The 144179-nt window shown below is 40.9% G+C and overlaps 2 protein-coding genes across 2 annotated transcripts; both read left to right on the forward strand.

The window, feature by feature from the left end:
• Nucleotides 1–5945: 5945 nt before the first annotated feature.
• Nucleotides 5946–77015, forward strand: RAPGEF3 (Rap guanine nucleotide exchange factor 3). Its single transcript, XM_063428302.1, has 27 exons — nt 5946–6634; nt 43801–43854; nt 48527–48633; nt 51813–51934; nt 52539–52716; nt 53419–53503; nt 53895–53955; nt 56438–56514; nt 57054–57200; nt 57369–57484; nt 58068–58156; nt 58888–58966; nt 60166–60316; nt 61176–61258; nt 65761–65800; nt 67085–67166; nt 67694–67840; nt 68462–68559; nt 68960–69085; nt 70326–70507; nt 70864–70954; nt 71227–71277; nt 72546–72633; nt 74224–74288; nt 75004–75058; nt 76284–76355; nt 76650–77015. The coding sequence occupies exons 1-27, from the start codon at nt 6548–6550 to the stop codon at nt 76769–76771; spliced, it is 2655 nt and encodes an 884-aa protein (XP_063284372.1). The 5' UTR covers nt 5946–6547; the 3' UTR covers nt 76772–77015.
• A 37081-nt stretch (nt 77016–114096) lies between these two features.
• On the forward strand, nt 114097–116252 carry LOC134596863 (baculoviral IAP repeat-containing protein 5.1-like). Its single transcript, XM_063444795.1, has 4 exons — nt 114097–114253; nt 114395–114504; nt 114948–115065; nt 116085–116252. The coding sequence occupies exons 1-4, from the start codon at nt 114116–114118 to the stop codon at nt 116205–116207; spliced, it is 489 nt and encodes a 162-aa protein (XP_063300865.1). The 5' UTR covers nt 114097–114115; the 3' UTR covers nt 116208–116252.
• The last annotated feature ends 27927 nt before the right edge of the window (nt 116253–144179 follow it).

Raw genomic sequence — 144179 nt, forward strand, 5'->3', positions numbered from 1 at the left:
CTAAATATTGCATTATATTTTTCGCGTCATTACAGTGCACTGTGAATTGTTGGAAATTCTAAGTGAATTTCTGATTTTTTTCAGTGTTCAAGGTAATATATATACATATATTTTTTACTGACCTTGAAATGATAAAAGCCTAAGGTGACATGCCATGGGCAGAGCTGTTGACCCTGAGGAGGGAACAGGTTCAAGATTTATTTATTTTTTTCACTGAAGAAAAAAAAATGAAAAGAAACACTCTCTTTGACCATATTTGCCTTCTTGGTAAACAATGTTTGAAAACCACATACTCAGAAGAAGAAGACAAAGAGGGACACTTTCATTTTAAGGGTTTTTACAAGTTGATTACTAAACACATTTATCATGTAGCAAAGCGGGAAAAGGTTGCGCCAATCGTGAACAAATGTGTTTACAATAAAAAAGCACTAAAACAAATAAACAAAGAAAAAGTAGCAAATATAAAAGTCCAAAGTCAGTGTGTAAACTTGCAAAGGTAGCAGCCAAATCCTAGAGGATTCTTTTCGTAATCTTCTATAAGGATACCGGATCCAAAGTTTCTTGGGAGCCTTATAGATATAAAAAAGAAAACATAAAAGAAAGCCAATAGTGCAATATGTTCCAATATTTGTATAAGTCTGATATGGTCCTACTCACGCTTTATAGAACTTAGACCAGCTCTAGTATGATGGGCATACAGTGGTATAATCCCTATTTGTACGATACGTGTAGTAGTGTAGTCAGCAGCTCAGTTTTCACAGCGATATAGGGACCATGTGCCCAAAAATGAGAAAAAAATACAACAATAGTGCTCACTGTGTACACTTAACCAAGAGTAATAAATAGACATACATGTACTCCCATTTATTTAAGCAGACACACTACTCAATGAATAATGCGTGAGTGTTACAGTCCCCACCTGGATTATTTTGTGAAATTCTCTCTGGAGTTGAATAAATAGGGACACTAGAGAGGTATGTATACTTTATATTGACATTGCATATATTAAACACTGCAGAGTGCAGTCTACCTTTTACAAAAAAAAATATACAAGATACAGTGGGACCTCGGTTTACAAACGACTCGGTTAACATAATTTTCGGTTTACAAATGAAAATCCATTGCAAATAATGCATCGGTTTACAATTTTTTTTCGCAATACAAAGCAAGTTTCCCCAGGGTGCATTGCACCTGAGAGGTTTATAGCACTGCCCCCTGCATGCCGGAGCCTCGCCTTGTCAAGTGCGGAGGTGTTGGACCGGAGTTTTGGAGCCATTCTGGAAATTGTTTGCAGTTGTTTTGGGACTTTTTGGTGCATTTCTCAAGCTGTGGAAAGGTAGGGAGCTGAGCTTCATCGTTTGCATGCCTTTTATTGTGTGTTCTTCATTGTGGGTTGGTTTCCATGCCAGCTCATTTTAACTTTTTTTCTTACCTCCGGAACGGATTAATTGGTTTTCAATGCATTCCTATGGCAAACCGCGTTTCGGTTTACAAATTTTTCAACAAAAAAATAAGAAACGTCCAGGAGAACGCATTATATTTGTAAACCGAGGTCCCACTGTAGTTCATTATATCACTTTTCTCTATATGTGTCCAGTTGTGTAAGACTTACAAGGCTTGTAATCCAATGGCGTATTGGTTCTAATTGGCTAAGAACAATGGGATTTGTAGTGAAATGGAAACTACAGAGACATTAGTCCTGTAAGTAAATTTACCTAGGGAAAACTAAATCAACAATGTTCCTAAATGTACAAAGTCAACTGATTAGATCAATACAACTGTAACCTCAATACCAGTGGACAGTAAGTGTACATTTCTGACCGTTAAAGAGAGCAATGCGGCCTTTTAACAGCGCAACCGGGCCCTGTCAGACTTATTGGCAGTGCTGAGAGTTCAGGTCACTTCTTCCCAGCTTACAGAGATCCACATGGGTAGGGATATGAGGAGAAGAGAGAGCCTGGACCAGACTTCCATCAGTATCAGCCAGATCTCACTGGACCCCATGAACTCACATTTTCATGCACCAAAAAGGGAGGTTGGGTTTGCAAGGATTGTAGATTCATATTAAAAAAGGATCACAATTACTGAATTAGAGTTTCTGTTAATGTTGGCCTATGAAAGAGTGGTTTGTTTTGATGTTGAGCTGGGTCATGTTTTAACAGATGTTTTGCGTGCCCTTTGTCTATGTCTGTACCTGTTAATGTTGATGTAACAACACCCCAGTTTACAGTGCTATGACACTGCAGGTGTCAACTGGTGCACAGTAAGGATTGTTTCTGCTTAACCCTTAAGGACCAAACTTCTGGAATAAAAGGGAATCATGACATGTCACACATGTCATGTGTCCTTAAGGGGTTAATGATTTGTGTGGAATGTGTAATGTATTCACTAAAGTGTGAATCGCAAGAAAGTCAAAGTGAATTAAACATTTTGTGGCAAAAAACAGTTGAAGTGAAAACAGCTGACATAAAAAAACAAATTTCTGTTCTGGCTTAAAATGCTAAATTAATTCTGAATTCATTTTAAATTCCCTTTTATTCCAACATTAGTGAAAAATCCTGATAAGGTTTAAAAAAACGGATTAAATGGATGTTTTACACGAAAAGGGCACACATACATTTTGTTGATTTTTTTTTTAACACAGTTCTAATAGACCTTGGTTAGAATGAAGTGTAATTAAACAGAACAAAGTAATCTAAATATTTTATTATCATTGTAGAACTTTTTTTTATTGATGGTCATTTTATACAGTTGCATGACGCAAAGGACCTAAGTGAGTCACAAACGCGCATTTAGTTTCTCCCATGTTTATGTGATGCATCTTCACCATAAACTTGAAAATGTTATCTGTCCATTGGGTTTTACCGTGTCACAGATTAGTAAAGGTACATATACTAATATTATATTAATAATGGATGGATGACAGAGTATCATGGGAAACCCAGTCCACAAATAACTTGACTTAGGTGGCTTACCTGTCACAGGCTGGTTTATGCCCCAATTCAGAAATATTAGACATTTGTTTTGCTGTCTCCAATAATCCCAAGTACAGTTCACTGTCATGGAGAGAAACCTGCTTGTCTCTCAGTTAGGTCATTATCTTTAGGGATAGTAAATTCTCCAAAAATAAGTTGTTAACTGGTCTGTCTGATAGTGTTCCTGAATTTTACAGTGGGCTGCTATCTGTAGCTAAACAGCCCCCAAAAAACATGAAAATGAGTTGCAATAAAGATTATAATTGTCCTAGGTTTATAAACCTATGAAAATGAAAAGAAAGCAGTGGCTTCAGTGTCACCAATCTCTATGTGTAATGTGTTAGAAGTGAAATGCTGGATACCAACAAGGCTTTTCTTTATTATTACCCCTGTAATACGTTCAACAACACCGAACCTTAAAAAAAGTATAGATATGACAGAGGTACACATTATGAACATCCTAATAATGAAATTGCCCCCAATTCCAAGGCATTTTGCTAGATTTACCCCAGTGTATTGTACGGGTGAGTAAGTTGTTGGGTTACCAGGGAATCCTGGGGACAAGCACCGGAGATTCGGTTCGTTCTGAATTTTAAGCAATTGTGTGATCGGTCGAATCCTGAAAATAAAGATGGTTGATGGGGAAAAAAAGATGCTCTCGGGGTCGAGAGTGTCCCTTTAACAGAGGTTTATTCCATTAGTTAGAATATATACCCCAGGGAACAGAGTAGAATAAAAACATTTTGGAGATTATACTGATTTCTAATGAGGTTTTGGTGGGGTTTTTTTTGATGAGGTTTTTTTGCTAAACATGTAAACCGTTGTGTGCAGAAAATAAAACTGAAAATATTTCAGGATCAAATAGCTGTCCTGGAAAATTCACCAACTCATCTGCTATTTTTCTCTGGCTGTTTTGTCCTACGTGTTTCAATTGGGTTTAAAATCACTACAATTCTGTCTAGCGAAGCAATAATACACGTTTTATATATTGCTCTCAAGTGAGAAGCAGACAATACTTCATCTTATCTCATGTTCTATTGCTGTCAGCTGCTACTTCATGAGGGCAGTAGCTGGGAGAATGACGATCACTCCCCCTCTCCCCCCTATTCCTGTTTGGCAAATTAGTCTTTTTTGCAATTATTGGAATGCTTTGTTTTCCAAAAGTACATGTACAGCTTTGCAGAATAGTCATATACTTTCCAAAACTTTCAAAATGTAGACTTCAAAATGTCGATCATCATAACATCTGTACGTGTAACAGCAAAGCATGTATAAGAACACAGCATCATTAAATTGTCATTTAACTCAACTCTGTCTGGCAGGCATTGATTGCACACACAGTGCTAACATTTTATTATTTTACAGGGACACTATAGGCACCAAAACCACTTCAGCTCATTGAAGTGGTCTGGGTGCAGTGTCCCAGGTCCCTTAACCCAGCAACAGTAATTATTGCATTGTCCAGCGTCGTTTAACAGAGTTATTCTCCGTCAAACAGTAGGACGTTTCTCTAGTGACTGTCTGGTAGCTAGGCAGCCACTAGAGGCAGTCTTAACCCTGGAGTATAAACATTGCAGTTTCTGTGAAACTACAGTGTTTGCAGCTACAGGGGTAAGGGGACAGGTCAGTGAGATTAAGTGGTCTGGGTACCTAGTGTACCTTTAAAGGATCTGCTGCTAATGTCTTGGTGCCATATACCAAGACACGGTTCAGAAATCTTATGGAGTCCATGCCTCAAGCATCAGAGCTGTTTTGGCAGCACCAGGGAACCTTACATGATATTAGGAAGGTGGTTTTAATGTTGTGGCTAATCAGTGTATGTTGGCACTATATAAATAAAATTAAGTATAACATTTCATGCACGTTGTAAGTATCTTAGTAAAATTATAACCATTTAATTTAAAGAAGCAATTACATTTGATGAAGGTAAACATAGCATACGATATAAAACACCACTTCCCCTCAGCTTTCAGTGAAAGTATCCTAAATAATTGGCATTTTTCGGGGACAATATGTTATTCAATGAAAATCATGTTACATACTGTGACACATTACTTTGAACTGTAGCATCAATCAACCTTAGAGCAGCTCCAATGCTCCATGGATAGTGCTCCATGTGCTGGCTGAGACTGATGGGAAGCACACATTTGGATGTAACCATTAATTTGTATGGGAGAGACATAAATGACAGCAGCTTTGGAGTGTGACTTCCATCAGTCCCAGGCAGTTTGCAACCATGATGACAGTGAGAATGTGTTTGTGCCTGTAGGTGTTCTTGTGAGCCTGACAAGGCAAAAACAGTCTCTGACATCTAACTGCTGTAAAACAACATTTAGTAATAAAATTGTAAAAATACATAATAAAATAAATCACATAACATATACAATACATGCACAAAGTGTTGCATGTCATGTTCAAACTTGTAGATGACTGTGGATCCAGCAGAATAATAACCAAATCAACGTATTGAGGTATTTTGACAGGTACACGTGCCAGAATCCCCATACACGACATCACCTCCCTGTCAATATTAGACATCTTACTCCAACCTTGACACCGTGCCAGCCTCTCATTATTTCTCCTTTTTACCTCTATTCTTTTATTTTATCCCTCCCTTGGTGTGTTTTCTTACCTCTGCTTTTTTGGGGAGTGTTCGTTTGTTCACAGCCCGTGTCACCTGTGCCAACTATTTGTGTAGCTAGATTGGTTGGAGGCAGAGTCAGTGCATGCCAGCTCTGCTTATAGGAAGTCCCCAGCCACCTCATTCTCAAAGCCACCTCAGCCCTGCCAGTAAACGGATCCGGTCTAACTCTGCTACAATAACCACCTGCACAGCTTAGCCACAAGTCTGCATGGCTCATACAGAAACCGATTAATACACCGGCCACTTAACTTCCTGCCTCCCACTGTGCGGGCGCCTGGGGCGCTGGGGCGGTATGTATTCTGTAAGAGTGGCTATTATTAGCAGGATATAAGGTTCAGGCTAGAGTCAGACAGAAATGAACAGGTTAATTAACACTGTGCCTCAATGGACACGGTAAGACGATGAGAACGTTGAACTGATTTCTGGATTTGCATGAAGGCACCTGTCAGTATTCCACGTTCTGTCCCAACGTTCTATACAGCCGTCTGGAGAACACAGAGTTAACAAGGGGAAACACTGAAAGAAGCAGTGACATTTAACTACTATTCTCTGCCTCCTCCCAAGAGACAGACAGCCCTGTGTACAATGCTAAGCAACACATTGTGAGAGAACAGTGAACTACTGGAGCACCTCTTCCTTCTCCAGACACTTCTTCTGGAAACATTCCTCTCCAGACCCCAGGCAGTGCTAGATAACCCTGCTGATGAGCAGGTATTCAATGCAATCCTATGAGCTACAATCTACTATAAAAACAATCATTTGAAACCGCATCTGGATGGCTGTGAGCTCAATACACGTATCAGTGCATGGGTTAGATCTTGTTTTTTTTTTTCTGACAGACTGTCCAGTTGAATCACCGCTGATAAAGTGTGTTTACCTAAAGACTATCTGAGAGTTACCTCCACATGATACGAGGCACAGGAGCAAGATGCACTTCTTCAGGAGTTACTCCTACGAGATCCAAGTGGAGCAAAGAAATGACGATCTTCCCAGCAGCATTCAAGGAATCAGATGGGTAATTATGTTTTATTTGTATTTTAAGCCTTAAACCATGGAATAAAAAAAACATCAAAATGCACAGAATGCATAGAACTATATTGGTTTGTTATACATGCCAAAGGCTTTGTGAAGGAAAGAGGGAGTCTGGGATAAAAAATAAATTGGTATTTTTGGGCAGTTGTTGCCAAATTAGTATTATCACCTCTTCACAAACAGACACAAATATATATGATAATTCATTAAGGATTTTTTTTCCCCCAAAACCTAGGCATAAACAAATACACATACAACTGACATTGTACGCTTGCTTATATTGAATAATTTGCTCATTAAACATTATATCAGCACATTTCCCTTATTTCTGCATTCAAAACAGTTGAAATGATTGCCATGCTACATTAGATCCCTGATTGACATCCAATGTTCTTGTTGAATGTTGGTTAATGTGTCCCTGTTTATGTCCATATCTGTAGCAGGTTAAATGGTCCATCTGTTCAGACAGTGTAACTGCAACATATAATGCCCTTGTCTCACATAGGTTAACAGTTATTTATGTAGGTTATGGTAAAAAGTATCTGTGCAATCTATTACATTATCTATTACACTGTTCTATTCTCGCTCTTACCTAGTTTTTGATAGACACTGTCCTATTCCCTCTCACCTTGTTTTTGATAGACACACTTTCTGGCTATCAGGACTCACCACTATTATTTCTAATTATTACCTTATCTGCCTGGAAAGTGAACGTTTTCTTCCTTTGTGCATTAACAGATTTCAAAGGGCTTTGGTGCAAAGTTGTCTGACGTAATTTACATGAATCTGTTTCCCATCCTATAAAATATTCAATATATCGATAAACATATCAGTATTTCGAAGCCTTCCCCTTTTCCGTTCTTTCACCATACAGAGTACAGAGTATAAGATTCCATTATCTCTTCTTGTAATGCCCAATATGTTTGTGGAACTATATACGTGCTAAAAACCTGCAGGTTGTGTTTTGTTTTATCATTGATTCAGTAGATTCTAATCCCAAGTAGCTATGTACAATGCAGCCCCTATATTATAAAAATATAAATAACACTGATCTAATATTTGGGTAACTGACCTGTAGCTGTAGTTCCAAACCTGGCTTTTCGATTGTAAGCCCCTTTGGGCAGGGTCCTATTCATCTACTGTTCCAGTATGTCAATCATGTTTTGTTAGAATTACGTGTTTGTCTTGTTTACTTGTGCTACTGAATATGTTGGTTCTATATAAATAATTGTAATTATCTAAATAGCCATTAACCAGGCCCGAATATGTGGACATTATTTATTTGCTGTTTTTGTCTTTGTTAATTTCTTTGCTCTTTTTATTAATGTAGATAATTGATTGTGTGCTCACCAGCAATATATCTGCACAGAGCCACGTCCCACTGGAGGTACTTGTTAAAATACTCTGCTCTTGCAATTGGCTTTTCATACCATACAAACATTAGCATTGAGGGTCTGTGCCTGACGAAGAACATATTAACTTGCTCTCTGGCCCCACTAGACCTCCAAGTTACATAGAATAGGTCAGTTGCGGCTATTGTCTGGATCCCGCGGGCGGCTGTGAGGGGAGGCTGCACTCCGCTGGCAGTACTCACCCTCCAGCCGTCCGCGTGCCCCTCTTCCTCCTGGGCTCGGCGAGCGGCATCCTTCCAGTCTCGGATGCCGCCCCCGTCTTCCTCCACGTCCCCCAGCGGCAGCATGCATGACGCTGCACGCTGGGAGACCGCCCAAGATATTAGACGCCGGGGTCAGTAACCTGACCCGGCGTTAAAGGCACAGTGCCTCAATCACAGTGGGAGGTTTAGATATCTCCCACGTGTGATTGTTAATTCTGATTGGAAATTATCCAATCAGAATTAACCTTATGGTTTGAATACTAACCTTTCCTGTTCCTCCCTGCCCTGTTGTGGTCTTTGCTTGCTAGTATTGCTACCGAACTTGTGTTTCTGGTTACGTACTCTCTGGCTTGTTAATCTGACTTTGTGACTTTCTCCTACCCTTTGACCTCGGCTTGTTTCTCGTTATTCTGTCTTCTGGTTCCCCTTACTCGGCTTGTCTCCTGACTATTCTGTGTGTGCTTAGCCCGCCACTCTAAGGTCCGGTACTGCACCTTTTCTGTGTGTGTGTGTGTTAGCGTGTTGGGTTCCCCGAATCGTGACAGCTAGCCATGGTTTGCAGTATTGGGAATTACATTACCTATGGGGAATACAGTACCCAAACAACCATTGATGGGGTAGGATGGGAAAAGGTGGTGACTGGGACAGCAACCATTTGTTTAGATATTTAATGTTACTGCCACTTTCTCCCACTTTCTGATACTATCTTGTTCCAAATGATCCATTAAGTTATGCATCGCTACCCTGCATGTCAGTGAGAACATTCCATTGCAAAATAAATAAATACATGCCACTGCCTTCCTTTCCAAGAAAAAAATGTACAGCATGTATTTCCTAACCAACAGGGACATGGCACAGAACTTGTTGAAAAGTTAGTCATCTGGAGGTTCATTGAGATGGACAATATGAGACCCTGTAAACACAGTATTACTTGACCCATTACACAATAAAGAATTACTCTCAAATACTTGTTTTTCTACGCTATCCGCATCATTTGACATCATTTATGTTGAATTTGTCTTTATGACTTGTTCTGCCCAGGGTATGTGATGATCAGTGTTTATATTTGCCCAGATTATGTGATGGTCAGTCTTTATATTTGCCCAGATTATGTGATGGTCAGTCTTTATATTTGCCCAGATTATGTGATGGTCAGTCTTTATATTTGATCAGATTATGTGATGGTCAGTCTTTATATTTGATCAGATTATGTGATGGTCAGTCTTTATATTTGATCAGATTATGTGATGGTCAGTCTTTATATTTGATCAGATTATGTGATGGTCAGTCTTTATATTTGATCAGATTATGTGATGGTCAGTCTTTATATTTGACCAGATTATGTGATGGTCAGTCTTTATTTTTGCCCAGATTATGTGATGGTCAGTCTTTATATTTGACCAGATTATGTGATGGTCAGTCTTTATATTTGCCCAGATTATGTGATGGTCAGTCTTTATATTTGCCCAGATTATGTGATGGTCAGTCTTTATATTTGATCAGATTATGTGATGGTCAGTCTTTATATTTGATCAGATTATGTGATGGTCAGTCTTTATATTTGATCAGATTATGTGATGGTCAGTCTTTATATTTTATCAGATTATGTGATGGTCAGTCTTTATATTTGATCAGATTATGTGATGGTCAGTCTTTATATTTGCCCAGATTATGTGATGGTCAGTCTTTATATTTGATCAGATTATGTGATGGTCAGTCTTTATATTTTATCAGATTATGTGATGGTCAGTCTTTATATTTGATCAGATTATGTGATGGTCAGTCTTTATATTTTATCAGATTATGTGATGGTCAGTCTTTATATTTTATCAGATTATGTGATGGTCAGTCTTTATATTTGATCAGATTATGTGATGGTCAGTCTTTATATTTGATCAGATTATGTGATGGTCAGTCTTTATATTTGATCAGATTATGTGATGGTCAGTCTTTATATTTGATCAGATTATGTGATGGTCAGTCTTTATATTTGATCAGATTATGTGATGGTCAGTCTTTATATTTGATCAGATTATGTGATGGTCAGTCTTTATATTTTATCAGATTATGTGATGGTCAGTCTTTATATTTGACCAGATTATGTGATGGTCAGTCTTTATATTTGATCAGATTATGTGATGGTCAGTCTTTATATTTGACCAGATTATGTGATGGTCAGTCTTTATATTTGACTAGAGTATGTGATGGTCAGAGAAAGGTAGGATATTGAATTTTCCAGGTGGTTATATTTATTTTTATACATATTGTGGTTTTCCCACTTTTTTGTATTTTATTTGCTATTTGGTGTGTGTGAGGGACACACAAACCATATACGTATTTATTTATTTATTCTTATTAGCATGTATATCATTTTGCTGTTACATTCTTTATGTGATGATCAGCCTTTATTTTTGCAGAAGGTACAGAAACAGGGTATGGTGTCGTAATTTTTTATTTCTGCAAATAGTGTATGATGCTGAGTATTTTTTTCTCCACAGATTATGTTATGTTGAGTGTTTGTTTCTGCTCTGTGCATGTGGCAAAACATAAACAAAGACAAAGACCCTTATTGGGTCGAAACGTTGTCAGGTCCATGTTCTAGTGGAATAAAAAACACATTTCTTGGATACGTAATCTTGCGTTGCGGCTATCTTCATTTCTGTATATTCCTTGAGGAACTGAGGACTTAATCCAGGACTCTGGGTTAATGCGCCCTGGATAATGGAAGATGAATGATATTGATGCTGTGACTACATCTGCCAAAATGCTCTCACGCCCATAATGATGGCAAAGTATTAGGAGAGATGTATTCCACAACATCTGGAGTGGCGAAGGTTGCGTACTTCAGCAGTAAGTGATGGCCAGTCAGTGTTCCTGGTATGGCAGTAATAATATGGTGTCAGCCTGTAAGTAAACCTGTGTCTGGAGAGTGTGTGCATACGCGCACATCATTGTGTGAGGAGTTTTCATCTATTGTATCTGGGTAGAATGACTTGTGTATGTGCGGGCGAGACAGATTTATTTGTGGTATGTGAGGACGGTGCCTTGTTTAGCCAGTCGTCTGTGTGAGAAGAATGAATAAAGGCTTGTTTGGAGTGTAAAACTATTAGTACATGTATGTAGGTAGTACCTGTAGTTTGTGTGTGATTGAGAAGGGTGCATCAGTGCTATGTATCTCCCATGGTTGTGTGCATTTGTAGTGGTTGTAAGGTTAGTAAGTATGTGTAGAGACTTAATCAAGTAAGGACATCATAGATGTGTTTGTAATTTTGCTCTGTACAGTGCGATCTGTACGCATTTGTATAACCATTGTCTGAGGGTGTCGAGTGGGTCTGTATGTCAGTGTGTGAACCTTGTGTCTGTAAGGAGAGTGCACTTGTGGAATTGATGATGAGTCCAGAAAGTATATCTGTGTGAAGGGAGGAGCTATGTGATGACTGTGAGGGAATGACACATCATGTCTCAATGAACATGGTATCAGAGGTGTCTGTTGTGTACCTTCTGGGTAGAAAAGCCGCTGTTCATTTAGTGCAAAACAAATACATTTTTATTCTCTCTAAAAAAAAAATACAAATATTTTACTGAGTGAAAAAAAAATGAGGTGTGATGTTTATGTGTGGAAAATGAGTGAAAGCACAGTGAATCTCAGGTGCCTATCAGAGAGAGATTCTTGCGTGGGCCTGTGAGCCTATTTGTGATTTCTGTGTTAAACTATGAACGTCACTGTGATCACCACAGCAATGTTGCATAATTGCAAAATATTTGGTGGGTTTTTCATGAAGTCTCAGCTCTGGGAATGGCTGATAACAGCAGAGATGTGGGATTTGTAAAAAACAAAATATATGCAGGTATGATACAGCCCAGCAGAGCTGTCTACCAGGTAGCCAGATTCTTTCTTCTGGCCTGCCAGTGTCACGTGGTACTTACAGTACATGCACAACTTGAAATGATCTCCGATTCTCATTCTCTCTGCTCTCATAGAGCAGTCATACCAATATTATTTGATGAGTGGAATTGCAGCTGGGGATAAACTACATAAAACATATAGTAGAATAAGACGGGACCCCTAGGCCATAAGGAGAGCTCATGATTGGTGGAGCCTGGAGAGGGAGAGGTTTACCCAGGGCCTTTACCCTGGGACAGTGCAAGGATTTTTGGCTACAAAGGCGAAGATGCAACATATCATAATAAAGGTATAGGAGTGGTATGGGTTATAGCACTATGTATACAATGTGCTATGTTGTTGTGGTAGCTTGTTTAGAGTATCATGTCAATACCAGGCTCTTTTTTTACATTTACATAAACTCTCTCTCTCTCTCTCTCTCTCTCTCTCTCTCTCTCTCTCTCTCTCTCACTTTTGTACATGAAACATAGGACTTGTGCAGATATTTGAATATTCTTCTGCAATAGGGACACGTGTAGCTTTATTGACACAGAGCGTGAGGTTAGCAGAGGCTGTTTAATGTATGAGCTCATCATTTTGTAAGCTATGTACACAAGGATGTGTTATTTTATATGTGGCAGCTGTGCACGCTGTAAGATACAGGGTATTCCACACAGTGCTGAGGAACACATCAAGAGGAAGATCTGCCAGTCGATAATAACACACGATAAGCTGTGCGTAGAGAAGGAACAGTATGTAAACGAGGACAGTGACTGCATTGGTTCCAAACGATATTCCTGCTTACAGACAGTGTCTTATGGTGTGTTTGAATGAATCAGCATTATGAGTGGCTGTGCATTTTGAAAGATTGCCTATGCACACTGTATTTGCATCAACTCTTCTAAAAATCAATCTAATAGCTTTTTCTAAAAACTCCTTTCTGTTGCAATAGTACACGCTCTGTTTATAAATATATATTTTTGGCATGCAATTAGCAAGATGGTTAAGATGTAAACTATTTTATCAAGCATATGTGAATTTAAATCTAATTTCGATTTCTGGACATGATTTTCAGTATGGGGTTACCTGTACTCCTTCCTAAAAGGCCACATCGTAGGTTTCCATGCTCGTCATTGTAGCATGCAAATGGACCACGTACACGTACACTGGCTGAGGACAATTCCTTGGTGTCAGCGGATGTGGACAACAGGACAGGAGCCCAAAATGGGGACAGTTGGGGGGCCTGCAGTCCTGACTCAGCTATGCAGAGCTGTGTGAACAACATACATTCCAACACAGGGAGGAATGTAAACTAGAACAGAGGTGGGCAGGCAAGTGATGCAACCTTAATTTCTTTCACTGCCCAAAGGGGCGGAAAGTACCTTAAATGGATACGCCAAGCTGACGGACAATCACTCTGATGGGACCCTTTAAGGACAGAGCATTCACAGCTTAATGTTACATTGCTTTGTGTATGGTCCTGGTGCTCTTAGCGTAACAGAGGGTCTAATCCTCTAGACTGTAAGCTCACTTAAACAGGGTCCTCTTCAACCTATTGTTCCTGTACGTTTTTGTAATTGTCTCTTTTATTGTTAAATCTCCCCCTCTTATAATATTGTAAAGCACTATGGAATATATTGGCACTATATAAATGCCGATAATAATAATATTAATGATGTGCTTAAGCTATGCTTTCCCGGGATAGTTCCCTGTTGTCCACTAAAGCGGAACACCAGGGAACCAAACCCAGGATTGCTGGACAGGAGCCTAAAATCGGAATGGTTCTGCCATATTCAGGACAGTTGGGAGGCCTGGAGAAATGCTGCCACTGAACGCACAATGTGACATATGACAGCACCTGTCCTTCCAATTCACTACTGCTGCATTTGGTGACTTGGTGACATCAGAGAAAGCCATAACTAACACAAGATTAGTCATTAACATCTAAATGCAGTTCAGATCAGCAAAACTCAGTAAAAATTATCTGCATTTCTCCTATTTACTAAAGGCAAATCCAAATTAAATTCAGTTATTTTAACTGTATGAGCTAGTGTCTGCTTTCCGATCAGTTGCCAGGAGTCAATTAAACGAATTAATCTTAATTAACTGTATGTTATGAATTTTGTAAATAATTAAATACATAAATATTATAATTAAAATGAATATTTAAATTACTTATGGTTATTGAGGCATATGAGAAACCTTGGTTATACATTCATTGAGTTTGGAATGAAGCAGTTCAATAAAATAAGCATGTTGGAAATGAATGAATCACTATATAAAATAAACGGCATATTTAGCTGATTTGGAAAATGATTGCTATTTAGCCATTTTGGCATAAAAAAATTGATTTTGCATCATTTACATAAAATGCCTTTTTGTGCCTAACGCAGTTAATGTAGCAGATTTTGCATAGCTCCACAGCAGTAAAATCTGCTCTAAGGTTTTAAATGTCAAATTACTGATGTTTACATTGCTATGTATTTGTTTTGTATCTACCTGCCAATATAATGGTTAGTTCCCTGATTTTGTGGCAACCACAATGGATTTAATTTTACATTAGTTTGTGTCAAACTATGAACTGATGTGCTACATCTCAAACATAGCAGAGCTTAAATGTACCAGGGATAGTCTGAGTTAATTGTATCGTATTGAAGATACCGGCTTAGTGGAAATATTTGTATAGGGTGCTGCTGACGTCAGCAGAGAAAGGAACCATGACTTGAAGAGCCAAGGCAAGTAAGAAGTGATTGGAAAATACAACACACTAAGTACAATACACACTCGTCTTCCTGGAAAGTGCACCTGTTCACCCATGAAATGCTAACAGGGGAGATAATTGTAATATTGGCTTTAATGAGGAATGCAGAGTACTTTCCTACAGCCCAAGTGTTTTTTGCTGCTTGGCTAGAATGCAACATGACTGTGATCCTTAATTTATAGGAATTGTTCTATTTTAATTAATATGTTGTGCCAATCTTGAAAGGACTATAAATAAAAGATTTTATTTTTAAAAGATAACCCTAAGCAGTATAACCACTGCATGCGTATATTGTAGTTAGGCTGCTGTTAGGCTACAGGTACAACCCCTTGGTTCTTAGTTGGAATTGCTAGTTGTAATTGTGATATATGGATGAGATTGTTGAAAATTTCACTTCTATTCTATGCGCATTAACAATCCTGGCAAGTGGGGGCCAGGCTGCAGGTGCCTCAAGGATTGCTTAATATAAACGGTTTGACCAAGAAGAATAGTGGCCGACTAGCATTGGCATGTAGTGGTTATGGTGATTAGACTGCTATTTTAACACAAATATTCAACAAATAAAATGTTTTATCTATTTATAATTTGGGAAGCTCCTTATGTTATGTTTATATTAATGAATGTGAAATAATCAGGAGAGGGCTGGCAAGGGAGCAGTGTTCTGTAGCCTCAAAACACTCTTCTGAAAATTCAAATAGCAGCATGTGCATTGGGCTGAATGTCTACACAATTCTGCAGGAGTGAGGTAACAGACCCAAATTGTGCAGGACCTTCGCTAGCCTAGCACTGTATGGGTTTTTACCTGGGCTGGTGGTCTGTTCTCTCACTGCTCTCTAGGCCTGGACTGAACCAGTAGGATATACTCCAGTGGACTGCGGTATCAGAGACTGTCCAGACTGCCAGACTACAATGAGTATGTTTGTTGTACCCTGAAGGAAGTGTTCACCGTTGACCTCAGGGACTGGTGAAATGAGACAGAGATCATGATATTAGTAGCACACAGTGGTTGTCAATACTGGAGTCCGTGCTTAACAGGTCTCTGTAAATGTTCTGATATAGTATGCAGGTCATACTGATGGATGTTACAGGGGTATATGATGGCACACTTCGCAACTCCAGCAGTCTTCATCTGTCAAATGGATATATATTGCATGCACAGTGTGAGTAGAACCATCCACATTGGTCTGTGAATTTTGTGCACAAAAAATGCCATTCATTTGTACTCTCCCACCCCAGGCCAAAGGTTGCTATCCCACCTCCTGGTAATAATTCAAATAATATTAGTGATAGAAAGCTTACACCTGCTAGATACATTGCACAGATTCCCCTTCACAAGTAACCACTTGTAGTTACTTAAAGAGACACTCCAGGCACCCAGACCACTTCTGCCCATTGGAGTGGTCTGGGTGCCAACTCCCACTACCCTTAACCCTGCAAGTGTAATTATTGCAGTTTTCATAAACTGCAATATTTACCTTGCAGGTTTAAGTCCTTCTCTAGTGGCTAGAGGGACTTCCGGGTTCTTAGAACACAAAAAGTGTGTTATAAGATGCTGGACGTCCTCACGCTATGTGAGGACCTCCAGCGTCGCCGAAATCCCCATAGGAAAGCATTGAATAATGCTTTCCTACGTGGAGGTCTAATGCGCGTGCCCGGCCATTGCCGCGCAAGCGCATTAGGTCTCCCCTGCCTGCTGACCTCAATGGGGGAGGAGAGTAGGCGGAGCCTGACCAGGGGGACATCAGCGCTGGACTCCGGTAAGTCACTGAAGGGGTTTTAACCCCTTCAGCAACTTGGAATGTGGGGTGGGAGGGAGAGGGGCACTCCAGGGTCCTGCAGTGCCAGGAAAACGAATATGTTTTCCTGGCACTGGAGAATCCCTTTAATGGAAACACTCTAAAATAACTGTAGTGGTTATGTTGTTTAGAGTGTCCTGGCATTATTTACAGGTTTAATACCAAACTTTATAGAAACAGTTTGATATAAACTAGGGCTTTTCTGATTGTCTGCAGCTGTGCCCTTCTAGGCTTTATTAATAATGTGGAATTAACATTTCCCCATTAGTGATGTCGCAAACATAAAATTTTCCGTTCGCGAAAGGCGGACGCGAAGTTCCGCAAATGTTCGCGAACGGGCGAACCGGGCTAACCGCCATAGCCTTCAATAGGCATGCGAATTTTAAAACCCACAGGGACTCTTTCTGGCCACAATAGTGATGGAAAAGTTGTTTCAAGGGGACTAACACCTGGACTGTGGCATGCCGGAGGGGGATCCATGGCAAAACTCCCATGGAAAATTACATAGTTGATGCAGAGTCTGGTTTTAATCCATAAAGGGCATAAATCGCCTAACATTCCTAAATTGTTTGGAATAATGTGCTTTAAAACATCAGGTATGATGTTGTATCGATCAGGTATTGTAAGGGTTACGCCCGCTTCACAGTGACAGACCAAACTCCCCGTTTAACGCACCGCAAACAACCGCAAACAGTCCATTTGCACAACCGCAAAAAAGGTTGGATACCAAGCTAGCCATGTCCCGTTCCTTGTCCTCACTGATGTCATTGAAGGTCTCTTCCTCCACCCAGCCACGTACAACACCAAGGGTCCCCGAAAGGTGACAACAAGCCCCCTGTAAATTGTATGCTGTCTAGGAGGTGGGAGGGTCTGGGAGGGAGGGTCTGCTGCTGATTGGCTGGAATGTGTCTGCTGACTGTGAGGTACAGGGTCAACGTTTACTCAGTGATGACGAATAGGGGGCGGACCGAACATCGCATATGTTCGCCGTCCGTGGCGAACGCGAACAAGCTATGTTCGCCAGGAACTATTCGCCAGTGAACCATTCGGGACATCACTATTCCCCATTATCAATCTTGTTTTCATCCAAACTGGAGTACATTGATTGTCTGAGAGTGTTGGGGTGACAAGCTCTATATATTGATAATTCTGCTAAATCAGTGTGTCCAGGAAGATCCTGGTTTATTAAACCGTTCATAATCTGTTTGATAGTTTAAACCAATGGATGGAGTCAGGACACTCATCATAAGTAATACAGTAAGATATAGTGATATCTGAGAATTTCAAATTTAAGACCAAACTAGCCAAAATGAAAACAGGAATAATTTAGAGGATTTTTTTTTTCTAATTTGGGGTATATCTGACTTTTAAGTCCTGCAATGCTCACTTTGTGCTTTTATGATGAAAACACACCCTGGGTAATAGTGCAGTATATCAAATATTAAATAAACTGTTTTAAAATGCAAGGAATTTATACATAATGGAAAGTAAAATAAATCTGAACAATCTTCCCACTGCGTTTTGGTTGATTTTGCTATTTAAAATCACAGCTTCCAAGAGAAAAATATATAAAGAATGACAAAACTAAAATTAGCATCCTAAAATATTAATGAACAAATTATGATCTAATATTCTAATAAAAAACACAGGTTCCTACTGAACCAGTCTAGATTGATAACTTATTCCTCGCAGAAATCTGGAAACTAGGCACCACTGACACTTAGAGTGTTACTTTAGGACACACTCCTGAATTCGCAGTTTTACCTCAGGCAGGTTAGCAGCAGCTAGCAGACTGCACAGCCTGTCCTGTTTTCCACTTGCCCTCAAAGTGAATTCCAAAATGTAAATTTAAATGCCCCAGATTAGAAAATACCCCTAAATCATTCCAGTTTTCATTTTGGCTAGTTTGGTCTTAAATTTGAAATTCACTTTTAATTCATCGTGAGTTCCTGACAACTCTGTTAGTATTCACTAACCTTTATTGGTCTATTGTAAATCCTCCCCCCCCACACAATTACCACAAATTTATTAAAAAAATAAATATATATTTTTGTTGAACTTATGCCATTAATTGAATACATTGATGCTATGTATAGGCTTTGTGATCTTCTTTTTGTTAAATTCTGGCTTCCTTACAACTTTAGTTTGTCTGATTCTAATGAAACATTCAGACACAATTCAGTGTTACCATGTATCTGTCAGTAATAAGCTCACCTCAGATGTAGACATGTTCCAAGATCACCTTATATAAGCAAGACTTCCATCTGTTCCAATGTTTACAACACTGTCTGTGACCTCAAAACCTCTCCCAACTGCATGTCCTAGTTATAAGCTCTTATTCTTCCTACTTGATATGGTGTGTGCAAGTAAGCATATAGTTACTAGAAAAAACATATTTACATAGTGGTAAAAATGATTTAATCCTTCTCCTACGCGCCAATCAGCATTAAAGAATTAATATAATTAATAAACTGACATTCAAGTTCATTAAAGCTCTTGGTGCCTTTTAAGTTCTTCTGCAGCTACTCTGTTGTCTACTGCACTATGATGCCAAGAGAACCCTGGTGTTGTTTTGCAGTAAGGGAGCAAACTATTTTGCAATGGTTTGGCTCTTACGTGGGTTCTGTTGGGTGCTGAGCCTCCTGCCTTGCTGCTGTTAAGTCATGGCCCAAAAGAGACTGTTAAATGATCACCTTTGCAAAAAATATGCACAGAATTAACATTAGCCAGCCTAGAATACTCAGAACTCTAAAGTAGGCTGCCAAGAGTGGAGGGCAGCTCATACACAGTTATTGCACAATGGCCACTTCAAACCTCTAAATGACCATGGTGCTTTAAGTAACCCATTAAGGGACATGTCATGCACCATAACTAATACACTTTTTTCCCAGTCTATTTTTAATGGTTTGACATAAACTGTAGGATTCTCTAGCAACCAAAGCCTCCCCTCAAGCTTTGCAATATTATAATAAGGGAATTTATCATCTGCTATGTCCTCCTTGACTGGGCTGTACCAGTATGGTCATTCTGGTGGGAATAAACCAATGCAGACTTTCCATACACACAACTCACACAAACAACATCACAGGTCCTACACCATGTTCCAGCCAACTATTTCTGGTAGAGACTATCAAACTGGAACATATCATCCATCTAACTCCACAGATAAGCTTTCCAAATGAATCAATATATTTATATACGCTTTTAAAATCATTAAATATTGTGAAAATATTTGGATTTTGTAGAATTTTTATACTATTGATATTTGTTTTTTTATTTTTTCTATATATGATGTTAAAAAAAAATTATTTAAATGTTTATGCAAAATATTAAACAATTTAGAAAGCTTACCCAACAATATTAAATTGGGTCCATGGAAAGTATATTTAGAGATTCTTGTAACTTTATGTCCTGGTTAAGTCGTGTTATATTTGTCAGGTTTTCTGTGTCCTTAACACTTTTTCAGGGGCAAAGCAGACCAATCTGATGGTGACTTGAAGGTGACTTTCTCTGTTGTGAGTGTTCACTTGCATCACTTTTGTTCTGGCCAATAAAACACACTATGATGACTGGTTCATCTCCAAAGAAGAGGAGATCGGTAGGAGACACAGGTAGACCAGTAACAGCGAGAGGTAGTGTTCTCTCCCCTGGCGTAGATCAGTATAGGTATAACCAGCACTCAGACTGCTCTAAAATTAGTCCGCTACGCAGTTGTCACGTAAAGTATGGATCCTCCCTTCATTCAAAGCAAGTTTCAATGTAAACACCCTTTGACATCTAATTTTCTTCAGTAATAGTTTTACAGTTATTGGCTTAAGTTTGAGTTTTATTAAAATGACAGTGCATAGGTCAGAGAACACCTGTGTAGGCATGATATTGATAGAAAGTGGTGTCTATGTCTAGAAACCTCCAAGATTCTCTTCTTCACAGAGTAGTGTTGTAGTCTGACATTGATCTCCCTTGGCTTGTTTTTGGATCTGAACGAGAGTTCAGAGTGCAGTAAATGAATCCATAAGTTATACACCCTCTAGTTTAATCAGGTAGGATTTAATATATATATTTTTTTCTGAAACCCGTCAAAGTCACAGGTTATTTATTCCGGATCCATTGCCAAGGATTTTACTAACAGATCTCCATTTCAATAAATTTAAACTCAAATTTTGATACACAGCCTCTAAGTGTATTATGTGAGTTTTGTAGAGTAGCCTGTACTTTTTTTCACAACTAAAATTCTTGTGTTTAATATGCCCATTTCATCTTGAAATTCTGCAAATCCAGATTGGAGGTGCAACCTAACTTAACTCCAGACCAGATCTAATATCGGACCTCGAAGAAGCCAAAGACTGTAATTCTTGTATGTCTTGTAAATCTTATTGACAGGTAGTGTCAATTTTTATCAGGCATGTTATTACAGCCATATTGATCAAATATACTCCCGTGCTTGGATTGAAGTTTTGCCTTGTGTGTATTTTTACCGGATGCTTTTCTCATAGTAGCGAAATCACAATATTGAGGGCACTTTTTTCTTACTATTGTAATAATTAAATTTGTTATTGTTAATGCATAAATGATCAAAATGCTTTATATAGCAGAGTTTAAAGGCATTCATCACCTACATGGGCCTTTTAAAAATTACTCTGAGCTCTTATGACCTGCAGTTTATGGTTCAGTGAATAATGTATAAACTCATTCTGGTTGAACTTTGATATATCAGCTCAAAACACATTAACTCAGATTAACAGAAGCATTTGGTATAAGCTTCTAAAAACATATTTCATCTTCCTGGTTTAAGGCACCACATTCACAAAGGATTGGAGGAAATTATACATTTGTTTTGCTTTCTGGGTTTCTGTTAATTTGTTATGGCATATAATAGCAGGTACATCATAAAACAGATGTACAGATTATGTCAACTATATACCTAATGTAAATATAATGAGAAAGTTAAAAAGTGATCACCTGTTGACATAAAAATCCTTGGCTATTTTTACTTGTGCGGTGAAGTGTGCAATTATGATTAGTGTGTATATTTTTAACTTAAGTGACATAAACACATAGGGACAGAGATCAAGTTGTCACCTGAGCCACCTATTATGATTAAGTCACAGTGACAACAAACTGGCTAAGAATCAGAATATGTAGACATTATTGGAGCATGAAAAATGGTCCATTCGTACTGCAACTGAATAATGAACATGCTACATTTAATCTGCTCAATGATATTCAGATATTCATGAATTTATGTTACTTAGTTTTTATACTTTTAATGTACACTTACTCTACTGTAGAGTATATGTTTGACATTGTGCTGTTTTAGACTTTATGTATGACAATAATATCATTATGTTGCATATTCCATCAATATTTCCAGAGATTTTGTACAAATCAGTACAATGTACCAACCTACATTTTATGATATTTATAGACAGATACATTTGTATGATACTTTTCTATGCTCTAATTTAGGATAGTAATTCAAACACTAATTGTTTGGCATAGTAACAATGCTATAGCACATTACCCCCACTGCCCTGCTATCAATGTCAGGGTTCAATCATTCAAACTGGTGTGTCCAATGCAAATGTTCCGAATTTGTATCATGTTCCCCATGTCATCGAAGTCACATTCAGAAAAAGAGAGGAGCCATGGAAATGCAACTGACGAACAAAAACAGCGAAGCCATGGAAATTAAAAAGATACCATTGAAATGCCATCACATTATCTGTCATAGCAGAACGCTATAGCAATGTTTTTTTTTTTACGTTTGGGGGACAAAGAGTTGAGCCAAAAAAATACAGTGGGCATTGGGGAGAAATATGGAGCTGTACTCAGTGGTGGAAACGTAAAGTTGCTCAACAATTAACACTGTTCTATTTGATACACACACACAATTCTGTTTAAGGGTTACTCCCATAATTTGTGATGTAAAAACGATGCTGTTGAACAGCCAGTTTCTATGATGCAGTGTTTTCTTTCTATCTGTGATTGTAACAATAAAGTGCCATGGTCTAAATTGTAAACATCCCAAGATCCTAGTTGATTAGGTAATAGGTATCAACCAAAACAGAAGAATTGTTTATAGCTGCGTGACCTCTATATTGATAATAAGAGGTATTCTACTGACCTCATTTGTAAATTACATACAAGCATAAAAAATGTTAAGTACCACTACTCCAGTATTTACACTCGTAAGTGAATGTACTGTAATTAAAGAAAATATTTAATGAGTCATTTTAAACTAATAACAAACCCACAATGGCTAACCAACAGTTAAATAAATTACAGCCACATGATTACAGAGTCTAGAACAGCACAAGGTTGGTGGAGGAGGCTAGACCAAGAAAGTTATTGATACATATGTAAACTATTGATGACTATCAAAGGCACCCATGATGTTATTTGTGGAGGAGATGTGGCCTGGTTACAAGTGTTAGTGACCCCTAGTAGTCAAAAAAGGAAATGATCAAGTTCATCTGAGCCATTAGGTTTTAAGCAAGCTGTTCATGAAGTATGAAGGACAGTGACAAAGACAGTGATTCCTAGAATTTTAGAATTCTCAGACACATTGTCTCATTCTATACATCCCTCTAAACAAAGGTCCGTGACACCACATATTCACTTCTCCTTGCTTGCATCAATGATACTTTGAACAGGTGTACATATTGTACCCAGTGACTCTATGTATAAACCTAACACTAATCCTAAACCTAAATTGAAGTAGGAGAAAACATAAAACTGTCTTAAAACTCTTAAAATTCTCTTTCTATTGAAATCTGCACTTTTGGTAAAATGAAAAAAGAGTACACACTCTTCACACATAAAGGAATTCAGCAAGCTTGAGTGCCTTAGGTGTGTGGAGTATCCCTTTAAAAGACAGATGGGTGAGTGACGTTGTACTGCACATCCCAGACAAACATTCACTGATGCCATGGCATTGTAATTGGGGCACAAGCACATAGAAACAAGAGCAAAGACTAAGAGTCTCCGCGCATGCATACATGCTATTTCAATATTATTGTTAGAATTCATATTTGTAGAGCACAAACATACCCTGTAGCACTGTGCAACTTCAAACAAAGCAAATATCTTAATATCTCTTTAGCTGGATAATTATTAGCACTCCTGCTATTGTGCAATGTCCCATGATTCTTAGCTTTTCAGTATGGCTGTACATGCAGAGGATTGTGGGTAACACAGTCCACAAGTGCTGGAATGCTAAAATGTTGCTATCACAGTATGAAGAATAAATCACATACTATCTAATATGGTGATTCAGTGTTTGACATGTTCTGTTACTCTCACATCCAAGCATCTTTTCTTTGTGAAACTTTTTTTTTCACTGTGTGATAAAATGCTCTCTTAAAATGTGGCAAAAGGGATGATAAAAAAAAATGTGTAAAAAAAAAAAAGGGTAAAGTTAAAGAAGTTAGCATATGCATACTAATACGTATTTAACTGTCCATAGTAAATGGTTAAATGAACACATCAGTTTCTAAAATGATATATATATTGGGAAAAGCTTTGCAAAAATTCCATAAGAGCTGAATGAATGGCAGAGTGCCCTGCAGCACATGGTAGCCATAGCGACACCAAATTACTGCCAAACACACTAGGGCCGAAAGCATGGAGGATGGACTCTTGCCAAGCTCCTGCCGGATGTCTCCTGTAATTCAGGATTTCTGGATCAGTACAGGGCAGGAAACCCTGTCCGAGAAGGGAGGAGGAAAAGGAGGGGTACTCTGCCATTGTATGAAGGGAGGAAATTCACATTGAAAGTCACTGGACAATGTGTCCAACTTTTGATTATATCAAAGCATTGATAGTCATGCTGTTGGGGTTGTATTATTGGCACAGGGGAGTAATATAATTATTCAAAGTGATAACAATTGACAATTGGTATTTAAAGCACTGATAAGAATATTAAAGGAACAGTAATTGCATATTATAATGCTAGTAATGTAAAAAACATGAGTTGTAGAACACAATAGCTTATAGTAACAAGTATGTATACAAGAAAAAAAAAGAAAATAGGCGCTAGTAATAATTGTCTAAAAATGAGAATAAATATCAAACCCAAGGGATATCTCAAAAAAGGAAAGCTGCACCAAAATAAGTGTAAAGCTCCAACAAACACTCGTAAAATGCAAAAAACTGAATTAAGGTGCGCTGTGTCTTTAAGACCGAACATATAAAGTGCCACAAGTGCTAAATATATTAAAGTGCAAAGTGATATAAAGTGCACTCTGTGTGTACAGTGATAGTATCTTATAAAATATGCTTATACATGCATATATGCGTCCTCTCCAGGTATCATATACATGTAAAAGGGAGAGACATAAAAAACAACAATAGTGTAAATCTGTGAGAAACCAACTATAAATGAAAAATAAAGAGAGGATACACTCTCATTTATAGTTGGTTTCATACAGATTTACACTATTGTTGTTTTTTTTGTGTGTCTCTCCCTTTTACATGTATATGATACCTGGAGAGGACGCATATATGCATGTATAAGCATATTTTATAAGATACTATCACTGTACACACAGAGTGCACTTTATATCACTTTGCACTTTAAAGGGACACTATAGTCACCTGAACAACTTTAGCTTAATGAAGCAGTTTTGGTGTATAGAACATGCCGCTGCAGCCCCACTGCTCAATACTCTGCCATTTAGGAGTTAAATCCCTTTGTTTATGAACCCTAGTCACACCTCCCTGCATGTGACTTGCACAGCCTTCCATAAACACTTCCTGTAAAGAGAGCCCTATTTAGGCTTTCTTTATTGCAAGTTCTGTTTAATTAAGATTTTCTTATCCCCTGCTATGTTAATAGCTTGCTAGACCCTGCAAAAGCCTCCTGTATGTGATTCAAGTTCAATTTAGAGATTGAGATACAATTATTTAAGGTAAATTACATCAGTTTGAAAGTGAAACCAGGTTTTTTTTTTTCATGCAGGCTCTGTCAATCATAGCCAGGGGAGGTGTGGCTAGGGCTGCATAAACAGAAACAATGTGATTTAACTCCTAAATGACAGTGAATTGAGCAGTGAAATTGCAGGGGAATGATCTATACACTAAAACTGCTTTATTTAGCTAAAGTAATTTAGGTGACTATAGTGTTCCTTTAATATATTTAGCACTTGTGGCACTTTATATATTTGGTCTTAAAGACACAGCGCACCTTAATTCTGTTTTTTATAGTAACAAGTGACATAAAATCATTGTATGATGAAGCAGTGTCACTTATATTTACATGTTTTACCTGGCTATACAGTCTGTTGAGAGAATGTATGTATATGTATATATATTTCCATTTCTTGTGTATAAGCCTGATCTACTCTTGGACTGTTATAGCTTTATAGTATGGACTACTATTGCACTTGAGCCACTAAAAATCAAATTTCAAGTGGAAAGGAACAATGTTTCCCAACCAGTGGTGAGTGTGTAGGATGTGATATGTCTGGTAGAACCTGGCTAGGGCTACTGGTTTCCCAGCCAGTGGTGTAAGTCTGGTGGAACCTGGCTAGGGCTACTAGAAAGAATGAGAAACTAATGCACACCACCATATGCTGCTGCTACCTTTCAGATACTTTGTTTGTGCCTAATGTTCTCTTGATGTTAGGTTTAGGTCCTAGAATTAGATTGACCAAAACTGAAATTACAGATTTGGCGTTGGTAAACTGTAAAATGTATCCAGTGGAATCCTTTCACTGACTATAGTGTAAAGACTTCATCCACGGAACTCTTGACAGTGTGTATATCTCAGTCATACATGTCCTGGCCTCCCTGAGATTAGTGGGTGTTACATTCCTTGGGTGTTGTGGTTTATTATGATGTCACCAGAACCCTTTGAGAGCATTATTTTTCTGTTACATATCCTTTCTCTCTCTCCTTCTTTACAGTAAACATTTTAACCATATTAGTCCAGTGATGCAGATGTAAAATAACAGAAAAAATGCATATTGTAATAAAACTCTGCTGTAATGCCATTTCATGCTTTAGACTTTAAAAAGGTAGGATATCCTGACAAAAAGTAAATCCAAAATTCTGTTAGTCCAATAAAAAAAGGAATTACAATATACTAATTTAATTTATTATTTTACATCTGTCTATCTTTAAATAAATGGGAAGCAAAAACCAAAGAGGTTATGGTGGGGAATAAATTGTGATTGAAAACCCCTTCCACCTGAATTCTGTGGATACAGTTAAAGAAAAATCTGTACACCTGTCAAGCCATAAGACTTGGTTTCCCCACAGAAATCACAAATCTGCAGTGATGTCACTACCGCAAAGGATTCTGGGTGGGCATATGCAAATTAGTTTAACAAAGAATTAACAGATTTTACTATTAACATGACGTAAAGTCATGATTTTATTAATGACACGGAGGCGAGTATTATGCATTCTCTTTCTTTATTATACTCCCAGCAGCAAGAAAAGGGAAGTATGAGAGAATCATAGAAAAAAAGAAACCATAACAATAGCCTGGTAACAGTAGCACCAATCAGCATACAGTATAATCCATATAGGTGTAGTGTTCCTTGACTCCTCCTCTTTCTGCGTAGATCCTGAAGACCATTAGTGCAAATTCAAGTATTCCAACCATAAATACGAATCCACGAACAAAAAACCATAACTGGAACTTCAATCTAGAACCGTTTCAACCGTGAACTCTCCAGTTGTATTCAAGCTAAAAGAGAGGAGAAATATGGTAATATCGAAATCTCGTGACTGTCATTCCGCAATCAACAACTCGTAAACCATGTTAATCAAACGATGTAACTATATAAAAAGAAAAATTTCAGCCATACTGCTAGATCAAAATTGTATCACATAAGTCATGTTAATAGACTCCTCACTCACCTGTGTCATGAATGATCTTGTACCTACCGTATTAAGGCATCCTAAATGCTTCATGTTCTGGGTTGTAATCCACTCACCACCCTGGGTAGGGCGGGTGGGAATAATACTCGCCTCCGTGTCATTAATAAAATCATGACTTTACGTCATGTTAATAGTAAAATCTGTTAATTTTATTAAAGACACGGAGGCTCCTATTATGCTATTTCAAAGCTGAGCAACCACTGTATTCGAAATGTGTTGCACTGGGCGTAAATAGAAATTACGAAATGTAGACTCATTCGACCAGTCGGCAGCCCGTAGTATATCTTCCAATTTACAACCCAACATGGACGCTTTAGAGGCCATAGCTCCGCGAACGGAATGTGCGGAAAAAAATCGAGGTGTCTATGCCTGCCATTGACAGCAGCCACTTGATCCAACGAGCTAAAGTAGCAGTAGATACTGGTAGGTGAGGTCTTTTGAATGAGATGAACAGTGGATGGATTTGTCCTGGACGGAGTGAAGCCGTGCGATGCTCATATTCCTTCAGACATAACACCGGGCACAAATTTGGGTTGTCCGGCAATGCTGGGTAGGAAACTTCCCTAGTCGAGGATTTCGTTCTACGTGAAATATTGAAGGATACTCCGTTTGGGGTAAAAACACGTGCATGCCAGTCTAGCGCCCTGACATCAGCGACTCGTTTACATGAAAGTAAACAAAACAGCATCAACAGTTTGGCCGACAATTGTTTCAGTGAAAGTTCCTGGTTCATTGGCCACGATTCGATCAATCGCAACATCACATTGACATCCCAAAAGGAAGAATATCGAGTTTGAGGAGGACGAGTAAGACGGATGCCTTTGAGTAAACGACAGATAAGGGCATGCTTACCTATTGGGGTGCCATCCAACCCCATATGTCCCGCCGATATAGCTGATCTGTACAGATTTATAGTACGAAAGGCTTTCCCTGCCTCAAAGAGTAGAGTCAGAAATTGTAGGACTGCTTCTGTAGAAGCTGATATGGGATCCATTGACTGTCCCATGCACCAATCAGACCATTTTCTCCAAGCCGATCCGTAGGCACGTCTGGTACCTGGTGCCCATGACTCTGCCAAGAGACTGAGTGTCGTCTGCGAAACCTCCTCGAGATTCAATGATCTCCTGAAATGAGCCATGCCATCAGTTGCAGTAGGCCTTGGTTGGCCAGTTCGTGACTCATTCCCTCTGGGTTGGTTAAGAGGTAGGGAATGTCCGGCAACAGTTGTGGGAAATCTATCGACATTTCCAATAATTGAGGAAACCAAGGTTGTGACCTCCATAACGGGGTTATCAGTGCTAGCGTCCCCTTGGAATATCGAAGGACCGCCAGGGTCCGAGAAATGAGGTTGAACGGGGGGAACGCGTAGTTCCTGTCTTTGGTCCAGTCCTGCAGGAATGCATCTGTTGCCAGAGCATCTGGATCTGGTCTCCAACTGAAGAACCGAGGAAGCTGGGTGTTCAGTCGAGACGCGAAGAGGTCTATACTGAAAGGTCCCCAGAGCCGCGAGAGGCGCTGGAAAATCATTGGATGGAGATGCCAGTCCCCTGCGTCTCGAAGGTATCGGGAGTTCCAGTCCGCCATTGTATTGTCTTGCCCCGGAATGTATTCTGCTATTACCGAAATGCTGTGTTTCAGGCAATAGTGCCAAAAATCTCGAGCCATCAAAGAGAGAACCTTCGATTTTGTACCCCCTAGATGGTTGATATAACGTACCGCTGAGACGTTGTCCATCTTGATTAAGATTGAGCATGAAATGCCTGTGGGGGTCATACTGCGAATGGCAAAGGACGCTGCTAGTAGTTCTAGGCAGTTGATGTGTAACCGAGACTCTTCGTTCGACCATCTGCCACCGGTGGAAACTGATCCGCAATGCGCGCCCCAGCCGTGTAAGCTGGCGTCCGACTCTATGACCAGGTCCGGCGTCGATCCAAATATCTCCCGTCCGTTTCATGCCTCCATGTGTGCTAGCCACCAGTCTAGTTCCTCCCTGGAGTCTTCGTCTAGTGTGACGCAGGTTTCGTATGAGTGACCAGAGCGTAGATATGAGGCTTTGAGTCGTTGTAGGGCACGATAGTGTAGCGGTCCTGGAAAGATCGCCTGTATGGACGATGCCAAGAGTCCTATGATCCTCGCAAGTTGTCGGAGGGAAATAGTTGTACGGTGCATAAGCCGTCTGATCTCCTTCTTGATCGAAATCATTTTGTCTTTGGGTAGACACAACCTCTGTTGAACAGAGTCGACTTGGAAACCCAGAAATTCCATCTGCCTGGAGGGTTGTAGAATTGATTTTTCCCAATTCACCAAGAATCCTAAGTTTTGGATAAGGTGGATCGTCCAGGATAGGTGAATGCGAAGTTGGGATTGAGATTGGGACAGAAGAAGGATGTCGTCCAGATAAATTATTAATCTGACCCCCCGTGTGCGCAGGAAAGCAATCACTGGTTTTAGCACTTTTGTGAAGCACCATGGAGCGGAGGATAGGCCGAACGGCAGACATACAAACCTCCACTTCGTTCCCTGCCATTGAAACTGTAGTAAGTTTCGGTGCGCTTCTGCGATCGGGATTGTCAGATAAGCGTCCCGTAAGTCTATTTTGACCATCCAATCCGATGGTATGAGGAGGTCCCGAAGGCAATGAATACCCTCCATTTTGAAATGGTGGTATTGGACATACGCATTTAGGGGCCGGAGATTTATTACTGGACGTACCCCGCCTCCTTTCTTGGGGACCAGAAACAAGTTGCTCACGAAACCTTCTGTGTCCCATGGGATTTGTTGAATAGCGTTCTTGGACGCTAATTCTGCGATCTCTGTAGAGATCATCATCTGGTGTTGGCTGGCCATATTTAGTTCTCGAGGGAACTGTGTCTGAACCGGGTGGGAGGTTAACTCCAGCATGTATCCTTGTATCGTATTTAAAACCCAAACATCTGCTGTTAAAATCTTCCAAGCATGCTGAAACAATGCCAGTCTGCCCCCCACTTTTACATGGGGAAAACGGAGATATTCGGTACTCACCATAAGGTCGTCTGCTTGAAACAGACCCCCGTGGTCCACGGGAACTCCAGGGCCGACCCCGAGAAGGGAAGAAAGGGGTATAGTGCCTCTCTGGTACTGGTCTCTGATTATTAAAGGAGCCTCTGCCGGCTCTGGTTGAGCCTCGAAATCCACGGCCGGGTAGACGGCTCCTTCCTCTGCCGGCCCCTCCAAAAACCCGTGGTGCAAAAACTCTCTTAAGAGATGTCTGAGCCTTATCAATTGCCGTGAACGTCTTAACGTACAGCCCCAGATCCTTAATAAAGGATTCGCCAAATAATAAGCCTTTAGCCGCTGGGCCCGGCTCGTTGGTTGCCATGCTGGTCAGTTTGGGCTCAATTTTTAGGAGAATCGCCTTTCGGCGTTCAGTAGCCATAGCCGCATTGGCGTTACCAACCATGCAGACTAATCTCTGCAACCAGCCTATCGCTACTTCAAAATCAAATTCGCTTTCGCCCGATTGGGCGGACTCCACTAGCTCGTATAGTTTAGTTATGGGTCCCAAAGTATCAAGGAATTTGTCTTGACAATTTCTGAGGGAAAAATCTAATCCCTTCCTTGGTTTCCAACCAGACTTGTTCAAGAATTGGACCAGCTGAGGGTCCACGTCTGGTGTCTTTTCCACCGAGTCTGGGAGGATGGGACGTGGGCATTCTGCCCGTAGCTTATTACGCCCCTCTTTGGATAAATGTTTTCGCACCCGAAGTGCGAGATACTTCGCAATGTGAGTAGGCGGCTCCCATGCTGCCGAGCGAGGGTGACGGAGATCATCTGGGTCAAATAACAGGTTACCCAGTGGGTCCCGCAAATGGTCGCCCTCGCCAGAGTCAGGAGGCGCAGTGCCCTGAGCCGTACTCTTTTGGGTAGCAACGCCTGTTTGGATGTCAGACCCGGAATCTGAAAGTTCCGCGCTGTAGTGATCCATATAGGAGTCTTCATACTCCTCCTCCACACTCCGGTCCGAATCGGACGAATCCCCATGGGCACGTGCCCGTTTCCAAGTTCTGGCCGATTTTGCCCGGCCAGGGGCTCTAGTGCGCGGTGGTATCGCGCCATCTTTGACAGCCTGAGGCGTGTCATTCAATGCAGGCTGAGCCTGCAGTTCTGGAGGGGAGGTCACATGTCTGCTCTTTGTCAACGCCTTACGTCCCGGTTGTGCCACGTTAGTGGGTATCGGGATGCGTGTGTTCTGCATTCCACTAGTCTGTGTCTGTATCAGTGCCTCTGTTATAGACTGAGTGATAGAGGACGACATTACCCCCATCGCAGAGGTTAAAGCTCTGTTAATGGATTGTGCCATGGTAGCGTCCAGGAGGGATTGAAACTCCTCGGATGCCATGAGGCTGGCGTCACTTAAACCTCCCTTGTTAGAGGGGGAAACGCCTGATGTGGGGCACATAGACCCTGAGGGTCTGTCACTCTGATCCTGCATAGCAGATAAATCCTTACAGGGAATATATATACCCTAGTTCAAATAGTGGAAAATATTGGGCCCAGTAAAATCCTTTATACACTTGGTACCTAGCCAATATATATAGCTTGTAAAGGAACTAGATTGAGGAAAAAACAGCACAAAAGAAGGGTGTCAGGATAGATTAATCCTCCACACCACACTTACAGTTTGGTAGAGATATGACAGCCAAAAACCTGTAATAATATCCCAGTCTGGGTCTTAGGAGAGTGCTTGGCGGGTAGGAGAAACCGGTAGGAGCTAAAACCCAGCAGATTCCCGCCGAAATCGCGGTAAAATGGCCGCCGCGAGTGTAAGTTACATTCCCGGCGACATAAAACCAAAAAGATGGCCGCCGCGCTACCAACTGCGCATGCGCGACCGGGCTGAAAGCGGAAAATTAATTTCAGGGACCGCGCATGCGCGGCCGCCCGCAAAACCGCGGAAAGACCGCGGACATAAACCGGAGGTGCAAGCCAAGCACCAGAAGGTAGAATAAAAAGCCCCAGACACCTAACAGGGAAACAATAGGTGAGGGTAGGGGGGAATCACTCTCTGAAGCAAGCAAGAAGCACTCTCCTGACACCAGAAGGGGATACACCACAGGAGCAAACAATAATGATATCACAATATAAGTATTACACACAATTTAGCGAATAAACAATTAATGTGTAAAAATTAAATACAAGTAAATGTATAAAATTTCAGGAGTAGCAAGATGAGGTACTTAACTTGTCTGAGGGAGCAGCAAGAAAGAGGAGGAGTCAAGGAACACTACACCTATATGGATTATACTGTATGCTGATTGGTGCTACTGTTACCAGGCTATTGTTATGGTTTCTTTTTTTCTATGATTCTCTCATACTTCCCTTTTCTTGCTGCTGGGAGTATAATAAAGAAAGAGAATGCATAATAGGAGCCTCCGTGTCTTTAATAAAATCAAATTTTTGCCTCATTCCATTTTAAACATGGATTCCTTTGAGTCTGTGTTCGCTGTATACAACAGCTTAGAACGCACAACGTAGGAAAAGATGCAAAGCCAGTGAACCACTCATGGACAGCTGTTTCATTGTAAATCATCAGCACAAGGTTGGTTACAGCAAACACATTTATAGTATTAACTATGAATAAATGCATATATACCAAGAGAGTGTTTATGTGTGCTAATGTGTATTTTTTAGAATTGTGTGTATGTATATATATATATATATAAAACCAGGTATTATTATCATCAGCATACATTTAACATTTTTACATACCGGGGTAAGTGGGATATTTGTAATTCCTGGAGATGGTTTCACTTGTATCCCTCTCTTGGGAGATATTATACAAACAGCTTACATTCCTGGCATCCTTTTATAATAAAATGACCTAGCAGTAATACCTAGTGGGGAGTCAAAAGTACTTATTCTCTCATCACAAGGGTCCTGACCATGGCCAAAAGTTAAAGCCAACATAGAACAAAGTAAACACAGCTGTTAAGCTCTTCTGCTGCATTGCAGACATCAGGTGAGCAAGGCGTATAGGGCCATAAAAAAAAAGATCACCGTGTTATGGCATTTAAATCGTCAATTCTGTGCATTATTGAATCAAGTACATAAGAGTACATTCTTGTTTATGGTTCTATTGCAGGGCTTATAGCCAGGCCATTAAAGTTACTTGCCACTGCAAGAAAGAGTAAGAGTTTATTGCACACTCATCAGTGGTGTATTTCTATTTACCAGGGCTAAATGTATACTTCCCAAAACATAATTCTTTTTTATATTTTAACTATGTTAAAACATGAGACTGTTAAGGAAATTCTGGTTTATTATCAATGTAGAAACCAAAGTAGTGATATGATTTATTTATATCATTTACACTTTATGTTTAGGTTTCATTACTTACAAAAAACATTACGAAATCACCTCCTCTACTTTGGCTCAAGAAAATTGTTTTAAAGTTACAGATCTTTTGCATATTCACTGCTCTGCTCTGGATTATCTAAAATCACACTTGGAGCAATCTCTGTCTGCTTTACGGGTTGTAGGGTACCTTTTAGTATGTGTATTGGACTTGACCTCATGTCAAATCCATTTGGGACATTCTTTTCTAGACTATCTTGATGTCAGGACCTGTGAGTGGAACTTGTTAACATAGATTACAGACAGGTCTCTTTAACATGTTCTGCACACAAACTTATCTTCATAGTGTGCTCAGCCTTGCAAAGGTATAATGCTCGCTGCTGGAAGTCGGCTTGTCCAACCCAAGCACAGATAGGTGCTCATTAAAATGGAAAAGCTGACACCTGCTACTCATGAAAGTACTGAGAATTTCTTGAAAATCTGGTCACCCTTGATGGAGATCTATTTTCTTCATGGATCAACCTTGGTAATTCTGGTCCTGTAGTCCATATGGTTTCTCAGTTGTGTCTGCAGATGGGTGCCATGTCTGGCGGGTGGCGGAGGGTGTCAACTCCTAGCGGAATAGAGTCTTCCCCTTCCCTTTCTTCTCTACCCCTTCTACTCCTTCTATATATTCTTTCCTTCTATATTAAGTCTTTCCTCTCCTTCATCCCCTGGTCCTGTAGTCCATATGGTTTCTCAGTTGTGTCTGCAGATGGGTGCCATGTCTGGCGGGTGGCGGAGGGTGTCAACTCCTAGCGGAATAGAGTCTTCCCCTTCCCTTTCTTCTCTACCCCTTCTACTCCTTCTATCTATTCTTTCCTTCTATATTAAGTCTTTCCTCTCCTTCATCCCCTAACAAAACAGTGCTACTTGTTGTGACTGTAAACATGGTGCTGTCATTACCCTCTCTTCTCTTGTTACTTGTTATCGCCTTCTGTTGAAAAACTCTCATTAAACAGTTTAATTACAAAACACATTATGAATGTGGAAAAAGTGAATACTAGAGCCTGGGAGAGTTTTAAAGAAGGGCTGCAAATGTTCTCGATGTTTACACTAGGAAAAAAACAAAACACAGTAACACTAACTAAGATAATGAATTTCCTGCCTAAAGAGGTTGTGCTATCGAAACTGGCATTTTGCCAATCAGAGCATACAGAGTTACATACGCAATATAAACAATATTAATGCATTAATAGCTTTATTAATAGCTAGTTGATTCCGGGAGAAAGCGAGTGCCGCTGTGGAGTTCAGAAAGAGCTTTTTTTTCTTCTTTGAAACATAATTGGAAATCAATTCACCATTGTGTTGTTGTATATCCACAGCACTAACACTGTGTGCGCAGTTTAGTTTACTGGACCTGAGACTTTTTCACCTTTCAATGTTTTCCATAGATAGACCCAGAACATCAGGAAATTCTTCTACTGTTACCAAAACCTTATATTAAGAATGACACCCTACCTTGTTACTAAGGGCAGATATAGGGAGGGGTCGACCTATAATTAGAGATGCATTTAACCATTCACTTGAAGCTAAATATAACTTTACTTTAAATATAACATTTCCTATAATTAGTACGTAATATTGTGTTGCACCTATTATGGACACAGTAGTGATTGTGAGTTCTACAACAATAGATATTACCATCTATAGCTCGAAAGCAGGAAACCTCAAGCGTTTCCCACAATAGTTATAGAAACTATTCACCCTCACTCCAGGGTCATCTTTCACTGCCCCGAAACAAGCAAGATGTCCTACAAGGGAAAGTGAAGAGGTAATAATGTTTCATGTTACAATCCCACCCCACATGTATATGGAAACGAAATACTATTTAACAAGCCTTTCTACACAATGCCTCTTCAATTTCACATTTGTTTGCCTTTTTCTTCTTTATCCCAGGCTTTTGAAATGGATGGGTGTGTGGATGGATGGCTGAGTTTGTCGGTGGGTTGGTGAATGGCTGGCGATAGGTGGATGGATGAATGGGTCGATGTGGGTGGATGGTAGTGAATGTATTTAGGTGAGTAGGCAAATGGATAAATAAATGGATGATTAGATAAATGGATTGAAATGCATTTCTAAAGCTAACTAATTTCTGCAAGACAAATCATTTATAGACATAATTAATATAAACAAAGAGTGACAATCTGCCTATGTAGCTATTGGAAAAAATGAATCATACACATAAGTACCATTTTTTCTGGATGAAATTTATGAATGTTTTTCAAGATAAACTGAAGTATTTACATAAAAAAAGTAAAGGCCAATGCTAATTAGTAAAAAAAAAAGTAAAGGTCAATGTTAATTTACCAAATCACATGCATGAAAAATTCATAATCTAAAATGTGTTCAAGGCATGTGCTAATGTTACTGCTAATGTGCTTACATCGGCGGGGACTGGCAGGTGTTTGTCTAGAGTTAGATTGTTCCAGACTCTCTAGAAATTGGTGATAAACTCATGATTGATCAGTTGGGATGGACTATGAAAGGAGCTTGGTTTCACTGCTGTCTGCAGGCTCATAGTGCTGTGAGTGTAGTACAAGTGGGTCTAACAATGAACTCATTGGAACAAAGTCGGAAGGACGGGACAGGACCTGAAAGTCAGGACTGTCTCGCAGTTTGGTTGGTTGGGAGACTTTCATATAACAATATAATAGATATGTGAAAAGGAAGCACTGTATGTCCAATAGTCTCACATGAGGGATTGGGGCTTTGACCAATGGGATCTTGGAGATTTGCACTCTTGGGGCCTCACATATAACTTGCCTGCTCTCACCTGTGTGCAGTGCACTCTGTTAAACACACATGGGACCAGGAAATTACATCATATTCTGTAACAGAATTTGTATATGAGCAGTGTGGGTGAGAGATTTGTACATCCTGGGACACAGATCCCATACACCTTGCTTGCAAACAAGGCCTGTCCTGTTAATTTTCTTTACTTTACCCATATAATGTAAGCAGCTAGGGGCAGTCTGAAGTAAGTGGAGAGAATGGGATACCATGGGATAAGCACTGTCTTGGTACCACTCTGTTAGCAATGCCATAGGGCACTGGGGAGTAAAATCCGAAGACCAAAAGACGAAGACCAATGTTTGCTATGTACTCCCTAAAGTTCAATGTGAGTGCAGAGAGCTGGCGAATGTTTTTTTTTTTTTTTTTGGAATTCTTTATTTTTGCTGTGCATGGTTTGACAAGATGATGTACGTTGCCACAGCAGCAAACATAATCACAGTAATATCACAGAGCCATACATATGTGGCATTGAGGTGTAAGCACATTTTTAAACATTTTTAAACGTGGAAAGACTATCTAGTGATATATGACATGCAAGTATCAGCGTTAGTAGGTATACGAAAAGAAAAATTATAACGTCTATAAACGCGGAACAGAAGATATAATAACATGCTAGGTAGGTCTCGATCTTGTAGTCTACATGTGTGTACCTGCTAGAACAAAGTTAGGCATACATGCTATATCTAAGTAAGGTGAGAGGCCTCCCTGTGCATACGCATCATGTTGAAGTGAACAGGCATAATTAGTCAACTAGAGTCAAACCAGTGTGCACCTGCAATCTATGGTTACCAGTTAGGTGAGAGGTAGAGGGGATACGCGGCGTGTTGTCACTAGGCGCCAGTGACAAATGCGGCTATTGGGCAGTTAAACTAAGCTTGGCGCCCATATTCACTGTTATTATGGCTCACGTATAGAAATATACAGTAGCTGTATTTCTGAGCTAGCGGGGTTTCTTTTGAACGTGCCCCCGAGTTTATACTTTACAGAATAATTAGTAAGAAGCAAGGTAAGAGCAAAATAGACATGCAGGCAATATATGCGACAATACTGGGAAAAGAAAATCCTGAGAGGCCCGACAGGTTGGTTACTTCTGTTAGGAGCCCCATGGTGCGGGCCAGTGGGCATAGAGGCTACAGAATAAGATTCCTCTATGTTAGGTACAGTGGTGTATATGTTAAATGACTGCACCTGGCGCTACGGCTGCTGTGTGTGTCCTAGGGTTTACCCCCTTTCGATTAGTCCCAGGGCCAGTCTCAGCCTATGCCAGCAGGGGGTACCATGTAGGTCGAGGAGTTGCACAACCAAGATTAACATTTTAGTTTTCAATGAAGGAAAAGTATACGGATAGGCTAACCATATGTCACCTTATCATGAGCGCGGATCGCTAAATATGTTTAGAGTTACCAGTACGTTTCTGTTATTCAAGCAAGGGCTTGCGTGGGGATAGAGCGACAGGCGTTAAGAGTGTGGTATGGTTCTAGTTCAGGATAGGTGAGCTAGCAATACACTTATATCACAGTACAATGTATACTTTGTAGAGCCCCCTGCTTAGACACAGGTTAACTATCTTGGCTGGGGTATGTGGAAGGGATTGTCACCGCTAGGTAGCTAGGCACAGTGCTAAGCATACACAGGGCGCAGGAAGATTTTCACTGAAAACCTAAATATAACTTATTAACTCTTTAGACAAAATAGCTAAGTCAACGCGTATAAGTTAAGAAAAAATAAAATAAAACATAGCAGTAATAGGTCATGCACAATTTTGGAGTCACGAAGGCAAGAGTAGATACATGTTTGGCATCACTATTATAGGTGAAGATCACAGCGTATGTTCTTAGGGTAGTCAATATCTAGCTAGACTCTATATGATGCCTTTTATCTGTACATTTTACTTATATAATAATAGGAGAGATAGTCAGTGGAGAGACAAAACCTTGCGAGTAGTATAGATGAAAGCAAACAGTTGCATTACATGTTAGGTAAGGGCGACTATTGAGCATAGGGGTTAAGCCACCGGGGCCCGGCACATGCTGTCAAGCTGGCATTGTAAGTTAGAGATCCGCACGGAGACTACTGACTAGACCGCCAGCGTGTTTCAGTGAGAGTCAGTCATGCTGTAAAGGATGGTTGCCATGTAGACTGGCTGTATTGGTGAGGGTGAGTCGCTGCAATCCGGGGTTACAAATAATGCGTGGGAAACACTCCAAGTCAAGTGTCTCAGAAGGGTCTGCCGGGGTGACTTACATGCAGGGTCCAAAGAGTGTATAGTCCCTGGGGTGTCGTGTTTAGGTGGTGACCGCAGCGTAGGATTCAGGGGTTAAACCTCTCGGGACAAAGGGGTTGGTTTTTGCCGGGTCCCAGGTCTGTGCTGGGGTGGTTGGGTGAGGAAGTCGTTCCTGACTGAGCAAGGTCTGTTGTATGCCCAGGGTCCCAAGGAGGTCAGGGGCTTCCTCAATGTCGTGTACCAGATGAGAGACCGTACCCTTCTGGTCACTGAGGGCTCTGGAGTTCCGCCAGCGGTAGGTAATGCCGTGCCATTGGAGCAGAGAGGTGAGCGGCTGGAGCGTTCTGCGCCAGGCCAGGGTGCTGCCGGACAGGTCAGCAAAAAAGGTCAGACCCCTGTTTTCAAACTGCATAGGGGTTTTACCTCGGAGGGCAGAGAGAATCGTCGCTTTTTCCTTGACGCTTCGGAAAGTGATTATAGTGTCTCTCGTGGCCGTAGGTGGTGCTCTGGGAGGTTTAAGGGTCCGAAATTGGGCAGCAGGGGTGATGGTCATAGCCTGTTCGTGTGGCAATATGGCTGCTATCATACGCCGTACCACCTGCGGCAGGTCGGTCTCAGGTATCTCGTCTGGGAGCCCTCTGACCTTTAGATTCTGCCTTCTTCTGCTATCTTCTTGAGCCGCATAGCGGCGTTCATGTATCTGGTTCTGTTTTTGTAGGTCCAATACCGCCTGTTGCAAGGTCGATAGGTCCTGCTGGTGTCCTTGAGACGTTTTCTCTAGTGTGCTGATGCGGCCTGTCAGGCCCTGCAATTCTCCCCTGAGGGCAGTTACGTCTGCCAATATATTCTTCTGGAGATCTGCCAGTAGTGCCTTCATGACCCCTGTGGTTACCAACTCCCCGTTGGCTTGGCCTTTCGTGTGGTGGCCGGGGCTGTTATGTAATCATCCTCAGCGTCTCCCGAAAAATCATCCGAGAAATCGGAACAGCCGCCATGGAGGGCCGCCATGTTAGGCTCCATCGTGCCTCGTGCTTGCCTCCACATGTCGCCGATCGTCCGCTCAGAGGTATGTTTGTCTGGTCCCGCTTTTTTATTTTTCTTCCCCATTGTGCTGTGCTTTAGGGGGATCTCCGTCGTTGTTGTTTGGGGGTCCGTGGGTATTATTTTGGGTGTTTTAGTCGGTTTTTCGTCGTTTGATGCGCGGAGCTCAGGGTTTCTGCGACTGCTGTCCTCGGCAGTTGGCGTATGTTTTAGCCACCAAATTCCATGTAGGTAAGATTTGTGATGGAATGAATTTACACTGTATCTGGGCCCTGCACCCCCTGCCCACCTCTGCCTCCCTGTGTACTTAGTTTTTTTCTGTAAATAAAGATGAAAATGTAGCTTTATCCTGATGTGAATGCTTTTCAATGACTGTACACTTTAGATTAAAGAATATGCCTTTCTGTTCGCCGGTATTTACATGTGAGAGAAAAGACGGCTTTTAACCGCACTCTGAGTCTTCATGTGCAAAATAAGCGTGGGGCTGAAGGTGACACAGACCTGTGGCTGTTCAGTAAAGAAGCAGGGTGTGTTCTGGTTGCATGTTTGCATTGCACTTTCCAGATTATACAGCTATGTACCTGATTATAGACCTAATCGTTACTCACTGAAAACATCTGGAACAACAGGTACAAGGTGGACATGTAAGTCAACAACCTTTATGACAGTTAGATGTCACAACAATAACAATGATTTCTTAGTGACGGTGACATTTGTCCTTTTGTCAATCAGAACATTCTAAAGGTAACCTTCATCTCCTTCCTGTTCCCATAGCAACCTCTAATGTCATATTATTCTTCCATTTGTGTGTTTGCCGTCTGTGTGATAACCTTACCATAAACTGACCAATAATCTTTCTGGGTGTAAGGAAACATAACAAATTGCAACAACAACAAAAATTAATTTAAAAAATGTACAGTTTTTCCCAACTTTGTATTCAAGAGCCTACACTGTAATTTATTGTAGATCAAAGCTTTATTTTTATTTATTTTTTGAAAATATTCTTTAATTAATTTATCAATACAGTAATGCAAAGTCATAAATAAACCAGATAAGACAATTGAACATTTGTTATATCAAAATGTCATTCCATAACAGCCACAGTCTTTTTTCTAGAATACATATTATTTAAATATAAAGGGGAAGAAATGAAGAGAGGAAGGAACTGGGCCATTTCTGTGAGCACAGTGATTGAAAAAGTGACCGCCATGTGAGCCATTAAAACAGGTAGCAGTGCTTAGGTAATTGGTAAGAGACAGAATGTTGCATGCTTCATCCCATATAATTAATACCACTGACTCATTCTTCAGTCAAAATACCAAGAGGTTGAAACACACTTATTTCAGTTTTCCTCAGTTTCAGTTTTGCAGGAGAGTGAAACCTACAGAACTGCCAATTAAATATCCTCTTGTGGTTATCCTTACCTACAATTTAAATCGTTTTCAGAACCTATTACACTTCTAATTCACGGCAGTTATCTGCTGTCCAGTTGCTTATATGTATATGAGTGGATACGTGTATGCTTGTTGGGTTATATTTATTTGTAATAAATTGTTGTTGATTTTTGTATTTCGTACACCAGGGAAAGCCAACAAGCAGACCCCCATTTATTCGCCAACTACAAACTTCCATTATCCTTTGCTGGTCTTTGGGAGGTACTAGCAGAATGGCAGCCATCATTTCAAAAAAATTAGGATCCTACATGTCCCCCCTATGTCATGTATACGTACCTCTGCAACATGAATAATCACTGTCACAGTGCTCTGTGGAACATAAGTAATACCCACATGTCTGTAAAAACTGTCATTAGAATACTTTAACAAAAGAGATTATTGACAGTTAGGGTTGCTAATTGATTATGCAGGAGAATACCAATTGTTCTGCTGTGTTCTGTACAGAACTCCCCAGCAGCCTATGAGGGCCAAGTCTGCTCATATGAAGTACATTCTCTGTGTCATTTTAAAATAAGTGAGGATTACCATTTTCTGTTCAGTTTATTTACACATAGCAATCCTGTGCTGCGGGAATGAATACTGCTTTAGCTGGCATTGTGCTTTTCTAGTGCTTGGGCACTCTGTATGTTTGTTCTGCAAACAGTTTCACTCAGGTGGAAGGCAGTGAGCAGGGGACAACAGCACAGAGCATGCTCTGAATGTGACCTTGTCATCGGCCTGGTGTTCCAGAAAATATTATTTGTGCGATCATCGCTATGCAGTTTTTTGTTTTTTTTTTAACTGGAAAGGTTTATGCGTGTTATTAAAATGTGATATCTAGACGTGTGGGTCAAAATCAAGCCTCTTAAATTTTTTTTTTTTTTAGAGTAATCAAGAGAATTGATGCCTCCAACATATTTTTAACTACTTTTCCCCATGATGCACAGACAGCCTTATTGCTGGTTAAGCATAATGGGGAATGTAGTTTGGATTCATATGACATTCCAAAGTTAGTCATTACTGTTCTGGAGTGACTGTTAAGTTGGCTCTGCTGCTGATGTTATCAGGGATGCTGATGAAAGTGTGTGGTATCTTGTTATCAGTACAATATAGACGTCAGGCAGCGTTATTCACTGCGTATTATACATTTTTATTAGCGTTCCTGATTAAAATGTGGTTTGGTCACATTCGATTAATGTGATTTAAAAGGAGATCCTTGTGCAAGGGACAAAAACTCATAACAAAGTAAATTGTTTGGATTAAACATTTCAAAAAACAATGTATATGATGCATTTTTTTTTGGGATAAAGTGATATCCTGACTTCCGTAGATATGGATTAACTCTTTGAAGTATAAAGAATGAGCAGCATGTTGGAAAGATCCAAACATTTTTGAAAGTCACAAGGTTAAAATATTCTAGGGCTATACACAAAATCCCAACTTGCCCCAGGTTTGATATTCCTTAGATAAAAAAATTGTAAGGCAAAATTTGGAGACGTATCTCTCGAGTAACTCTAAAACACTTGCTGCTTTTTTTTTAAGCCACTCACTTCAAATTTTGTATTTTTTTTTCCTTATTTCAATTAATGCTTCTAGAAACAAAAGTTGGCATACAGGAAAATAAGTGACTGATAGTCCGACAAATGCTTTGTAGGAGTTTACAGCACACGATAAAAATTGTTTATATGGTATTTTTTTCACTAACTACAGAGGGACAAATTGCATAAAAAAAGAACCACTGGTCTCCGCTAACCTATAACAAAAAACATATAATAATAAGGGGTCTAGGTCTTCAGGCACCTGATATTACCCAAAGAACCCCATAATTGGAGTCTTTTTTCTAATAAAAAAAAGATAACTGTGATTAATAGAACTGTCTGTATGCCAGAAAGGGACCATCTAGGCTGACACCCACAGGGAAAATTGTGACTTCTGAAAACCCCCAGTAGCAAGAGAAAGGTCCAATAAGTGTCCTCCTGTCCTTTCAACCCATTGTTAATGTACTGAGTGGGAACCACATAGTGTTCCTTCTTTTCCCCCACCCCTTGTTGTCATGAGTTGAGGGAGGATTTTGTTTCAAACTACATAGTGTTGATGAGCAATGGGTACGACCAAATCTGAATACACAATAACCAGAAAAGCTCAACGGATATTGACTTTAACTTGCCTTTGATGAAATGGTTACTTATGGTTTTATGTTTCACCACCATGTTTGCATCTTTGTAACTGACTTTTGTGAAGCATGAAATGCGATAGCCCCTTTACTTGCGAATGCCCTGTTAGTTTCTGGATAAAGAATTCGCTTTTATATCTTTCTTTTTATTCTTTCTGTGTGTTCTAGACCCCACTGCCTGATATTGAATCTCAGGAGGAGTACAGCCAAACCTTGAAACAGGTAATACCAGATGCCAGCTTTATAAAATGAATGCTTATCTTTAGAAAAGTCCTAAATCTTCTCTTTTATTTATTTAAAACTAAGAAATAAAAGTTGTTCCTTCTGTGTTATCCAAATGTGAAATTCTAGAGCAGGAAATACGAAAGTCCTTTTTAGCTGAACCTCTGACACTAATCGGCAAAGCTGCAAATAAGACGTGACCACCTGTGCGCAAGAAAAAAAGCCAACGGCACAAATACAATAAGAAAAATCTACTGTGAAATCAGATATCCAACGAACTAGATAGAATTAGTATGCATTCTCTATAACAGTAGCCGCTAAATAAAGAAAACATAGGAATCAAAGAATTAACAGTTTTGTATTCAAATAGTAAGGAATGGGACAACAAGCATTTCATTTTTTATTGTCTATATGTTTTAAGTGTCTACTGATGAGTTGTGTTAAAAAGAATGTACTAGGTAGCACAAATACAGTATTGTAATAATGTTGTCATTCTAAATTATGCCACTAGGGTTAAAGTTAAGGTTAGGTTTTGAGGTAGCTTAGAGATAGGTTGCGGACTTATGATTCGAGTGGGTGTAGGATTAGAGGTGGCTTAGAGGAAGAGATCGACTAGGGATTAGGAGGTATTTAGAGTTGGCGGGATTTAGGGTAAATGTGCTGTTTTTTCAATTTCGTGCATGCTATTTTTAAGTGGCCAGTAAAAAAAGTGCACTCTTTCAATAAACCTGTAGTCTTAGCAACCTGATAATATTGTGTTATTATGCTACATGTAAAGTCGTGTGACAGCTTTACCATTCTATCACTTTGATCATTTATGAAATGTTGAATATACTTCATTTATTGACATTAGCTTCACCATGCTGAGTGGGAGAGCTCCGAGCAGCTCTAGGGTTTCATAACTCTGTATGTACCTGTATATCAATGCCAAATCCCATGGCAGAACAGGTGCAGGTTTGTCTGCAGTTGATTATAGTATTATCTTTGGTGTGGATGATGTGATTAGATTTGGAGGCAATGCTAAAATGTTCTAACAGGTCTTCCCCCACAGGCTACAAACCACACCTCTTATTGCATAAAATACTTTACACGCCCTGTAAACCTATTGCTGATATGTCATTTATTTACACTTTATTAACAATGTATAGAAATAGCATTGTGCTCTTTGCTCATTATATATAGCAATACATGAAAAATAATACAATATCTGTGGCTTAATATTTGTTGAGTTAACAATTATTTTAAAGGACCACTTGTGGTGATTCACTACTTTTATTCAGCAGCAAATTAGATTGAAAGTTAAAGGAAACTATTGCTTCCCAGGATTTTCAATATTATGTTTACTTATACCCTATAGTTATTCAATATATATCTATGAGGTGTGAAAAATAGAATAAAATATAGAAATCCACACATCATTATCCTGCCACTGGGTGCCTCCATCTTAGTGCCATGACAATCATTGTATTACCTCTGGAAGGTATTGTAGAGAATGCTTAAGTAGAAAAGGAGAAATGAAACAATGGTTCTATTTCTCCTCTTTAATGTGTGCAATGTGTGCCCTCGCTGTTCTTGGATTGAACTGGATTGTAATGTTATTTTCTAAAAATCAAATGAAAAAAAGGAAAATCCTTATCCAAAGTCTGTGGTTGAGTTTAGCCACAGACCGCTAAAGTACTAAAATAAAAAATAAAAGTCATAAATCATTATTGAAATATAAAAAATAAAATAAAATAAAGTATTAGAAATGTCCCAAACCCCATTATCCATGAAAACACATGATGTACACTGCTACCCCAAGGGGGGGGGGGGGGGGGGGGGGAATAACTACTATAATCTAAGGTGTATAGGTAATAACCTCCTAGTACGGTGTAGTATGGTGTAGGGCCTCTGCAATCTGAGGCATACGGTATGCAAGGTTTGTAAGTATTAAACATCTAGTATACACTGCAGTAGGACCATTACAATCTGTATTATGTAAGTGTTAACCCCCTAGTATACAGCAATTACTGATAAATATACTTAGTGCTATAGAAAGAAAAAACAACCAGGAGAAGGGTATTATATATAAGTAGCTAGGATATAAGTAGCTAGGATGGAGGGGGATAAATGGGGCAGGTGGTGAGACAGGAGGGACCAAGTTTATTCCTTACAGACAGCCCCCCAATCCTATTTAGCCCTGTGTACCTTAACACATGTGAGAGCACTCCTCATGTCTCTGCAATCCCTTATTGCTTAGATCAACCTAAGAGCCAAATATACTGCAATAGGATCCTCAAGCCAATCTGGCCCTAAGTACCTTGGCATATGGAGTAATCTCGTTGTGCGTACAATACCGAATGCTAGCATTAACCCTAGGGAGCAGGAAATACAACAGTGCTACCCATTGTGAAATAATTAGCAGTAAAAAGTAAAGTAAAACACAATGCGCGTGTCAGGGTTAAAACAGTGGTGTCAGGTATGTAAAAAAATATAGCATCACCACTGCTCATATTTAGCTTCTGGCACTTAATTAGTCACGATTATGCCCACCAATGGTCGGCAACTATGTGATTAAGTCATTATTAGGGTGACTAGGGTCCTCCCCTCCTCCTGTTAAGGAAAAGATCACATACACAGCTGTATTTTCCATTTAGCAAATGCTAAGAGATTGACTTACATTGTTGCTTAGAACAATGGGTGTGACTACGTTTGCTTGAATGCCATGTTTACGTGGAACATTAATTTAGCATTCTTTCAGTATGATATTGAAAGTAATGATTATTAGTTTGAAGAATTCACATGCTCCTGATTTGAAATCAATTCTAAAGTATCCGGGGGGATGAATTGATTTTACACTGGAATAACTCAACTTTCACATACTGTATATATTTTTCATATTCTCACCTACAGCTCATAGAATTTGTAACCTACTTGAAAAACTATGAATGTCTGAAAAATCTAGACTTGACAAGCAATGCCTTAGTGCAGGGTTAGGCATCCTTTGGCACTGCAGATGTCTTGGACTAAATCTCCCCCAATGCTTTTACAGCCATAATGCTAGCAAAGCATCATGGGAGGTGTAGTCCACAACGTCTGGAGTGCCGAAGGTTGCCTACCCCTGCCTTAGTGGCTCTCCTGTCTCAAAAGACTTTAATTTACAAAAACGCATCACTATTAGAAATCACCAATCTGTGCTCAAAGTTGTTGTCCTCAGCACTGAATGGAACTCCCTGTGCACCATTTGACTTAAAAGATTACTCCAAGCACCATGGCGTCTGGATCTGTATATGCAGCATTTCACTTTTAAATGCTGCACATATGAAGTTTATCCCCTCTGCTGCTGGAGGTGTAACACTATTTCTGGCGGCATCATTCGGGTGTCTATATCCAGCCTGGAACAAGAGTTCTGGGCTGGCTAATATGAATTCTGTGCATATGCCTGTGCACTGAATTGGATTTATTGACACTCTCAGCCAATATATGGCCAGTGGGATCAACTTCCAGATGTTCTCATCGGCCATTGAGGAGCTCAGCAGGCACCCAGGTAAGAGGGCAAACCATTGGAAAATAGTTTGCCCCATTGTTGGAAAACAGTGCCAGAGTACTCCTACCATAATTAGATAGTTACATAAACTGAAAAAAGACTTGCATTCATCAGCCTTTCTCAGTTTTTTTCGCTGTTGATCCAAAAGAATGCAAAAAAATCTATTTTGCAACAAACTAGGAAAAAAATAATTTTAACCCCTCAAAAATGGCACTCAGATCTCTGCTTGGACCTATAAACTGTTACCCCAAATATTAAAAATGATGTCCCTGAATATTATGTTTTTGCAAGATTTCATCCAGTTACTGTTTAAACATCTGCACATGCTCTGATAAAACCACCTCTTCAGGCAGAGTATGCCACATCCTCATTGTTCTTACTGTAAAGAACCCCTTTCCTTTGAAATATATTTTACTCAATTCTAAATCAGTGACCTTGTGTCCCTTGTATAGTCCTGCTTATAAATAGGACTGTAGTGGTGTTGGTACTTGGGATAGCTCTTTAAAGCACCATGGAACAAATCCAAACTGTTTCAGTCATGCATGACCTTCCTCTATATAATATAACTGAAATGTAAATGTATTAAAATGATCATTTAAAAAAGTTGAGTGCTATATTATCTTACTAATTTTTCATACCATTTGTATGTTCATCGCCAGTTGGTTTTCAGTGCAATTGGGTATCCTAAGACACAAACCTTCCTCCATACTTTCTGAACTACAGTATCAAAAGAGGGTGATACTGGAAGACGGCTTGGTCAGTTTCTCTAGAATTAAGATTTTGACGGTAACCTACACTGCCTGCCAATATACACTGGGACAAGTCATGTCATCATAATAATATCTGTTGCCACTCTAGCAATGAACATTATGGCTTCCAGCATAAAGGAATGTGACATGACTTGAACCACAATTTGAGTGAATCACTAAATGGGTATTGTGCAATATAACATGTGATTTGCAAATTTTAGGCAAAAAATTATAATCTGGAAACATTTTCTAGCTCAGTGATTTACCACCTCTGCTAATTTGTACCAAACATTTTTCATTTGTCAATTCATCTACAATACCTGGTTTATGTATAACCTCCCAAAGAGGACTCAAACAGTGCAGATGGTCCTTTCTGACATGTTTTTTTGTTCTCTAGGTGGTTTCACTAAAAGTTTGGAGAGCTGCAAAGGTTTTGCGCACATGCCTTCTTAACATCTCACCCACCTTGATGCGTGATCGAAAGCACCATTTTCGCAGCCACAGGTACTAACACTACTTAATCAAATTGCTTTGTTCATACGTAAATTCATATGTAAGCTATATAGAATGTGACACTAAGCTGTTTGCAAAAATGTTTTTTTCTCATAGACAATTTATAGAATTACATTTTCTTTTGAAGTGTATTGTCAACTGTGTGATTACTGTTAATCTTTAGGTAAAATACATTTAACTAACGTCACCCAACAATTTAGATGGTGGCACAGGCATGAACTCCAATTTTAGGATCTCTGGCTGTTAAGAGTAGTGGTAGGATAACAGCCAGAGAACCTAAAATTTGTATCTTCATCCATAAGGCTAGAATTGAAATCTGCATTTTATGAAGTATATTGATTAAATAAATCAATTTATTAGGCTGGTAGTAGTCATATAAAGCACAGATGCAATTGGGCTTGACATGACTACATTGACATGACCTCATGACCTCAAGTTCCTTTGGAGTTTAGGTGACCTTGAACACTAAACCTGACAAGGAATTGTTGGCATGTTGAGTGTGGGACCTGGTGGCTTGGTCGAGTGGACAATATAGATAAAAACATTGTTTTTATGGCAGGAGTTTCTAAACACAAATCACCAATTATATATGACTTCTTTAACTCTCTGCAATTCAGTTTTGCAGATAATACTTGGAGTTGTACTTATTATTCACAAGACAATTGTTAAATGCGGTATAAAACATTTATATGAACAAAATGAACACATCTCTTTTAGAAATTGTTTGCCTTCAGTAGATATTTAGCTCATTATACCTAACTAAATAGCACAACATGATCTCATCTTTGAAATTACAGATATACTATCGTCATTATACCAGTCATCGGAACACTGTTATTTATCGTTACCCTGTGTGGGGCTTTATTACACACGAAACATGCTATTATTAGACTGATACTTCTAAACACAGTGATCCTCTGGGATTATATTACTGTCATAGAAAACTTTCAGTTTACGTACATTTCAGTTACCTTAGGTAATGTATTGCTGCATTTCAAATCTTCTAAAGAGTCAGCAAAATTTACTTAACAGAATAAGAAAACGCAATTCTGTATTACTGTAGAACTTTCTTCCTAAAAACAGGAGGTTTAAGATGATATTACATACACATGGCATTATAGTTCACATATGTAACTTGCAATCACACAAATAAAGCAAGTTAGACTAAAATGATATACGGTACTGGTTCTATACATTAACTGTCATTAAAACTATGACTATAGACAGAACCACTTTATCCTATGGCCAGTTTTGGGATCTGTTCAGGGCCTCAAATGGAGGAGAAGTCAACTGGAGGGAAGAACGGTGTAGAGGAGAGTGGCAACTATTCTTCATTGCTTCATTATTATTATTGGTATTTATATAGCGCCAACTAATTCTGCATCGCTTTGCAATATAATGAAGGGGGGGAAGGGGGGATTAACAATAAATGAGCTTCATTGTTAATTGTGTTATGAGAATCCACTATTGAAAGCACTTCCTTGGATCTATCAGTGGCCTAAAGGGAGTTTTTGAGCTAGAATTACAATCAGTTTTAATCAATTACGAGGTTAATAAAAAAAAAAAGCTGAAAAAGAAAATGTAAAAAACCTCTGAAGGTCCCCAATTTTCTACTTTAAAAATCCCCTTTGTTTTCAAAGATAAGGAAGAGAGTTAGTTTTCTCAGGTCTACATCACTTCATTACCGTGGTGATGGAGTTTACGTAACATGTAATTCAGCAGTTTCAAGTGGTTTTATTTATGAAAATAGCATAACTGGAAATATTGATCAAGCCAAGAGCAGTTATATTTAATTCACATTATGTTAGGTAGAAAATGAGTTTAGAAAGTTATATTTTTGCTATGATGGCACATGTAAAATGGTATCTGACAATCAAATATCAGAGACACAGTGCCAAATTATGACAAAATGGATTAAACCGACACAGATAATGTCACCTATCAGACTATCAGGTTTAGTGAGACATTAGCTAGGAGAAATGTCACACGTAGAACAGATTTATAAATTTGACCCTTTGATGTTCTAAAAACCTAGCAGTGATATACTCTTGATAATTGATGCATTCAGAGATTAACCAGCGCATTAACCAGATTATTTACTACAATAGCCAATATTACAATAGTGCATAAACTAGATTATTTACTAAAATGGCCAATATAACCACATAAAAAATACAATGTGCATTCAATAACCAAAGCATTGACAGAAGCACGTGATAGCATTGATTCATGAAAAAGGTAAAAAAGCATGTGTAAATTATACAGCATGTAGCATGTAGCATATAACAAAAATATACAGCATGTAGCATCAGCATGGTCTTGTAAAAGGCTCTATAGGCCAAAAAATTGACAGTACATGCTGTAAATTGGATACAATATGATGATTGCATTTAATTAAGTTAAATATACTAATAAATTACAACCCTGATTTAATACATCTGGATAAGCTTTTCAAATAACTTATTTTTTAATAAACCTTTAAAATAATTTAATATTTTGATTTTTTTTTTATATATATTCTTTATTATCATTATTATTCTTTTTATTTTAGCATTTACAAATAATAGTTTTTAAAGTGTATCCAAAAATATTAAATCATTTTAAAAGCTTCTCCAAAATATTAAATCAAGTGCTATATATAATCATAGATAACCGGATTAAAAGTTAATTGAGGAACCCTGCCTAGTGGTTTTGGGATTGGTTGTGTTCCACTGCCCAGCTATACTTTACTTTATTTTGTTTGTATTTTTGCTTGATTTTTTACTATGGGGCAAATGAAAATTATATTCACTGGAATTGATTGTGACCTCTTTATTTATTTTTGTTTTTAATGCAAACATTTCAATAAAAAAACAGATAATAATTATACCAATAATAATTTATTTTTCACCAAAAGAATGTCCTGTGATATTTTATATGTTTAACTTCATATAGCCATTTTCTGTAAATTTTTATTATAACCATATTAACATTTGTTTTATTTATAACATACAACATAGCTTCCCACAAGGAACTTGGCAGAATAAAGATACTAGCTGTTAGTTTTAGAATAGTTTTCAAAGAATGCTTGTCTTGTGGATATACCCATGTTATTATTGTATTGGACTCTCATGGATGAAGCAGATGTATTTGTTTATGTTTAGGCAAGTTCTTGTCTGTCTTCCCCTCAGGCAGTGCTGTTCAGGAAAAGAGCTTGTGGATTGGCTAATGTCCATTGGCTCAGGTCTTCAATCGCGAAGCCAAGCTGTGGGGATATGGCAGGTGCTGGTGGATGAAGGAGCACTGGTGCATGGTAAGAGAGGTGGACATATGTTAAGGACATTCCAATGTTTTCCTAACTCTCAGTTTGAGACAGAACATCACATACAGCCATTTTCACTACACAGACCTGCACACGTTTGTGTGTATAACTATGTATGTCAATATATGCTAATTTTTTAAAACATTTTTATGAAAGCCAAATGATGGCTAACCCTTGCTGTTTATGAATAAAACATGTTAAAACATGTATCTTACGTACATATTTCTCTCGTGCAGAGAGAACTTGCATGAAAGCTAAGGGCAAATTAACCCTGCTCACACTACATTGCAAGCAGTAGGAATTTAAATCCCCATTCAAAGGGCTGTACACTAAGGTCTTTGGCATACACCTCATCTGTCAGTTTGGGGACACTAAAAATGGCCACAGCTGCAGAGTGGAGCCCTAGGTATCGATTGATACCTGGTACACCTTTGTGTGAGGATTTAACTCTGCTCACACCAAAATTGTAGGACATGTCAATACATGGTAACAGCATTAACGGCATTAAAGCTCATTATAGTTAGAGCGTAATGACTTGTCCTAACGTCATGGAGGGATTAAGAGCACAATAAGTCACGATCTCTTCTCATTGCAGTGAGGCAAGAACCAAATTTTCAAGATAAGGATTCACAGTTTTATCGATTCTTCAAAGTAGAACATTTTCTGGAACCAGCATTAAATGATAAAGATATGGAAGATGAACTGCATGAGTCCCTTGTATTCTTGGCCCAGCTGGGGCCAGCAGCCTTGCTTACAATGATCCTTCGTAAACCGTAAGTTGACCAGATTTAAAAAGAGCATCTCCATTGCCTTCAATAGGGGTTCCCCTTCTATTTTTAAACTCTACATGTAACATTTCCAAACTAAGTAAACTATTCTAATCTATCATTTATTGACACGTTTATATCCTCCATGATGTCACAGTGGTCACAAAAAACCCTTCCAATACTTTTCAACAGCACTTCCATTATCAGTTCAGTTGAATGTTCCCTTTACTTTGCAATAAACACTCACCTTTAAGCAATTGTAATGGTTCCAAAAAAGAGATGAATGCATTAACGGAATCATCTGATACTGTACAAATTTAACTTGTCCAACAATTAGCCAATACCCTATATATTGTGAAAGTGTTTATGCAATAACCAAACACAATAACTGCTAAGGCACACGTTACCTCTAAGAATAATTTCATAGAAATCAAGAAAACAACAATATGACATTTGTCATTGTTTGATATCAGTGATGCAAGTAGCAGAACTGAAAACTCATAGAGCTGTTTGTTCCACAGGCCGAACGTAGTGCTCCACCTTACAGTTCTGCTAGAAGCTGTTTGCCTTTTGTAACTAATTCTTAAATGACTTAAAAATGTAGTCTTAGTGACCACATATCTTACGTTAAAAATAATTTCTTTTTCTAAGCACCCATCATATGTCAGATTTGTTCCAATATTTATGGTTTCTCTTTCTGATCTCCAGTCCTTATCAACGTACTGAAGAAGAGCTGGAGGTGATATTTGAAGAATTACTGCACATCAAAGCGATTTCTCATCTTTCTAATTCGGTTCGTATCTCAGTATAAACACATTTACCATATTATCCTTTGTTTAAAACAGTTCTAGTATTATTCTTCCTTTTTTGATTAATACATTAAAGAGTACCTGGAAGATAAATATTGTACAACTAGCCTTATAATATATATTTTCAAAATGAAACAGCAATCATAATCTGAGATTTTTTTTAGTAAATTGAAAAATTATGAATTCAGTTTTGTACTAAACTGCAGAATTTAGATTTTTTAAATATTTATATGGTTATGCATTTCTTGTGACAGTTCCTGTGTGATCTGATCTCACCATTGAGAGTCATTATGGTTATTTTTGGCACGAGCAATTAAATCGATAATAGCATGTGTTATATTAAAATTATGCAAATTGTATATGTTTATTCTCCAGGTGAAGAAGGAGTTGGCATCCGTCTTGGTGTTTGAATCTCATACAAAAGCAGGAACAGTGTGTAAGTACATTGCATCATATAATTGATATTTTTTTAAATGAAATAAATGGTGATTTATGAGGACAGGAAAAAAACAGAGTGTATAGGCGCTCGCTATAACGTGGTGAATCAGTGAGGGCTGCTGTATACAATACAAGTATTCCTAAAAACCTTGTATATTAGTGTAACAAAAAATATATAAAATATGGCGTATACTGCGCCCAAGGGTAATACGTACATACACCTCTGAGGGGAGAGTTGGTAAAATACCTCGGAATAATAAAACAGAGGAAAAAATAATAGTGCAATACAGTTTATAACAGTGCAAATATTTGTGCTGGGTAACTATAGGAAAATCACTCACATAGGGTAGAGCTATAAAAGAGCTCTACTTTGTTCAGCGTGGACGGTATAATCCCCGTCTAAGGATACAAGCTGGTACAGATGATTTTGATCCTCCAGATGAGAAGATGAAAATAAAAGAGAGAGACACTCTGATAGTGTAGTAAGCACTGTAAATCCAGGATAGTAAAATAAAAGTATTGTACTTACAATTTATAGAGCAAGACCTGCTCTAGTAATCACAGCATGGGTGGTACTATCCCCACCTAAGGATATGATGGAACCAGGTAGTCAGCAGGACATTGAAATGCAGGTAAAATAATAAAGGATAAATGGCTAAATGCAATATAAAATAAACTATTTTATTATAAAATATAGAGCATATAAAAGTATAAGTCCAATAGTCCAAAGGGAAGGGTATCCCACTAAGTGGGATACCCTTCCCTTTGGACTATTGGACTTATACTTTTATATGCTCTATATTTTAAGCGGGATACCCTTCCCTTTGGACTATTGGACTTATACTTTTATATGCTCTATATTTTAAGCGGGATACCCTTCCCTTTGGACTATTGGACTTATACTTTTATATGCTCTATATTTTATAATAAAATAGTTTATTTTATATTGCATTTAGCCATTTATCCTTTATTATTTTACCTGCATTTCAATGTCCTGCTGACTACCTGGTTCCATCATATCCTTAGGTGGGGATAGTACCACCCATGCTGTGATTACTAGAGCAGGTCTTGCTCTATAAATTGTAAGTACAATACTTTTATTTTACTATCCTGGATTTACAGTGCTTACTACACTATCAGAGTGTCTCTCTCTTTTATTTTCATCTTCTCATCTGGAGGATCAAAATCATCTGTACCAGCTTGTATCCTTAGACGGGGATTATACCGTCCACGCTGAACAAAGTAGAGCTCTTTTATAGCTCTACCCTATGTGAGTGATTTTCCTATAGTTACCCAGCACAAATATTTGCACTGTTATAAACTGTATTGCACTATTATTTTTTCCTCTGTTTTATTATTCCGAGGTATTTTGCCAACTCTCCCCTCAGAGATTTATGAGGACAGACTGATAAATCTATTCAGTAAACATGGATCAGACTTCTTCCTGCCCAAAGTGTCAGTTTGTCTTTTATGTACAACATTTTTATTGTGTCAACTGTTATGTAAATTGTCGCAAGAATAAAAATAACTTTAACACAGTGTGTTGGCCAAAGTAAGTTCGTCATTCTTATAAAATAATTAAACACTTATCTAATTTAGCGATTAAACTGTCCTTTGTTACATCCAGGTTAATTTAGCAATATCTCTGCTGGGGATTCTAATAAGGCTGACTTCTATTAACATCTAATCTGACTTGTATATTCTACAGAAAATCACTGCACGTGTTATAAGAGTCAGTGGCAGCTAAATTGAAGGAATCACTGAGCTACTTTGTGAATTCCACATTGTTAGAGCTCAGTGTTTGAGAATAACCCCCTGGTGATTTTCCATTGTTATCAAGAAGAAGCACAGAATGACACCCCAGGGAGAAAAACAATTATGGCATCTGCTGATTTGTATTTAACCTTCTCAATGGCCTCTTTAAGTCCTAGGCTAGGATGCCTACAATTTAAGCAACGGCGCAGGTGTCTACAGGTATATCACAGAATTGTGTGTGATATACCAAAGTTGCAATCTCAGACCACAAATATTCTTTATTTAGCTATGAAATAACAGCTAGATTCACTTATGTATTTGAAAACAGTGAAAGCCAAATGAATCATTCCAAATTAAGTAATACCGTAATATAAAAAACATATATAAAATTCTTATTTTTTTCTGCAAATTTTCCATATTCGTGGTTGAGAAACAGTCTAAAATTTAACATTTCTTGTAAAAACAAAAAGTGTAAAAAGGTGGGGATTTTATTACAAAGGTTAGGGTAGAATTTAATTAACAAAAAACAAATATATGCACTAAGTAAGCAATATTTTCCATGAAGAAAAGGGATTAACTTGCAACAATGTGTGATTGAATATTAATTTGTAAGCAGATTGCTGTCGTAGTGAAATAAGCTTGTAACAGGCTTGAAACCACGTGCAGTTTGTTGTAAGTAAACACACAAATGACAGATTGCCTTGTACTTTTCTGTCTGCATGCAGTGTTTAGCCAAGGTGACAAAGGCACTTCCTGGTACATCATCTGGAAAGGATCAGTGAATGTAGTAATTCATGGCAAGGTAAGGCCAACTTTATCAAGTATGTTACAAGACACTGTTATTGTTTTATTTTAGACTCATTATTTTCAACAGAGCTAACAATTCTTCAGCACAAATCAGATCAAAAATTAATGACAGCAAAATAATTAAAACTTCTGAAACACCTTTGGAATGAAAAAAAAAAAAAACTTCTGAAACAATCAATGCTTGGGCATTATGCATATGGAATGCACAGAAAAGTAAAATTCGAAAAACCCTCACTAGGTTATTCACGAACATGTGAATTATTGTGAATTCAAAGTGAATTTCACTTTGTCCTGTCCTGCCATCCTCACTTTGTTCCCTGGTGCCTTGCTTTTAGGGACACCAGGGATCGTAAAGTAAGGATAGTGTGCGCGAATCATTAGATGTTCTCCTCTCTATGCTCAGGGCACTAGGACTACATAACAGCGCTCTCTGTATAGTCCGTCCTTAGTGATCTGGCATGCCTGCCTTTTCTTCACACAGACCTGCCCCCTTTCCAGGTTGACCCTCTGTTTTCCTCTGTTTTCATTAAACAGGGCTTGGTCACAACCCTTCATGAAGGTGATGATTTTGGACAACTGGCACTCGTGAATGATGCCCCGAGAGCAGCTTCCATTGTCTTGCGTGAAGACAATTGCCATTTTCTGCGTGTAGACAAGCATGACTTCAATCGCATCCTCCGGGTCAGTGTTTTCATACAAACCCTGTTTGACTTAGTAGTTGTCATCTGATTTGCATTGTTATATCTGATTTACATTAAATGTACAATGCAGACAATGGTTCAGTTACAACAGTAAACCACTGTCCTAATGGCCTAATAAAAGCCTAACTAAATATGGTTTCTTACACAGGATGTGGAAGCCAACACAGTGCGTCTTAAGGAACATGGCAAGGTGGTTCTAGTTCTTGAAAAGATCCCGCAGGTTTCTGGAAACAATTCTCAAACAGCTGTGTCTGGCAATCACAAGTGAGTTTATTCCATTTGCAGAAGAATTAATCTCTGGTTGATATGTTTAAGCGCTTCCTTAGTGAAAATTGAAGAGAATCTAATGCACTACAAGGATCTGCGCATCTTCTATAGTTCGTGGTAGAAAGAGTTCGTTTCTGTATTTCTTCAATCTGTTCCTAAAATTATTGTTTGAACACTCAGCCCCCCTGCACACCTCAACTCCATTATGTTTCTGAGGACAGTATGCCATTACATACAATTCTTGTAGTGTGTGTATTGTATACAAGTTCTTATCAACAACTTGTAAAGGGACTTATACATTTAATGGGAAACTTATCCACTATTCCAGGGGTAGGCAACCTTCGGCACTCCAGATGTTTTAGACTACATCTCCTATAATGCTTTTAAAGCCATAATGCTAACATTAAGGAGGATGTAGTCCAATGTAGAAATCTACCGGTAAATGAAATGAAAAGGAAGAGATTGGGTGCAGGTAAAAGTGAGTGTTTTTTGCAAAAGGGTGCTTGCCCTATATTATATTATTATCGCTATACAGCCTGTCAATCAAGGTTACTGACAGTTTGCATTCTTTGCTTTCTAGATACACCGTAATGTCTGGGACAGCCGACAAAATTCTAGAACATTTGTTGGAGAACATGAGGTTGGATTCAACACTTAATAATCTAGAAGGTATGTGGAGAGATAACATTACATCTGGCACTGCGATTTCTCTGTTTGGAAATAACATCACATAGTGTAAGATATGGAGAAATAAACTGTCAGTGACCAATTACATTATTTATCACATTATTTATTTTACTTTATATATTATTTTACATACCCTTTAAACAAATTTTAAATTTAAATTCTTAAAGGTTTCAACATTTTTGTTACTACATTTTATTTAACAATTATGTTACAGTCTTGTAGTTATTTTACATGTTATCTTTATATTATACTTTTTAGAACTATGAATTGTGGTTGGCAGAATATTATATTTTCTCATATTTTCTGTGTACACTAATATTTAAATGGTAGAAAAAAATGACAATTGTAAGATACTATTTGAAGTTTTAGCTGTCTTTGGTGCAAATATTTATTTGATGCACCATTTTCCGGGTTAGAAAGGAACCAGCTCTCAAAGGGAGAAGGTTTCAGAAATAGTTGGTGGAATCGAAAGGTTCCTTTGTTGTGATTAATAAGGCACCCTCCGAATGCAATGTCAGATCATATTTGACTGTTTTGGAGGTGGTTCTCTGGACTTCAGTGCACCATAAGCATTCAATTCCTCCAGAATTTTTTTTTTTTTTGCTGATAGGTAGACAACATTTAACTTGCAACGACTAATGAGAGCTGATATGTTATGACAACATGTGACTACAGGATACACTTTGCTAATGACATTTTCATTTAATTTACAGATTCTTTTGTCGAAGATTTCCTCCTGACGCACAGTATATTCATACCAACACCTCAGCTGTGTCAAGCTTTGCTTCATCAATATCCTAACATCATGTGTGTGTTCTAGAATTGAATATTGAACAACCTTAAATCTGATTATCAATATAATCAGCATAGAAGAGACCAGGTTTTCCAGGTTGTTTGTACAATGTAGGTCTGTAGGATAAGGGAAAGAAATTGTGGCTAGAAAACTGATATTCTGTTCCTAGAATTGAAAACATGGTGTATTGTTCCTTATATACAAAAGAGCATTAAACTATGAGTGGAAGTTAAACAGAGTCTGTGCTATAAAATACACACGTAGCCCCAATAGGGATATGATCCAGATCTAGAATGTGCCTAAGTTCAACAGCAGCTGCTACTTTTCAAGGTTCCCTCTAGATTTGGCAGACATAGTAAAGCTCCCATCATAGAGTTCCTTCTAGATTTGGCAAACATAGTAAAACTCCCATTGTAGCGTTCCTTCTAGATTTGGCAAACATAGTAAAACTCCCATTGTAGCGTTCCTTCTAGATTTGGCAGACATAGTAAAGCTCCCATCGTAGAGTTCCTTCTAGATTTGGCAAACATAGTAAAACTCCCATTGTAGCGTTCCTTCTAGATTTGGCAGACATAGTAAAACTCCCATTGTAGCGTTCCTTCTAGATTTGGCAGACATAGTAAAGCTCCCATTGTAGCGTTCCTTCTAGATTTGGCAGACATAGTAAAGCTCCCATCGTAGAGTTCCTTCTAGATTTGGCAGACATAGTAAAACTCCCATTGTAGAGTTCCTTCTAGATTTGGCAGACATAGTAGAGCTCCCATTGTAGGGGTCGGCTCTGGAGGGACACTCCAGACTGGACTCCTACAATGCTTTAACTTGCTGACGTGCTTTCTGTGTGAGAGTTTCCTCTTTTTTAACTTAAAAAAGTGCAGATTTTTCAAGTTAACCTTCTTACACCCCCTTAGATGTCAAGCTGGATAACAAGACCTGCTTTTTCCTGGAGTTTAGCTCAGTAGAGTTAAACTCAAGAGACAGACAACTGTCCAGAGCACTTCGCTTGCAAAGTCTCTTGCTATTCCAAAAATTGCAACACTCTTAAATGTTTCTAGTTATTATAATATGATTCTAACTTTCTAAGAATTCAGGGAACAACAAATGGAGGGTTGACCAACTCTTGTGCATGGATGTATTTGACCAACTCTTGTGCATGGATGTATTTTTTGTTGATATGAAATAGACCTTAACAGCTAATTAGGTTCCATGAGGAATTATCTGAAGATAATGAACCTGAAAAGGCAACATATTCTCTTAACAAGAGACAGAACACCCTACGACTTGTTAGTTTATGGGTCTCCCTCTATGGGAGACTATTGCAAACTGAGCCAAGTGTTAAGAGTTTACTGGAGGTAAGTAGAGAACTTTGTTGAAGTCCAGCCCAAATGAGGACACTTTGATTTATGTTCTGTTCATTTCCTTTTAATTAAAAAAAAAATGGAAACACTTTGACACAAATATTTTTAAATCTTAATCTACTTAATTATAGTATAATATGGCTGTAATCCAATTGACTATTTTACAAACAAACTACAAAATGTAAATATATATTTGTTATTATTTAACAGGGACGGTATGGTTAGTCTTCACTAGTTATCAAGTATGTCCTGAGGTCTAATATACTGATAGACATGTAATGTCTGCTTTTCCCACATTTTCCTTGAAACACAGTACATACGTGTATGTATGTAGATGTTTACTTTTGCTTTAATATCACATGTGGACATCCAGTAGTGGCATGAGATTGTAATTAATTGCTGAATGCACAACCACGTCAATGCATCAATATATAGAGCAGAACAAAGGACACACAAACACTTTGCAAACTATATCTCTGCTATTGGGCACTAACTACTTTACATCTTTAATGGTTGGATATATTTAAACACACACACATGCACGCACGCACACATACGCACGCACACATACGCACGCACACATACGCACGCACACACACACACACTCTCTCATTTTTGCTTCTACTAAATATGGTCGCAACAAAAGGCTTTCCAAATGATTCTTCTAATACTTGCCTTGATTTAACAATCTTTCTGACTGATTCAATACTGTTTGGAAATTTTTGTAGATAAATTACGGTATTTGGAAAAAATCTTCTAACAGTGTTGAATTAGTCGGAAAGCTTATTAAATCGAGACCTATGTTGGAAAACAGTACGATTGTTTGAATTGCTTTCTTTTCCCCTGTGCACAGAAACTTTCAGAGTACATCAGCAGAGACCCTCGTCTCCTTGGGATATTAAGGGAAAATCTGCAAGATCGAAAGAAGACCAGAATGTAAGTATTGATAAGCTACTGTAGACCTATCAAAAAACAAACAAAAATATGAAAAAGCAGGTACACTGATTTATTTCTAGATGCTTAAACACTCTGGGTTATTTACTTAAGTGTTTATTTGTCAGGAATTTAAAGTGAATTTCAATTTCAGTCCAGAATAGAGGAATTGGAAAAATGATCCAAATCAGATATAGGGTTAATTCGGCTGTTTTGGACCACATGTTTAATTTTTCTGTTACTTCACTTTGTCGTTTGTTTTTTTTCCAGTAAACACCACATTTTTTGTGAATTGATAACTGAATGAAAAACTTTGACCTAAAAAAAATAAAGGATGTAAATAAATTCTCCAACTCGTCAATAGTCGCAATTTAGCTATTGTAGCCTAACCTTTGCATTTCGGTTTTCGATTCTCGGCATATAGTGAATAAAACCCATTGTGTATGTTTACAATATCTACATGGTCCATAATACTACACTCTCTTCAATTTAATCTTATATGTTTGATTACATTGTAAATATTACGGTTCACTGCAATAGGTCCAATCACCTTTTAAATTACTGTCAAAATGTTTAGACTGTTTTGTATTTTTTTTTAATGAAATCTTGCTTTTAAGTACAAGATGAGGTTAATATATTTTTTCAAAATCAGCAATTATTTGATACTCATAAAAATGTACTCCAAGTACCATGACCACTTCAGTAATTTTAAGTGCTTATTATGCTTGATGTAAGAAACGGTGCAGATACTCAGAACTGCTGGAGATGTACCACCTCCTTCAATTGTACCTGGCCGCTTAAGTCAGCTCTGCGTCTGTGTCTGCGTCGCATTGCATGCTGGTGACAGATGACCAATGGTGGCATGCTCCACCCCATGCCAACTAAGTCCTACCTCATCCTAGGCTTATGTAAATCTCTCCATGTGCAGTGAAGGAGAGTAACATAAGAAAGATCAGGCTACAGGCTTGGGATCTCAGGTATGTTATACCTTTCTTTAATTTTTTAGGGTGGGTGCATACCAGAGAGGGTTAATACACCAAAAACAGTATTTTAGCAGTACACTACTTTTGCTGTTTTGGTGTGGGGTAACCCATTAAATGCCAATTTGTCTGTTTTTTCTTTATATTTCTTTATAAAATATTTTACCAGGATTGATGCATTGAGATTTCTCTTGTTTTTAAGTATTTCCTGGGTCCACAAAACATTGCATTGTTACAATAGGATACAATATTACAACAATACAATATACAAACTATAAATATATATACACACATATACAAATGTAATATATAACAGGTAATAAATATATTCAACCATGACAGCTGCATTATTTGCTGAGGTATATTGCCATAGATCTCTTAAAAGATTTTAGATTGAATGAAGATTTGACTGTGTCCCTGAGGTTATTCCATAATTGCGGTGCTCTGTAGGAAAAGGAGGGTCGAGCCACGTTATTTTTGTATTGCGGTATGCTAAATATCGTGCTAGTACTGGTTATAAGAGGTGGGACCAGCCGGGGTGAGCTTTCTACTCAGGTAGAGTGGGAGCTTCCCAGAAATTCTCTTATGCACAAGTCTGGAAAGATGAAGAGTGTGTTGGGATTCCAACAACAGCCAGTTTAGCTCTTTTAACATATGACAGTGGTTGGTAAAGTAATTACATTCTAGTACAAAGTGGCAGAACGAATTATATAACGTATTACATTAAGGTGGGTTTGCGGTGCGGGTGCATACACGACATCCCAGTAATCGATGACCAGCATTAGCATCTGTTTCCTTACTGTAGGGCTTAGGCAGGATTTGTTTCTGTACAGGGCACCTAGTTTTGGGTAAAGTTTTGAAGAAATTTTTTCAATGTGAAGGCCAAAGGATAGATTGGGGTCTAGCATCATACCTAGATATTTAAAAGAGCAGACTTCTGTCAGTGTGCTATTTGAATTTGTTCTGATACACAATTGTTGATTTAGCAGTTTACGTAATTTAGGTACAGTTCCAAAGATCATTGTAATGGTTTTGTCAGAGTTTGCTATTTTCCATCCAATTTTCTACCTGTGTGAATTGGTTTTGGAGCACAGCCTCAAGCTGCGGTAGCTTGGGTTTACTAGCGTAGATTACAGTGTCGTCTGCATACATGTGTACAATTGAGGATTTGCAGACGTTAGGCAGATCATTTATAAATAATGTGAATAGCAGGGGGCCGAGTATGGAGCCTTGGGGAACACCACATGTGACTGGAAGAGGGAGGGAAGCACTGTCAGAAATGGCCACATATTGCAATCGGTTTGAAATATACGATCGAAACCAGGTTAGCGGAGTTATTACGTTTTTGCAAAAGAATGCCTTGGTCTACTGTGTCAAAGGCCTTGGCAAAATAGCTCCAGTTAAGTCTCCTTGTTCCATGCCAATTTGGATGTCATTGCAAACCTTTAAGAGGGCAGTTGAAGTTGAGTGATTTGGACAAAAGATTTATTAATCAGGGATCAGATAATTTGATCATTGATAATACTCACATAGTTGAGTTTGGACGCATTTTTCCAAGATTTTTGACAATACAGATCAATGATATCGGGCGATAGTTAGATACCAAAGTATAGTCACCACTTTTATGGATAGGTACAACTTCTGCAGTCTTCTAAAGTTTGGGTATGTATCCTGACACCAGAGATTCATTAATAAGGGTAGTGACAGGTTTAGCAATTGCTGGAGCATTGAGCTTCAGCAACATTGCTGGGATTTGATCTGGTCCACACTGGTTTTTCATTTTGAAATTATTAAGCTGTTTATTAACGACACTTACAGGCACAGGTCTAAAATTGAATTTCTCTAAATGAGGATTTGGAGATTTGGCAGGGCCTGATCTTTATTTGCGGTCTGAAAATTAGTGTAATTTGTTATCTTGGCAACCAGGAGGGTAGCACATCCAGCAAAATAATTATTAAAGGAATTTGCTTCATCGAGGGGGTGTTGCCGTGTTTGGTTGTCCATTTTGACAGTGGAGGATTGGGAGTGGATTGTGGGGGTTTCTATGCTATTTATGATTTTCCAGAAGTTTGATAGGTTGTTCAAATTTTCCCTGAAATATTGGGCCTTTGCCATTTTTGGTTGTTTTGTTCATGCATTTCGCCAATGTCTGTAAGTACAGTGATCGGTTATGGAGCCAGTATGCTTTAACTTTGACCACAGTGAATCTCTAAACTGGTACATTTGAATGAGGTCAGCTGTAACCCAGGGCAGTTGTGTCCCTTTTAGTCGCACTTTATGCAGAGGGGCATGCAAATTTCAAACACGCAAGAGCTCGGACTAAAAAAATGCAATTGCAGAGTCTAGATCTGGTGTTATACCTAATCTGTGCCATGGTATGTTCTTAAGATAATTTAAAAAGGATTCAGGATTACATTTTTTTGAAGGACCTGGTGCTTTAATCTTGGGAGGGGATTTAGTGGCCTTTATTTTGCGTATGCAGTACACTAGACAGTGGTCACTGAAACTGGTAGGGAGAATGCCCGCCTCCTAGATTCTGTCAGGACAACTGAAGAGAATCCAATCGAGCAAGGTATGGTTCTGGCTTTTAATATTAATGGTTGGGGAGTTGGGGAGGAAATTAATTGTGTTAGCTGCAAAGTCTTAAACAGCATACATGATTTTTTTTATTTTTAGGATTCATCCATATTAAAATCTCCAAAAACCAACAGTTCACTTTTTTGGTTTTGAGCTACAGTTTCACTAAGTAGTTGGGCTATGTCAGAAACGTAGTGCACCGGAGAGCTAAGCAGGCGGTAGATTCCAAAAACAATGATAGTTTTAATGAAAGGGATCTCAATTGTACCAGAAAGGAAATCAAAGGCAGAAGGGGAGATATAGTTTTTTAAAGGAGTACATTTTATGGACTTGTCAACATAAATAACAATGCCTCCTCCTCTCTTTGCTCTGTCATTTCTAAAACATGAATAACCTCTTTATTGCAATGGTGGTGTCTGGTATTTTAGTTGTTAACCTGATTCCGAGAGCACAATGATTTTTGGTTTGTAATGGGAACTCCCAGTTGAGGGAGTAAGCTATGGATGTTGCATTGCACAAAAGAGAGGCTTTTTTGAGTGGGGAGATTAGGACTAGAATTAGCTGGGGGACCAGGGTTAGACTCCACATCATTTGCAAGGGCAAGTAACATAAGGAATAGGAATTTGGACATCATTTTTGTTTGGACATATAGTGAATAAGATACTTTATAATTTTGTCAGGTGGGGGTTGGAGGACTATTTTTTACAACGCTCCACCAGCACTCAGCAGATAAGTTACAGGAACAGAGCAGGCCATGGTGTATGATCATTTGTGTTCCAGTTTGAGGTGTGTGCTTATGGCGGTAGGGATGTGAACAAAATTGAAGTGAGAAAATGGTTATTAAGAATTATGGGTTATTAATAATTCTATGTGTATGAAATGTGGGCAGTTGGATTGTATAGTGTTCCACTGTGTTAATGTCTTTGCATCATTTTTTTCTGCTTGTAGAATGGAGAGTAACAGTGGAGGAACCCCTCCCATGACAAAGGTATGTAACACAGATTGTTTTCTTTAACAAACTCAAATATGTGCTTTTCAAAAAGTTGATTTTGTAAACTTAGTCCTGAAGGGAACTTAGTCCTTGAAAATAAAGTACAACTATGGAGTGACTTGGAAACAATTAACAAATAGAAAAGACATGCCTGCAGAACCAATTGTTCATTATATAATAGAAAAAAATCCTGAAGCATATGTATAGTGCCTTATTTTGCATAATTGGAAGCTTGGACCTAGAGCTGTTGATCCAATTGCTACTGTGCTATATGATGTCAGGTGTGTTTAAGGGGTTTATAATCTGCATTTTCTTACATTTATCGAACTCTTGCGCCCACATTTTTATTTTCCTTTAAACAAAGCAACAAAAATACAAATGGGCAGAGAGAGAGTATCCAGAAATGTCAAGGAATAGAATTATCAACTACAGGACAGTAATACTATTTTAAAACCTTGCATTAAAAAAAATCAAATGTGTACTTTCATAAATTAGGGCAGGAGGGACCTCCTGTAAACTCTAAACCAGGGGGACCAAAAGGTAGACCCCCAGATAGTGTAGAACTACAACCTTTGTGCCTTTAGAATGCCTTTAGATTGACAAAGCATAATGGAAGCTGTAGTTTTACAACATCAGGGGATCTGCTTTTCAGCACCGATGCCTTTAATCCCTCCAGCAAGCTATCCTGAAAAATATTTGTATTTTTGGGGTTATTTGTTTATATATATATATAAGCAATGTTTGGCATGTCTGGCACTCACCCTATATGTTGAAAGCGCTGAAAATATATCCAATACAAAAAATGAACACACTCGCCTGATTAAAAAAAATCTAATTAGTGTATTAAATATTTACAAAACAGATCAACGTTTCGACCCTACGGTCTTTATCCATTTAATAGGTCGAAACGTTGATCTGTTTTGTAAATATTACACTATTACTATATTACAATAATACACTAATTTTATTTTTTGAATCCAGTTAGTGCGCTCATTTATCGTTTTGGATATATATAATATATAATAAAAGAGGTATAATCACATACTGCAATACTCTGGTTTGATGGCATCTTATCTGGAGACAAATATATGTATGTAATGTATTTTATTTCTGGCACACATTCTAGATTGTAAGTTTGGTTAAGTAGATTTTACAGTTGACATATTTTTTATTTTTATTATTTTATTTGTTGTATTATATCTACTCTGTATGACTGTACATTGATTCAGAATGTGTTAATTCTATCTACATGATAGTGATAATCATCCATTCTATCACTAGACTCAGAGCCAAGGAAACCTTTTTACCGGCTTAGAGGAGGATCAGACTGGTAACTCTTACACCATCCAAGCACATGACAAAGGTATGGCCAAACGGTTGCATAATCACTAACTTTTTTTTTTTTAAAGAAACAATGTGCAGAGTCCATAGCATTCTGTTTTTCAGAGGAGTTGCATTCACTATAGCTCTTATAATACTGTACCCTTTTTATTATCCCTACATACAATTTTGACACATGCATTTCCTCCTTGATGTCCATGTCCAGGGGTTTGATCCATGAAAAGAAACATTATTCTTTGCGACCAGTGATTCCAACATGTGTAGAACAAATGTTTCAGATAATGTCTACACTCAGCATTTCAAAAAAACATTCAACGAGAACTAAAAGGACTAAAAAGAGCATTTCTGCTCTGTACTATTTTGATAGGCTCTGTAAAATTTACCAGGATACATTTAGATATTTGGGAGAATCTATGCCAACTGTATTGTTGGTTTGATATATTCCTGGACAATTTTATTGAGCATGTGTTTTTAAAGCTGTAAGTCTGAATTTATAAGTTAGCTGAATGTTCTGGGCAGATTTTCGACTTTTCTTGTGTTTTGTTTTAGTGCCTTATGATATATATCGAGCAGACCACTCTTACGTTACTGCAATGTTTCCAGTAAATGCCACAGTTCAAGAAGTGATATCATCTTTCATGACAAAGAACGGATACCACAGAGATCAAACTCTAGTAAAAGTAAACTCAAGTGGTGGTAAGTATGTGCAGTGTAAATTATTGAAATGATAATGGGGCCGTTTATGTGTTGCTTCCCCTTTACTCCCCAAAAAACATGCAATGTTTGGCCTTCAAATAAATGGTAGACCAGCTTGACAGATGCTCAGAGTTTAAGATTTGTGATAACAACATGTCAGAGTAACCTGATCACAGTAGATCAGTCAGACTGTGTGCTAATCTTTCGCTGGGTCAGGTATTGATCTATTTAGAGTGTAAATCTGTCTCTACCTTTTCGTATATTTTTGTAAAATAATTATTAAGACATTATTTTAAGCTACTCTGAAAACACATTCACACACACACACAAAAAAAAAAACACAGCATGGTGACCACATAACATAAAACCATAAGCAAGTTAATTTTATGGCAACGGTCAGTAATCTTTCCTTAACTTCTAATGATGATTTGCTCCTGTGGCTTTCATTTGTGGGGAACTGGCGTTCTTTAATAAAAAACAAATAAATACAAAACTATGTAGATATTGCTTTATGGCTGTTCAGTTCACTTCAATATAGGTTCTAATTACTGTTCTCCATAAATAATGGTGGTGTACATATAACTTTTGAAACTAAATCCATTTGTGATGATCTCTTTGTAGAAAAAGTCTGTCTGAAACACGAGGATATAGGTGTCTTCACGTCTCTGGGAGTCAATGAGAGACTTTTCATCTGCAGTTCTCAAGAATTATCTACTTTGGTGAGTCTTTAATGATTTCATATAGAGAAATATACACTAATATGTGATTATGGAATACAGAGCCCCAATGGAAATTCATCTTTTTTTTGCCATACTACACCAATCCTACCATGGAGATACCAGCTGAAACTTTCTCAATGTATTGAGATGATGCATAGCACACAAAGTCCACCTTTTACAGATTCATCTGGTATTGGTAATTGTGGAGAAGGGTATAGTGGAGTTGGTGAGAAGAGGATAGTTCTACAAGATCAGATCATCAATTAAAGTGCGGGAAGTGCCCTAGTATTATACTACCATTATTAACATCGATATTACTGTAGCGATTCCAGGTTTGTGGCGTCACTGCGTAAATTAAATTAAAATACACGCTGGTTTTCTCTGAATTACCCTCTTTTAGATACCGCTTCCTGAACAGCTGGGGCCAAACACTAGCAGCGATGATGTCCTGGACCTTATTAGCTCCAAAGATCTTGCCAATCAGATGACAGAAAACGACTGGAACTTGTTCAAGAGTATCCACCAGGTATTGTTACTATATATTATAGTATATATTATTTACCATATAGTATTGTTTTTTATTGTTACTATATATGTCCTACATGTGATGTAACAAATCTAAATGGAGAGAACAGGACGCAATTTATTTCTATTATTACCATTTAATCACAGTGTTATCTTAAACTGATTTTAATATATGGATGTCGCAATGTGCCAAAATCTAATGAGCAGGGAGGAGAACCTCTGCTTTAAGAATTTAAAATGTATGTTCTCGAAAAGCAGAAGATGAATAATGAGACTGATCGGAAATGTGCTTTACAGTAGCTGTGACTGTATCTATCCTAACTAGAACCATGTAACCTCCAGCATTACAGACAGAAAATCTCTCACACCATGGTCACACTATGGTCTCAATTTAATATTGTTGAATAAACATAATTTTTTTTTTAACATCTTAAATTATCAAAAAAAATCATTCATAGATAAAACATATATCAATATAGCAAAACATATCAAAATATCACAACATTTTTATATTTTTCATAATATTGAATAATTCCAAAAGTTAATCCAATAGTATTAAATTAGTCGGAAAGCTTATCCAACAATATTAAGTCAAGGCCTATGTTATAATCAAGTAAATGGCTAAAGTATACAGTACTTTTTCTCTATAAGACTGATATATACATGCTTTAACCAGACCAGACCATCCCGTAGATACCTAGGGGTCCAAACTACCAACTTAAACTATACAAACCTTAGTTACTGGGCTCATTTTTATAAAATCTAGTTTATACCCTCCATGCTTTGCCAGCTGTAAAAAGCCCCAAAATATTTATCCGCCGCAGATTCTATTCATGCATTTTATAGTGCTGTTTAATATAAACCACTGAGCTGCCTCAGTAAGTTGTACTGTTTAAATATATTAAATATATATATTAACATTCCATGTATAATACTTTAAAATAATATACAAATATTTGAAATTTGAAATACAGTGTTACTAAGGTGCAAAAGAAATTAATGCAGAAAAAGAAAAAGAAGAAAAGTATGGGTTTTCTTCACTAATCACTAAATTGTAGAAAATTAAAAATCAGACTGTAAATTTCAGGCAAAAATAACTGCTTTTTAATCATCCTCTAACTCATATACAGTTGCAGGTGGCTAATTTAACCTTGATTTTGCAGTGTGATATTTAGTTAACTACAAGTCACTGATTGGTGAATAAATCACATTTGTGGATTTTTCCCTTGATTTTTTCCTAGGTAGAACTTCTTTACCACACATTTGGTAAGCAAAAGTTCCGTAATGCAACTACAGCCAACCTTGAGAGGTTTATGAAGCGTTTTAACGAAGTACAATTCTGGGTGGTCACTGAGGTGTGTCTGTGCCAAGATGATGAACGGAGAACACACTTGCTAAGGAAGTTTATCAAGTTGGCAGCCAAGTAAGTAAATTGGTAAAACATAGTAACTAATAATCAGGTTTTTATATTTTCCCATGAGTTTGTACATGTTTTCCATCTGGGCATAAAAGGTGTTGACTACATCTAGCCTACCATGTTACATTTAATTCTAGAATTCCCTAACCTCTGGTGTGATCACAACTGTTTAAGGATGATCTTTGACCATTTTTGGTTTTCATATGGAAAAGAAAAATGCCTTTCTATAACTCTTACCATTTTCCATTGTAATTCAATATAAACATAGATGACATAAATTATATATTCTGCCTCTTTAATTCTGTGTTAGGACTGAAAACTAAAAGATCTCCATGTAACGCTATCCCTCGCTCAATTTTCAGCCTTAAGGAACAGAAGAATTTGAATAGCTTCTTTGCTGTGATGTTCGGCCTTAGTAATACGGCTGTGAGCCGCCTATCCAGGACCTGGCAGGTGAGCAGCAGATAGATGATTGGACTTGTAGAATGTGGAGTGGGGTTTTCTGCAACTGTTGGCCCATCAACTGACTATAACTTAAGAAAATATTTATACCAGGATTTCTGGTGACATAGGCTAGCTAGCTGGGATGTTGTCTACAGAAGTGAATAAATACATGAATATATTACATAATATATATAATAGCATATGGAATTGGGTTACTCCTTCACTCATTATCCATGTGTGTTAGACTTCTGACAATATGATTAAAATGCTGTCCATTTCAGAGGCTGCCAAACAAAACCAGGAAGCTGTATTCTATTTTAGAAAGACTAATGGTAAGTGATTTCGTGATAACATGCTATACTTACGTAATAACATGCTATACTTACTGGTATCAGGCTAGTTAGTCAATATAAATTCCTGATTTGGCTACACATCATTGTCCACAATGGAAATTACATTAATGGATTGCACACTTGGGATTTTTTGTCTTTAGTTTCTGAATTAAAAACCAAAGAAAAAAAGGTAATTGCGCACTATTCCAATTCCCTATGCATATTTATTAAATGGAGGTTTTAAGTTCCACTCCAGTGGCCATTAGATGTAGGCATCCCTGCCACGTCAAAGCAAACCTCTCTGGTGGGTCCTACACTGACAATTCACCTTGCTTGCTTCAGCTTACGGCAAAAAAATAAAAAAATCTCTAATGAGTCAGAGAGGGGTATTTGTTTAAACCCGTGCATACTTATTAACCCTTAATAGGGAACACATGGGCTGGGCGGCAGCACTGTAGCATGGCTGCGTGATACGAAAGGTAAATACAAATACACAAAAACAAGTCCTGCGCTCAATCTCCCACCATTCCTGGGCGGCAGCAATGACCATAGTACACATCAGCCCCTTATGTGGCTGATGTGTACTATGGTCATTGCTGCCGCCCATAGGTATTGGGAGTTTGAGCACATTACTTATTTTTGTGTATTTACCGAATTAAACCCATTTCAAGTAGTGCATTTGTATGTACAAAATCAATAATTGCTAAATGAATTGCGTGGGAAATATGCCGGAAATGAGTTAGAGGGCTTTTACTTCTCACACATTTACAGGACATGTAGAAAGAGTCTAATTAGATTTTTTTTTTCAAATTAAATTAAGAAGTATGGCACAAACATAATTGCATATGCTAAACAGAAGAAGGAAAAGGCAATTAACCCTTAAGGACACATGACGGAAATTATCCATCATGCTGGCCTTCTACTTCTGAAACTGTGTCCTTAAGTTAAGGGATCAAATTAAGAGTTTACCCTTCTGGGGGCTCCCTTCTGAAGTACCTAGGTTGAACTGGAGGTCCAGTTGTGAACAATGTGAGAAAAGCTGACCATCAGTGAGTCTATCACTCCCAGTTCAGTAGTCTGGTAAAGCATTCAGTGCCTCGACTGATAACCCCCCCCACTATCTTCCAGTATTTCCCAGTCTGTAACTATTCATTTTTTCATAATATATGTATGCAAATGTCTATGTGTATGTGCTTCAGTACATATGTATGTTGATCCATTCTTATATTTCCTATACATGCAGTGAATGTATTTTTTTACTCTGACAGGACCCTTCGTGGAATCATAGATCTTATAGACTTGCTGTTGCAAAACTCAGCCCTCCCCTCATCCCTTTTCTCCCGCTCATTCTGAAAGGTATGATGGCATATTTTGGATTGTTGGATTGAAATGCACTATGACTGTGGAATGGAAAGCATTGTAATTGTATTTATATGAATACATTAAATGGGAACACTGACTTGGTGAAATGTGATCAGTGCCTTTGTACATTTACAATGGCACTAATGGAATTTCACCAGTCAGTGACCAGTCTATATTTACATATTTATTCGAGAGAGAGAGATTAACTGAGGGATTGCTTTCTGCCTAATACCAACCTATGTTAAGCCTGTTTCCCAATTTTTAAGTTTATCCTGTGGTAAATGGACCTGATTAAAAGGATCCCAAAGAAATAGGACACACCTTGACAAGTATAGAGAAATGGGCAGTTCTTTGTATGTCTACCTATTTCCGGTCTCTGATTTGTTTTCTAGAAAGGGGCCATTGTATATTTTGGCTCACTGCAGATTTTCTCATTCTGTATCTCATCCTCGTTTTAGCTTGATACCCTTATACACTCATCAGCTACAATATTAAACACACTTGTTTAATATTGTATAGGTCCTCCTTGTGCTGCCAAAACAGCTCTGATGCATTGAGGCATTGACTCCACAATACCTCTGAACATGTCCTGTGGTATCTAGCACCAAGGCATTCACAGCAGTTTGGGATCTGGGGAATTTGGAGGCTAAGGCAACACCTTCAACTCTTTGTCAAGTTCTTCAAACCATCCATAATCCGTTTTTGCAGTGTGGCAGGGTGCATTATCTTCTAACTATAAGATAAGGCTAGGGACTAATGAAAGCATTTAGAAAATTGGGCAGACTAGACTGGCCGAATGGTTCTTATCTGCCGTCACATTCTATGTTTCTGAAAGAGGCCCCTACCTTCAGGGGACACCATTGCCTTGAAGGGGTGCACTTGGTCTGCAACAATCTCTAGGTAGATGGCACATGTCAATGTAAAATCCACATAAATGCCAGGATCCAAGGTTTCCTAGTAGAACATTACCCATAGCATACTGCCTTTGCTGGTCTGTCTTCCTCCCATAATGCATTCTGCTGCCATCTCCAGGTAAATGACGTACATAGACCCGACTATCCAACAGACCAGGCAACCTTCTTCAATTGCTCCTTAGTCTAGTTCCGATGCTCACTTCCAACTCTGGCCCAGTAGTCTAGCCATCCCTATCTAGCCCTTGTCAAAGTCACTCACATCTATTCTCTTGCCCAATTTTCTTGCTTCCAACAAATAAAATTCAAGAACTGACCCTTGAACTGCAAGAACTGTTCCCTTGCTGCCTAATATATTCCACTCCTTAACAGGTGCCATTGTAATGATATAATCAATGTTATTCACTTCACCTGTCAGTCAGTGGTTTTAATATTTTGGGTGATCAGTGAATTAGATTTAATGAAACAATCATTTCTGAATGTGCCCCCTATGCTCAAAATGTGTGCATCATTTAAAGATGTTCAGAAGCCCTTGTACATAAAGGCTCCTGTATAATGCAGAGGGAGAATGGGATAATATAATATACAGGTTTTTTTCATCTGGCATATTGATATTGACCCTAAAGAATGTCAGACTCGTTCTTTACGTCAGTGTCTTTTTTTTTTCTTGCAGACCTGACTTTTCTGCATGAGGGCAACAGAAGCACTCTGGACAACCTTGTGAACTTTGAGAAAATGGTAACATAATAAGATGCTGATCACACTTAATTCTACCAATATTTTAAAATAAATTTTGTATATGTAGTGGAAAATTAAATGTTACATAAGTCACAACATTTCCAAAAGTTTTAGACACGTCTTCTTGGGAAAAAGTTACCTATTAATTAATTACTACCTTATGGAACATAATGAAGTCCTGTTCACAAGTGTTCTGTAATACTTTGAAGATTATGTATATATTAAAATTTCTAAATTTATTTAGCTGTTTATCTAATTTAGAAAACTGTACAGGAGAATTTTCTTTCTGGGGATTCTGTTTTGGGAAAAAAGGCTAAAAAGCAAAATTTCAATGAAGTTTATAAAGTTCATAAAATTAAATTTTTAAAAAAGGTTTATTTGTGAGCAGCTGTTATTCGTTTTTCCATAAACCACAATTGCATTGTGTTATTCCTTTTGGGGAGAAGAGGTCACTGTGAAGGCCTCTCATTGTCAATTTGTATCATTGTATTTCTAATAGTGCAGTAATGCCACCTACAGACTTTAAATGGTAAAGCAATCATATAGTTTTAATCAACATGCTGTTATCATGAAACTGTGTTTTGCAGGTTTCTCAAAGATAAAATAGATAGTAGGAATGTTTTAAGCATTGAACTAAAAATAGTAAATTATTTATGCATTTTTTAAAAAAAACAAAAAGCTAAATTTTTAATATTTTTTGTCTTTTGCATGTCAGCGTATGATTGCAAAGATTATACAAACATTTCACATGTGCCGGAGCCAGGCTTACAGTGAGTTTTATTATCCATAATTATTGTATTTCCTTAATAAATTGCATACTATATAAAACAAGACAAAAAAAGTCTCATATGTTAGCAAACATTTATGCAGTTTTGATTATTAAGCAGATTTTCCATAACAACCATTTAAAACCATTTGTTACTTAAAAATAGTTTTCTCAGTGTTTAACTTCTTTGAACTTCCCATATATATTAGTGTATAATTTTAACCCGTTAAGGACACATGACATGTGTGATGAAATGAACTAGATATTTGAAGATATGTAAATCGGTCTCTTGAGTCAGAATATCACAGTGGGCACTTGTTTTGATAATATATTGCCCCTACTAAACTGTTATATATATTATTATTATTATTTTTTTAAATATCCTTTATTTATGTAGATTTTTGTTTTTGGTTAATGAAATCGTTTACATACATTTTATGGTAATTAGCATAAATGAGCATCCATCATTAACGATACATACAAAAGAAGAAAAAAAAATAGACCTTTAACATCAGACAAATAATTAAAAAGCACTTATTACAATAAATTCTTCAATGGAGTAAGAAAAGGGAGGGATTCCAGAAATACAACAAATGAGCAACAAACTGGGTTGTATACAATTATTTTAAACTTACTTCATTTGAGATACACTGATTCTAAAGAGATAAGTACAGACAATAACAACAAAGCTTAATACACATCGCATTGCACTGGTTACAGTACGGGGGTTATTTTCCACTGCGGACTTAGGATTTGCACGTGTCAGTTCATAATTAAAAAAGATAACATTGTATTAACCCGTTAAGGACCAAACTTCTGGAATAAAAGGGAATCATGACATGTCACACATGTCATGTGTCCTTAAGGGGTTAAACATGTTGGAACACACTGGTCACTGCAGAAGTAAAATGGCATTTACTTTACTCTGGAGCAAAAATTATCACTGTGTCCGTAACATACTTTTTAGTTTAAAAGTTGCAACCTTCTATGAACTTGTTACGGTTTCAAAAAGCTGATTTTTGATACCCATTCCTATATCGTGTCTGCCTTTACCATGCTTGACTTCATTCTAAAACATTATTATTGCTCTCCGCTATCTGTACTGATTTATAGTAAAGAAATACAAATTATTTTATGATTTATATCCCCCCCATCAGCTGTTATCACAGATCACCCCTATGGAAGAATTGTTTATCAGATAACGATCTATAAATATTTTCGCTCCACAGTTCCGCTATCGCCTTTACGGTCACGTCCTCTACACATCCTCGAAGAGGCCAACATGCCCAGGATATCTGCCAGTAAGAGTTTAAATATTCTTTTCTCAAGGTTATGTTCAGTAGTTCAAAGGGATAACTCCACTGCAACAACTATTCTATCCATTTATATATCAAATCAATTACATTTTTGTAGAATAGGGCAAAAAGGAGAATTTATTCCTAATTCTGTAGCAATGCTATTGTTTTGGTTTTCCATTGTGATAAAACTCCCCCGAGTGTGAGACCTTCGTAATAATATGCAGATACGGAATCATAGATCAATGGAATACTGTTTGTATGGAATTCTAACATTAGTACTTTCTATGCTTTTTGCAGGTTCCGAGTACTCAATGACCCTAAGGAGTCCAATTACAACATGGGCTTATATCCAGCACATGAAAGTTATAGATAACCAGAAAAAGTTAATGGAGCTATCCCGCAGTCTGGAGCCCTCTTGATAAATCTTCAACACAAATAACAGAACTCAACAGAAACATGAGAATAAAGGAGGATTACAAAACACAAATGTTTAACTTTTAATTAATTAGAATAATCCCTGTATCAGGGCCAGAGAACTGAAAGTCCAATATTTGGACTCCTCTACTGTAAATGTCACTCCTTCCTACCTTTTCGACATTACCAACTGCCCATACATTGTCCTACATTTCAATATTACAGTCCAACAAAAACTTTGGGACATCATAAATGAAAGTGTTTCTTGGACTAACTTTATACAGATATCTTAAGTACATGGAACTATTGTAAATAACGGTTTGTAAATGGAAATATTATATATTACAACTGTAGAATATGGTTACTAATGAGCGTTGTTATTTGCTGCTACAAAAGCATATTATGTGGTCGACTATGTCAAGTAGTACATGGGTGTCTTCCTGTATGTATCATATTAAATCCATTCTTATCACGATGAGAACGGCTGATGTCAGTTTCACCCTCAGGATTGAAAAACGTGAACATGGATTTTTAAGAAGAATGATTCTAAATTTTGGATATGTCCAACGTGACAATCACCGATGTAGACAATGCTAAGGCTTTGGAACTTGCATTTTTGAAGACTTTTACAAATTTGGTGAATGTATTTAAAAAGTCTCTGATTTCATAACTATACCAATAGTAAAAGCAAAGGATGAAACCCAAAACAGATGTAAATGCAAAAAGTGTTGTTGGCATGAAATATTTTACAGAGGTCCACGTTTTTCATACAGAAACTAAATCTAGAACTTCAGAGATACTTGCATTGTATACAAGATGGAAGTGGGCCTTCAATATATTGGCATAGAAGTGTTACATATATGAAGCAAATGTTTTTTTATGGCACCGACTCTTGTCTTTGTCTTCCTGTAAGCTGTTTATTTGTTAAATAAAATGGGACGTACTTGGCATCAGTCCAGTCCATATTTTTTATTTTAGTAGAGTGGCTTGGAAAGGGATTTAAAATTGTTCTGTACAGACTACTGTTGTGGATATTTTTATGTATAGTGTAATTATACTACAAATGTAAAGGATACTCAAAGTGCTGGACAACAGGTCCAGAAATGCGAATATCAGCTGGAAATATAAACAAAGAAAGATAATATAATTTAATGATAATAGATAATGAAAATGAATGTAAATAAGTGTATAACCGTACTCCCAAAAGGTCAGAAACAAATAAATAAATTACTGCCAAATGACTAACCCCTTCAAATGCTTAGGTCTCAATAGTTAACTTTGCTAATTCAGACCCCAGACTTTAATTCTATTCCACGGTTAACATCTGAAAAAGTAATTAAAATATCTATCTATCTATATTTCATGGACCCAAAGCCTGGTCTACAACCCGCAATAATTGAAATCCCCATGAAAAAGGCAGCCTGGCAAAAAATAAAATTCAATGAATCCAGAGATCCAGGTCCACCTATAGGGGTGAGTGGGGTTAACATCTGAGTTGGTATATGGCTAAAAGCTGGATACTGTTGTTCTATTTAAACTGCATAGTTGACACAACGTATCCAGTCTGTCATTAGTAACAAATGAGGCAAACTAAGTGACATGCAGTGGAACTAAAATAACAGTTCCAAGATATCTCACAGACCTATAGTCACTAATAAACATTGCCCTTCCTAGAGATGTAAATACTGAATACCCACTACTCAGCTAAGCATCATTTACATTTACAACAGGGGTTAGGCTCCATGACACCTCTGGAGTGTCAACTAAGGTGTACACTTTCTACGAGTTACGTGGACTAGTCTTGTGTTTGAAGGCCACCTACTCGCAGAATTGATTTTCTTTTTGAGTAATTATACTACAAGCCTGAATTTGATAAAAATCTAGATTTATATAATATCCAGTGCCATCTATAATGGTAATTAGATCAACATGTCTACTTCACTGCAGTTGCCTGACTCTGAAGGCTGAGAAGAAAAAAAAAAAAAAATAGGTACATATGATTTTTTTCACACATTTACCTGCTTCTTCCTTATGCTTTCAACAACCATTCCAGGGGTGACACAGATCTAACCAGTGTCCTATACCTAGGAATCCTGGAATGTGCATTGGTCATGCCTTATCCATTGGAAAAAAGGTTTCACCTTGCAATATCCTGACAGAGGAAATACAGTCTAAGTAAGATGATTAATGCCAAGCTGCTCTGCTGTCTCTCTCCTGCTTTACACAGTTATGCCATGTTTATGTCAGCCAATAGGTCTAAAACCGAGATGGGTGGGTAAGTGGGAGGTGAGGGGGAGGGGAAATGGGAGGCTGAAGAAACTTCCCTAGCCAAGAGGCGTGCTCAACTATGCAATCTGACAAAGTTTCTAGTAAACTTATTAAAACTTATTCCATACTTTTCAAAGTTTGTCTTGCTTTATTTTGTCTTGTATATTTGTTTAAAAGTGTTTACTTTCTGGTTAAAAAAAACAAAACAAAAAAAAAACTTCTATTAATAAATCTGCATTTTTAATAATTCAAAGCACTAATCTCCCATTGGCCAGCATAGACATAAACAGGTTTCTTATATATAACTAAATTATACACCTTTTTAAACAAAAAAATCAGTCTGGTATATGGATTACAGATAAAAAGTGTTGCATTATTTTCAATCAGAAGTCCCCATAATCAAGTGCCGTGGAGAGTGAGCATAACCGTGGCCTGTCGGCTTTTGTGAAGGTTTGTCTGTTGGATGCCTCCATGTCTTGGGGCAATTAATCCTCTACTAAATTGTTTATGGAAGGTAAAAGATGACAGACACAAGAGGGCACTGGGATACATCGGGCACTGTGATGCATAGGGGACACTGGAGACTTAAAAAAGACCTGGGTACAGGTCGAAACGTTGCAGTGTCCAATAACCTTGCTTAAATCTATCACAGGGGGTGCCTGAGATTTTTTTTCTTTTATACTAGGGGACACAGACACTACAGACACTTTTTTGTCCCCATGTCTCCCAGTGTCACCATGTCACTAGGGGACACAGACTAGGGACCACTGTGTCCCTAGTGTCTCAGGGTACCCATGTCCCCAAGTCTCACAGTTTCCCCTAGTGTCTCAGAATGGGTTAAAACTCCTTATTTTCAGCTCTCTATGGGTCCGATGGTGCTGGCCCTGCCCCCCTTGGTGACATCAAAGAGGCAGTGATTGCATGAAAATGCCTGAAGGGAGCTATTATACTCACCAGAGCAACTACATTGAGCTGTAGTTGTTCTGGTGACTATAGTGTCCCTTTAAGTTTGGATTCCAATATTGTTGAATGGGTAAGGCAGTAACTGAGTGACAGGCAAGAGAGGGTTGTAGTCAATGGAGTTTATTTGAAGCATGGCCTTGTTACTAGTGGGGAACTTCATGGATCTGTACTTGGACCCATTCTCTTTAATATTTTTATTAGTGATATTGCAGAAGGTCTTGATGGTAAGGTATGTATTTTTGCTGATGATACCAAGATATGTGGGTTGATGTTCCAGGAGGGATAAGCCAAATGGCAAATGATTTAGGTAAACTAGAAAAATGACATTTTAAATGTGGATTAGTGCAAGATAATGCATCTTGGGCATAAAAACCCAAGGGCAGAGTATAGAATATTTGATACACTACTTATCTCAACATCTGAGGAAAGGGATTTAGGGTTGATTATTTCTGAGGACTTAAAGGTAGGCAGACAATGTAATAGAGCAGCAGGAAATGCTAGCAGAATGCTTGGTTGTATAGGGAGAGGTATTAGCAGTAGAAAGAGGGAAGGAAGTTCATTGTACAGAACACTGGTGCGACCTCACTTGGAGTATTGTACGCAGTACTGGAGACCGTATCTCCAGAAGGATATTGATACCCTAGAGAGAGTTCAGAGAAGGGCTACTAAACTGGTTCATGGATTGCAGGATAAAACTTACCAGGAAAGGTTAAAGGATCTTAACATGTATAGCTTAGAGCAGTGTTTCCCAACCCAGTCCTCAAGGCACACCTACCAGTCCAGGATTTAGGGGTGACCCAGTTGTGTCTAAGGTGTTTTTTCTTTTTTTTCTGAAAACACCTTAGACAAAACTGGGTAATCCTTAAATCCTGGACTGGTAGGTGTGCCTTGAGGGCTGGGTTGGGAAACACTGGCTTAGAGGAAAGATGAGACAAGGGGGAAAGGGCGGGGGGGGAGGGGGGCAGAAGCAGTCTTAAATTAGAGTGGCAAAGGTTTAAAAATAATTTCAGGAAGTATTACTTTTTACAGAGAGGGTAGTGGAATAGCCTTCCAGCTGAAGTGGTAGAGGTTAACACAGTGAGGAAGTTTAAGCATGCGTGGGATAGGCATAAAGCTATCCTAGACTTAAAGGGACACTGTAGGCACCCAGACTACTTCAGCTAATTGAGTGGTCTGGTTTCAATGTCCCTTAATCCTGCAGTGGTAATTATTGCAGTTTCTGAGAAACTGCAATGATTACCTTGCAGGATTACCTCATCCTCTACTGGCTGTCTACCAGAGAGCCACTAGAGGGACTTACGAAATTTAAAACAGAGCCTTTGATCAGTTATCGGATGCTGGACGTCCTCATCCTATGCATGAGGACCTCCAGTGTCTGATTTTTCCCCACGGGAATGCTTTCCTATGGGGAGATCTAAATGCTAGAACGGCAATTGCCGTGCATGCGCATTAGATCTTATCTGCCGACTGACAGTGGGGGAGGAGTGTGGCGGAGCCTGACCCAGCACAGAGGGACATTAGCACTGGATTTGGGTGAGTGACTAAAAGGGGATTTAACCACTTTAGCCGAGCAGGAGGTGGGGACGCAAGGGAGAGGGGGAAACAGCTTTATTTTCCTGCCACTATGGAATCCTTTTAAGATATGGTCAGGGACCAATTAAAGTATTTAGAAAATTGGGCAGACTAGATGGGCCAAACAGTTCTTATATGCTGTCACATTCTATGTTTCTATGACGTGGCATATTCAAGGTGAGGTCTTACCTTTTATAATAAGTCAAAACATATTTTTGTCCTGAGAATTAATAACCTGCTTTGATGCCAATTCCCACTTTATATTACTGTAGATTAATTTTAATGAACGTTCTAATCCACAATCAAGATCAAACAACATTCTACATTAAAACAAAAATTTATTTAAAATAGATTAAACATATAAAAAGCATACCAAACAAGTATTTGTAGAAATTCAATTTTGCAAAGCAGATTCATTTTAGTGGAATACAAAAACAGCCCATTTTGAAATTTTGAGGTTAAACCATTTACAGAAAATTTTCAACAAACAAGAAATGTTATACTTTTGGCAGCAGAAATCCAAAAAAAAAAAAAAAAAAATTAACAGCATTTCAATTTGAAAGAGTGATTAAACAAATGAAAATGTACATTATGAAAAATCCATGCAATTAGCTGGTTTTCATTCTAGCAGCATATTCAAAGTCTCTCAAATTTTACAAGTTGATAGAGGAAAAATAGAAAAGGAAATAGAGTAAAAGCATTTGGGCTTCCGGTCAATAAAATTTGATATAATTTTAAGATAAAAATTGAATTTACCTTTAGAACATGGACTGAAGAAGAAAATGACAACTTAAAGTCAATAACCATTTCATAAGGAATTGATTAAAACCCTTGGCAAATAAATACTATTAGCTGATACCAATTAGTGGCCTCTCTTCCCTCTTTTGCCACAAGGTTCTACCATTCAGCTTTCTAGCTGCCTCTTGATGAGAGATGACCAATTCTTTGTCCTCTATACAATTTTGCTCAGCACCACACACCTGGTTCCCCTTTGTAACTTCCTCTAAAGTTAATGTTTCAGAGTTCCCTGGTCCTCCTGTATATTTCAAATCAGTTTCATTTTTCTTGGGAGTGCCACATTCCGGTCTCATCGGCATGGCTACAATATCAACCCCTGAATCTAAACTGGTTACATTTTCAAGTTCTCCATTTGAAATTTGAGCACCATCTGAGAGTGGCCTGTTCCCAAATAACATTGGGAATGTTTTGGGCTGTAGAGCACAACCAGGATTTCTAAGTTTAACGCCATTGTCCCCACAGGATTGGTTTAACACAGATACACATGCCTTTCTTTGTAGAGTTCCAGGAACAGAAAATGATTCCTTGTAACCAGCATGGTGGCTTAGAATGGAGAGCCCAGCAGTGTTCCAAGTAAATGACTGGTCAGAAGAATTTTCACATAGAATTGTACTTCGATTCGCATCCCTAGGTAGACTTGATGCTCTGTGCTGCCCAGTACCTGAAGAGGCTACTTTTACTGGTGACTCCAAGGGTCCTAGCATTATATCCACGTCTACACCACTTTTCAAAGAGGAGCTTCGCCTTCCTAATTTCATGCTAAGCATGGAGCCTATTTCTAACATGCTACTGACTATAGAAGCTCTAGAAGACAACATACAGTGAAGGGATGAATATCTATCAGTAGCTGAATTTTCCTTTATTCCAGACAAGTTAGCCAGCTCAGAAGCCTCTGAGCATTCATCTTCATCACACAAGGCCACTATATGACTGTCAATTGACAAGCAAGAGGCCAACAGGTTTTCTTTTTCAAAAGGTTGATCCACCATTGAAGGTATTATGACCGATGTCTGAGGAGTCCTAGGGTCATTATGAATCATTTGTTTGGGGTCCATTGCATTTAGAGTAAAACTGGTCATGGAAGTTGCTTGATCTTTCATTGGTTTCTGGATCCTCATGGTGTATTTCCAGCTTGGAAATATAGAGCATTTATATCTGTAAAGAAGTCAAACATTCTTTTTATTAAATGTAACAGAAATTAATTAGTGTCAGATTTTTTTCCCTCCATAAAAAACACACTTCACTCATAACAAAACCATTCCAGAAGGTTTAGAACAGAAATCTGATAATGCCTTCTATACTTCAGATAACCAAGGCATTCTGAGAAGGGTTAATGACAAAGTCATGCTTTCAATGTAGTGAAGTTCCAAGCAGCAGGAGTAAGAAGCCAAGATCAGCACCTCACCTGTGTAAAACGGTTACTCAATCTTTATACATTGGCAATTTTTTCCACCTATTTCTTCAAAAGGCAGTCTATATTCATGAACAAAATACTGTGACAACATTTTGACTCTTACAGGACTTGACAAAGGCCTATGTAAGAGTTGAAATGCTGTCTCTGTATGATGTCCTTGAAAAAAAGCCAGTGCAAGGATTTCTGCCACCCCCTCATGTAACTCCCTCACTGACACACACACACTCACTGACAGTCAAACACTCACCTCCCTGGGGTCCAGTGTGGGGCAGCTCCTCACTTCTCCAGCGCGCCGTTTAGTATGCTGGGGCTGGAATGACGTCATATTCTGGCTCCCGGCATCACAGAGGGCGCGGGAGGGAGGAGTGAGAGGTTGTTAGAGCAGCCTCCCTCACTGTATGCCTGGCTGCTCCATCCCCTCTTCTCTGGTCACCAGCGTTTAGTGGCAGAGCAGGCACCTGCCATCAAGGTAAGCAGGTGCCTGCACTGCCTTACTATAGCACAGCATCGGGGGAGCCCTGAGGTGGCCAGATGGCCACCTCCTGTCCCCCCTGTGACAAGGCTCCTCTCGGCGCCCCCACCTCAATAGCCGCTTGCCCAGCAGTCCCAGACAAGGGGCGCCCACCCCCGAATGCCTAGTTCGCCTAGTGGTGGCTCCGGTCCTGAAGAAAAAAAAGCCACTTGAAGAAACCACTAGGTGTGCCTGGACATCTGTGTCATTTTCCACTTAAGTCTTCTCTGGTCACACAGTTGTAAAACCTAAGAAGGCCATGTTGATATGTTCATTCTCAATAGGTCCAGCTTGCAATTTTAGGGACGTGGAGAAAATTTAGAGATTCATGACATAAGTGCATGAAATGTGATCACTACGAAACCAACAAACTGAATCTGCTAATTGCTCTGCATTTTACTCATTGACAGAACTCAAATTTATTTGGGTTTGTCAATAACCTTTATATTTATTTTAACAAGGTCTATAAGGTTCACTTGTAGAAAGCAATGACCAAAAGGTAAAATCGCTAACTGTTGCATAAAAGAAAGGAACACTGATGCATTAAGAAAACACATTTGGATTCCTAACACTTTAGTGTTTCTGTCCCTTGGACTGGTGGTTCAATCTCTCCCCCCCCCCCCCCATTCCCAGCCCCCTTCAATTTGTGATGTGATTACAAATGTAATTTATAAAAAAAAAAAAAAGTTTTACTTTGCCTTTTCTCCATTGGAGCTGCTAACATCCCTTCTGCAGAGTCACATGGGAGGCATGGCCCCCTCTGCATTCACTCCAATGAGCATTGGGGACTTTATACACATGCACCGCAAACCCTGCATCAAAGTGAATTTTTTTACTAGGTTACTGCAGCAGGAAGCGCCTCATGTGCAACAGTCACTTCAGATGTGTTTAAAAAAACTGCAGTGTGTTGCATTGCAGGGTTAAAACTACAGGACCACCGAACCCAGGCCACTTCATCTCAGTGACTTTAGTGGTCCTTTCAAGCCAAATGCATCAAAAGAAGCTTAGTTCTTGTTCTGCGAGTAATCTGCCTCTGTGAAGTGTATCAATATACCAATAAATGCTGTCTCTTCTACTTAAGTTATTCTAACTCTGTTTACCTCCAGTAGCAGGCCAGCAGGGCAGACACAGCCAGGATAAGCAGCAGGATGCAAACTAGAACGGCCAGCAGGAAGGCAGTATGGTGTCCTGGATCCATACTTCTGATTGCAGATAGGCACCTGGCTGTAGACAAAGCGAGTTATATTTGGAATATTTCAGTGCCAACATTTGGAAAATAATCCATAAAAAAAAAGTGTAGAGTTATATAATGGTCTGACATTATCAATTGTAAATGGGTGCATGCTGTATTGGCTAGACAAGTTGCAGAGCCTCTGGGTTTTTCTGTAGGTCATTTAGTAAATATTAGTTTCCTTCTGAAGTACAATTCATATGATTTTTGATCGATCGGGTGATAAGTTGAATTCGCAGACTGAGTGGAAAGGTACCCAGGGGCTGAGGGGGGCGGATTGATGGTTAAGGTGCAGTCTTTAAATGTTGATTTTACTCACAGAACAAGTGAGCAATAGAGGGGGAAAAGGACAAGCAGAAAAACAAACAAACAAACAAAACAAAAAAAAACAAAACACAAATATATGTAGCAATGGATATTATTATTTACTGCTCCTTTTGTCCTCCTCCCATTGATCTGTGAACTAAATGGCAGGAAAATACTCTTATCAGTGTATTGGCAGACATGTACATTATATTATGTATATATTTTTCAGCCCATTTTTGCTTCCCTTTGGTCTGATGTGTTTCCAATCTGTTTTTTGGTACGGAAAGTCTAGTGAACCAAATTTTTATTTCTGGGTAAAGGTTCAGCCAAACAAAATGGTTCTTGAAAAGTTTAGCCCCCAAAGGTTACCTCAAGCACCGATCTCCAGGTCCCCCGGGGTGGCTTCTGAAAAGCAAGAGTGTCTCCTGGCACCATAACAACTTAATTTAGATGAAGTTGTTATTGTGACCGGAGTTCCCCTTAAACAAGACTTAAGGAAGTTAGTTTACACTTACTCTACAACAACAAAAAATCATTACATTTATCCACAGTTTTAATAATAGAACGTATGTGTCAATTATTAGTTTTTGAGTAAACTGGTTGTTGCGTGTATTTGCTCCAGAATCAACCTTACAATGTATGCTGTTCAGGTGAGTGCAGCCCTCTTGATTTCACATGTAATCATCAGTTTATGAACAAAGCGCGCACACACACTATATATTAAAAACAGCATTTATCATCTAGTGCAAAAATGCTATAGAAGCGAACAAGACAAAGTAGATTAGATGCTAGCATTTAGCACAGTACAAGTCCACCTTTCGTCATCGATAACCTTGCAATCCATACATGCACTTGGAAAACACATTAAACAGTTACAAATGACTATCTTGCCCAACAGATGTGAAAACAAAACAAACAAAAAAAATTACATTAGATGACTTGAACAAGGTGAGAACACTTTCAGCTTTATTTGCTCTGTGCAGCAAAATGCACTCTCTTTTCCTAGACACACATCCATTATTCATGCGGTCACACAGTAAATGAAAGTGTTACAATCAGGGTTATTCACTAAAGTGAGAATTATAGGCAAATCGAAAGCATAACGAACTGGGATATTTTTTTCCAGTTCACTTTGAATTCCTGGAGTAACCCTGAATGCAGAGTGTGGGATCCAGGGGTTATTACTTATTCAATAAAACACCTATGGGATCATTACTTAATAGATTTCCCTCCTGCAGCATTCTGGAACTGTATTTACAGCACCTTTCATGTACTGCCCTACAGCATATTAAATGGATACATGTCCAAGAAAACATGAAAAATCCAGGACTTTAAAATAAAACACACAGTAAGTTTATCAGCAAGTACCATATTTTATAGATTAATACCTCCCCCCCGGCCTAATTGCTTAAAGCTGAAGAGGTTACGCTGCTTGGCGTGTCCATTTAGTACTTTAGGAATACCAAATACAATTAAAGGCCTGGGCAATGACTAGAAAAAAAAAACCAAAAAACATTTCATGTCCATGCAGCCTCATGTTTGCTATAAAATATAGAATTTTTTCATAACGGAAGAGTTAAAACAGACTCTCTGCCTTTTAAAATTACCCCCAAAAAATAAAATAAAGTAAAACGTTAGAACTTACAGCAGATTACTTACATGCGATTCCGGAGTCAATTACTCAACGGAGCATCCACAACGAGTTATATGCAATAGTAGTTCGGATTAGATCATTGTATAGAATTCAGTTTAGCAAATAAATGAGATTTACAGCAGGAAATGTCAACCCAGGAAAAGGCCTAATGGGTTAATGCAGTATCTATGTACTAGAAACTCAGCATAAATTGAAGCCGTATTCTAAAGCAGTTACTCTGGATTAATATTTTGTTGTAAATGTTTACAGAAAATCACAAATGCACACAACGTAACACATCAAGTCAATACAGTTTACTGGGTGATGGCAAAATGCTAAGCTGTAGCACAATGCAAGTTAAATTACTATCATATAATTACCCAAAACAGTTACACAGCATTTACCTGAAAATAAAACTATAATAGCTAATTAACAATCATGGGAACATTAACTGAAACAGGCAACTACTTCAATCACCCTAATTTAATATAAGATATGTGTGCCACTAATTATTTTATAGATTTGGTCTGTATTGTATTTTCATTTTTTGGGCTGGGTTATATATCTGTGTGTAATAATAATGTAACTGGTGATACACTGCAAGGTAAGAGCTTCCCATACCTACCTGACTGTAATTAACAGCTCTGCCTTCTCAGTACCTTATTCTCATCCTTCACATACCTATTAATAGGGCAGAGTTTTATTACCTTAATGCACAGGTGGCTATTTCTTCAACACAGGTGGACAGGTCAGACAGTCACTGATTGAGACACTCTCAGAGGATTATTCACTGAGGTGAGAATTGTTTGGAATTCATAGAGAATTCAAATTTAAAGGGCACCTGTCATGCCCCAAACAACTTATGCTCTTTAGGGTGTGCATTCAATTCTAGCTATAGATTGTGCCAGCAGTTTTGTTAGAAAATGTGTAGATTAGTAGAAAAACCTATTTAAATATAGGTTTCTCTCCCAGCATGCAAAGGGAGAGCAGAGAAGACCTCCCACAGGAGATCCTTCTGCTTTCCTAAGTATAGCAACCACAGCACATGTGCTGTGGTTGCTAGGGAAACTCCTTATCCGGCACATCTAGCGGTCACTGGGGAGTACAGGAGCGGAGTGACACGATGGCATTCCTTTGTGATGCTGGCCACAAAGCCAGCATGCCAACATCACTGGGAAGTCTTGCCATGCTTGGGAATACGTTCCCAAGCAGGGCAAATCAAAGAATTTAGGAGGCGGAGCGGAGAATGGATTGGCAGTGCTGGAATGGATAAAAAGTGAGTAATTCTCTATATATTACATTGAATACACTATGTATCTTTGTGATATATGGTGTATCCAATGTATATGGGAGCAATTTCAAGTTAGTTAATTTTTTCACAACAGGTTCACTTTAAGACCAAGGTAGACAAACATAGAAATTTTCTTTGAGTCAATTATGCTTCCAGTTTGGCTACTTTGGTCTTAAATTTGAAATTCAATTGGTATTTCTGACAATTCTCATTATAGTCAATGACCATGTTCATTTTCTTTATGCAGAATTTAAATTCAACTTGCCGCAGTTAGCATGTTCTGCCCATCAATGTGTAAACCTAATATGTATCTAGGAATATGTGGTGCATCTGGCAACGATAAGTGCAGAAATCTGTGATGTCCGTCTCATCCAAAGCTGCCTTAAAGAATGCATTTTTTATAAACACCCCAAATAAAATCGGCATACTGATCATCTCCTCACCAATTCATTTTAAATTAAGATGAGGTCAATAAACTAACATGTTTTATCATTTTAACACACACCTGAGTAAAACTGTCCCTCTTGTCAATTGTCATTGTTGGATAGAATTCTCATAATTTCCTTTAAATACATAGATAAGAGTATATGTGTATATTCTGCAGTGGCATAATACGCAGTTGAGAGGTAGCAATTGAGGATCATACTCAGTTTAACAGGAGAAAATATGTGATTCTCGAGGCAACATTCAAGAAATTCTCAGTCTCAGGTAATGGAGCCACAGTGGGGACTGGGATATCCCCTGCACAGGAGGGGGTGGGGCGGAATGGGGCTGCAAGAGAGCAGCTGTCAGATGTGCCATCTGGACTCGCAGAACAGCTGCCTCCCCCCTCCTTCGGCGCTAATTTCGGTATACCAAGGTCCGTATGAAGTGAGCGGTACAAATCAGGCTTTAAAGATCACCCGTTGCCACAGTACACCTTTCAGTCAGGTCGGCAATGAGTAAATGTTGCTGAAGTGCACGATTTGTTCTTGAGTGCCAGAGCTACTATGAAACGCGCTCATCCATCTTGGGAGTCAAGCACCGCCCACCATGAATTCCTAATTTAAGGCCAAGGTAGCTGAGCTGGAAAAATGCTTTAAGCCAGCTGTACTCGAAGTGGCCTAAAATATGAAATTCACTTTGAGGGCACCTTGAATTCCTGACAATTCTCAGTTTAGCAAATTATTATTATTATTATGTTATATATATAGCGCCAACAAATTCCGTAACGCTTTACAGTGGGTCGACGAACAGACATGTAGTTGTAACCAGACAAGTTGGACACACAGGAACAGAGGGGTTGAGGGCCCTGCTCAATGAGCGTACATGCTACAGGGAGTGGGGTAAAGTGACACAAAAGGTAAGGATAGTATTAGACTAATAACAGTTGCAAGAGAGGAATCAGTCGGGAGCTATTAAGAGTTTAATTGATATGCTTTTATGAAGAAGTGGGTTTTTAATGATTTTTTTGAAAGAGTGGAGACTGGTTGAGCATCTAATGGAGGAGGGAAGTGAGTTCCAAAGGAACGGCGCAGCCCTCGAGAAGTCCCATCAGAGGTGGGAGTACGGACAGAAGATAGACGTAAGTCTTCAGCAGAGCGTAATGGCCAAGGCGGGACATACTTGTGTATTAGGGAGGATAGATAGGTGGGAGCAGCATTATGTAGAGATTTGAAAGCAAGAACCAGAATTTTTAATTGAGCCCTATATCTTACAGAAAGCCAATGTAGGGATTGCCAATAACCCCTGGCTTACTGAAATCAAGTCAATGCATCACAGAGCCACTCTGTCCCTATTGTTTCTTCTTTCTGTCCAGCTGTTTATCTTTTTTCTCTACAACCTATTGTATAGCTTTGTTAAAGGGACACTAAAGTCAACCATACTACTTCATCTCAATGTCATTTAAATCCTGCAATGTAAAACATTACAATTTTCTTAGAAACTACAATATTTATATTGCAGGATTAAATCCGCCTTTAGTTGTTGTCTTCCTGACAGCCACTAGAGGCACTTCTGATGCACAGGTTGAGTAAAACTTGGTCATATGGCATGGTAACTCATAGGAAAACACTGAATATATACTTTCCTATGGGCAAGCTTTCATGAGTGTGTGGCGCTCACCGCACATGCGCATCAAGTCCACAAGGAGCATTGGATTGGCCCATTGCTGGAAGAGGCCATGCCTCCTCCATGACATTGCAGGAGACACCACAGGAGCCTTGACACTGGAAAAAGGTAAGTAAAACTTTAATTTATACATTTTTACTGCACACGGAGGGAGGGACCTGAATATACGCTATAATACTCCATTTAGGTGTCATTTTGTCACTATTGTCATGCCATGTAGTGAAATAATACCTTGATTGTAGTTTGTTGATATTCACTGAACAAGGTTGACATGGGCTGTAAAGTTTCCAGCTCCACCAAGTTTCATGGTCTTGTATGACCTCTACATGCTGATGGGAAACCCATAGAATGCAAAATGCATGTGCTCCACACACACACCCTGTCACTCGCCCCCATACACACACCCTGTCACTCCCCCATACATGCACACTGTCACCTCCCCAACACCCTGTCACCCTCCCACACACACACTGTCACCCCCATACACACACTGACACCCCCTCCATACAATATCACCACCCCCAATCACTTTTAGCCCTCACACACTGTCACCACTTCACCTGGCTATATATATGCATACAAGCGTATCATTTTTTTGGGGGGGGGGGGGAGAGGGCTGGGCAGAGGGGGGGGGGGAGAGTGGATCTTGGGTGAGTTACCACACTTTTTTCCCCAGGACTTGACCCCTGATAGAGTCGATCAGACATGAGCAAGTAGGTTGAGAAAGCATCAAGCCATATAATTATATAAAGCTGATGAAGGACAAGTATGTATGTTCTACACATCACAGAGAAATATAACGTATACATTGAGTGATACTAGACTTTACAGACAAATTAGCGGTAGAAGCAGTAAAAGATGAATTTTATATTCCCTAAAGGATAACAGAAGACAGAAGCATTAGTTATAGAGCATTGCAGGATAACATAGAATGCAGACTCAGAACTGGTACTGTAAAAAACAATATATAGGTTAAACTGAATCTGTATTAAAGAATAGCATAGATCTGACATTGTATCAACACCGCACTTGCATAACATATGAGGCTCCTACAAAAATGTGAGTGAAAAATATTAGTTTGAAAATTAAAGGTACACTTTTGTTATACTAATCAGAGTGTGTGTATCTGTAAATGACTATCCATTAGTATCGACACTCCAAATCTATCAAACAGGGCTGGGGTGACAATTGGCAGCAACATAATTTGATCAGAGTACCTTCACAATGAAAACCAGAATGACAGAGCCACAAACCCTAAAAAAAACATGGTGCTCTGGCCTGCTGTTGGTCCTTGCATGGTTTAAAAGTCCAAAACTATTGTCTAATATTGCATTTATAATACATTAATATTTTGACTTACGTACTGTCAGACCCATCTTTCTAACTTTTACTACAGACAAATAAAGGAATCTACATACCTTTTACAGCAACACCATCACATCTATTCTTCCAATATAGTGGAAATTTCTATAAGATTTGTTGAGTAAAATAGTGTTTGATAAGCAAGTACACCAGAGGAAAATGGAAAGGGAGAATTGTTCACAGAACATAGACCGTTCTCTGTCTTTGAGGGTGAGTTAGAGAATCTTCTATTTTTTTCAAAGTATAATTTAACCCTTGAATGCCTATACAAGATGGCTAATTAGTACAAAGGCAGGTAATTTCAGATCCTGCATTATCAAAGGGTTACAACTCACTTAGCAATATAGGGGAGGGGTAAAGTGTAATTATGCCTGGAGGATTCTTGATCACCCAGATGGTCCATCTTAGGGTCATGTTACTTTTAATAGTGCCCCTTAACACAGTAAAAGGTGGGAGGGATCACGTCCATGTGATAAGGGATATAACATACAGTCTGTGAGGCAGAGATTTCAGGATTTGGTTTAGACTGTAATTGAAGATTATGCTAGCGTTAGTGTACTTATAATCTTAATTTTAGTAATGACAGGAGGCGAGTATTTTGCATTAACTCTCTTTACTAACTCACATAGCAGTAAAGAAAAAGGTGAAAACATTAACCAATCAAAAGAAAGTAGGAGGTATAGTATTCACAGTAATGAGGCTCCTCCCCCTCTTTCGAGAGCGACATCAAATACAATAATTTTTTTTTAAAAAGAACAGATAAAGTCTTGCAACATGCACCAACGGGTGACTTTTCAAATACGAAGTCCTAGGGTGATCCAAACATGCACCAACAGATGACTTGTCCAATTGCGAAGTCCTGGTTTCTGAAGGAAGGTCCAAACATGTCCATCCTGAGTGTAAGCTGTAATGTCTTGAAGTTATGCTGAAAGAGAGTGTGGAAAAGGTTAGGAACCGGTCTGGCAACTGTTTGCAGTAATGTAATAAACCCAGCACAAACTCTAACGAAATGTACCTAGTCTAAGTATGACAAATAACAGTAACGAAGCTGTAGTTAAATAAGGTACACGTATTATATATAGCAGGTAGTACACGTCTTATATATACCAGGTAGAAAAATATGAAGGAAAATATAGAGTATAGGTATACTTACATGAGATTTCATCCCTCGAGGGTGCGGAGGGTGGGAAAATACTCGCCTCCTGTCATTACTAAAATTAAGATTATAAGTACACTAACGCTAGCATAATCTTCAATTTTACCACATGACAGGAGGCTTCATATTTTGCATTTTTAACGCTGATGAAGGAGAGACGTGGCTGCCCCCGAGTTTGGGCGGAAATAGAAGGTCCGAAAGGTCGCTTCGCGTGACCAATCCGCGGCTCGTAGGATGTCTGTCAGTGATGCTCCCGCGGAGAAAGCCGACGAGGCCGCCGCTCCGCGAACGGAGTGGGCACCGAAGGTGTCTTCCACACCTGCTAGAGACAGGATCCAGCGAACCCATCTGGCAAGGGTGGTAGTAGAGACGGGAACGTGAGGTCTAACATAAGACACCAATAGTTGTCCCGAAGATGAAACCCGAAGGAGGGAAGTGACCTGAACATAACGACGCAGAGCAGAGACCACGCAAAGCAGCGGTTCGGTAGGAAAAAAGGGGTAGAAATCCGACGATGAGTCCGATTTAGTACGACGAGACACTTGGAAGGTAACTCCCTCTGGGGAGACCGAAAAGGCGTCGATGTCGAAAGCCCGCACGTCCGAAACTCTGCGGAACGATACCAGACAAAGTAGGAGTGTTAGTTTGGCCGACAGTTGTCGGAGTGAGAGTCTGTCGTTATCTGGCCAGTCTCGCAGAAACTGTAGGACGACTTCCACGTCCCATAACCGAGTGTACTTGGGTCTGGGGGGCCTTTGAAGTCTGATGCCCCTGAGGAGGCGGCATACCAGAGGGTGTTTCCCGACGGGTGAACCCAGGACCGGAACGTGAGCCGCTGAGATCGCGGAGCGCACGACGTTGAGGGATCGGTAAGACCTGCCCGCGGAGTATAGGTGGGAGAGAAAATTCAAGATGGCCGTTACAGGTGCCGTAAAGGGATCAAAGTTCCGTTCACTGCACCAAGTGGACCAGGAATTCCATGCTGCGAGATAGCATCGTCTGGTTCCTGGTGCCCACGAATCCCATAAGAGGTCTCTAGCTGTCTGCGATAAGTCCTCGGTCTGCCAGGCACCCCTGAAAGAGTCCAGGCTACTAGAGAGAGGCGGTCTTCCAGAATGAGAGGATGGGGGTTCCCTCTCGGGTCTGTGAGGAGTGTCCGGTAGGACGGTATGAGGAGAGGGTCCCTGTAGGATGAAGCTAGAAGGTCCGGGAACCATGGTTGGCTCGGCCATAGGGGAGTGATGAGGAGCAGAGACCCGCGTTGCGTCTTTAAGTATTGTATCGTCCTTGCCACCATGGCAAATGGGGGAAAGGCGTAAGCGCCCCTGGGTGGCCATGGTTGGAGAAAGGCGTCTACTGCTTTGCTCTCCGGATCTGGTAGCCAGCTGAAGTACTCGTCCGTCTGCCTGTTGTTCCGAGATGCGAAGAGGTCCAGGTGGAGGGGGCCTCTCCTGACCGAGAGGCGATGGAAGATTGTAGGGTCCAGTCTCCAGTCGCTGCTGTCCCGCCAATGGCGAGAGAACCAGTCCGCTGTCAGGTTCGTTTCGCCCGGGAGATATTCTGCCATGAGGGAGATTTTCCGGGGAAGGCAAAACTCGAATATTTCTTTCGTAATCTCTGAGAGGAGTCTGGACCGGGCCCCTCCTAGTCTGTTGATGTAACGGACCGCTGACACATTGTCCATCCGGAGGAGGATGCAGCAGTTGGTCCGGTTTCTCGCTAGGCTGCGAATTGCAAACGACCCCGCTAGAAGTTCTAGGCAGTTGATGTGGAGTTTGAGTTCTTGGGAAGTCCAAGTGCCTCCCGTCGAACTGCCTTCGCAGGTGGCGCCCCATCCCCAGAGGCTGGCGTCTGATTCCAGGACCATGTCGGGCGTGTTCCCGAAGATGGCTCGGCCATTCCACGCTTCCATGCTGTCCAGCCACCATCCCAGTTCTTCTTTGACTTCCTCCGTCACCGGAACCGTTTGGTCGTACGAAGGGTTCTGGCGGAGAAAGGAAGCCTTCAAGCGTTGCATCGCTCTGTAGTGGAGTGGACCCGGGAATATCGCCTGGATGGATGCGGATAGCAAGCCCACGATCCGAGCCAGGTTGCGGAGTGGAATGGAGTGGCTGCGAATGGCTCTGCGTATTTCCTTCTTGATGGCTGTGATCTTTGAGGTTGGGAGTCGTAGAGTGCTGGTCTTGGAATCTATCTCGAAGCCCAGGAATTGTATCTTCTGGGCTGGGGATACTTCCGATTTTTGAAAGTTCACCACGAAACCTAGGGACGTGAGGAGTCGGGTGGTATATTGTGTGTGTTGCGTTAGACTGTACCTGTCTGAGGAAAACAGTAGCAGGTCGTCCAGGTAAATAATGCACCGAATTCCTTGAGTGCGTAGTCGAGACACTACTGGCTTCAGGAGTTTGGTGAAGCACCACGGTGCTGAGCTGAGGCCGAAGGGGAGGCATGTAAACTGCCAGGGGCGGCCTTGCCATCGGAATCTGAGGAACTGTCGGCAGGATGTATGGACGGGTACCGATAGGTAGGCGTCCTTGAGGTCCAGTCTTGTGAACCAGTCCCCTTCTTGGAGCAGATCTCTTAGGAGATGGATGCCTTCCATCTTGAAATGTCTGTATGTTACGAAAGCATTGAGCTTCCTTAGGTTTATAACCGGCCGTAAGTCTCCAGATTTCTTTTTCACTAGGAAAATGTTGCTGAAGAAGCCGTTTTGGTCGTGAGCGGGTTCTATCGCTCCTTTGGCCCTGAGTTCCCGTAGTTCGCCATCGATTAGAAGGCGATCTTCCTTGGAGCACTGAATGGGGTACGGAGGGGCGGTCTGGGACGGGGTTTCCACAAAATCTATGATGTAGCCTTGGACCGTCTGGAGGATCCATGCGTCCGTGGAGATGGCTGTCCAGTTCTGAAAAGACAGAGCGATACGACCTGCAGTATACGGGGTTAGTGGACATTGAGGCATAATGATGCTTACCTGTGGGGAAGCGTGCTCTGCCACGGCTACGAGGTCCTCTGCCTCTGTCTGCTCCACGGGTGTAGGAGAAGGGCTGCCTGAAACCCACTTCCGGGTAGAAGGGTTGGGGTCTGTGTGAGCGGGGGCCAGAGGGCCAAAAACGGCTGGCTGCTCGGCCCCTGTAGCGGCCAGCCCGTCCAAAAACACCCCGACTGGGGTAGCCCCTGAATACTCGCTTCATTGAAGTTTGAGCCTTATTGAGCGAGGTGAAAATGTTTACGTGCTTATTAAGCTCTTTGAGGAAGGCTTCCCCAAACAATTTGCCCTGTGCAAGCGGTCCCAACTCCTTGGTGCCCAATTCCACCAGCTTTCCGTCAATACGGAGCAGCGCTGCTTTTCGCCTCTCAGAGGAGAGGGCTACGTTGGTGTTACCAACAAAACAAAAGCACCTCTGTGCCCATTCTCTTATATCATGTGCCCACTCTTTAACCATACTGGAATCAAATTCGTCAGCCCTTGTAAAAGCATCGTCCGCCAAAAACATGATGCGGGAAAGTGGGCCAATAGAGTCTAGGAGTTTGTCTTGAACTCCGTGAAAGCCCTTCTCCACTCCTCTCCTGGGGTCGCGGCCACCCCTAGACATGAATGTGTTCATGACCTGGTCGAATTCGGGGGTTTGGGCCACGTTGTCGGGAAGGGAAGGGCGAGGGCATTCCGAACGTAGTCGCTTGCGCACCGTTTTGTCCAGGGGTTTGCGGAGCCAACGGTGCATAAATTTGGAGAGATGGTCGGGGGGGGGGGTCCAGTCTCCCGAACGCGGGTGCCGTATGTTGCGGGGGTCGAATAGACGTTGCCCCGTGGGGTCCAGAATGGCTTCCCCTTCTTCTTGGCCCGGTGTGGGGTCGTCTGGCAGTTGGATGTCGTCCAAGAAGGTGCCTTTTAGGAGACCCGTATGGGATCCCGTGTCCGAACCCCAGTCATTATCTGGATCGGAATCTGCGGCCTGCCACTCATCTAACACAGCCATGGAGCGTGTTTGTTCTTCCCCCTCGTCCGAGGAGTAATGGGCGGGGGTGGGTGGTGCAGGCCTGTGGCGTTTGGCAGGTGCCTTGCCTTTGCCCAGGTTGTCATTCCTTTCCTTGCCCTTCCAGTGGCGTTTGCTGGGCCGAGAGTCGGCCTGGGCATGGGATTCTGAAGCCTCAGAATCATAGTCATGGGCTTGGGCTGTTGTGACTTTTTTAGTCTGATCGGCAGTCGCCGTCATAACCCTGGATAATGCTTTCTCCATAGAGGCGGAGATGGCTTCCGCAATCATGGTTTGGAAGTCTGCAGGGTTTTGAGGTGTATCCATGGTAATAGGAGTTGGGCCGTTGTAATAGCTTGAGGCACAGAAAATGTTGGGCTAGGGGTCTGTCCCAGTTAGCGATAAAAAAGGGGGGGGGTATCTGCAGTACCCAGTTAACCCCAGCAGGGTAGGTATAGGTATATATATATAAACCGTGAAATGTAAAAAGGCAAAACCCCAGCAGGGTGAATATGACAATTCTGGCAGTAAAAAAGCACCAGTTTCCCCAGCAGGGAATATTGGGATTTTCTTCTGGGCCACACCCAGGTATAAATGCTCAAATATATATAGGTGGCACGAAATCCACCTGATAGCAGCGGTATTAAATATAGGGCTTCACCCTGTAAGTGTGCAAAAGCACCAGTAGGCAGTAAATATTTTTCGATTATGGGGCCACACCCCAAGCACAGGTAAATAATTTGACTGACCTGGGGACCCCTGCCTGGTTGTGTCCGGTTACTGTGTGTACGGGCGCCGGAATGAGGAGACCGCAATGCTCCCAAGATGGCGGCCGTGGATCTCGCGAGGCGCGAGATCCAAGATGGCCGCCGGAGGAGCAGGAAAAAACGGTTTCCCGCCGTGCGGCTACAGTGAAAACGGCTGTGAAGCCGTGTGGAGGAAAAAAGGGGGGGTTGGAGGGTGAGCGTTACCCTCAGGGAAGTGAGAGACAGTCGGTCCGACGGCGGAGAAGCCGGCGGACCGAGAGGTGAAGAAAAGAAGAGAGACCCTGTGAAGAAAACAGGGAGGGGGAAAAAACTCCCCCAAGAGCGAAAACCCCAAGAGGGGAGATGAAATAAAGGTAGAAAACAACAATAGTAGTCAACATAAAACCACATATATAAGATAAAATACAGTATAATATAAAACATTACATATACAATAGTGAAAAAGGGAAGAGCCAAAAACTCTGACCTGTCTGCTGATGGAGCAGTAAAGAAAGAGGGGGAGGAGCCTCATTACTGTGAATACTATACCTCCTACTTTCTTTTGATTGGTTAATGTTTTCACCTTTTTCTTTACTGCTATGTGAGTTAGTAAAGAGAGTTAATGCAAAATATGAAGCCTCCTGTCATGTGGTAAAATTTATTTTCTGTATTCGCAGCTGTTGTTGAGGAAAAAAAAAACTTTAAAAATTACTTACATTTAACAACTTACACATCAAGTTTATTTTACCTAAGAAGCTAAATTAAAGCTACTGTAAGAATTGCAATTGTCTCTTGAAAATGAACCTTTTTCAATGAATGTGTTACAGCAATGTCTAGGATGCAAACATACCCGTAGGTCGTGTACAGGGGCGGGCTGGGCCGGGGGGCAGGGAGGCAATTGCCCCCCAGGCCGCCCGAAATTCTTTTAGGACCGGCCGCGGTGGGCCGGCCCTTTAAATGCTGCAGCCGCCGAGCGCTCTGTAAAGAGCGCTCAGACGGCTGCAGCAGCTTTTCCCTCCCTCCCCTCCCCTCCCCTGTAGGTGGCCGAGCTGCACTCCGGTCCGCGGTCCCGGCCGGAGTGATGGGAAGGTGCACACTGAGTGTGCACTTCCTGTCAGTCCGGCCGGGTACAGGAAACAGAAACAACTGTTCCGCGCGGAACAGGAGTTTCTGTTTCCTGTACCCGGCCGGACTGACAGGAAGGTGCACACTGAGCACCTTCCTATCACTCCGGCCGGGACCGCGGACCGGAGTGCAGCTCGGCCACCTACAGGGGAGGGGGTAAGAAGAAGGGGGGAGGGGAGGGGGTAAGAAGAAGGGGGGGAGGGGAGGGGGTAAGAAGAAGGGGGGGAGGGGAGGGGGTAAGAAGAAGGGGGGGAGGGGAGGGGGTAAGAAGAAGGGGGGGGAGGGGGTAAGAAGAAGGGGGGGGGGGGGGGTAAGAAGAAGGGGGGGGGGAGGGGGTAAGAAGAAGGGGGGGGGAGAGAGTAAAAAGAGGGGAGGGGGGAGAGTAAAAAGAGGGGAGGGGAGGGGGGGAGAGTATGAAGAGGGGAGGGAGGGGGGGGAGAGTATGAAGAGGGGAGGGAGGGGGGGAGAGTATGAAGAGGGGAGGGAGGGGGGAGAGTATGAAGAGGGGAGGGGGGGAGAGTAAGAAGAGGGGAGGGAGGGGGGGAGAGTAAGAAGAGGGGAGGGAGGGAGGGGGGAGAGTAAGAAGAGGGGAGGGAGGGGGAGAGTAAGAAGAGGGGAGGGAGGGGGGAGAGTAAGAAGAGGGGAGGGGGGGAGAGTAAGAAGAGGGGAGGGGGGGAGAGTATGAAGAGGGGAGGGAGGGGGAGAGTAAGAAGAGGGGAGGGAGGGGGGGAGAGTAAGAAGAGGGGAGGGAGGGGGGGAGAGTAAGAAGAGGGGAGGGAGGGGGGAGAGTAAGAAGAGGGGAGGGAGGGGGGGAGAGTAAGAAGAGGGGAGGGGAAGGAGGGGGGGAGAGTAAGAAGAAGGGGGTAGTAAGAAGAGGGGGGGAGTAAGAAGAGGGGAGGGGGAGTAAGAAGAGGGGAGGGGGGAGTAAGAAGAGGGGAGGGGGGAGTAAGAGGGGCGGGGGGAGTAAGAAGAGGGAAGAGAGGGAGTAAGAAGAGGGAAGAGAGGGAGTAAGAAGAGGGGAGGGGGGATAATAAGAGGGGGGAGTAAGAAGAAGGGGAGATAAGAAAAAGAGGGGAGTAAGAAGAAGAGGGGGGAGTAAGAAGAAGAGGGGGGAGTAAAAAGAAGAAGGGGGGTAAGAAGAAGAAGGGGGTAAGAAGAAGAAGGGAGTAATAAGAAGAAGGGGGTAAGAAGAACAAGGGGGGAGTAAGAAGAACACAGGGAGGAGGGATGGTAAGAAGAACACAGGGGGGGGTGAGAACACACAGAGGGAGGAGTGAGAAGAACACAGGGAGGGTGGATGAGAAGAGCACAGGGAGGGTGGGTGAGTGTGAGAAGAGACCGCTAGGGGAGGGTGGGGCAGAGGAGAGACCACAAAGGGGCAGGGGAGAGCTCTAAGGGACAGAAGGGACAGCTCTATAGGACAGGGGGCAAGACAGGGAGCTCTTTAACACTACGCGCACACACACACACACACAATGCATCCCTATACATACACAGAAACACACAATGCATCCCTATACATACACAGAAACACACAATGCATCCCTATACATACACAGAAACACACAATGCATCCCTATACATACACAGAAACACACAATGCATCCCTATACATACACAGAAACAGAACAGGCTTCCCTTACACACAGAGAAACACACAATGCATCCATTACACACACACACACAATGCAACCCTTACACACAAAGACAATGCATCATTTGCACACATACACAGAAACATACACTGCAAACCCTTACACACACATGCAAACACACACACTGTTTTTCTTACATACACACAGAAACACAATGCATCTCTTACACTCAATGCACACACATACAGACACACACCTTGCATCCCTTATGCATACAAACACAGATTCACACAATGCATCCCTCACACACAACCAGAAACACATAATACATCCCTTATACACAAATACACACTGTTCCACTACACACAAACACACTGCATCACCTGCACAAACTGGTATCCCTATACACTACATACCATAAGCACACATATTAGATAACACATAACACATCCCCTACACACTCCACTCCCTGTGAGCGAGCTCATGGGTGGGTGGAACATATAAGTGGACTTATGAGTGGGCCTTATGGGCATACTCACCGTCAGGCACTGGAGCCCAGACCTTGAGCTGTGTAAGAGGCCCCCAAAAAATGGAGCTGCTTCCAATTCTCCCAGAACGTTGAATTTTGTGACCACAGTTGCAAACAGCCTCCAGAGGTCCTGTTCTACACCAGACCAGTGGAGCCAAACTGCAGCCCATCATCATCCTCATCCAATTGTAAGTAGGCAATCTAGTATATTATTAGTGACACTAATCTATAATTTACCTCACATTAAAGGGACACTATTGTCACGATTCGGGGAACCCAACACGCCAACACACACACAGACACACACACAGAAAGTGTGCCGTACCGGTCCTTAGAGTGGCCGGGCTAAGCACACACAGAATAGTCAGGAGACAAGCCAAGTAGGGGAACCAGAAAACAGAATAACGAGAAACAAGCCGAGGTCAAAGGGTAGGAGAAAGTCACAAAGTCAGTATAACAAGCCAGAGAGTACGTAACCAGAAAGCACACGTTCAGTATCAATACTATAAAGCAAAGACCACAACAGGGCAGGGAGGAACAGGAAAGGTAAGTATATAAACCAGAAGATTAATTCTGATTGGCTAATTTCCAATCAGAATTAACAATCACACGTGGGAGATATCTAAACCTCCCACTGTGATTGAGGCACTGTGCCTTTAACGCCGGGTCAGGTGACTGACCCCGGCGTGTAACAAATTGGCCGGTCTCCCAGCGTGCAGCGTCATGCATGCTGCCACTGGGGGACCCGGAAGAAGACGCGGGCGGCACCCGTGGCTGGGAGAATGCCGCCCGCCGAACACCTGGCAGGAAGGGGACCGTGGACGGCTGGAGGGTGAGTGCCGCGAGCGGATTGCAGCCTCCCCTCGCAGCCGCCCGCGGGATCCTGACAACTATAGCTTAATGAAGTGGTTCTGGTGTCTATAGCTGGTCCCTGCAGGCTTTTTAATGTAAACACACACTGTGTGCAGCACTGGCGTTAGTTCATATGGCAGATCATATGGGTGGGGCATTGTGATGTCACATGGGGGGGTGGCGCAATGGGCCACTTGACTGGTTTTGCCCCCCAGGCCTAAGGCTGCCAGCCCTCCCCTGGTCGTGTAAAACATTGCAACATCGTAAATAAAAAACAAAACAAAACAAATCTACTATCTTAGGCCCTAGTAACTAATAACCTATCAAGAACCCTAGCCACAAGAATTACTTTTGGACACCTAATAGTGGGGAAGGACTTTGCCACAGCTATAACATGATATTCATAGCCAGTATTGACGGAACATTAAATGTATTCCTAAAGATATAGTGCCCTAAACGGCCTCCCAATGCCTCTTGAGTTTAGCTCCACTGAGCTAAGCAACCAGGAAGTAAACAGCCAAGTTGTCTGTTTGACAGCCAGGGGATGTAACAAGGTTAATATACGAAAGTGCCAACATCTACTGAAACCTGCAAAAAATAAAAAGCTGAAGTGCTTTGGGAGTCTGGAATGTTCCTTTAAAAAGGGACACTCCACTGCCTACATTTATTTTTAACAATAACTATTTAGTAGATATGCCCAAATGAAAACATGCATTCATCTAATTATGCATTTTCCCATTGAGGGTTTCACGTCTGCTGCCTTGGCAAATCCTTCCCTTTCTGACCCAACCCAGACTTTCTGTGGCTGTCCAATCACAGACTTCCTAATGTAGCTCAATGAGAAGTGTTTGCAAGGCAGGTGCTCTGAGCAGTTGCTGACTCTTGGGTTTAGCTCCACTGAGCAAAACAAACCAGGAAGTAGCAGGACCGGTTGACACAATCTGATTGGCACAAGGTTGAACAAAGTTAATTTATAAAATGCCAATTTCAATTGAAAGCTACAATTTTTATGAAAAAAAAAAACAGAAAAAAAGAGGACAAACATTTTACAAATAAAGCATTTCAGCAAGCTAAATTGCATTAGGTGTTAGGAGCATCCATTTAAGTCCTCTGTTGAACTTTATATGAGTTTTGTCTAGTCCTGGTAAGTTATAGTTCTTTTTTTTTTTTTTTTTAGATATCCTCACTAATCATATATTTTGAGGATGTAGTTAAAATACTGGTACTCAAAAATACCTTGGGGGATATGCTACACAAAGACAGCCAGACAGGATGATAACCCAGTAGAATGGGACAAAACAAACAGGAAAAAAGAACTGGAAAACCACAAAATAAAATCAGAAAAAAAATCTATTGAGCCAAAAACCGAAATAATCTAACCAACGTATATACAAAGTAGATTCTGCTCAACACTAACGGGTGTTGGGCAAAAAGCTACCTTGCACATGCTTTGATTAGATTGCAAGCCTGGTGTTTTTCACCATTTTTTTCAGTGATTTTTTTTTTGTATATTACCATTTAGAGCCAAACCCCTCTCTACAGTCCTAGTGCTATCTTTGCTGGCACAGGATACAGACATTTCAGCACTCAGCATCCTTTCTTAGTGTAATAATCTTTTTATCCACATCTAAAACAAATACACAGCAAAAATGTGTGTACATCTCATTATAGAAACTGTATTAGCAATGCATTTGATTTTACAGGAACATGTTTATGTAAGACCAGAAAAAGGCCAATAAATTAACAAACATGCTAATGCTATGTCAGACAATGTCAGTGGAATTGGGGAAGATATATTTATATATATATATATATATATATATATATATATATAGGAAAATGATATAGTGGAATTATTACTTTAGCTTCATAAATAGTGATGTCCCGAACGGTTTGCTGGCGAATAGTTCCTGGCGAACATAGATTGTTTGCGATCGCCACGGATGGCGAACATATGCGATGTTCGGTCCGCCCCCTATTCGTCATCATTGAGTAAGCTTTGACCCTGTACCTCACAGTCAGCAGACACATTCCAGCCAATCAGCAGCAGACCCTCCCTTCCATACCCTCCCACCTCCTAGACAGCATACAATTTAGATTAATTCTGAAGCTGCATTCTTTTTTTTTTTTATTATATTTTTTTTTTTAGACAGAAGTGTATTATATTTGAGCATGCTAGGCTGAACGTGTGTATATCATGGCTAGTTGCACTGAGGGTATGAGTATATAGCAGTACATTGTTGTGAAAGATGGCTGTCATGTTTAGGGTGTAGCTTGCACGTTAGAGGCGGCTCTCCATGTATGTGGTTTAGGCGGCCGCCTAAGGCCTCGTGCTGGCTGGGGCCTCGCGGCTGCCTAAACCGCCTGTGGGCAGACTGTGTCAGGTCCTCGGTCACTGACCAAGGACCTGACAACAGGAGGGGGCCCGGCGGCTTGCCCGGTATGCCGCCAGGTGCGAGGCCCCTCCTGGCTGCCCGGCCAGCCACCGCAGACACCGGTCTGCAGCTCCGCAGTGAGCAGAGCTGTAGACCATGTGTCTCGCGAAAACCAGCCAATCAGAGCGTTGCCGCGGGTTACCACGGCAACGCTCTGATGGTCTTGCGAGATTACATGGTCTGCAGCTCTGCGGAGCACCAGGGAGCCCACTGGACCACCAGGGACTAAAGGTAGGCTCTCTTACCCCCCACCACACTCAGCCTGCCTACCACCCTCCTCACCACCCTCAGCCTCATCACCATCCCTACCACCCTCAGCCAGCCTCCCCACCCTCCCCACCACCCTCAGCCTCATCACCCTCCCTACCACCCTCAGCCTCCTCACCCTCCCTACCACCCTCAGCCTCACCACCCTCAGCCTCATCACCCTCCATAACACCCTCAGCCAGCCTCACCACCTTCCCCACCACCCTCAGCCTCACCACCCTCCCCACCACCCTCAGTCTCATCACCCTCCCCACCACCCTCAGCCTCCTCACCCTCCCTACCACCCTCAGCCTCACCACCCTCCCCACCACCCTCAGCCTCCTGTAACGGAGCTCCGTGTACTCCGACCAAGTACCCTCCGTTGATGGATGCTCCTAGCGCTTCCTGAGGACTCCCAGCACTGCAGATGACACCACAACCACCGCAGGCTCCACAACCGCCGTAGCTTAACTGTAGCCGCGCCTTCTTCCTTCCACCCTGGATCAGCTTCTGTCCTCCAGGACCGTGTGGGGAAGACCTCTCCTCCATGAGAGCGTATCCGGAACAAGCTCTTAAAAGAGCTAAGTGATTAAGCTCAGGGGAATATGCAGAGCATAGCAATCCCCAGTGTGATACAGCAATTCCCTCCAAGAACGAGACGAGGCTACGTTTTGAAGGGTCAAGAAGAACTCTGCGGTCTGGAACACCCAGCTTGCTTTTTATTACAGTCAGGTACAAACAGACCACACCCAGGGGGAGGTATAAAACAACCAATAACAGAATAGTACAGCCCACAGGTTCCCTCCCCTCTGCTTGGGAGATAATTGAGTTTCCTTCTATATCTACTCAATTATCTCCAAGCTAAAACTTACACATTTTTATACATTTTTATAACTTTCCCATTTTACATAGTACATTAATAAAACTTGCATTTTCATAATCAATCCATTCAGGGGAACAACATATTAAAAAATGGCACGAATCAGACCAGGGGTTCAAAAGTTAAGGGAAAGTCCTTTGTGACTAAATGAAGCATGGCTTTCCGGCTTAGACCGGTTTTACAGAGCCCTCTCTCCTGAAGAAGTAATCCAATTACCTCCCAGGGCAGAGACAGACTCCATTGAGCACATGGTTGCAAAAAGACATAAAACACTTTAAAATACATAAAGTCCCCTTTTACACATAACACACAGACATTTCACATATCCCAGATAGCTGGGACCTGAGCACACAAAACTACCGAATAGCGCGCAGATCCTATTCATACAGTTCAATTGCAATGGAGCTAAAGTCTTTCCCATAGTCTTTCATTATATGAATAGGCTCCATGGCATAGCTATCTGGGGTATCACCGCTCACACAGGGCAAGTACCGAATGACCCCACTGAATTTAAAGGGCCAGAATGAGTGACATGCACTCTGTTAGGGCCGAATACTGTTTTTAAAGGGCTCAATCTTCCAGGGCCATAGTCGCAGGGGAGGAGGCAGGCAAGCAGGCCTCTCCAGGACAAAGTGGTGAAGGGCACTTCGTCCCACCTCCCTACCACCCTCAGCCTCACCACCCTCAGCCTCACCACCATCAGCCTCCCTACCACCCTCCCTCACCACCCTCAGCATCACCATCCTCACCCCCCTCATCCCCCTCACCACCCGCAGCATCACCCCCCCACCCCAACCACCCACAGCATCACCCCCTCACCATCCTCAGCATCACCCCCCACCCCCTCAGCCTCACCCGTCACCACCCTCAGCCTCACCTCCCACCCCCCTCAGCCTCACCCCCTCACAACCCTCAGCCTCACCCCCTCACCACCCTCACCATCAACCCCCCTACTTCTCCTATCACCCCCCTCCTTCTCACATCACATCACCCCCCTCACTCTCACATCACCCCCCTCACTCTCACATCAACCCCCCTCACTCTCACATCAACTCCCCCTCACTCTCACATCAACCCCCCTCCTCCTCACATCACCCCCCCTCCTTCTCACATCACCCCCGCTCACTCTCACCATCACCCCGCTCTCCCTCTCACCATCACCCCCCTTTCCCTCTCACCATCACCCCCCTCACACCATCACCCGCCATACACACAACACTCTTCAGTCTCAGACAAAAACGCAAACATGCTCACAGAGACATACATTCTCACACACAAGGATACTCTCTGTCAGATACACTCTAAGGCACATACACAGGTAAACTGTGTTTTTTGTTAGTGGGGCCTCATGTTTGAGTTTCGCCCAAGGCCTCATAAAGTCTAGAGCCGCCTCTGTTGCACGTTATCAACTGTGTATTTATATCAGCAGCTCCACCACTAGTTATAAATCAAGTGTGAGTCGCCCCATGAGATGAGACTAGTGAATAACATAATACATGAACGGTTTAGGTAAAGGCATGTAAGGAACTACGACAATAAACTCTTTAGGAGGTGAAATAATGACATGTTTAAACACTTGCTACTTTACGATTAGTTAATGTGCAGTGAGCAGTTCATGTGATCAAAGGCATGGTGTGGAGAATCGGCTATAGTGGGACATGCTTGGCAGGCTGAATTTACTGCTTGTACTCATCCGATCCCTTCTGGGTGTCAGGTGCAGACCCTGGGAGTCCCTGATACCTGGAACAACAAAGGCAAGTCTCTGGCTGAGTGCCGGGTTCGCGGCTTGAGGTGGTGGAAGCTTGTTTTGGCGGGTGGTCGGATCTGTCCCGGTGGTGCTTCACGTCCGGTGCGGGATTGTGGTGGCTTAAGGTGGAGGCGAGTGCTTGACGTGGGGCAGGCTCTGCATTTCTGTTTGTGCCTCCGGTCCCGTCTTCGACGCCTTTTGCGTTGGTGGATTTTAATGGAGACTACTTCGCTTAGCTGTGGTGGAGCTTGTTGGGGCTGTGGTGGAGCTTGTTGGGGCTTCCTGCTTGTTATTTGCTTCCAAAATTGATTAAAGAGTCTGTCCAGCTTAGACTCAATATCCTGCCATGCTTTGTTGGTACCAGGAGGACAAGCGGCTGCCGCCATATTGGGAGAGTCGCAGATGAGTATGTCAGCCTGGGCGGCTGTGCTCTGTGCGTCCATTAGCTCCAGACAGCCACTAAGGGGTGGACCGGGATAACCCCCACCGGTCCGAGGGGGGGGGGGGGGAACGGAGCTCCAGCCAGGAAGTAGATGCTCCTGGGCATCCCAGGATCGGGAGATCGGCCGCCTCTCCCGCCCGGTGAGCACCAGGCCACACTTGCCACGCGGAGGTAAGTAAGACTCTGTCGAGTTGCTGACCGCTTTTAAGCATGTCGGGTCGGTCAGGTAGAAGCAATATTGCTGGGTCATCCCCTTCTGGGGTGAAATTCGCTCGTTGATAGCTGCTTAAAGTGAGATATTGAGGGAGCTCACACGAAGTGCGTCTTTCCTCCATGACAGCTAGGCCCCGCTCCCCGGAAGCTGCATTCTAAGTGAGAGGAGGGACAGTGTAGCTGCTGCTGATTTAATAGGGAAATCGATAGCTAGGCTAGTGTATTCAGTGTCCACTACAGTCCTGAAGGACTCATCTGATCCCTGCTGTAAGGACAGCACCCCAAAAAGCCCATTTTAGGGCTAGAACATCAGTCTGCTTTTTTTTTTTCCTGTGTAATATAATTGCAGTTGCCTGCCTGCCAGCGTGTGTGTCAGGCTCACAGAGTATACTGTGCCCACTTGCCCAGTGCCACCACTCATATCTGGTGTCAAAATAGCTTGCATTTAAAAAAAACAAAAAACTTTTTTGACTGTAATATAATAGCAGTCAGTTTCCTTCACACGTGTGCGTTTCAGGGCCTGCCAGAGCACAGTGTCACACCAGTGCAACTGATATCTGGTGTAACAGTAGTGTACATTAAAAATAAAACTAGAAATTTGACTGTGAAATAATAGCAGTCAGTTTCCTTCACACGTGTGCGTTTCAGGGCCTGCCAGGGCACAGTGCCACACCAGTACAACTCATATCTGGTGTAATAGTAGTGTACATTAAAAAAAAAATACAGGGAGCTTGTTTTCACCTTTCGGGGACCCTTGGTGTTGTACGTGGCTGGGTGGAGGAAGAGACCTTCAATGACATCAGTGAGGACAAGGAACGGGACATGTCTAGCTAAGTATCGAACCTTGTGCAAATGGGGAGTTTGCGGTTGTGCAAATGGACTCTTTGCGGTTGTTTGCGGTGCGTTAAACGGGGAGTTTAGTCTGTCACTGTGAAGCGGGCGTAACCCTTACACTACCTGATCAATACAACATCATACCTGATGTTTTAAAGCACGTTATTCCAAACAATTTAGGAATGTTAGGTGATTTATGCCCGTTATGGATTAAAACCAGACTCTGCATCAACTATGTAATTTTCCATGGGAGTTTTGCCATGGATCCCCCTCCGGCATGCCACAGTCCAGGTGTTAGTCCCCTTGAAACAACTTTTCCATCACTATTGTGGCCAGAAAGAGTCCCTGTGGGTTTTAAAATTTGCCTGCCTATTCAAGTCTATGGCGGTTTGCCCGGTTCGCCCATTCGCGAACATTTGAGGAAGTTCGCGTTCGCCGTTTGCGAACGGAAAATGTTATGTTCGCGACATCACTATTCATAAATACTTTAGATGCTCGGTCTGAATCCTATTGTTTTCTATAGGATTTTAAAAAAAAATAGATAATATTAAACTACAACAGCAGAATGCAAAATATAGGTTTTAGAAGAGAATGCAGTAACAGAGACTTCTCTCAGAGCCCACAAGCTCACAAAAAAAACTTAACAGGGTTAGTCTAAGCATCATACGATTACATGTCCTTATAGTGGTTCCGGGACTATTAGATACCAGATATAGTACCCCAGTGCTAGACCAAACTTTATAAGTGGTTTGACAAAAACTTTGCCCCTTTCTACATATGGCTATTGTAGAAGTTCCGTATCATATTTTCCTGATACATATGGCACATGAAAAGTGTTTCCACACAGTATATGCAATGTGCTACATGATTGTAATCAGTTGGCAGAGGCAGTGTCCTTAGGATTTTTCCATAGCAGCATATGGAAAAATCCTAAGGACACTGCCTCTGCCAACTGATTACAATCATGTAGCACATTGCATATACTGTGTGGTAGTGATAGTGTAGATTTAGTCGCTGTTACTGAGACATGGTATAATGAAAAAAATGACTGGGACATAGCAATACCAGGGTACTCTTTATATAGAAAAGACAGGGAAGGCAAGAAAGGGAGAGGGGTGGCCCTGTATGTGAAGGATAGCATAAAATCTAGCCTAATAAAGGTTAGTGAGATGAACATAGAGTCCATTTGGGTTACGTTAGAATTTGGTAATCACACAGTAGTTCGTGTAGGTGTGATTTATAGGCCCCCAGGACAAATTGAAGAGTTAGATAATCTACTAGTTGAAGAAATAGCTAAAATGACAATGAAGGGGGAAGTTATCACCATGGGTGACTTTAATCTTCCTGATGTGAATTGGAAAACAAAAATAGCTACTTGTGCCAGAAGCACACAAATTCTAAACTCCCTACTGGGATTGTCTCTAAAACAAGTCGTTGAGGAGCCAACTCGTAAAGAGGCCATACTAGATTTAGTGTTAACAAATGGAGATTTGGTATCAGATATTACTGTAGGTGAAAGTTTAGGATCCAGTGATCATCAGTCAGTGTGGTTTAATATAAGAACAGTGACTGAGTCACACCACACAAAAACAAAAGTTTTAGACTTTAGAAAAACAGACTTTTCTAAAATTAGAATATGTGTAAAGGAGTCATTATCAGACTGGAGCAACTTAAATGGAGTCCAAAATAAATGGGATTATTTAAAAGCTGCACTACTGAAGGCAACAGAAAATTGCATTAGGCTTGTCAGTAAAAGCAAAACATTCAAGAAACCACTGTGGTACTCCGCAGATGTGGCCAAAATAACAAAAAGTTAGCATTTAGTAATTATAAAAAACCCAGAGTGAGGAAGACAGAATGACCTATAAGATTAGGCAGAAAGAGGCTAAGCAAGTTATAAGAGCTTCCAAATCACACACAGAAGAGAAAATAGCACAGTCAGTAAAAAAGGGGGACAAAACTTTTTTTAGATACATAAATGAGAAAAGAAAAGTAAAACAAGGATTAGTTAGATTAAAAACAAAAGAATGAAGGTATGTAGATGAGGATAAAGGTCTAGCTGACTGCCTCAATGAATATTTTTGTTCGGTATTTACAGCTGAAAATGAAGAAAAGGGACCTCTGTTAAAAAAAAGGATAAATGAGTCATTTATTACACGTGAGTTTACAGAGGAAGAGGTTCTATTTCAACTGTCAAAAGTAAAGACAAATAAGTCAATGGGACCTGATGGAATACACCCAAAGCTATTAAAAGAGCTTAGTGGTGTACTAGCAAAACCATTAACAGATTTATTTAACCAATCATTGTTAACAGGAGTAGTCCCAGAAGATTGGAAGTTAGCGAATGTTGTGCCCCTTCACAAGAAAGGTAATAGGGAGGAGTCGGGCAACTATAGGCCAGTAAGCCTTACTTCAGTAGTGGGGAAAGTGATGGAAACCATGTTAAAGGATAGGATTGTTGAACATCTAAAAACACATGGATTTCAAGATCAGAGACAACATGGGTTTACTTCAGGGAGATCATGCCAAACTAATCTTATTGATTTTTTTGATTGGGTAACTAAAATGATAGATCAGGGTGGTGCAGTAGACATTGCTTACCTAGATTTCAGTAAGGCTTTTGACACTGTTGCACATAGAAGGCTTATCAATAAACTGCAATCTTTGAGTTTGGATTCCAATATTGTTGAATGGGTAAGGCAGTGGCTGAGTGACAGGCAACAGAGGGTTGTAGTCAATGGAGTATATTCGAAGCTTGGGCTTGTCACCAGTGGGGTACCTCAGGGATCTGTACTTGGACCCATTCTCTTTAATATTTTTATTAGTGATATTGCAGAAGGTCTTGATGGTAAGGTATGTCTTTTTGCGGATGATACTAAGATATGTAACAGGGTTGATGTTCCAGGAGGGATAAGCCAAATGGCAAATGATTTAGGTAAACTAGAAAAATGGTCAGAGCTGTGGCAGCTGACATTTAATGTGGATAAGTGCAAGATAATGCATCTTGGACGTAAAAACCCAAGGGCAGAGTACAGAATATTTGATAGAGTCCTAACCTCAACATCTGAGGAAAGGGATTTAGGGGTGATTATTTCTGAGGACTTAAAGGTAGGCAGACAATGTAATAGAGCAGAAGGAAATGCTAGCAGAATGCTTGGTTGTATAGGGAGAGGTATTAGCAGTAGAAAGAGGGAAGTGCTCATGCCATTGTACAGAACACTGGTGAGACCTCACTTGGAGTACTGTACACAGTACTGGAGACCATATCTTCAGAAGGATATTGATACCTTAGAGAGAGTTCAAAGAAGGGCTACTAAACTGGTTCATGGATTGCAGGATAAAACTTACCAGGAAAGGTTAAAGGATCTTAACATGTATAGCTTGGTGGAAAGACGAGACAGGGGGGATATGATAGAAACATTTAAATACATAAAGGGAATCAACACAGTAAAAGAGGAGACTATATTTAAAAGAAGAAAAACTACCACAACCAGAGGACATAGTCTAAAATTAGAAGGACAAAGGTTTAAAAATAATATCAGGAAGTATTACTTTACTGAGAGGGTAGTGGATGCATGGAATAGCCTTCCAGCTGAAGTGGTAGAGGTTAACACAGTAAAGGAGTTTAACCCCTTAAGGACCAAACTTCTGGAATAAAATGGAATCATGACGTGTCACACACGTCATGTGTCCTTAAGGGGTTAAGCATGCGTGGGATAGGCATAAGGCTATCCTAACTATAAGATAATGCCAGGGACTAATGAAAGTATTTAGAAAACTGGGCAGACTAGATGGGCCGAATGGTTCTTATCTGCCGTCACATTCTATATTCATTATACTCATTACAGCCTGAATGTTTTGTGGATAAACATGGTCAATCTCGCAAACCAGCTTATTGATCTTGCTTTATTAGTTAAAATACATTAAATGGGCACTCCAGGTACTCACACATTTCAAACAATAATTTGTAGGTTACCTTACATTTGATTATGCAGGGTGACTATTGACTATTAAAGGGACACCCCACTGCCCAAATAAAAACTAAACAAATACATTTAGTAGATACACCCAAATTAAAAAAACATTTGTTAATTTAACTATGCCTTTTTTCTTTTGGGTATATTTAAAACCAGCATAAAAAAAAAAAAAAAGATTTCTTGTCTGCAGCCTTTTATTCTCAAGCCTAGACTTTCTGTGTCTGTCTAATCATAGACTTCCCAATGCAGCTCAATGAGAAATCTCTGCAAGGCAGGTGAACTAAACAACCAGGAAGTGGCAGCATCAGTTATCAGATTGACAACCAAAAGGGTTTAACAAGGTTAATTTCTAAAAGTGCCAATTTCTATTGAAATCTGCGCTTTTTGTAAAATGGGAACACACTCTTCAAAAAAAAAAAAGCACATCAGTAAGCTAAAGAGCCGTAGGGGTCTGGAGTGTGCCTTTAAGTAAGGTGCTTCTGAAAAACTAACACTTAACCCCTTAAGGACCAAACTTCTGGAATAAAAGGGAATCATGACATGTCACACGTCATGTGTCCTTAAGGGGTTAAAGCAGAAGTTGCAACATTTTCTCTATAGATTACAATTGAGCTCATAGTAAAAATACCTCTTATCTCAGTCATATGCAACATTAAATATATTACGGTAGGGGGACCATATGCCACTTTTCTTTTTTGTTTTAGGAAAGCTTATCAAATATTTATGTTAAAACCACCATGTTTTCCTGGAGACATATCAATTACAGATTCTGTGGGCAGTGCATGTAAAATGTTGCCCTGCAGCATCTAGCATTAAATCATTGCCATAGGGAAATTAATTAAATAAACACAAATGGTATTCCAGAGGAACTGAGGTTAACTGACTTCCCTCCTGAAGTACATGAATTTTATATACTGCAGGACAGAACTCTTCAGGTATTGATGCATGCTGTAGTGAAGGAACAACTGTGTATCTAGCAGACTTATGGGAACTCAAGTTGAGATCTGAAACCTAATGGGTTAAAGAGGAAGATAAAGTCAGGTGTGAGTAATAAGAACGTTAGTCTCCTAGCATGGTATATATATGGACACTTAAGCGTTTTTTAGTTGTATGGTGAGTGTTCTTTTGTTTTCTATCGGCATGCAGCTAGCTGAGATTATGTGTAAACAGGCAATACAGCGTTTGCAGGATTACAGACATATGTATGATTATGAGAAACGTCTTAGTACGTTTTCAGATTGGCCCTTCACTGAAAACTGTAATTGTACACCTGAAAATGTAAGTGTGGGTTCCAACTAAGCGGTTGAACAGTTCTTTTAAGAATATGTTTCCAGATATATTAGAAACTGGCCATATCTTAAATGTATCATCATATAATGACTGAGTTCCCAAACGTCTGTCTTGATTTGTTCCTTTTAGATGGCCAAAGCTGGGTTTATACACCGCCCATCTGAAAATGAACCTGACGTGGTCTGCTGCTTTTTCTGTCTGACAGAGCTGGAAGGCTGGGAGCCAGATGACAATCCCTGGTAAATTTGTGTATGGGATGTGGCACATGGTGCACCGTAATGTAACTCTAGAAGGTCACAACAGTGAGATGCTTCAGATGAACACTTTAGTAGCACAATGTACAGATGGAATGGTGTGACCCTTAACCTTGCAGACTCTCAAAATAAAGTCAATCTGAGGGCAATGTAAAAGGATCAATATGGGAAAAGGTTTATTTTAGCAGTTTCCTTCCCCCTCTAGAAAAGCTTTTTGTCTCTTAAAGAATCCATTTTAAGCAGTAGCTGTATCTTGTTTCACACTTTTGTATGAACAATAGTTTATAGCACAGTGCTGCAAAATATCCTGGTTCTCTATGAAATACAAATGATGGAAAGATGACTAGCATTGGCCGAAGGCTTATTCCTGTTCTATCTCTGTTTGAAATCTTATTTCCTATCTCTCCTATTCCTCCCCCCCCCCCCAGGACAGAGCACATCAAACGTTCTTCGACCTGTGGCTTCCTCAACCTTTCAGGCAGTGTAAATGATCTAACCGTGGAAGCCTTTCTACGTTTGGAGGCTGACCGGATCAAATGTTTCTATGTAAGTAGTTGTGCTAATAATGTATTCGGAGTAATGGTTCAGGGACATGGGAAAGGGCCCCAAAAATGGCAATGTTATCCTGGCAAACTATTATAACTCCCTTATAGCCATATGTATGGAGATAAAATGTCAACCGGGCCAAAGGAGGAAACTCATACCGCCATTTACTGAAATGGGTGTTTGTTTTATTCTAGGCTGATGGTAAACCTAGAGAGCCCCAGTAACAACTGTTTACATGAGGAGATTGCAAGCTCTTTGTAACAAACTCGAACCCTGTAATCTAAGACTGGCTGCGGGTTTATTTCAATTTGTTTTTTGGCATTTGAGCTAACGTTTTTGAAAGGCTCTATTAAATCCCTCCTCATATGCTATCCACACAAACTAGACTTTGAACCAATGACTATCAACAAAGTAATGTGTAGTTATAATGCAGATGTGAATAAATACTGGACACTGAGTGAATAGCACTTGCAAAAAAAAAAAATCCTTCCAACACTTGCTGCTGGTGTAGTCTCCATAAACATCATAATCTCTACCAAAATGCTCTGAGAATTTTGCATATGGCAATGTAGGCCCCAAACCCCTCTGCAACTGCACTTGGAGTTATTCACTAAACCCCAAATGGCAAAACTGAGGGGGGAAATGGCTAAACTGTAAAACTGGCTGAGCTGTTGACATTTATATAACTGTCCCTACTTGCGGCATGGCTGGTAGAGGGAGGAAAATATTTAACCTCCCTTATTCTAATATTGGGGTCATATTGACCCACATAGGGTGAGCGGGATAGGATCTAGCTGTGCTCACCACTGCTTCTATCTTTAAATATTTACTGGTAGCTTCCTCCTTGTAATGAACAAAACTAATTACAAATTTCATCCAACAAGCAATTCACTCTTCATGTCATTCATTCTAGTTTTTATTTGTTCATTCGTCTTTCAGGCGTAAGTAGTTATTGTGCTTGAACTGTAAAGGGGGTGCACTGCAGTGATTGCTTTAAACCTGTCTGTTTAACTCCTTAGCGTGTATTTTCTACTCTGGTCCTTAATTCTGTTGACGAGGCACGGAAGGCTACTACTAAACGTCTTCTGGAGTACTTTTCTAATCAGCATCACTGCTCCATAGATCTGGACAGCGAGCTTTGAATTCGATATCAAGGCCAAAAATGAGATGCAGTCTTCTGTTGTCATGGATTGGATCTATTCAGATTTTTTAAATTAATTTAATGTCTTTGTATCGATACACTTTTATTTAATAAAAAGCATTCAACTTTAAGTGCTGCTCACTTTTTTTTTTTGTGGATCAAAATAAGTTGAACAGCAAAATATGAAAACGTATCTGACTGACTAACTTGCATCAAGATGTAATAGACTAAAATAATATGGAATTTTCTTTCTCTTACAGGGAAGCTCTAGTGTCAGGAAAACAAAGTTGATTTCCTGGCACTATAGTGCCCTCTCCCTTGCCGCCCCCTGTGGTGCAAAATAAGTTAAAAATCCCTTCGGTCACTTGCCTGATTCAGGACTAATGTCCCTTGGTGCTGGTTCAGGCTCCTCCTAAACAGATGTGCAACGCTTTCCTATGAGAGTTTTGGGTGACACTGGAAGTCCTCACGCATATCGTGAGGATGTCCGGAGTCCCTCTAGTGGCTGTCTGGTAGACCACCATCAGAGGTGGAGTTAACACTGAAAGGTAATTATTATATTTATTAAACATTTGTTTTAAACGATCTTCGTTATATTGATGTTCCTTCATTCCTATTGTCATCAGATTACAAGTATCCAATTAAGTGAAATTGTAAAAATATTTGTAAAAATATAACAAACACACACAGGTGCATTAAATTTGTTCTTTGAAACAACTGAAGTCTTTATCATCATTCATGCCCTTTGGAAAAAGTGTCAAGTGTATACATCCAAAAACATCTCTTTACATTGCTTTAAAAGTTTAAATCTTTTGCGGCCCCCCCCACCCCAGCCGAAGGTGACTGTATACCCACTCTCTACTTAAAAACCTGTAGCTGAGACACAATATCTGGTCTCCATAAAATGACATGTCACTGAAGTAATCAAAACTGTCCTGATGGCACTCTGATGTTCCCCTATATGAATGGTCAAAGGTCTGCTGGTTTGTCCCATATAGGCTGATGTTATACCCCAGACTAGGATATATGAATGAGTCAACCCTCATGACATTCTTCCAGTTGACACACCTTCCTCATCTATACATCCCCCTTTTGGAGGTGCCAACCAAAAATTACTTTCCTTTTGGACAGTATTGGCTTATGCATGTACTCATTTATCCCTCACGTTTCTGGATCTTTTATAGGCCAGTTCCTTATCTGTACTTGCCTGTACAAGGTATGCCAATGTTTCCTAACAATTATTTTCATCTGATTGGACTTACTAGAGAGGGTCTGAGCAAATTGAATCCTATTCTGCCTCTGTCTATTTCTAACAGGCCTCACCTCCTCTATCTCTTGTGACTGTCTTTTGCATCCTGTAGTACCTCCAATGGGTAACCCCTATCTGCAAAATCCATCATCTTTCCATCAACCTGAGTTTCCAAGGTGGCTCCATCCAAAATGACCCCACTAAGTCAGAGCATTTGTGAGTATGGTAACCCACTGTTTAACATGGGTGGAATCATGAGAAATGAAGATATGCAGGGCCGGCCTGAGGCCTTTAGGTGCCCTGTGTAAAAAATCTTCACAGTGCCACCACACACACAAAGTTACAGGTAGTCAGTCACATGTATACACACACACACACGTATGTACAGGCTGTCACACAGACAGGTACACGGAGGAACACACACAGGTACGAACAGGGGGCACAGTGGTGGTAGGTGGGGGAGCAGAAGGCACAGGTATGGTTGTTGGTGGAGCAGGGGTAGTGTAATGATAGGTGGGGGAGCATGGGGCACAATGGTGATAGGTGGGGGTAGTGTAGTGGTAGGTGGGGGAGCAGAAGGCACAGTTATGGTAGGTGGGGGAGCAGGGGTAGTGTAATGATAGGTGGTGGAGCAGGGGGCACAGTGGTGGTAGGTGGGGGAGCAGGGGTAGTGCAGTGATAGGTCGAGGAGCAGGGGGCACAGTTAAGGAGAGTGGGAGAGGAGTAGTAGTGTAGTGGTGGGTAAAGGAGCAGGGGGCAGTGTAGTGGTAGGTGGGGGAGCAGGGGGCAGTGTAGTGGTAGGTGGGAGAGCAGGGGGCAGTTAGTGGGAGAGCAGGGGGCAGTTAGTGGGAGAGCAGGGGGCGCAGTGTAGTGGTAGGTGGGGGAGCAGGGGGCACAGTGGTGGTAGGTGGGGGAGCAGGGGTAGTGGTATGTAAGGGAGCAGGAGGCACAATGGTGGTAGTAGTGGGAAAAGAGGTAGTGTGGGGTAGCAGGGGTAGAGCAGTGGTTGGTCGAGGGGCAGGGGGCACAATGGAGGAGGGTGGGAGAGCAGGGGCTGTGTAGTGGTAGGTGGGGGAGCAGGGATAGTGTGGGGGAGCAGCGGGCACAGTGGTGGTAGGTGGAGGTGCAGGGGTAGTGTAGTGGAAGGGGGTAGGAGGGGCACAGTGGGTAGGTGGGGAAGGAGGGGCAGTGTGGTTGAGTAGTGTAGTGGTAGGTAAAGGAGCAGGGGGGACAGTGGAGGAGGATAGGAGAGCAGGAGTAGTGTAGTGGTAGGTAGGGAGCAGGGGTAGTGTGGTGGTAGGTGGGGGTTCAGCAGGCGCAGGGGTTGTGTAGTTGTAGGTGGGGAGCAGGGGTAGTGTAGAGGTAGGTGGGAGAGCAGGGGTTGTGTAGTGGTAAGTGGGGGGAGCAGGGGCACAGTGGAAGAGGGTGGGAGAGCAGGGGCAGTGTAATGCTGGGTGGGATACAGTGGCATAGTGGGCAGGTGGGGGAGCAGGGGTAGTGTAATGCTAGGTGTTGGGACCAGGGGAACAGTTGGCAGGTGGGGGAGCAGGGAGCACAGTGGATAGGTGGTGGAGCAGGGAGCACTAATGTATGTTAAATAAAGGATTTTTTTTGGCTACATATTTTATTTGCCATTTTCCTTTTTTAGCTTTTATTATTTAACCTTTTTTTTTTTTTGCCTGACATTCCTTTTTTATTTTGTTCTTAAAGAAGAACCAAGAATCCTAAGGTGGGGATTATACCACCCACATGCTGTACACTGAGCAGTGAGTCTGGCAAATTGTAAGTACAATATTATACATTTTATTTACACCCTTAACGACACAGTGAGCACTATATTCTACCCCCTTTTATTTTCTGGGTTGGATCATTTTGCTGCTACTCAAGACGAAAAGTTTGAAGAACAACATATTTCCTTGAGTGGGGATTGTTCCACTTCATGCTTTCAAAACCAGAGCTGGATTGTAGCTCTGGAAATTGTGAGTAATATTTTATTTATAATCTTCTGCATTAAGTGTATAGATATACCATACCATTGGAGTTCTACCTTTCTGCTTATTTTTCATATGTCCCATTGGATTCCAAGTTCCATTCCGTGACACTACCACCATCATAGCCAGTTTGCTGTTACACAAAGACCCTCTTCTACTATTTTGGGCTATCTCATTTGGACTAGTGCCAAATCACCTGGACTTGCTTAAGTTATTTTATATATTTATTGTATTTATTTCACCAACTGAGTTATTTTGTATATCTTAATTTTATAGGCGCTACCTTATTTGAATTATCTGTTCTATATTGCGAATTGTTATTTGCCTTGAAGCCTAGGACTTATGCTACCGCCTTCATAATGGTCCGAGTGGCTATCAGCCTCCTATCTGGACGGATCAGAACATGGGCACACCAGATGTTGCAGGCTAAGAGTCCTGTCCTTGACAGTTGGGTTTCCTTCATGACTACTATGGACTCACAGTGCAAGACCTCTAGTAAGACTGCTGTGCCAAAGCCTGCTCCCCATCCCAGAGGATCCTAGATTCATATAAACAGAGAGAACCAGTACCAACACTACTCCCCCATGTTGCCTCTTTGTGACCCGGTTCCTAGGAAGACTCCAGAGGTATCCTATGTTTCTCTTGTCTCTGGGGAACCTATGGAAATAGGACTAGTCCAGCTCAAAGTGACTCATGAAGAAAGAGATCGGGGAGAAGCCATGGCCTTTGTTTTTACTGTGGAGAAAGAAGACACTTCATCTTTCATTGCCCTGTTCACCCACCTAGGCCTCCAGCTCTCTGCCTGGCTACCACCTTTCTTAGTTCTATGAGCTCTGCATGCCAGCCTGTAGAACCTCAAAGACTCCTACATGCCTGTCCATGCTTGGCCTCCCTGAGAAACTATCCATCTCTTGATTCAGAGACATCTGCACCTCTTCCTGAAGACACTCATGTTAAAACCGGTACCATCACCACTTCCTGTCTGCTCAAAGATCTACCTTCTGATTGTACCGATGCCTCTAATGGTACTAAAGTCTGCATAAAGGATTTGTAAACGTTCGAAAAGGCATTGCAAACCGCAAACTCCATTCCTGTTGATGTGCCTAAGGATAAAAGTTCATGTGCCTTCTGGAATCAAAATACTTACCATCTGCACCCGGATCCTCAAAGACCATGACGACTCTCCAGCGGTGAAGGAACCCCTCTTTGGGGACTCTGATATCGAGGGATGTTATTCTACGGATGGGGACTCCGACAGTGTCCCCATACTTCCTCTACGAAGAACCTGTTCATGCCCAGAGAGCATTCTTAAAGGGCGGGGGGGGGGGTACTGTCACAATTCCCACCGTGCCATCCAGCCGGTCCAGATAGGGGATTTGAACCTGGGTCCTTCTGTATTCCTGCCTCTGAGCCACTTCAGTACTTGTGGACCTAGCCTTGTTTATTCGGCATTGCCTGCAGCACTAGGGGGCTAAACTTCACCAGTGGCTCCCACCTGTCAATCTAACTCGACCTGAGGCAGATTACTCGTTATCCACCTCTATAACACTGCCTCTCCTTGAGGGCATGGTCAGTTTGTTGTTACATGTTTCATGTTCCTGTTGCTTTAGACTGGCTTGTGACCCCTGCTTCTGGATCTTTATTATTGCCTGTTCGCTGCCTGCCCTGACCTTTACAACTGTGTCTGACTACTCTTCTGGATTTGCCCTTGTCTGTTTCCTCGTACTCGGTTATTGTTCCTGCCTAAGCCCCCGTGCACAGATTCACAGCCCAGGTAGCTTCTTATCTGGTTACCATGGGCTGTGTTTATCTGCAATGGTGAGCAAACATCTCTACACTTCAGACTCCAACTAAGGTAAGCCGTGACAATGCTATTACTTGTCATATGCATGGGTGAGAGTATTTTCACATTCTAAGTTATCTACCAAGTCACTGCAGCTTCCACCAAAACATGTTATATTTTCGTAGCTCTACTAAGGCGCAGGTAAGCCTGTCCAATGCTCCTTTGCATGCTGCCATTTAATTCAATATACTATTACTCCCACTAAAATAACTGAGTGGGGAAAGTCTTGGGCTTGCAATATATTTCTCTAAAGCTCTATTAAAACATAAATATAACCCATTATTTGTCTCTCCGGGAAATATTTTGGCGCGCTAAAAATCGCTTGTGCTGTGCTCCTGCACAGCAAAAGCGTTTGAGCTAATCAGGTGATCAGGACAGCCGTGTAGCTCGCGGCAGTCCTGATCACCTCCGATTTTAAAATGGCATAGTTGATGGAGGACTCCATTTCTGTGTCTGCCACAGATATGGTGGATGTCTCTCCTAGAGACAGCCCCATCAGCGTCAGAAGGCTCCATAAGAGAGCCTTCCTTGCCAGGGACATTTCCTCTTCATCTTCTGAGGAGGATATAATCCTAGTTAGTAAAATAAAAAAGAAGGCTTGCCTTTCCTCTTCAAGTTATGAGGATGAACTTGATTTTGGTCCCTCTTCCCCCTCATTCTCGTTTGAGTAGTCGACGTTTTAAAGGGACAGTACCTCCAAAAGCGAAACATTCTTTTCCCTCATCTGAGGTTTCAAAGCAGTTTACACACAAAAGGGACAAGACTCGTTTGAGTGCTGTCAGTCCCTCACTGTCCACCTTTAAGAGCGTTTGCTCATTCATCCTCCCTAAGCCGGCCCTGCTCCAGACGGGGATCACCGGAGATTGATTTGCAATGCGAGGAGGTGGTTCGCTCTGCAGCTTCCACTGAATGAGGGAAGTTGAGCAACATTCAGATAGACAGAGTAAGCCTTTTAGGTAAAGTGCTCCCTTCAAAATTATTCCACAAAATAGTTTTTTTTTTTTTTAAAGAGGATGATCTCAACTCCTTAGAAATCATATTGGTATCCCTGACATTCAGGCACTAATGGCCCCTGAAATTGATCCAGCACTGTTATCAATTACAGGAAGCAGCGTTTCTCCGTATCCCTTCGCAATGTACAATTTAAAATTGCTGATGCTGTTGGTCCCCTGCTACTTATGTTGGATAAGGCAGAGAATGAGGGATCCTCTCATAACCCTTCCCTACCAGCTTTACTGGCTTCTAAGATGGCACTTCTAAAAGCTTCCAGTAGAGCGATGCTTATTATCGGTCAATCCTTCAACTATATTTCTAAAATTCGCAGAACCCGCTGGCTGCATGCAGCAGGGGGATGTCTGATTTAGCACAGAAATCACATGAATTCCCTAATTTTGAAAACTCCTTTCTATTTGGCCCCTCTTTTATACAAGAAGTGAAAGGACGATATAAAGCTAGGAGATCTTTCTCTGATTTAAAGAAGAGCTTTCCAAGCTACAAGAAGCCCTTTCAGACCGAGGGTCGTTCCTACAGGGCTACAGGTTCGTCCCGGGAAGTCACTCAGCAAGCCCACTTTTGTCACCATGGGGGAAAATAAAGACCCCCAGGCAATAGCAGAGGAGCCCATGCCAGACGTGGCTCATCAGGAAACCGAAGACCCATGCAGTCAAGTAAGTGGTTTACCTCACATCCCTCAAAATTGGTCAGAAATAACCTCAAACAAATGGGTGCTTCAGATTTTCAAAAGGGGTTTACAACTCCATCTCATTCAGTTTCCTTTCCAGAGTCCAGCTCTGGGCAGAGAGGTAAATCCAGTTCTAGATTCCTCTCTTTCCCAGACATTAGCTCAGGGAAAAATAGAATTCGCTGATTTGTCAATTTCAGGTTGGATCAGTCCCTTGTTCCCTATTCCAAAATCAGACGGCATGTGGAGACCAGTACTAAACGTCAAGGCTTTGAATGCTTTCCTAAAGAGGAAAAGGTTCAGGATGGAAGGTTTAACAGACCTCCCAGGCCTAGTGCAGAAAAATGTCTTCTGCATAAAATTAGACTTTAAAGATGCTTTCCATTCCGTTCCTATCGCTATGAAACACATGCACTTTCTCAGAATCTGCTGGAAGGAACATATCACTGGACTGTGATGGCGTTTGGCCTATCCAATGCACCTTTTCCAGGATAATAAAACTATTATATCCCACGTCAGGCAAATAGGATTTCTATGCCTTTTATTATTAGATGACATCCTGTTGTTGAATCCAGAGGTAGATTACCTAATTTCCTTATTACAGGATCTGAGGTTTATTGTAAATCGGCAAAATCCATACTAGTCCCTACTCAGAATATCCTATTTTTGGGTTTCATACTGAACACTATGGATATGACCTTGGGTGTTCCCCGAGACAAATGGGAAAAAATCCTAGCTCTGTTAACTTCAGCTCTTTTTAAACACAGATGGTCCCTAAGAGAAATAGCAAACACTGGGTTATGATGCTTCCTCCTTGCTGTGCAGACAAAGTCAGCTGTTTCTAGGAAACCAACTGAGACGAGGTGGCCAGTGGGGGTCAAGGGTGGTCCTTCCCACGAGTGTCAGAAAAGAGCTAAACAAGATATTGGAAGGGGCAAGTCCACTTCCTCGCCCCTTCTGGAAGGGCCTTTTGAGTTAACCTTGACCACAGATGCTTCTACCAAGGGATGGGGTGCTTTCTCTGCCCAAGGCACAATAAGAGGAGTTTGGTCACTTCAAGAAAGGCTTCTCCACATAAACTTACTAGAGTTGAGAACAATCAGATTAGCCCTCCAAGGCCTTGTTCCGTTGAACTCCCTAGGTGTTTTGGTAATGGTTCAATCAGACAACAGGACAGCAGTAGCTTATGTCAACCACAGGGGTGGGGGTGGGGTGGGGGGCAAAGGTCAAAATGTCTTTGGCTAGAGGCCTTGGACCTGTGGTCCTGGGCTCTGGTTCACAAAGTAAAAATTTTGGCAGTTCACGTACCAGGAGAGGCAAATGAACTGGCGGATTCCCTGTCCCACCAGCGTTTGTCCCTTGCTACGGTCCAGTTAAAGAGTGCCTTATTTCAGCTGATAGGGAGCAGACTGGGCAAGAGACAGATAGATCTTCTTGCATCTCCGTCCTCGGCTCAGACTCCCAAATCTGTAACCAGGACTTGGGCAAAAGGAGCTTGGAAGATGGATGCAATGTCCTTTTGCACAAGTCCATCAATTCTGATGAAGGTGTTAGAGAATCTTCGCAAGGACAGGGTGCCCAATCTGGTTTTAGTGTACCCCATTTGGACCTCCAGACCATGGTACCCCCTGATCCAACCTCTAATCAGGGGACCAAAGGTTCCATTAGGCTGGACAGCAGATTGCTTCCTAGGGACCAGGGATCTATTAACCAAGCTCCCCCAACTTATGTGGATGGCAGCTCTGGTAGGCTTTTAACCAGGGCCAGATTAAGAGCCCAGTGGGCCTGGTGCTGACAATTATGACGGGCCTAATTACAGAATCATATCGACCAAAAACACTAAAACACTCCCAAGCGTCATGTATCTGATGGAGATGGTGCTGGAGAGAAAGAAAACAGCAGCTATAAGAAAACACATACCCTAGGCTAATCTCTCACTAATTTATGTTTTCATCTTTCAAGTAAATCCATAACCCCTAACAGCAGTGTCCAGTCAAGCAGGAAGTCAATGGGCACGGTAAAAGGGTGGGCCACTGACACAAATCACGTAACCTGCCAAAAGGGCCGAACATGCCCAAAAAGAGGATATGTCTGCCCAAAGAATTAGAAGGCCAGCCTGGCATGAATGCATGTCAGGCTGCCTGCCAATCATGCAGCTGGCCAAGTAAGGGCATACTATGCAGACAGCACCCTGAGCTTGGCATAAATGCATCTAATGATGCGCCCGCTCAACGCTTTTTAAGGACTGTCTCCTAGCACTCGCTGGTCCACTTGTCTCCTTACCTTCTTACTAGCAGGCAGAAGCTCCTGGTATATAGTCTGGGACAGAGAAAAGCTGTATGTAGTGAGTGTAGAAGAAAGGGGACATGCCACAGTGTTAGAGAGACCAAAGTCAGCATTACCTTAAAGGATCACTATAGGCTTAGGAACACAAACATGAATTCATGACCCTATAGTGTTAACACCACCATCTGGCCCCCCTGTGCCCCTCATGCCTCCATAAATATAGCAAAATCTTACTGTTTTCAAGCCTGAAGCTGTAACTCTGCATGCTGTTAGACTCAGAAAAACAAGCAGTCTGCTGACATCATTAGAAGTGGTGGCCTGATCCAATCACAGTGCTTCCCCATAGGATTGGCTGAGACTGACAAAGAGGCAGATCAGGGGCAGAGCCAGCATGATTCAAACACAGCCCTGGCCAATCAGCATCTCCTCATAGAGATGAATTGAATCAATGAATCTCTATAAGGAAAGTTCAGTGTCTGCATGCAGAGGGAGGAGACGCTGAATGTTTGGATGCATTTTAGGCAGCCATGACCCAGGAAAGATCTCTAACAGCCATCTAAGGAGTGGCCAGTGAAGTTATCACTAGGCTGTAATGTAAAGACTGCAATTTCTCTGAAAAGACAGTGTTTACAGCAAAAAGCCTGACGGTAATGATTCTACTCACCAGAACAAATTCAATAAGCTGTAGTTGTTCTGGTGACTATAGTGTCCCTTTAACTATATTCATTGTCAGCCAGTCCACACAAGTTTTGTTCCCATACATCCCTCTTAAAGGGAAACTCCAGTGCCAGAAAAACGATCCCCACACAGCGTGAGGACGTCCAGCGACGCTCTAGCACAGGAAACCTGTGCTAGAAACTAGGAAGTGACCTCTAGTGGCTGTCTAGTAGACAGCCACTAGAGGTGGAGTTAACCCTGCAATGTAATTATTGCAGTTTATGAAAAACTGCAATAATTACACTTGCAGGGTTAAGGGTAGTGGGAGTTGGCACCCAGACCACTCCACTGAGCAGAAGTGGTCTGGGTGCCTGGAGTGTCCCTTAGTTTGATTCTGCTGTATAGATGGATTCCTCCCAGTGCCCCCATGTGTCTCCCAGGTCTCAGTGTTCCTATGTATCAGTGTGTCAGTGCCCCATGTCTCCCAGTGTCCCCTAGTATCGTGTCCCCAGGTCTCCCAGTTATCCTATGTATCACAGTGTCTCAATGCCCCATGTGTCCCTGTGTCCCCATGTATCCCAGGGTCCCCATGTCACTAGGACACTAGGAAGATGGGGAGATCTGGGGACACGGGGAGACCTAGGGACACTGAGACACCAGTGACACTGGGAGACTAGGGGACTCTGGCTGGGACACATGGGGACACTGGGAAAATAGGGGACACTTGAAGACATGGGGACACAGACACTAGAGACACTGGCTGGGGGACATGAGGACATTGAGACATAGGGGCACTGGGAGACATAGGGACACTGAGACACTAGGGACACTAGCTTGGAGACATGGGGACATTGATACACTTGAGGCACTGGGAGACATGGAGGCACTAGGAGACATGGGGACAGTGAGACACTGGCAGACTGGGGGCACTGGGAGACTAGGGGGCACTGAGACACCGGGGACACTGGCTGGGAGACATGGGGACACTGAGAGACATGGGGACACTGTGTGCCCATGTATCTGTGTCATAATGTCTCCCAATGCCCCTTAGTGTCACAGTGTATGTCTCCTTGCAGCCCTTTCCCCCATCCCTTACTACCCTGAGCTGTAGGCTGTCTCTGCAGGGTGTTGCTGTCTGGACTCTCTGTAGCTGCACTCCTACAGATCAGTGAGTATAGATAGGCAGGGAGGGATATGCTGGAACTTCCTATCCCTGTCTGTTTCCACACACAGTGACCCCAACTGGCCAGTGCTGGTATTGCATAGTAATCTCTTGTTTATACTGAGAAAAATACCAGCATTTGTATTGCCAGTATCACTGTAATATTGGCACCAGCCAGGCAGCCTCAAATACTGGCTGTGTCAATAAAATAAAAGCCAGGTGGAATCCCTAAGAGTAGTGTGTGGAAAAAAAAAATGTAAAAAAAAAATATTTTTTTTTTTAAAATCAATGGGCCTATTCCATGGGCCTGGGCCTGGAGCTGCAGCTCTATCAGCCCCTATGTTAATCCGGCCCTGCCAGAACTATTTAGGAGGGTCCTTGGCTTCGTGATCCTGTCTGGGTAGCCGGTTGTAATCTGTAAAGATAAACAGAATAAATATAAGCGAAAAAGAAAACAAGCACACAAAATTACTTTAATTAGAAGATTCCCAAACCAGAGAAATACTCTGCCACTACCAGGCAATACAAATAAACCTGGGGAGGGAGAGATGGCACTTTGCAAGGTGGTTATGCTTATCCCTAGGATAAAGAAAGTTTGCAGGTCATCGATTCCTGCAAACTCTATTTTGTCCCTCTGGGAGGCATAACCACCTAGCAAAGCTAGTGGGTTGAATAGCACGCACCTGGTGGTGGTCCTAAGCAACTGTAAACGTTTATCTTCAGATGGCCTCCAGTAAAGTCTTACTGGAAGACCATCTTGCAGCTTTAAGGATAATAGGAAGAGGAAGGCCTCTCGCTAATGCTTTTGAAGCTGAAGCCCCTCTGATAGAATGGCCCTTAAAAGCCGTGACATCAATACCCGCTGCAGACATAGCAGACAGTATCTAACCCCTGATTGTGTTAACCTTAGCTGGCCGAAAAGCTTTTCTGGAGGTGATAAGTAATTGCGTAAAGTCTTGTCTGACTGGGGCAGAAATATTCAAGTATGAATTTACCAAATGAACTAAGCATAAACTCGGCTCAGCAGAATCCTTCACCAAATCTAGTTCTACAGGACCTGGAAAAATATGGGAAGTCTTCTGTCTCCCTTTAAGGATGACATGAAATCCCCATGGAGTTCGAGACAACCATGGTTCTACAATATTTAGCTGGGTTAATTTTGAGCCTCTAGCTGCCAGAGCTAAAGCTAGAAATGATGCCAATTTAATCGCCGTCCATCTTAGGTCAATCTGGTCATTGTCCAAAGAATTAAGGTAGTTTAATAAAAGGTCCACATCCCAAGTGGAAGTGTATCTCGGAGTAAAAGACCGGCAGACTGATACCCCTATAAGTAACCTGAGGTAAAGGGCATCTTGGGTCAGATTAGGGATTCCAAAATTTAATGCAGAACCATATATCTTAAATCGTCTAACCCTGAATGATATTTGAGCGCGCGGAATTCCAAAGCTAAGGGAATTGTGTCAGATTCATGGGAAAGGGAATTAAAGGAAACTTCCCATGCTTTAAATTCCTCAATCATTTGTTTGTATCTCACCCTGGTCCTGCGCCGTAATGAAGAATTAATATGTCTACAACCCGGTCAGACAGAAGAGGATGTGTTAAAAGCAGGGCCGGATTAACATAGGGGCTGATGGAGCTGCAGCTCCATGCCCAGGCCCATGGAATAGGCCCATTGATTTAAAAAAAAAAAAATTTTTTTTTTTTACATTTTTTTTTTTCACACACTACTCTTAGGGATTCCACCTGGCTTTTATTTTATTGGCACAGCCAGTATTTGAGGCTGCCTGGCTGGTGCCAATATTACAGTGATACTGGCAATACAAATGCTGGTATTTTTCTCAGTATAAACAAGAGATTACTATGCAATACCAGCACTGGCCAGTTGGGGTCACTGTGTGTGGAAACAGACAGGGATAGGAAGTTCCAGCATATCCCTCCCTGCCTATCTATACTCACTGATCTGTAGGGGTGCAGCTACAGAGAGTCCAGACAGCAACACCCTGCAGAGACAGCCTACAGCTAAGGGTAGTAAGGGATGGGGAAAAGGCTGCAAGGAGACATACACTGTGACACTAAGGGGCATTGGGAGACATTATGACACAGACACATGGGCACACAGTGTCCCCATGTCTCTGTGTCCCCATGTCTCCCAGCCAGTGTCCCTGGTGTCTCAGTGCCCCCTAGTCTCCCAGTGCCCCCAGTCTGCCATTGTCTCACTGTCACCATGTCTCCTAGTGCCTCCATGTCTCCCAGTGCCTCAAGTGTCTCAATGTCCCCATGTCTCCAAGCTAGTGTCCCTAGTGTCTGTGGCCCTGGTGTCTCAGTGTCCCTATGTCTCCCAGTGCCCCTATGTCTCAATGTCCTCATGTCCCCCAGCCAGTGTCTCTAGTGTCTGTGTCCCCATGTCTTCAAGTGTCCCCTATTTTCCCAGTGTCCCCATGTGTCCCAGCCAGAGTCCCCTAGTCTCCCAGTGTCACTGGTGTCTCAGTGTCCCTAGGTCTCCCCGTGTCCCCAGATCTCCCCATCTTCCTAGTGTCCTAGTGACATGGGGACCCTGGGATACATGGGGACACAGGGACACATGGGGCATTGAGACACTGTGATACATAGGATAACTGGGAGACCTGGGGACACGATACTAGGGGACACTGGGAGACATGGGGCACTGACACACTGATACATAGGAACACTGAGACCTGGGAGACACATGGGGGCACTGGGAGGAATCCATCTATACAGCAGAATCAAACTAAGTAGTTTTTGGTGATTTTACAGCATTTTCTCTTATGTCACTCCTTGTGATTTACATCATGTGATGTCACCCATACATATTTAATTATGCAAATTGCAAGGCCGGTATGGTTTTCCAAGAAAGGTGGCAACCCTAACTACTTTTCACATACTCTTACTTAAGTATGGAAACTTAAGAGGGATGTATGGGAACAAAACTTGTGTGGACTGGCTGACAATGAATATAGTTAAAGGGACACTATAGTCACCAGAACAACTACAGCTTATTGAATTTGTTCTGGTGAGTAGAATCATTATCGTCAGGCTTTTTGCTGTAAACACTGTCTTTTCAGAGAAATTGCAGTCTTTACATTACAGCCTAGTGATAACTTCACTGGCCACTCCTTAGATGGCTGTTAGAGATCCTTCCTGGGTCATGGCTGCCTAAAATGCATCCAAACATTCAGCGTCTCCTCCCTCTGCATGCAGACACTGAACTTTCCTTATAGAGATTCATTGATTCAATTCATCTCTATGAGGAGATGCTGATTGGCCAGGGCTGTGTTTGAATCATGCTGGCTCTGCCCCTGATCTGCCTCTTTGTCAGTCTCAGCCAATCCTATGGGGAAGCACTGTGATTGGATCAGGCCACCACTTCTAATGATGTCAGCAGACTGCTTGTTTTTCTGAGTCTAACAGCATGCAGAGTTACAGCTTCAGGCTTGAAAACAGTAAGATTTTGCTATATTTATGGAGGTATGAGGGGCACAGGGGGGCCAGATGGTGGTGTTAACACTATAGAGTCATGAATTCATGTTTGTGTTCCTAAGCCTATAGTGATCCTTTAAGGTAATGCTGACTTTGGTCTCTCTAACACTGTGGCATGTCCCCTTTCTTCTACACTCACTACATACAGCTTTTCTCTGTCCCAGACTATATACCAGGAGCTTCTGCCTGCTAGTAAGAAGGTAAGGAGACAAGTGGACCAGCGAGTGCTAGGAGACAGTCCTTAAAAAGCGTTGAGCGGGCGCATCATTAGATGCATTTATGCCAAGCTCAGGGTGCTGTCTGCATAGTATGCCCTTACTTGGTCAGCTGCATGATTGGCAGGCAGCCTGACATGCATTCATGCCAGGCTGGCCTTCTAATTCTTTGGGCAGACATATCCTCTTTTTGGGCCTGTTCGGCCCTTTTGGCAGGTTACGTGATTTGTGTCAGTGGCCCACCCTTTTACCGTGCCCATTGACTTCCTGCTTGACTGGACACTGCTGTTAGGGGTTATGGATTTACTTGAAAGATGAAAACATAAATTAGTGAGAGATTAGCCTAGGGTATGTGTTTTCTTATAGCTGCTGTTTTCTTTCTCTCCAGCACCGTCTCCATCAGATACATGACGCTTGGGAGTGTTTTAGTGTTTTTGGTCGATATGATTCTGTAATTAGGCCCGTCATAATTGTCAGCACCAGGCCCACTGGGCTCTTAATCTGGCCCTGAGTTCTGGAGGTTAAGAAACTTGTTCCAGAAGTTCTTTGATTATGAGTTATACTATACTAATATTTCTCAGAGAGAAACAAAGATTGTTTTGTTACATTTTCATATGTTACTATTAACGGTCAGTACTTCAGATTAGTTTCTTATTTATTGTTACTTTATTATATTGCCTTTCCACTCTGTTGACATAACTTGGCTGAGTAAATAAATCATTGTTACCCCCCCAACCCCCCCTTACATTGTCAGTGGTGCTCTTTATCCTGTATTATGTTTAGTACCATGTACATTGATATCTATCCTACATTAGGGGGTTCTTTGTCTCTGGATGAGTTAACCATCTGCAGTGTCCCGATTTTAAAATCTGAGGTGCTCAGGGCTGCCGCGAGCTACACAGCTGTCCTGATCACCTGATTGGCTAAAACGCTGTTGCTGTGCAGGAGCACAGCACGAGCGGTTTTTAGCGCGGCAAAATATTTCTCCGGGAGGCTGCCACATACCCACTAGCTTATCCCTAGGACAGGGGTAGGCAACCTACGGCACTAGTGCCATGCACGGCACTCGAGGTGTCTTTGCACGGCACTCGAGGTGGCTAGAGCCAAACAGGCTCTGGCCTGTCTGGAGTCCCAGTAAAACTTCAGATATCTGCTAATCCGAAAAGGTGGTGAAGGACAATCCTCAGTTTATGCATTGCAGCATAAGAGGAAGTGACATCAGATCACCTCCTCCCAGCACTTGTGAATGGGAATCCACACCGTAGTAGAGCAGCTCGCAGTTGCTGTTGCAGCTCCTGTCCTTGACATGTACCTGGCCGGCCTAGTCTCCACTGGAAGCCACCCACACTGCTAGATATGCACAGAAATGCAGAATAACCCTCCCCTCATACAAATAATACGAACAGCCCACACACAAACATACACACAATCCGCACAAACGAAACACCACTAACAATCCACATACATGCACACAACCCCACATGCAATACCCCAAACAGCCCCCACACACTACCAAACACACACTGTGACATATCCATCTCCACACACACAATCCCACAAGCAGCCCCCATACACAGCCCACATTCATATGTATCATACACAATACCATAAACTACTCATGAACATATACAATGAAATAGCTCATATACGCAGGGCCATCTTTAACGCGGGGCAAACTGGTCAGCTGCTCCATGAGCTCTGCTGGCCTCAACTATTTCTAACCCTCTGGCCGGTAATCCGCACACTAAGGAGGCCCACCGGGTGGCCCATGCACAAAGGACCACCCGGTGGGCTTCTGTCAGCAGGGGCCCGGTTGCACGCTGAGGCACTTTAACAGCGCAAGCGGGCCCTTTGCTTTTCGGCAGCAGGCTGGGAGGAAGTGACGGCCGCACATCACTTCCTCCCACAAAGAGAGGAGCGCGCGGGAAAGAAGAGTAGGCAGATTGGAGGGGGGCTGGCCAAGAGCGCTAGACCACAACTCCCAACACCTTCAGCCACCAGCAGGAAAGGTAGCAAACTGGAGGGTGGGTTTTAAAGTGTATGTCTGTGTCAGTATGTCTGTCAGTGTGTGTGTGTCATCTGTGTGTGTCAGTATGTTTGTGTGTCAGTATGTGTCAGTATGTCTTTGTGTGTCAGTATATCTGTGTGTGTGTGTGTGTGTCAGCATGTCTGTGTGTTTGTGTGTGTCAGTATGTGTGTCAGTATGTCTGTGTGTGTATCTGTGTGTGTGTGCAAATTTCAGTGTGTATATATCTCTGTGTGTGTGTATATGTGCATACATCTCAGCATTCACACACTAACACTACACACAAATACACCCCTGCATTCAAATTTCAACACTACGTCCAAACACATGTCTGTGTTACACACCAAAATTATATGTAAATACACCCCTGCATTCAAAAACCAACACTACGCAAATACATGCTTGCAATCACGCCAACACCACATACAAACATATTCCATAAAAAAACCTGTTTACATTAAAACACACAAAAACTGCTTAGTGCTAAATACAGACCTGCAAACATGGGTAAATGGTAGAGCCCCAGCTGTCAATGCATTTCTGGAGTTGCACGACAGATGGGGATCTACCTTTTTAATCACCCGGGCAACAGGGAGACCCCCAAAAATTATTGCACCTCTCTACTTTAGGTCTGCCACTGTATTGAGGTGGAGGACGTGATTGCATGCCTGGGGAGGGGGGACAGGGTCCAGGGGGCCTCAAGCAAATGCTTTGCCCAGGGTCCAGTTACTATTAAAGACGGCCCTGCATATATGCACAAATACAACGATACAAAGCAATTACAGTAAAAATAACACAAGCAGAATACGGCAGCATACACACCTCAATTAAAAAAAATAAAAATAAGACCGGCACGCTACGGGACATCACATTCCTATATCGGCACAGTGCTGCTAAAAGGTTGCCTACCCCTGCCCTAGGACAATGAAAGTTTGCAGGTCATCGATTCCTGCAAACTCTATTTTTTTTTTTTTTCATGGTTTGGTTAAGTATGGGGCATCTTAGAATTTTGGACCTTTGGTGCCTGAGATGTAAATCCAGGTTGGCCTTTAGGGCAAAGTTTTATGCTGAACACATAGAGGGAGATTTAGCAAAGCAAATCAGGTGCTATTTTTTTAGTGCAAAGAGCTAAATGCTGAGAGCCTATTGTTTTACGTGTTGGTTGCTCCTTAATTAACACTGTGCCCAAGAATAGCTCTTATTATTCTCTTGATAAACCTCCATCAATGTTGCTTAATGTGACATGCATTTTGATTCATTCTTCGACTGAGCTATTTGCTTTTCCTGTAACATAAGTTACAGTGAATAAAATTTAGCACAAAACAGTCTATGTAAACTGGAAGTTATAAGATGTGCTTGTAGCGACACCTAGTGGACTTAAATAACAATTCCAAGATAGCTGGCTTTGAAATTTACAACCACAACTTTCAAATTTGCACCAAGAACCCCCCAAAAACAAGCATGGGGTTAACAGTAACATGGGTAATGGTCTCAGACTTGAGGACCAGAGTTGAAACTGTTACAATGTTCGTCCCTTCACCCTGTCATTTTACCCCACTCCCTCTAGCATGTAAGCTCATTGAGCAGGGCCCTCAACCCCTCTGTTCCTGTGTGTCAAACGTGTCTGGTTACAACTACATGTCTGTTCGTCCACCCATTGTAAAGTGCTGCAGAATTTGATGGCATTATATAAATAACATAATAATAATAATAATAATAATAAGGGCTCTGTGTAGCAATCTCCAACCATTAGCCAGTCACTTGAGGGAGAATTTTTACATGTATCCCCAAAAACCATACAAATCTTGAAAACTTGGAAAATGAAGAGCATTGTATATTTCTTATTTAAGGGGTCTGTTTATAGAGGGAAACACAAGGGAAGGATAAAACAGAACAACCAATAACCATAACAGGAGTTGGGATACCAACTAATAACAGTTTTAGTTAAATTACACCAGACCTTGGTGCCAGAATGTCTGAACAGCACTAACTTAACCAAAGTGTCAGGACTTACTCATTCAATTTCACCTACAAACAAAACAACTCTGGCAAGGGTAATATCCTAATGATGGAATTCTGACCTGAATGACATTTACTAAAACTAATCTGGTCAGAATTTAGCCAAGATGACCGATACTGCACATATTGGCTGGATGCATTTGGTGTTCAATTTAAAATCAATGTTTTTTGCATCTGAACCTCCTACAAAGTTTAAGATTTGGAATATGTACAAAGACCTGACTTAAAAACATAAATAAAATCAGAACCAAACACATGCAGCACGATACACATTTGCAAATTACCGTTCACTTACTTTGCAAGCAAATGACAATTTGAAGTATTATTTGCCCCCTAGTTAGGGGGACAACTTATGTTAATTTTGTAAATAGTTTACAAATTCCTTCATGCACAATTTCTGTCATTGTGCCTGCTGCTATACAATGTCATCATAATGTGACTGTCATGCCGGACAACGCATCCTGTATGAGCTCCGGTACATACTCTATCAAGAGCGGCTCTTTTAGCATTTATAACCCCTATCGGGATTTCTAGCTGTCCTTGTAGTGCTCCTGAACTGACTGGGGTGATTTTGGAGTGTGTTTTGATGTCCCCGGGTGTCCATGCTGCCGGAGGATTGTGAGCTGACAATAGTAGTAAGTGGAGAAGTGGCCAATTTCCACTCCTATTCTATAGTGTCGATTGGCACCCCCCACCCATTTGGGCGGCTTGAGGTAATCCCTGTGCAGCGAAGGCCGCAAAATGGTGGATGCCGTGTGCCCCTTCGATCCCCTACGAGGCCCTGCAACACTTGCAAGGTCTATTTGAGTCCTTCTGGTTGCATCTGCAGATGCACCTGACACCTGCTGCAGTGAGGGACCAGACAAGTGCAGAGAGAACTCTGACCACAAAGGAGTGTGGCCTCCTTCACGCTGGGGCCTAAATGGTATGAAAATACTTGCCAGTACCCATCTTGGAGCCAGCAGTACAAGGCATTGGACAGTGGCCCGAATCGCACTGGGCCTTGAGATCATCGGGTATCACACCAGCCTTTCCCGACTGCCACACAGCACCAACACACCTCTACTTAATGGGCTATTGGGTCTCACACCATGGCTGCCGTGGAGGGTCTGTTTCCGGCCACTACAAGGCCTAGGTTGATTCTGGAGACCGGAACTACCTATTTCTGGCAAGATTCCCTGCAACATCTTTACTGATCTCACTTATTTAATCGTATAACTCTATGTAGTGTGTTCTCTTTCTCTCTTGAGGCATCTCCTGGGGTCTTTACATGTACCTAAGCTGTTTGACATCCTCAATAGTTCACACCATTATTTCTAATTATTTTTTTTTAAATAAAGAGGCTTGTTTAATATTTAGTGATCATGTACAATTGGTTGATCTTCGTTCCTTTTAAAGTGATATTGAGCTTGATATGTTTCCTTGTTGACACTAGTTCTTGCTCATTTATTGCTACATTTATGCTTGTTTTGAAAATGTCACAACTATAGTGATGTAATTCTGTTCAATTTATGCCTCAATAAAAACAAAGAAAAATGCATTTTGTATCAGGAACAAGATGTCTGGTGTCTGACTTTGGATCCTGACCTGAGCCCAGTCGTTTTTCATCCCTTGTTTGGCTAAATATGTGTCAGGAGGCTCTCCAGGTAAAGGTGCAATTGCGATTGGCCAAACTGACCAGGATTACTCGGTCAGAGAATTGTGAGATATCTAGAATAACCTTTTAAGCCTTAGAACGAACACACAATTAACTCTTCAGTTGCACCACATCAAATGCAGTACTCTTTCAGAAACCGCCTTCTTCCCACACAATGTTAACCCTGTCTTGTCCACATTGGTTTGTGTTCTACAATGTTAACCATTTGTTGTCCATACTGGTTTGTGATCCAAAAGATTTACTTTTTATTGTGCCTAACATGTCTAATACAAATGTCCATTTATTTCATTGGGTGGTTTAATCACTCAGGGGTGGAAGTTGATTTCCATCACAAGGGGTCCATAGTCTCTGGGTAAGAGGCTAGCCCACAAGCCTCTCTGAAATGTTCTGCCACATATGTTATAGACCACGGTACACAAATATTGTTTCATCTTGATGCAAGTAGCACTTTGAAGTCAAGCCGGATAAAGACCCAAAGGGTAAAAATATTGAAATTTATGAAAAGACTATATACATATACATATATATATATACTGTATGTGTATGTATATGTATGTATATATATATATATATATATATATATATAAATTGTGAATTAGGGATGGGTAACCTACTGAACATGTTACTCTGCATAACTTTTCCTATCCTTCTGATTGTATGGGAGTCTCGAGGATTAAGAATTTGTGTCTTAAATGTTGATCTGTTTTCTGCAACTTTACGTGCAGTAGGACATTTGTTAACTAAAATTATGAATAACACATACCACTACTGTGCATTTGCTGTTCCAATTCCAACTAGTATACCCAGGTTAAATGTAATCACAATATAAAAAGAATAAAATAATCTTTGATAGCAAAAAAAAATAAAAAATTCTAGGCAGTCTTTTTGATAATTATCCTGAAATTTAAAGAACACTTCTGACTTACAAGTGCGTTAGAAATGCATATCTCATTAATAGTCTAGTACATATAAAATATAATATTTAGAACATGCTGCCACAGGTCCAAAATAACATTAACCTATGCCTTTATGAATAATATAATGTATATTCAACGTAATGAAGGCTAGTGGCTACTTAGTACCACTGCCATCGTGTCCAGCTGAGCATGATGGGAGTCACTGTAAATAGAGTGGATGAGCATATGTTTTACGTTTGAATGTATTGTACTTGGAAAAAAACAGCAACAGTGCATTGTAATAATATCCCTTGTTTTCAAGTATGTTCTAGAACGATGTCACTGAATATGTTAATATTCTGGTCCCAAAAGAGAGAAATGTAAAATATCCTTTAAGTGGATAGCGGCTAAGCAGACTTTAGGCAAAATAAAATCAACTTCTGGCATTTGAGCTAAAACTTTCCCCTGCCCTCAACCTAGCCTCCAGTCACCTGTGCCTCTTCACTGACAGATGGCAGAGACTAGAGTCCACCCCCTCCTCAAACTGTTGCCATCAGGCCATCTGTTCTGTATGTCTCGTTAGGCCTGCCGGGCTGTGTCAGCGTGAAAAGGGGAGGGGACAGCCATGAGGTGCACAAACTAATGTTGGGCTTAGGTTTCATGATTGAGATATTACATTTTTTTTCCCTCTATTTTTATTCTGAATTTTTATCTAAAACAAAGTTTCTGCTATTTTATTTGGATTGTTATACTTTGCTAAACTTGCTTTTACCATGGTGGGGACACCAGTACTAGAAAGATCTAGATGATGAGCATTAGCTATACATATAATATATAAACACTTTCTAGAGAAATCTCTATTTACTAAAATTGAGAACTAAAAGTGAATTTAAATTTAAAAGGTCACATTTTTTTTCCAGTTTGACTACTTTAATCTTAAAATTTGGAATTCACTTTCTATTTTCACTTTAGTGAATAATCCTGTTAAAAATAAGGGGAAGGAATAACTTTCTTAAATCACACCACAGAGATGAACCGCATGTCCCACACACTATACAACATTGTTAGGAAAAATTAGAAGATAAAGAAATGGTACCCAGAGTTGTCTGGAACTGCTGTGCTTACTGTTACATTTACTGTTTTTAAAAAGTATTAAATGCAACATAATCAAGAGCGCACCTAATGATTATGGCAATCATTTTTAACTCCCTATTTTTTTTATTTATTTTTTCTCTCCTGTTTTGTCTCTATTTTTTTTTTTTTTTTACTCTTATGAAGATAATAGAGCATAACTTTTTTTCTCTATTTAGGTTATTGCGTTAACTTTAATAAAAATTAATATTGATAAAAATGAGTGAGAAAATAACCCTTTACTAAATATAATACAGTGCCATTTTCATGTACTGCTTCGCAAAATACTCTGTGGGAACTATTTACACTTTGATTTGACTTCAGATCAGCGACCAGGGGCTTTATCAGCATTTTGTCTTTCATTACTCTTAGTCCTGAGTCCCCTGTTCTGGCCAGGCACGGAACCAGATATTTGGTGCTTAAAGTAAAAAAAAATAAAAAATGTAAGCCCAGGTCTTTTCGGGGGCCCACTCAGGACTCTGGCCTCTGATTAGTCCCACCTGCAGACACACCTGGAATTAAGTTCAACAGGTTTTCAGTCGGTTGCATAACTGCAATCTCCATTAATACAGGCACATTATATTACTAATAAAGGGCCAAAGAGGGAAAAAAAACGTATCTCACTCTTAGAAAAAAAAAGTCTCATCTATAATCACAGTCAACAGTGAATTGGAACAGACCCATTTTATTTTAATTTCTTGGGTTTAGTTCTTTAGGAATGCAACAGGTTATCTCACTTTCTGATCCTCTGCTGTAACACTGACCTTCTATTATACTGATAGCAAGGGCTGCCGCACAGTTTGGGGGTAGTACAAATTGACTTTTTCCCCCATAAATTCTATAGCCAATAATTTCAATGGTTAAAGAGTGTCTTTAACTAGTGGTTAGCTTTATTAACAATGTATGATAAACTCTGTTTTGCTTTATCAGTCATGAAATTTAAATTGTATTTTTTTGTTGTTGTTGTTGCCTTTAATAATAGAATGGATTCTACACATATATGGATTGTAGTTTTGTGTATTAATCATCACTTTTGAAATATCTACATTCATGACTTGCCATCTTGTTCTACCAGTTCTATGTATAATAATTCTTCTACTCAAAGTTTATTTGTTCTCTTATTACGGCCACAATTTAATATTTTTGGGTTAGCTTTTCAAATGATTTATTATTCATGGGCAAACTTTAAAATTATATATTTTTTCAAAATAAACAGCAAATTATATATATATATATATATCAATATCTTAAAATATATAAAACGATTCATTTTGCTAACCTGCAAGACTTTATTTCAGCTTTACCTCTCAAGAAACAACTCTGATATGATTTAATTTACAAAGTAAATCCGTGTCATTTATTTTAAGCTCCGCAACATCATATAAACCAAACGTTCAATAACTTTGTATCTTTAAATTTACAGTGTACCTGTCTGAGATATTCCACTTTTTTCACATTCTGCATTGTGCAACTGATGTGATTTTCAGGATCAATTTGATCATATGTGTGTTTACTTTCAATTTTTCCTTTAATTAGTTAATGTATGTCCTAGACCTAGAAGGATGTAAAGTGTAATTAAGAAGTTAAGACCATTACATTTTATTCTACATAATCATATGAAACTGTTTGGCATCAACTATTAAAAGATCCAATTGCTACAAATGTTTCATACAATGGAAATGAGGATGACATAAGTGTCTGCGGGAATTGAAAAGTGTGTGTGTTCGGTGAGTGTGTGTATAGTAGGATAAGTCAAAAAGGATAAACTAGGAGGGGTCAGGTGGGACCAAGCTGATTCTATGCCATCTGTCTAGAGCTCTGTAATGCATTGGAGAACCCTAGACCTATGGCTGCGTTCACTTGAGGGGAGATATTTAGACCTCTCAGGAAATGTCCCAGTGCAGGCCACACCTGAGCACAGAATGTCACCCCCAAGAGAGGAAAATGAATGGGGGCCTCTGTTGTTCAACTCACCGCTGATTTAGGATATGAGCCATCACAGCAGCTGTGAGCTTATCAGAAGTATTTTTTAATTTAGCAATTTTAGGTCAGCTGTGTTTGGACAGAGTTTGCTGGTCACAATATATAAGAAATGTGTTTGTATATGTATATATGTATGTGAATGTGTGTGTGTGTGTGTGTGTGTGTATGTATATAGCTTGATGCATAAGGATGAACTATGTTATATGGGAATATAATGCCACTAAGGGCTTCTGGAGACTGTAAAAGGCTCACTGATTTTGAGAACTGTCCGTATTCGTATATAAACCTGTAATAATCAAGCTCACTTTCCTGGCACTTTATTTATGGCGTACATAGGTCAATATCTAATGGCAATATGAAATCTCAAATTTAGAGCTTAGATTGCTAAAATCAAATACAGAATTGCAGAGGGAAGGAAGCCAATGTTTTAAATCATGTTACCAAGCAGACTGCTAAATAGTGAGTGCAGATAAAGCCTGATGTGAGCTGAGTAGTGATTGGTGTTTGTGGTTGTGATAAAGGTATTAATGTACTATGATCAAGATCAGACACCAGGGAGTTAACACTCACCTGTATACAGCAATCCTTTGCAATAATTAATTATTTTTTATGTTGTGGCATGTTAGTTTGATTAAATGATCTACTGGATTAAGAATAATTATTTATTATGGCCTTAAGAATAATTATTTATTATGGCCTTGATTTAATATTGTTGGGTACGCTTTTTATATGATTTAATATATTTGCATAAATGTTAACAATATTTTTTTATAAATATGAAAATATCATATAAAAATATATTAACATCTAAATGTTTAAAAAAAAAATAATTTGAAAAGTTTATCCTCAAATATTAAATCATTTGAAAAAAGTATCCAATAATATTAAATTGAGGTCTAAATGTTTTATTACTAGTATTTCTTGGTTATCATGCTAACATATTGTGCTCTAACTTTTACCTTGCACAGCAAAGTATCAAGATATACATGTGGTGATGAGTATATGGATCATTGACATCCATCTTCCCCCTAGTGGGAACAGATATTTGGTGAGAATCATTGATAATTACTTCTAATACATCACAAACATTCCTATGAAGCACAAAAATTAGGTGTTGCTAAATCTTCAAGCGTTTGTAGCCATTAGCACCAATAAATTGGAAACTCTAAAGAACCAGCACAGATAATAGGCGCAAATACATGATTAAGGAATATTTAAAAAAAAACAAAAAAACAGCAAACAACCATACCTTGCAGTCCTGAATGGTTTTCCCAAAAGCCGTATTGCCCCGCCGCAAGACTGATTTTCCTCTCTAGTCGGTCCTCTCACACCTCACCCCTCTGTCAGTCCTTACATTGGCTTCCAGTTTCCTTTAGGAGTCAATTCAAAGTACTAATCCATACCTATAAAACACTGTACCAGAGGCGGCTCTCTAATTAGGCGGTTTAGGCGGCCGCCTAAGGCCTCGCGCTGCCTGGGGCCTCGCGGCCACCTAAACCACCAGTGGGCAGACTGTGTCAGGTCCTCGGACCTGACACCAGGAGGGGGCCCGGCGGCTTGCCCGGTATGCCGCCGGGTGCGAGGCCCCTCCTGGCTGCCCGGCCAGCCACCGCAGACACCGGTCTGCAGCTCTGCAGTGAGCAGAGCTGCAGACCATGTGTCTCGCGAAAACCGGCCAATCAGAGTGTTGCCGCGGGTTACCACGGCAACCCTCTGATGGTCTCGCGAGATTACATGGTCTGGGAGCAGTGGCCACTGGACCACCAGGGAGCCCACTGGACCACCAGGGACTAAAGGTAGGCTCTCTCACCCCCCACCACACTCAGCCTCCCTACCACCCTCCCCACCACCCTCAGCCTCAGCACCCCACACCACCCTCAGCCTCAGCACCCCCCACCACCCTCAGCCTCACCACCCTCAGCCTCCCTACCACCTTCAGCCTCCCCACCCTCCCCACCACCTTCAGCCTCACCACCCTCCCCAATACCCTCAGCCTCACCACCCTCTCCACCACCCCCACCACCCTCAGCACCCCACAACCCTCAGCCTCACCACCCCCCACCACCCTCAGCCTCCCCACCCTCCCCAATACCCTCAGCCTCACCACCCACCCCACCACCCTCAGCCTCACCCCCTCACCACCCTCAGCCTCACCACCCCACCAGCCTCAGCACCGCCCACCACCCTCAGCCTCAGCACCTCCCACCACCCTAAGCCTCAGCACCCTCAGCCTCACCACCACCCTAAGCCTCACCACCCCCCACCACCCTAAGCCTCACCACCCCCCACCACCCTCAGCATCACCACCCCCCACCAACCCTCAGCCTCAACACCCCACCACCCTCAGCATCACCCTCCCTCACCACACTCAGCATCACCCTCCCTCACCACCCTCACCATCACTACCCTCACCACCCTCAGCATAACCCCTCCACCCCAACCACCCGCAGCATCACCCCCTCACCATCCTCAGCATCACCCCCACCCCCCTCAGCCTCACCCCTCACCACCCTCAGCCTCACCCCCCTCAGCCTCACCCCCTCACCACCCTCACCATCAACCCCCCTCCTTCTCACATCACCCCCCTCCTTCTCACATCACATCACCCCCCCTCACTTTCACATCACCCCCCTCACTCTCACATCAACCCCCCCTCACTCTCACATCAACCCCCCCTCACTCTCACATCAACCCCCCTCCTTCTCAAATCACCCCCCCTCCTTCTCACATCACCCCCGCTCACTCTCACTATCACCCCCCTTTCCCTCTCACCATCACCCCCCTCACACCATCACCCGCCATACACACAACATACTTCAGTCTCAGACAAAAACGCAAACATGCTCACAGAGACATACATTCTCACACACAAGGATACTCTCTGTCAGACACACTCTCAGGCACATACACAGGCAAACTGTGCATCAATGTGTATATGTGACACTTTTTTGTTAGTGGGGCCTCATGTTTGAGTTTCGCCTAAGGCCTCATAAAGTCTAGAGCCGCCTCTGCACTGTACAATTCTATCCCCTCTTATGTCTCTTCACAGATCCATACGTATGCCCTTTCTCAGTCTCACCGCTCTGCCCGTGACCTTCTGCTGTCTGCTGCTCGCATCGGTACGGCCGACTCACGCATGCAGGATTTCTGTCTTTTTTTTTTTTTCATGTTCCATTTTCATTCCGTTTTTATGGTTCTCATACTTGTCACTGCCCATTTACAAATAAGATTTGCAAATATGTAACTTCTGTTTCAATCTTCTTTATTTTTATTTTTTTAATACCGTCCCTGTACGATTGGTAGGTTTCTGTGACATTTAAACAGCGTTCATATTCTTCCTGTTTCTTTGGTAAATAAATCAAATATTCGAAGCTGTGAAGGCACCTTTATTTTTCCTAGTGATATTGCTCAGTTAACTTATTTTAAAAATGTAATAGTACAATTGTTAGGTAGGAAAATACATCAACATTTCCAAATAGAAATAAAAAGTGGCAAAAAGATCAAACACTACAGAAAAGGTGGAAGAAAAAGCCGGAGAGTGCACTTAGCGATGTATCTTACACAGTGGCGGATCCAGAAGCTAATCTCGGGAGGGGCACTGGCAGATCATTTTAAGAAACAATCCAGGCACAATAACCACTACAGCTCTCTGTAGTGGTTTTGGTGCCAGGATTTGCTG

This window comes from Pelobates fuscus, chromosome 1 (genome assembly GCF_036172605.1).
Source record: "Pelobates fuscus isolate aPelFus1 chromosome 1, aPelFus1.pri, whole genome shotgun sequence".
Lineage (NCBI taxonomy): Eukaryota > Metazoa > Chordata > Amphibia > Anura > Pelobatidae > Pelobates > Pelobates fuscus.

Coding starts and splice junctions, on each gene's coding strand:
- RAPGEF3 (XM_063428302.1), top strand. CDS start 6,548: ATGCACTTCTTCAGGAGTTACTCCTACGAGATCCAAGTGGAGCAAAGA. Junction 52,717..53,418: donor ACAATGATCCTTCGTAAACC/GTAAGTTGACCA, acceptor TCTGATCTCCAG/TCCTTATCAACGTACTGAAG. Junction 58,967..60,165: donor TGTCAAGCTTTGCTTCATCA/ATATCCTAACAT, acceptor ACAGCTAATTAG/GTTCCATGAGGAATTATCTG.
- LOC134596863 (XM_063444795.1), top strand. CDS start 114,116: ATGCAGCTAGCTGAGATTATGTGTAAACAGGCAATACAGCGTTTGCAG. Junction 114,254..114,394: donor GTAATTGTACACCTGAAAAT/GTAAGTGTGGGT, acceptor TGTTCCTTTTAG/ATGGCCAAAGCTGGGTTTAT. Junction 114,505..114,947: donor GAGCCAGATGACAATCCCTG/GTAAATTTGTGT, acceptor CCCCCCCCCCAG/GACAGAGCACATCAAACGTT.